Here is a 144,179-nt window from a genome sequence, read left to right on the forward strand (position 1 = left end):
ACTAGTGGTTGAATTAGTGCATGGAAAGTGTTAAAATACCAGCATTTGAAATACCCTAGGGTGTCTACTTTTCAAAAATATATGGTTTGATGGGGGTAATTTACATTGGCCGGCTTCAGAAATGTCCCAAATAGGACATGGGTGCATGATGACAGATGTGAAAATTCCAAGTTAAAAAACTGGAATGCGCCCCCTAAAATTAAGGCCTTTTAGCCCCCAGAGAACCCGACACACCTATACATGGGTGGTATCACTGTACTCAGGAGATGTTGTTGAATACATATTGAGGTTTTTTTTGGCAGTAACACATAACAGGGACTGAGAATATATGCCTAAAGTACAATGTGTGTGAAAAATAATGCAAAAAAATGACTACCTAAAAGTTTGACAAAGACTAGTGGTTGAATTAGTGCATGGAAAGTGTTAAAATACCAGCATTTGAAATACCCTAGGGTGTCTACTTTTCAAAAATATATGGTTTGATGGGGGTAATTTACATTGGCCGGCTTCAGAAATGTCCCAAATAGGACATGTGTGCATGATGACAGATGTGAAAATTCCAAGTTGAAAAACTGGAATGCGCCCCCTAAAATTAAGGCCTTTTAGCCCCCAGAGAACCCGACACACCTATACATGGGTGGTATCACTGTACTCAGGAGATGTTGTTGAATACATATTGAGGTTTTTTTGGCAGTAACACATAACAGGGACTGAGAATATATGCCTAAAATACGTGTGTGAAAAATAATGCAAAAAAATGACTACCCAAAAGTTTGACAAAGACTAGTGGTTGAATTAGTGCATGGAAAGTGTTAAAATACCAACATTTGAAATACCCTAGGGTGTCTACTTTTCAAAAATATATGGTTTGATGGGGGTAATTTACATTGGCCGGCTTCAGAAATGTCCCAAATAGGACATGGGTGCATGATGACAGATGTGAAAATTCCAAGTTGAAAAACTGGAATGCGCCCCCTAAAATTAAGGCCTTTTAGCCCCCAGAGAACCCGACACACCTATACATGGGTGGTATCACTGTACTCAGGAGATGTTGTTGAATACATATTGAGGTTTTTTCTCCAACATAGGTGTGTCCGGTCCACGGCGTCATCCTTACTTGTGGGATATTCTCTTCCCCAACAGGAAATGGCAAAGAGCCCAGCAAAGCTGGTCATATGATCCCTCCTAGGCTCCGCCTACCCCAGTCATTCTCTTTGCCGTTGCACAGGCAACATCTCCACGGAGATGGCTAAGAGTTTTTTGGTGTTTAAATGTAATTTTTATTCTTCAATCAAGTGTTTGTTATTTTAAAATAGTGCTGGTATGTACTATTTACTCTGAAACAGAAAAGAGAAGAAGATTTCTGTTTGTGAGAGGAAGATGATTTTAGCAAACGTTACTAAAATCGATTGCTGTTTCCACACAGGACTGTTGAGATGAAGTAACTTCAGTTGGGGGAATCAGTTGGCAGACTTTTCTGCCTGAGGTATGATGGCCACATTTCTAACACGACTTGGTAATGCTGGAAGGCTGTCATTTTCCCTATGGGGACCGGTAAGCCATTTTCTTAGTTTAAGTATGAGAATAAGGCTTTATAAGGGCTTAAAAAACTGGTAGACATTTTTCTGGGCTGAAACGATTACTTGCTAAGCATATTTGACAGATTATAGTGCTTTATAATTATTATAATCTTGGGGATTGTTGTTAAAAAACGGCAGGCACTGTATGGACACCTTTTTCAGATGGGGGCCTTTCTCTAGTCTTAGGCAGAGCCTCATTTTCGCGCCACTAATGCGCAGTTGTTTTTGGAAGGCAAGGCATGCAGATGCATGTGTGAGGAGCTAAGATACTCTGAAAAAGCTTACAGAAGGCGTCATTTGGTATCGTATTCCCCTCTGGGCTTGGTTGGGTCTCAGCAAAGCAGATTCCTGGGACTGTATAGGGGTTAAATGTAAAAACGGCTCCGGTTCCGTTATTTTAAGGGTTAAAGCTTTCAAATTTGGTGTGCAATACTTTTAAGGCTTTAAGACACTGTGGTGAAATTTTGGTGAATTTTGAACAATTGCTTCATATTTTTTCGCATATTCAGTAATAAAGTGTGTTCTGTTTAAAATTTAAAGTGACAGTAACGGTTTTATTTTAAAACGTTTTTTGTGCTTTGTTGACAAGTTTAAGCCTGTTTAACATGTCTGAACCATCAGATAAACGATGTTCTATGTGTATGAAAGCCAATGTGTCTCCCCATTTAAATATATGTGATAATTGTGACATGGTGTCCAAACAAAGTAGGGACAATGATGCCACAGATAATAATAGTGCCCAAGATGATTCTTCAGATGAGGGGAGTAAGCATGGTACTGCATCACCCCCTTCTGTGTCTACACCAGTTTTGCCCACACAAGAGGCCCCTAGTACATCTAGTGCGCCAATACTTATTACTATGCAACAATTAACGGCTGTTATGGATAATTCTATTGCAAATATTTTATCTAAAATGCCTACTTATCAAAGAAAGCGCGATTGCTCTGTTTTAAACACTGAAGAGCAAGAGGACGCTGATGATAACGCTTCTGACATACCCTCACACCAATCTGAAGGGGCCAGGAGGGAGGTTTTGTCTGAGGGAGAAATTTCAGATTCAGGGAAAATTTCTCAACAAGCTGAACCTGATGTTGTAACATTTAAATTTAAATTAGAACATCTCCGCGCACTGCTTAAGGAGGTATTATCTACTCTGGATGATTGTGACAATTTGGTCATTCCAGAGAAATTATGTAAGATGGATAAGTTCCTAGAGGTTCCGGTGCCCCCCGATGTTTTTCCTATACCCAAGCGGGTGGCGGATATAGTAAACAAGGAATGGGAAAGGCCCGGCATACCTTTTGTGCCTCCCCCTATATTTAAGAAATTATTTCCTATAGTCGACCCCAGAAAGGACTTATGGCAGACAGTCCCTAAGGTCGAGGGGGCGGTCTCTACTCTAAACAAACGCACTACTATTCCCATAGAAGATAGTTGTGCTTTTAAAGATCCTATGGATAAAAAATTAGAGGGTTTGCTTAAAAAAATGTTTGTTCAGCAAGGTTACCTTCTTCAACCAATTTCATGCATTGTTCCTGTCACTACGGCGGCGTGTTTCTGGTTCGAAGAACTAGAAAAGTCGCTCGATAAAGAATCTTCGTATGAGGAGGTTATGGGCAGAGTTCATGCACTTAAATTGGCTAACTCTTTTATTCTAGATGCCGCTTTGCAATTAGCGAGATTAGCGGCGAAAAATTCGGGGTTTGCTATCGTGGCGCGCAGAGCGCTCTGGCTGAAGTCTTGGTCAGCGGATGTGTCTTCCAAGACAAAATTACTTAACATCCCTTTCAAAGGCAAAACACTGTTTGGGCCTGATTTGAAAGAGATTATTTCAGACATCACCGGAGGAAAGGGCCACGCCCTTCCTCAGGATAGGTCTTTTAAGGCTAGAAATAAGCCTAATTTTCGTCCCTTTCGCAGAAACGGAAAAGCCTCTACTTCTACATCCTCTAAGCAAGAGGGTAATACTTCTCAACCCAAACCAGCCTGGAGACCGATGCAAGGCTGGAACAAGGGTAAGCAGGCCAAGAAGCCTGCCACTGCTACCAAAACAGCATGAAGGGATGGCCCCCGATCCGGGACCGGATCTGGTGGGGGGCAGACTTTCTCTCTTTGCTCAGGCCTGGGCAAGAGATGTTCAGGATCCTTGGGCACTAGAAATAGTTTCTCAAGGTTATCTCCTGGAATTCAAGGAACTACCCCCAAGGGGAAGGTTCCACAGGTCTCAATTATCTTCAAACCAAATAAAAAGACAGGCATTCTTACATTGTGTAGAAGACCTGTTAAGGATGGGAGTAATTCATCCAGTTCCAATAAGAGAACAAGGGATGGGGTTTTACTCCAACCTGTTCATAGTTCCCAAAAAAGAGGGAACGTTCAGACCAATTCTAGATCTCAAGATCCTAAACAAATTTCTCAGGGTTCCATCGTTCAAAATGGAAACCATTCGAACGATCCTTCCTACCATCCAGGAAGGTCAATTCATGACCACGGTGGATTTAAAGGATGCGTACCTCCATATTCCTATCCACAAGGAACATCATCAGTTCCTAAGGTTCGCTTTTCTGGACAAGCATTACCAGTTTGTGGCACTTCCATTCGGGTTAGCCACTGCTCCGAGAATTTTCACAAAGGTACTAGGGTCCCTTCTAGCGGTTCTAAGACCAAGGGGCATTGCAGTAGTACCGTACTTGGACGACATCCTGATTCAAGCGTCGTCTCTGTCAAAAGCAAAGGCTCATACGGACATCGTCCTAGCCTTTCTCAGATCTCACGGATGGAAAGTAAACATAGAAAAAGTTCTCTTTCCCCGTCTACAAGAGTTCCCTTCTTGGGAACAATAATAGACTCCTTAGAAATGAGAATTTTTCTGACAGAGGTCAGAAAATCAAAACTTCTAAGCTCTTGTCAAATTCTTCATTCTGTTCTTCATCCTTCCATAGCACAGTGCATGGAAGTAATAGGATTGATGGTTGCGGCAATGGACATAGTTCCTTTTGCACGAATTCATCTAAGACCATTACAACTGTGCATGCTCAGACAGTGGAATGGGGATTATACAGACTTGTCTCCGACGATTCAAGTAGATCAAAGGACCAGAGATTCACTCCGTTGGTGGCTAATCCTGGACAATCTGTCACAGGGAATGAGCTTCCGCAGACCAGAGTGGGTCATTGTCACGACCGACGCCAGTCTGGTGGGCTGGGGCGCGGTCTGGGAACCCCTGAAAGCTCAGGGTCTATGGTCTCGGGAAGAATCTCTTCTCCCGATAAACATTCTGGAACTGAGAGCGATATTAAATGCTCTCAAAGCTTGGCCTCATCTAGCAAAGGCCAAATTCATAAGGTTTCAATCAGACAACATGACGACAGTTGCTTATATCAACCATCAGGGGGGAACAAGGAGTTCCCTGGCGATGGAGGAAGTGACCAAGATAATTCAATGGGCGGAGGATCACTCCTGCCACTTGTCTGCAATCCACATCCCAGGAGTGGAAAATTGGGAAGCGGATTTTCTGAGTCGTCAGACATTCCATCCGGGGGAGTGGGAACTCCACCCGGAAATCTTTGCCCAAATAACTCAATTATGGGGCATTCCAGACATGGATCTGATGGCGTCTCGCCAGAACTTCAAGGTTCCTTGTTACGGGTCCAGATCCAGGGATCCCAAGGTGACTCTAGTAGATGCACTAGTAGCACCTTGGACCTTCAACCTAGCTTATGTTTTCCCACCGTTTCCTCTCATTCCCAGGCTGGTAGCCAGGATCAACCAGGAGAGGGCTTCGGTGATCTTGATAGCTCCTGCGTGGCCACGCAGGACTTGGTATGCAGACCTGGTGAATATGTCATCGGCTCCACCATGGAAGCTACCTTTGAGACAGGACCTTCTTGTTCAAGGTCCATTCGAACATCCGAATCTGGTTTCTCTCCAACTGACTGCTTGGAGATTGAACGCTTGATTTTATCAAAGCGTGGGTTTTCAGATTCTGTAATAGATACTCTTATTCAGGCTAGAAAGCCTGTAACTAGAAAGATTTACCATAAGATATGGAAAAAATATATCTATTGGTGTGAATCTAAAGGATTCCCATGGAACAAGATAAAAATTCCTAGGATTTTATCCTTTCTACAAGAGGGTTTGGAAAAGGGATTATCTGCAAGTTCTCTGAAGGGACAGATTTCTGCGTTATCTGTTTTACTTCACAAAAGGCTGGCAGCTGTACCAGACGTTCAGGCGTTTGTTCAGGCTCTGGTTAGAATCAAGCCTGTTTACAGACCTTTGACTCCTCCCTGGAGTCTCAATCTAGTTCTCTCAGTTCTTCAAGGGGTTCCGTTTGAACCCTTACATTCCGTAGATATTAAGTTATTATCTTGGAAAGTTTTGTTTTTGGTTGCAATTTCTTCTGCTAGAAGAGTTTCAGAGTTATCTGCTCTGCAGTGTTCTCCGCCCTATCTGGTGTTCCATGCAGATAAGGTGGTTTTGCGTACTAAGCCTGGTTTTCTTCCGAAAGTTGTTTCCAACAAGAATATTAACCAGGAGATAGTTGTACCTTCTTTGTGCCCGAATCCAGTTTCAAAGAAGGAACGTTTGTTACACAATTTGGACGTAGTCCGTGCTCTAAAATTCTATTTAGAGGCCACTAAAGATTTCAGACAAACTTCTTCTTTGTTTGTTGTTTATTCTGGTAAAAGGAGAGGTCAAAAAGCAACTTCTACCTCTCTTTCTTTTTGGCTTAAAAGCATTATCCGTTTGGCTTATGAGACTGCCGGACGGCAGCCTCCTGAAAGAATCACAGCTCACTCCACTAGGGCTGTGGCTTTCACATGGGCCTTCAAGAACGAAGCTTCTGTTGACCAGATATGTAAGGCAGCGACTTGGTCTTCACTGCACACTTTTGCCAAATTTTACAAATTTGATACTTTTGCTTCTTCAGAGGCTATTTTTGGGAGAAAGGTTTTGCAAGCCGTGGTGCCTTCCATTTAGGTGACCTGATTTGTTCCCTCCCTTCATCCGTGTCCTAAAGCTTTGGTATTGGTTCCCACAAGTAAGGATGACGCCGTGGACCGGACACACCTATGTTGGAGAAAACAGAATTTATGCTTACCTGATAAATTACTTTCTCCAACGGTGTGTCCGGTCCACGGCCCGCCCTGGTTTTTTAATCAGGTCTGATTAATTATTTTCTCTAACTACAGTCACCACGGTATCATATGGTTTCTCCTATGCATATTTCCTCCTGTACGTCAGTCGAATGACTGGGGTAGGCGGAGCCTAGGAGGGATCATATGACCAGCTTTGCTGGGCTCTTTGCCATTTCCTGTTGGGGAAGAGAATATCCCACAAGTAAGGATGACGCCGTGGACCGGACACACCGTTGGAGAAAGTAATCTATCAGGTAAGCATAAATTCTGTTTTTTGGCAGTAACACATAACAGGGACTGAGAATATATGCCTAAAGTACAATGTGTGTGAAAAATAATGCAAAAAAATGACTACCTAAAAGTTTGACAAAGACTAGTGGTTGAATTAGTGCATGGAAAGTGTTAAAATACCAGCATTTGAAATACCCTAGGGTGTCTACTTTTCAAAAATATATGGTTTGATGGGGGTAATTTACATTGGCCGGCTTCAGAAATGTCCCAAATAGGACATGTGTGCATGATGACAGATGTGAAAATTCCAAGTTGAAAAACTGGAATGCGCCCCCTAAAATTAAGGCCTTTTAGCCCCCAGAGAACCCGACACACCTATACATGGGTGGTATCACTGTACTCAGGAGATGTTGTTGAATACATATTGAGGTTTTTTTTGGCAGTAACACATAACAGGGACTGAGAATATATGCCTAAAGTACAATGTGTGTGAAAAATAATGCAAAAAAATGACTACCTAAAAGTTTGACAAAGACTAGTGGTTGAATTAGTGCATGGAAAGTGTTAAAATACCAGCATTTGAAATACCCTAGGGTGTCTACTTTTCAAAAATATATGGTTTGATGGGGGTAATTTACATTGGCCGGCTTCAGAAATGTCCCAAATAGGACATGGGTGCATGATGACAGATGTGAAAATTCCAAGTTGAAAAACTGGAATGCGCCCCCTAAAATTAAGGCCTTTTAGCCCCCAGAGAATCCGACACACCTATACATGGGTGGTATCACTGTACTCAGAAGTTGTTGTTGAACACATATTGAGGTGTTTTTGGTCAGTAACATATAACAGGAACTGAGAATCCATGCCTAAAGTACAATGCGTGTGAAAAATAACACACCAAAATGACTACCCAAAAGTTTGACAAAGACTGGTGGTTGAATTAGTGCATGCAAAGTGTTAAAATACCAGCATTTGAAATACCCTAGGGTGTCTACTTTTTAAAAATATATGGTTTGATGGGGGTAATTTGCATTGTCCGGCTTCAGAAATGTCCCAAATAGGACATGGGTGCATGACGACAGATGTGAAAATTCCAAGTTAAAAAACTGGAATGCGCCCCCTAAAAATAAGGCCTTTTAGTCCCCAGAGAACCCAACAGACCTATACATGGGTGGTATCACTGTACTCAGGAGATGCTGCTGAAGACATATTGGGGTGTTATTTGGCAGTAACCCTTAACGTTCTCAGTAAATGTATTCTTGAATTGCTATTTTGTCAAAAAATCACCACTTTTTTTTTTTTTTTTCAAACTTTGGCATAGATTGGTGGTAAAATAGTTGCATGGAAAGAGTCAAAATACCCCATGTTTAATACCTTAGGTTGTGTTCTTTTAAAAAATATATATATATGAAGGGTTAATCAGGGATTCCTGACAGATATCAGTGTTCCAATGTAACTATCGCTAATTTTTTTTAAAAAAATTTGGAAATAGCAAAGTGCTACTTGTACTTATTGCCCTATAACTTGCAAAAAAAGCAAAGAACATGTAAACATTGAGTATTTCTAAACTCAGGACAAAATTTAGAAACTATTTAGCATGGGAGTTTTTTGGTAGTTGTTGAAGTGTAGGAGATTTTGAGGGTCAAAGTTAGAAAAAGTGTGTTTTTTTTCAATTTTTTCCTCATATTTTATAAAAAAATTTATAGTAAATTATAAGATATGATGAAAATAATGGTATCTTTAGAAAGTCCATTTAATGGCGAGAAAAACGGTATATAATATGTGTGGGTACAGTAAATGAGTAAGAGGAAAATTACAGCTAAACACAAACACCGCAGAAATGTAAAAATAGCCTTGGTCCCAAACGGACAGAAAATGGAAAAGTGCTGCGGTCATTAAGGGGTTAATGTCCCTTTAACATCACAAAGTGTTTCCTTGTACATTATATTTCCTAGACCATGTACTTTTTTATTAGCCCTCCTTTGATTGGTTTCTAGTGTGATTGCGAGCTTGTGTTTTCACTTTGCAATAAGCGCAATTAACCAGAGGTCAGACCTCTGGTTAAAAATAAAAAGTTGCCCCAATCTGTGAGACAGAGGGATTTTGAGTGTCTTCTTCAGATCACATTATGGAAAATCAATAATTTTCACACTGTTAAAGGGTCTCATGGATTAAATTGGGTTGTAGGGTGCCCAAAAAACTAAATTTTGCCATTATTTTTTATTACAAACTAATATAATTTAATTTTGGGGGGAAAAAAATTGAGGGAAGGAGTAGCCCAGGAATCCCCTTGAGAAGAAAGAGGTGTGTGCATTCTATGGACTGAACAGAAAATAGGGCTGGTCTTCAAATTGTTCCAGGGCTGCTTTTTATTCCCAGTCTGGCCCTGTTAATAATATAAGTACATGGGAAAGTTGTTTAAAATCTGAATCATGAAAAAAAAATTAGGTTTCATATCTCTTTAAACTGCCCTTTTGCTTGACAAAATTTGTACTGTTTTGCAGTCCAGGGACATACCAAATGAAAGCCTTTTGAGTATGTTTATTTTGTCCCCTTTGCTGTGGCCAGTTATGGACATGTATAAATGAGTTCCTGAACTGATCAAGCAATCACTCTATAGAATTGGGTTTTAGAATCCTGAAAGATCTCTGGAGCCAGTGGGAAAAAAAGACACAATTTTTAGAGGGGAATTACCGAAAAAGCAGACGAAATAATGAAAGGGTGGTGCAGTTTTTTTTTTTTTAACAGCACATAATTTAAAAATGTATGAGCAGTTCAAAATTGAATTTAACGTCCCTTTGCATGGATATCTCTATGAATGATTCCAATAATGCGTCATCTTTTTCTTTATCCAAATATTATCATGTTTTGCTGCTGCTTTTAAATTTCTTTCTTACAATTTCAATGGATACAAGAGAAAAAAAAAAGCTGAATAGAGGAAGTCACTGGTGGTCAATAGTGTGAAACTAGTTTCTGAATAGATCTCTGGTTACCAAAAGATGAAAAAAACAGGAAATCTCAGCACCAGTTAAGTATACTACTCAGACCGTGTCCTACCGACATTGGGCTAGATTACAAGTTGAAAGTAAAGGCGACCGCGTCGGGTTAGTTCAACTGAAGTCCTTGTGTAAAGGGTTAGGGCTAAATAAAAAGTTGCACTAAGGACAACATAAATGCATTAAAATAAAGTATTACACTTATATATACACTATCTAATAAAATTATTCATATAAATATTAAAATTAAAAAGTTATAAGGGTTCAAAGTTATATGGTATATGACAAGGCATTTGATTGGAAAGGGCTATAATGTATATATAAATACATATACATGTCTAAATATGTGTATGTATTTATATAAACATATGTATATATGTGTATACATGTGTATTTATGCATACCTCCCAACATTTCAAAATTCAAAAGAGGGACACCCCCCCCCCCCCAGCAAAAAAAAAAAATCTGGGGGGGGGGGCTTAAAAAAATCATAAGACCAAAGTTATATAAATAAAATTATTAATAAATTCATAGATTTTAATACACTTAGGCAACAAATCAAACACAAGCTCAAACCATTGGTATGGCTATGTGAGCTATGTATTTAATTATCCTTTGCACAGACATTGCTAAATATTTTTATCTTAATTGGACATTTAATAATAAATTCTTTAAAAATGCTCTCTGCATTCCCCATTAATATTCTAAATTCTGTCCTTTAAAGTCAGCAAAAATGCACAGTAGCACACTACATAGTTTACACTTATACATGCAGATACACACACACACACTACATAGCATACACATACACATGCAGAAACACACACACTACATAGCATACACTTATACATGCAGATACACACACACACACTACATAGTATACACTTATACATGCAGATACACACACACACTACATAGCATACACTTACACATGAAGATAAACACACACTACATAGCATACACTTATACATGCAGATACACACACACTACATAGCATACACTTACACATGAAGATACACACACTACATAGCATACACTTACACATGAATATACACACACACTACATAGCATACACTTATACAGGCAGACACACACACATTACATAGCATACACTTATACATGCAGCATACACTTATACATGCAGATACACACACACTACATAGTATACTACATAGTATACACTTATACATGCAGACACACACACACTACATAGCATACACTTATACATGCAGATACACACTTAAACATGCAGATACACATACACACACTACATAGCTTACATTTATACATACAGACATATACACACTACATAGCATAAACTTATACATGCAGACACACACTACATAGCATACACTTATACATGCAGATACACATACACACTGCATAGCTTACATTTATACATGCAGACATACACACACTACATAGCATAAACTTATACATACAAATACAAACACAGTTATGGATACAGATAGACACACACACTACATCATATATGGGGATCTGTAATTCATTGTATGGGGTCCTGGGGTTGGCAAGCACATTAGCTGGCAGTCTGCGGCTGCCACTGTTCGTTACCCTGGTACTAGCACTGCTCATTGTATAAAACTGAAGGCATGCTAGCATTATCACCAGGGGTTAGACATCATCACTACCAGAGGTAGGTTAGAGAGGTCACCATTACCCGTGGTCAGAGTGTATACAGCCTTTTTACTCCGGCTTAACCCACACACTATTCCTTTTCCACAGGGAATCTAACAGGTATCTAACCCTGTGAGAGCAAAGCCAGCTGCTTCTGAGTAAATCGCAAATCGGGAAAGATGGCTAGCAACCCGGGTCAGGGGGACAGACCCCTAAAATCAGGACTGTCCCGCGAAAATCGGGACAGTTGGGGGGTATGTTTATGTTTATATGTGTATATATGTATATACATACACACACACACACATATATATATATACATATATATATACATACATATAAACACATATATATACACATATATATATATACACACAAACACACACATATATATATATATATATATATATATATATATATATATATATATATATATATATATATATATATATATATATATATATATATATATATATATATATACTTTGGAGCCATTTCCACTCAAATACCTGAAAATATGAAAAATAATTTTAATACAATTTTAATATTTTCTAATCTGTTTTACTGTGTATATACTGTAAATATTTTACATTCCAATGTTCTTCACATAGAGGAAAATGTTCTATGTATTTTCAAAATGATATTGCCTGATGAAACAGCTAGCCAGCTGAGAAACGCATTGCATGCTTTTTATGCCTTTTATGACTTTAAATACATTTGTGATTTTAAGTAGTTTTTCTATTTCACTACTTTCACACAAATTTGGAGCGCAACACATCATTTTATTTGCCTATTTTGCTTGGAAGACCTTCCCAAAGAGATCAACAGACCATTCTTATTAGACAGCTGGTGTCTATAATATCCAGCCTGCTTACTTGCACAAATGCAAACCCAAATGTAAGCACCACTTTTCTCCAACATAGGTGTGTCCGGTCCACGGCGTCATCCTTACTTGTGGGATATTCTCTTCCCCAACAGGAAATGGCAAAGAGCCCAGCAAAGCTGGTCACATGATCCCTCCTAGGCTCCGCCTACCCCAGTCATTCTCTTTGCCGTTGTACAGGCAACATCTCCACGGAGATGGCTTAGAGTTTTTTAGTGTTTAACTGTAGTTTTTATTATTCAATCAAGAGTTTGTTATTTTAAAATAGTGCTGGTATGTACTATTTACTCAGAAACAGAAAAGAGATGAAGATTTCTGTTTGTATGAGGAAAATGATTTTAGCAACCGTTACTAAAATCCATGGCTGTTCCACACAGGACTGTTGAGAGGAATTAACTTCAGTTGGGGGAACAGTGAGCAGTCTCTTGCTGCTTGAGGTATGACACATTCTAACAAGACGATGTAATGCTGGAAGCTGTCATTTTCCCTATGGGATCCGGTAAGCCATGTTTATTAAGATTGTAAATAAGGGCTTCACAAGGGCTTATTAAGACTGTAGACTTTTTCTGGGCTAAATCGATTCATTATTAACACATATTTAGCCTTGAGGAATCATTTAATCTGGGTATTTTGATAAGTTTATATCGGCAGGCACTTTTTTAGACACCTTTCTCTTTAGGGGCTTTCCCAAATCATAGGCAGAGCCTCATTTTCGCGCCGGTGTTGCGCACTTGTTTTTGAGAGGCATGACATGCAGTCGCATGTGTGAGGAGCTCTGATACATAGAAAAGACTTTCTGAAGGCGTCATTTGGTATCGTATTCCCCTTTGGGCTTGGTTGGGTCTCAGCAAAGCAGACACCAGGGACTGTAAAGGGGTTAAAGTTAAGAACGGCTCCGGTTCCGTTATTTTAAGGGTTAAAGCTTCCAAATTTGGGGTGCAATACTTTTAAGGCTTTAAGACACTGTGGTGAAATTTTGGTGAATTTTGAACAATTCCTTCATATTTTTTCGCAATTGCAGTAATAAAGTGTGTTCAGTTTAAAATTTAAAGTGACAGTAACGGTTTTATTTTAAAACGTTTTTTGTACTTTGTTATCAAGTTTATGCCTGTTTAACATGTCTGAACTACCAGATAGACTGTGTTCTGAATGTGGGGAAGCCAGAGTTCCTTCTCATTTAAATAAATGTGATTTATGTGACAATGACAATGATGCCCAAGATGATTCCTCAAGTGAGGGGAGTAAGCATGGTACTGCATCATTCCCTCCTTCGTCTACACGAGTCTTGCCCACTCAGGAGGCCCCTAGTACATCTAGCGCGCCAATACTCCTTACTATGCAACAATTAACGGCTGTAATGGATAATTCTGTCAAAAACATTTTAGCCAAAATGCACACTTATCAGCGTAAGCGCGACTGCTCTGTTTTAGATACTGAAGAGCATGACGACGCCGATAATAATGGTTCTGAAGGGCCCCTAAACCAGTCTGATGGGGCCAGGTAGGTTTTGTCTGAGGGAGAAATTACTGATTCAGGGAACATTTCTCAACAAGCTGAACCTGATGTGATTACGTTTAAATTTAAGTTGGAACATCTCCGCATTCTGCTTAAGGAGGTATTATCCACTCTGGATGATTGTGACAAGTTGGTCATCCCAGAGAAACTATGTAAAATGGACAAGTTCCTAGAGGTCCCGGGGCTCCCAGAAGCTTTTCCTATACCCAAGCGGGTGGCGGACATTGTAAATAAAGAATGGGAAAGGCCCGGTATTCCTTTCGTCCCTCCCCCCATATTTAAAAAATTGTTTCCTATGGTCGACCCCAGAAAGGACTTATGGCAGACAGTCCCCAAGGTCGAGGGAGCGGTTTCCACTTTAAACAAACGCACCACTATACCCATAGAAGATAGTTGTGCTTTCAAAGATCCTATGGATAAAAAATTAGAAGGTTTACTTAAAAAGATGTTTGTTCAGCAGGGTTACCTTCTACAACCAATTTCATGCATTGTCCCTGTCGCTACAGCCGCGTGTTTCTGGTTCGATGAGCTGGTAAAGGCGGTCGATAGTGATTCTCCTCCTTATGAGGAGATTATGGACAGAATCAATGCTCTCAAATTGGCTAATTCTTTCACCCTAGACGCCACTTTGCAATTGGCTAGGTTAGCGGCTAAGAATTCTGGGTTTGCTATTGTGGCGCGCAGAGCGCTTTGGTTGAAATCTTGGTCAGCTGATGCGTCTTCCAAGAACAAGCTACTTAACATTCCTTTCAAGGGGAAAACGCTGTTTGGCCCTGACTTGAAAGAGATTATCTCTGATATCACTGGGGGTAAGGGCCATGCCCTTCCTCAGGATCGGCCTTTCAAGGCCAAAAATAAACCTAATTTTCGTCCCTTTCGTAGAAACGGACCAGCCCAAAGTGCTACGTCCTCTAAGCAAGAGGGTAATACTTCTCAAGCCAAGCCAGCTTGGAGACCAATGCAAGGCTGGAACAAGGGAAAGCAGGCCAAGAAACCTGCCACTGCTACCAAGACAGCATGAAATGTTGGCCCCCGATCCGGGACCGGATCTGGTGGGGGGCAGACTCTCTCTCTTCGCTCGGGCTTGGGCAAGAGATGTTCTGGATCCTTGGGCGCTAGAAATAGTCTCCCAAGGTTATCTTCTGGAATTCAAGGGGCTTCCCCCAAGGGGGAGGTTCCACAGGTCTCAGTTGTCTTCAGACCACATAAAAAGACAGGCATTCTTAAGTTGTGTAGAAGACCTGTTAAAAATGGGAGTGATTCATCCTGTTCCATTAGGAGAACAAGGGATGGGGTTCTACTCCAATCTGTTCATAGTTCCCAAAAAAGAGGGAACGTTCAGACCAATCTTAGATCTCAAGATCTTAAACAAGTTTCTCAAGGTTCCATCGTTCAAAATGGAAACCATTCGAACAATTCTTCCTTCCATCCAGGAAGGTCAATTCATGACCACGGTGGATTTAAAGGATGCGTATCTACATATTCCTATCCACAAGGATCATCATCGGTTCCTAAGGTTTGCATTCCTGGACAAGCATTACCAGTTCGTGGCGCTTCCTTTCGGATTAGCCACTGCTCCAAGGATTTTCACAAAGGTACTAGGGTCCCTTCTAGCTGTGCTAAGACCAAGGGGCATTGCTGTAGTACCTTACTTGGACGACATTCTGATTCAAGCGTCGTCCCTTCCTCAAGCAAAGGCTCACACGGACATTGTCCTGGCCTTTCTCAGATCTCACGGATGGAAAGTGAACGTGGAAAAGAGTTCTCTATCTCCGTCAACAAGGGTTCCCTTCTTGGGGACAATAATAGACTCCTTAGAAATGAGGATTTTTCTGACAGAGGCCAGAAAAACAAAACTTCTAGACTCTTGTCGGATACTTCATTCCGTTCCTCTTCCTTCCATAGCGCAGTGCATGGAAGTGATAGGTTTGATGGTAGCGGCAATGGACATAGTTCCTTTTGCGCGCATTCATCTAAGACCATTACAACTGTGCATGCTCAGTCAGTGGAATGGGGACTATACAAACTTGTCTCCGAGGATACAAGTAAATCAGAGGACCAGAGACTCACTCCGTTGGTGGCTGTCCCTGGACAACCTGTCACAAGGGATGACCTTCCGCAGGCCAGAGTGGGTCATTGTCACGACCGACGCCAGTCTGATGGGCTGGGGCGCGGTCTGGGGATCCCTGAAAGCTCAGGGTCTTTGGTCTCGGGAAGAATCTCTTCTACCGATAAATATTCTGGAACTGAGAGCGATATTCAATGCTCTCAAGGCTTGGCCTCAGCTAGCGAGGGCCAAGTTCATACGGTTTCAATCAGACAACATGACAACTGTTGCGTACATCAACCATCAGGGGGGAACAAGGAGTTCCCTGGCGATGGAAGAAGTGACCAAAATCATTCTATGGGCGGAGTCTCACTCCTGCCACCTGTCTGCTATCCACATCCCAGGAGTGGAAAATTGGGAAGCGGATTTTCTGAGTCGTCAGACATTGCATCCGGGGGAGTGGGAACTCCATCCGGAAATCTTTGCCCAAGTCACTCAACTGTGGGGCATTCCAGACATGGATCTGATGGCCTCTCGTCAGAACTTCAAAGTTCCTTGCTACGGGTCCAGATCCAGGGATCCCAAGGCGGCTCTAGTGGATGCACTAGTAGCACCTTGGACCTTCAAACTAGCTTATGTATTCCCGCCGTTTCCTCTCATCCCCAGGCTGGTAGCCAGGATCAATCAGGAAAGGGCGTCAGTGATCTTGATAGCTCCTGCGTGGCCACGCAGGACTTGGTATGCAGATCTGGTGAATATGTCATCGGCTCCACCATGGAAGCTACCTTTGAGACGAGACCTTCTTGTTCAAGGTCCGTTCGAACATCCGAATCTGGTCTCACTCCAGCTGACTGCTTGGAGATTGAACGCTTGATCTTATCGAAGCGAGGGTTCTCAGATTCTGTTATCGATACTCTTGTTCAGGCCAGAAAGCCTGTAACTAGAAAGATTTACCACAAAATTTGGAAAAAATATATCTGTTGGTGTGAATCTAAAGGATTCCCTTGGGACAAGGTTAAGATTCCTAAGATTCTATCCTTCCTTCAAGAAGGATTGGAAAAAGGATTATCTGCAAGTTCCCTGAAGGGACAGATTTCTGCCTTGTCTGTGTTACTTCATAAAAAGCTGGCAGCTGTGCCAGATGTTCAAGCTTTTGTTCAGGCTCTGGTTAGAATCAAGCCTGTTTACAAACCTTTGACTCCTCCTTGGAGTCTCAAATTAGTTCTTTCAGTTCTTCAGGGGGTTCCGTTTGAACCCTTACATTCCGTTGATATTAAGTTATTATCTTGGAAAGTTTTGTTTTTGGTTGCAATTTCTTCTGCTAGAAGAGTTTCAGAATTATCTGCTCTGCAGTGTTCTCCTCCTTATCTGGTGTTCCATGCAGATAAGGTGGTTTTACGTACTAAACCTGGTTTTCTTCCAAAAGTTGTTTCTAACAAAAACATTAACCAGGAGATTATCGTACCTTCTCTGTGTCCGAAACCAGTTTCGAAGAAGGAACGTTTATTGCACAATTTGGATGTTGTTCGCGCTCTAAAATTCTATTTAGATGCTACAAAGGATTTTAGACAAACATCTTCCTTGTTTGTTGTTTATTCCGGTAAAAGGAGAGGTCAAAAAGCAACTTCTACCTCTCTCTCTTTTTGGATTAAAAGCATCATCAGATTGGCTTACGAGACTGCCGGACGGCAGCCTCCCGAAAGAATCACAGCTCATTCCACTAGGGCTGTGGCTTCCACATGGGCCTTCAAGAACGAGGCTTCTGTTGATCAGATATGTAGGGCAGCGACTTGGTCTTCACTGCACACTTTTACCAAATTTTACAAGTTTGATACTTTTGCTTCTTCTGAGGCTATTTTTGGGAGAAAGGTTTTGCAAGCCGTGGTGCCTTCCATCTAGGTGACCTGATTTGTTCCCTCCCATCATCCGTGTCCTAAAGCTTTGGTATTGGTTCCCACAAGTAAGGATGACGCCGTGGACCGGACACACCTATGTTGGAGAAAACAGAATTTATGTTTACCTGATAAATTACTTTCTCCAACGGTGTGTCCGGTCCACGGCCCGCCCTGGTTTTTTAATCAGGTCTGATAATTTATTTTCTTTAACTACAGTCACCACGGTTTCATATGGTTTCTCCTATGCAAATATTCCTCCTTAACGTCGGTCGAATGACTGGGGTAGGCGGAGCCTAGGAGGGATCATGTGACCAGCTTTGCTGGGCTCTTTGCCATTTCCTGTTGGGGAAGAGAATATCCCACAAGTAAGGATGACGCCGTGGACCGGACACACCGTTGGAGAAAGTAATTTATCAGGTAAACATAAATTCTGTTTTTTTCATTCATTTGATTTCCCCACTGAAACCAGTCACATCTGCTTTATGAGAAGCCTTGTGTGTTTTCTTTAAAGGTTAATATACCTAGAATCTACATCACTACACAATGAGGGAGCTGTTGCCCTTATCAGTCAGCTGGAGACAGCCAAAGCCCAGCCTGCTCATATTGCTCTTATTGAAGTGCAATACTCTTGTGAGTAAGCAATTGTTGAAACCTGTTACTTACTGATTCTCACCTTGGATAACTGCACTATGAGGCGCTCTTCTTTATTCCTTCTTCTAATAAAAGTTTCCCTTTGGCAGTGTTTGTGCACAAGCGAAAGCGATAAAAAGCGCAACACTTGTAATCTGGCCCATGGTTAGACAGGGGCTAGCATAAATAATAAATTATACAGAGAATTAAAGGCTGTGTTAAATATTTTTTTCTACTATCTGAGAATTATTTTATTTTTTTAATTATGGTGAATTTAGGATATAGTAACCCTTTAGTTGCTTTAGTAATTACAATTGCTATGCTTTTTTATGTGTGTTTTTATGTGTCATATTCACTCCCCAATCATTCTTAATGTATTTTTTATTGCAAGAACATTACTTAAGTTACATAATGAGAAAAAAGTTTTGAAATTTAAACATATGGTTTTAAGATCAGAAATAAAAAAAAAATATTTCCATTTCTAAATAGTATTAGACATGAGAAACTGAAAAACTTTAAGCTATACTGGAATGGCTCTGTATTTTTCCTAGTGCTAGGTAATACAATATATTTAACCTCTTCACTACTGGGAATTTCAGAGAAAAACTTGCCTAAAGTACCAGAACATGTTTATCTTTGTTTTGTTTATTAACCTTGAAAGCTAAATATATTGTTAAAGGTATTCATCTACGCCCATTTTGGTAAATTTGATGCCACTATTTGAATATACGATCATATAAAAAAAAGTTAATTATATGCAGAGTCTGGGTTTCTCACTAAAATTAATTCCACACAACTACTGTAGTCATAAGACAAATAGTTAAAAAAGCTTCTCTGGGACCGCTTTTTTTCTTCCAGAAATAGCAGACATGCAAGGCTTTGCTATTTGTTTTTGGCAATTAGAAGGCAACTAGCTGCAACTGTGCACCACACTTCTGAAATTCCCAACAGTTAGCTTGTAAGGTTACTTTCTTTCCTAAGATATGGAGAGTCCACAATGTCATTCAATTACTATTGGGAATATCACTCTTGACCAGCAGGAGGAGGCAAAGAGCACCACAGCAGAAGCTGTTAAGTGACAACCCCCTACCCATAATCCCCAGTCATTCTCTTTTCCTCTGTCAATGGAGGAGGTGAAGTTTGGTGTCTGAAGAATTTCTTTTTTTTTTCCGGGTACTTTTACCTCCAAGCAAGGATTTGGGTTTAGCTGAGTCCATGCCAATCTCTTCAGTAGAGTAGTGGTTGATTTTAAGCAATTAGGAAGTTGTGAGGTAGTCTTTGCTTTGTTTCCTAACACATTGCTGCCCATGGTACAGAAAGCCAGAGTTGGTTACTCTGTTTTTTCTTTTTCTACAGGTCTCTGTAAGGAGTATATGTCCTTTCACGCCTGAGCTGTCTTCCTGCCGGACAGCTAGAATGCAGGTAAGTGCTTTTGTCTTCTAGGTCTTGGAGACTTGCACTTAAAGGGACACTGAACCCAAAAATTATCTTTTGGTGATTCAGATAGAGCATGCAAGCGACTTTCTAATTTACTCCTATTATCAATTTTTCTTCGTTCTCTTGCTATCTTTATATGAAAAAGAAGGCATCTAAGTTTTTCCTGGTTCAGCACTCTGGACAGCAGTTTTTGATTGGTGGATGAATTTATCCACCAATCAGCAAGGAAAACCTAGGTTGTTCACCAAAAATGGGCCGGCATCTAAACTTACATTCTTGCATTTCAAATAAAGATACCAAGAGAATGAAGAACATTTGATAATAGGAGTAGATTAGAAAGTTGCTTAAAATTGCATGCTCTATCTGAATCACAAAAGAAAAAATTTGGGTTCAGTGTCCCTTTAAGAAGAATATGTCATATGCAGTAGATGGGGACATTTTTAAAATCCTTTATGCAGGATTTTCTTTGGCAGTGGGAAGGCACATTATGTATGTTGAGACTAGGGGGCATATTTATCAATATGCCAGCGGACATGATACGAAGTAGCGTATCATGTCAGCCACACATCGATAAATGCCGCAACAGTTATTGTGAACTGCTTGTGCAATGCCGCCCCCTGCAGATTCGCAGACAATCGGTCGCTAGGGTGTCAATCAACCCGATCGTATTCAATAGTGTTGATTTCTGTCCGCGGTCTCAGAGCTGGCGGAAAAGTTATGGAGCGGCAGTCTTCAGACCACTGCGTCATAACTTCTGTTTCCAGCGAGCCGAAACAAGGGGCATCAAACTCCATACAGAGCTTGATAAATATGCCCCTAGGGGTTAATCTTCCCATTATTGGGATGTGTTTCCTCTTTGGGCTAATATTATTGAAATACTTTATTAGTATGTGTGTGGCTTATGTTTTATACAGGGATTTATGTATAAACTTAAAATTTGGCAGTTGGTTTTCTTTGCTTGCTTAGCTAGAACAGGCTAACTGACAAACTGCTTGAGTTTGAAACCAGCTGCAGATACTTGCATCTTATGTTGTAGGCAGAGGGAAATGCGCGCCTTTTACTTGCATAGTTTCCTCTCTCTGCCGGTCATGTGACTTCTCTCTGCTGTCGGATATTCACGGAGTGGAGGGGCGTCATTGAATTTCAGTCTCTTCAGAGTCGATCTACTATCTGATCGTTTTAGAGATTTCTGGCAGCTAAATTGTGGTATTAAAAATTCTTAAAGTGACAGTGTATTTGAAAAATTTCTACAATTTGTGGGGATTTTTTATTTAGGGTCTAGGATTCTATTCAAATCTGTTTGTGGTTCCCAAAAAAGAGGGAACTTTTTGACTCCTTTTAGACCTAAACTGCCTCTACAAGTTTCTCAGGGTACCGTCCTTCAAAATGGAAACCATTCATTCCATTCTTCCTTTGGTCCAAGAGGGGTCAGTTCATGACGACAATAGACCGGAAGGACGCGTATCTTCATGTTCCCATCCACAGGGATCATCACAAATTCCTGAGATTCACCTTTCTAGACAAACACTTTCAGTTTGTGGCTCTTCTGTTTGGCCTTGCCACAGCCCACAGAATTTTCTCAAAGGTTCTGGGGGCTCTCTTGGCAGTGATCAGGTCTCAGAAATTGCAGTGGCGCCCAACCTGGACGACATATTGGTTCAGGTGCCATCTTTACAACAAGCAAACTCTCATACAGAGATCTTGTTGTCTTTTCTACGTTCCCATGGTTGAAAAGTGAATCTGGAAAGAGTTTCCTTATTCCAGCTACAAGGGTGGTTTTCTTAGGGACCATAATAGATTCCCTATCTATGAAAATTACAGACAGAGGTCAGAAAATCCAAAATTCTCTCCTCTTGCCTCTCTCTTCAGTCTACTGTTCGGCCATCAGTGGCTCAATGTATGGAGGTAATTGGTCTGATGGTTGCTTCCATGGACATCATTCCCTTTGCTCAATTATATTTGAGAGCTCTGCAATTATGCATGCTCAGACAATGGAACAGAGACCATTCGGATCTGTCTCAGAGAATAGATCTAGACCAGTCGACAAGAGACTCTCCCGTGGTGGCTTTCTCAGGACCATCTGTCTCAGGGCACATGCTTCCGGAGACCTTCCTGGGTGATTGTGACCATGAACACCAGCCTGCTAGCCTGGGGAGCAGTCTGGGACTCGTTAAAGAAACATAATGGAGTTGAGAGTGATTTACAGTGCTCTGATGGCTTGGCCTCAATTGTCCTTAACCCGGTTTATCAGGTTTCAGTCGGAAAACATCACCTTAGTGGCTTACATCAACCACCAGGGCACGGATTATTCAGTGGGTTGAAGCTCACAATTTTTGTCTATCTGCCATCCACATTCCTGGAGTGGACAACTGGGAAGCGTATTTCCTGAGCAGACAGATATTTTATCCCCGGGAGTGGGCTCTCCATCCGGAGGTCTTCTCCAGGTTAATCCTCAAATGGAGGGTGCCGGAGTTGGGTCTAATGGCGTCTCGGCAGAATGCCAAGCTTCCAAGGTACAGTTTAAGGTCAAGAGATCCTCAGGCCGCTCTGATAGATGCTCTAGTGGTTCCTTGGGATTGCTCATATCAAACAAGACAGATCATCGGTAATTCTAATAGCTCTTGCATGGTCTCGCAGGATCTGGTATGCAGACCTAGTGAAGATGTCTTCTCAGCCGCCTTGGAGGTTGTCTCTGAGGAAGGACCTTCTAACTCAGGGTCTATTCCTCCATCCAAATCTCGTTTCTTGGAAGCTGACTGCTTGGAGATTGAACGCTTAGTTCTGTCTAAGCATGGATTTTCTGAGTCGGTCATTGAGACCATGATCCAGGAACACAAGCCTGTTACTCGAAACATTTACCATAAGGTATGGTGTAAATACCTTTATTGGTGTGAATCTAAGGGCTGTTCTTGGAGTAGGGTCAGGATTCCTAGATTTTTGTCTTTCTTCAGGAAGGTCTGGAGAAAGGGTTGTCAGTCAGTTCTCTGAAAGGTCAGATTTCTGCATTATCTATTTTGCTAAATGTTAAATCTTTTTGTCAGTCCCTGGCCAGAATCAGGCCTGTGTTTAAACCTGTTGCTCCTCCTTGGAGCCTTATTCTTGTTCTTATAGATTTGGAGCATGCTCCATTTGAGCCAATGCATTCCATAGATATTAAGTTGCTATCTTGGAAGGTTTTGTTTCTTATTGCTAGCTCTTCTGGTCGGAGAGTTTCGGAACTCTCCGCTTTGCAATGTGATTCGCCTTACCTTATCTTTCATGCAGATAAGGCGGTTCTTTATTCTTGGTTCTTTATAGGTGCTCTTCTTTATTCCTTCTTCTAATAAAAGTTTCCTTTTGGTAGTGTTTGTGCAAAAGCAAAAGCGATACAAAGCGCAACACTTGTAATCTGGCCCATGGTTAGACAGGGGCTATCATAAATAATAAATTATACAGAGAATTAAAGGCTGTGTTAAATATTTTTTTCTACTATCTGAGAATTTTTTTTTTTTTTTAAATTATGGTGAATTTAGGATATAGTAACCCTTTAGTTGCTTTAGTAATTACAATTGCTATGCTTTTTTATGTGTGTTTTTGTGTCATATTCACTCCCCAATTATTCTTAATGTATTTTTTATTGCAAGAACATTAATTGAGGTACATAATGAGAAATACGTTTTGAAATTTAAACATATGGTTTTAAGATCAGAAATAAAAAAAAAATATTTCCATTTCTAAATAGTATTAGACATGAGAAACTGAAAAACTTTAAGCTATACTGGAATGGCTCTGTATTTTTCCTAGTGCTAGGTAATACACTATATTTAACCTCTTCACTACTGGGAATTTCAGAGAAAAACTTGCCTAAAGTACCAGAAAATGTTTATCTTTGTTTTGTTTAATAACCTTGAAAGCTAAATATATTGTTAAAGCAGACAAACCAAGGTATTCATCTAGGCCCATTTTGGTAAATTTGATGCCACTATTTGAATATACGATCATATAAAAAAAAGTTAATTATATGCAGAGTCTGGGTTTCTCACTAAAATTAATTCCACACAACTACTGCAGTCATAAGACAAATGGTTAAAAAAGCTTCTCTGGGACCGCTTTTTTTTCCAGAAATAGCAGACATGCAAGGTTTTGCTATTTGTTTTTTAGCAATTAGAAGGCCACTAGCTGCAACTGTGCACCACACTTCTGAAATTCCCAACAGTTAGCTTGTAAGGTTACTTTCTTTCCTAAGATATGGAGAGTCCACAATGTCATTCAATTACTATTGGGAATATCACTCTTGACCAGCAGGAGGAGGCAAAGAGCACCACAGCAGAAGCTGTTAAGTGTCAACCCCCTACCCATAATCCCCAGTCATTCTCTTTTCCTCTGTCAATGGAGGAGGTGAAGTTTGGTGTCTGAAGAAATTAATTCCTTTTTCGGGTACTTTTACCTCCAAGCAAGGATTTGGGTTTAGCTGAGTCCATGCCAATCTCTTCAGAAGAGTAGTGGTAGATTTTAAGCAATTAGGAAGTTGTGAGGTAGTCTTTGCTTTGTTTCCTAACACATTGCTGCCCATGGTACAGAAAGCCAGAGTTGGTTACTCTGTTTTTTCTTTTTGTACAGGTCTCTGTAAGGAGTATGTGTCCTTTCACGCCTTGTGAGCTGTCTTCCTGCCGGACAGCTAGAATGCAGGTAAGTGCTTTTGTCTTCTAGGTCTTGGAGACTTGCTCTTAAGAAGAATATGTCATATGCAGTAGATGGGGAAATTTTTAAAATCCTTTATACAGGATTTTCTTTGGCAGTGGGAAGGCACATTATGTATGTTGAGACTAGGGGGCATATTTATCAATATGCGAGCGGACATGATACGAAGTAGCGTATCATGTCAGCCACACATTGATAAATGCCACAGAAGTTCTTGTGAACTGCTTGTGCAATGCCGCCCCCTGCAGATTCGTGGACAATCGGTCGCTAGGGGTGTCAATCAACTCGATCGTATTCAATAGTGTTGATTTCTGACCGCTGCTTCATAACTTCTATTTCCAGCGAGCCGAAACAAGGGGCATCAAACTCCATACAGAGCTTGATAAATATGCCCCTAGGGGTTAATCTTCCCTTTATTGGGATGTTTTTCCTCTTTGGGCTAATATTATTGAAATACTTTATTAGTATGTGTGTGGCTTATGTTTTATACAGGGATTTATGTATAAACTTAATATTTGTAAGTTGGTTTTCTTTGCTTGCTTAGCTAGAACAGGCTAACTGACAAACTGCTTGAGTTTGAAACCAGCTGCAGCTACTTGCATCTTATATTGTAGGCAGAGGGAAACATGCTCCTTTTACTTGCTGCATAGTTTCCTTTCTCTGCTGGTCATGTGACTCTCTGCTGTCGGATATTCACGGAGTGGAGGGGCGTCATTGAATTTCAGTCTCTTCAGAGTCGATCTACTATCTGATCGTTTTAGAGATTTCTGGCAGCTAAATTGTGGTATTAAAAATTCTTAAAGTGACAGTGTATTTGAAAAATTTCTACAATTTGGGGGATTTTTTATTTAGTGCCTAGGATTCTATTCAAAATCTGTTTGTGGTTCCCAAAAAAGAGGGAACTTTTTGACTCATTTTAGACCTAAACTGCCTCTACAAGTTTCTCAGGGTACCGTCCTTCAAAATGGAAACCATTCATTCCATTCTTCCTTTGGTCCAAGAGGGGTCAGTTCATGACGACAATAGACCGGAAGGACGCGTATCTTCATGTTCCCATCCACAGGGATCATCACAAATTCCTAAGATTCACCTTTCTAGACAAACACTTTCAGTTTGTGGCTCTTCCGTTTGGCCTTGCCACAGCTCACAGAATTTTCTCAAAGGTTCTGGGGGCTCTCTTGGCAGTGATCAGGTCTCAGGAATTGCAGTGGCGCCCAACCTGGACGACATATTGGTTCAGGCGCCATCTTTACAACAAGCAAACTCTCATACAGAGATCTTGTTGTCTTTTCTACGTTCCCATGGTTGAAAAGTGAATCTGGAAAAGAGTTTCCTTGTTCCAGCTACAAGGGTGGTTTTCTTAGGGACCGTAATAGATTCCCTAGCTATGAAAATTACAAACAGAGGTCAGAAAATCCAAAATTCTCTCCTCTTGCCTCTCTCTTCAGTCTACTGTTCGGCCATCAGTGGCTCAATGTATGGAGGTAATTGGTCTGATGGTTGCTTCCATGGACATCATTCCCTTTGCTCAATTATATTTGAGAGCTCTGCAATTATGCATGCGCAGACAATGGAACAGAGACCATTCGGATCCATCTCAGAGGATAGATCTAGACCAGTCGACAAGAGACTCTCTCCCGTGGTGGCTTTCTCAGGACCATCTGTCTCAGGGCACATGCTTCCGGAGACCTTCCTGGGTGATTGTGACCATGAACGCCAGCCTGCTAGCCTGAGGAGCAGTCTGGGACTCGTTAAAGAAACATCATGGAGTTGAGAGCGATTTACAGTGCTTTGATGGCTTGGCCTCAATTGTCCTTAACCCGGTTTATCAGGTTTCAGTCGGACAACATCACCTCAGTGGCTTACATCAACCACCAGGGAGGAACTCAGAGTTCCTTAGCCATGAAGGAGGTGGCACGGATTATTCAGTGGGTTGAAGCTCACAATTTTTGTCTATCTGCCATCCACATTCCTGGAGTGGACAACTGGGAAGTGTATTTCCTGAGCAGACAGATATTTTATCCCGGGGAGTGGGCTCTCCATCCGGAGGTGTTCTCCAGGTTAATCCTCAAATGGAGGGTTCCGGAGTTGGGTCTAATGGCATCTCGGCAGAATGCCAAGCTTCCAAGGTACGGTTTAAGGTCAAGAGATCCTCAGGCCGCTCTGATAGATGCTCTGGTGGTTCCTTGGGATTTCGGTCTAGCATACCTGTTTCCTCCATTTGTGCTTCTTCCACGAGTTATTGCTCATATCAAACAAGACAGATCATCGGTAATTCTAATAGCTCTTGCATGGTCTCGCAGGATCTGGTATGCAGACCTAGTGAAGATGTCTTCTCAGCCACCTTGGAGGTTGTCTCTGAGGAAGGACCTTCTAACTCAGGGTCTATTCCTCCATCCAAATCTCGTTTCTCGGAAGCTGACTGCTTGGAGATTGAACGCTTAGTTCTGTCTAAGCGTGGATTTTCTGAGTCTGTCATTGAGACCATGATCCAGGAACACAAGCCTGTTACTCGAAACATTTACCATAAGGTATGGTGTAAATACCTTTTATTGGTGTGAATCTAAGGGCTGATCTTGGAGTAGGGTCAGGATTCCTAGAATTTTGTCTTTTCTTCAGGAAGGTCTGGAGAAAGGGTTGTCAGTCAGTTCTCTGAAAGGTCAGATTTCTGCATTATCTATTTTGCTAGATGTTCAATCTTTTTGTCAGTCCCAGGCCAGAATCAGGCCTGTGTTTAAACCTGTTGCTCCTCCTTGGAGCCTTATTCTTGTAGATTTGCAGCATGCTCCATTTGAGCCAATGTATTCCATAGATATTAAGTTGCTATCTTGGAAGGTTTTGTTTCTTATTGCTAGCTCTTCTGGTCGGAGAGTTTCGGAACTCTCCGCTTTGCAATGTGATTCGCCTTACCTTATCTTTCATGCAGATAAGGCGGTTCTTCATACTAAATTGTGGTTTTGGATAGAAATATTAATCAGGAAATTGCTGTTGCTTCTCTCTGTCCCAAATCCTTCTTCTCATAAATAACGTCTGTTGCACAACTTGGATGTTGTGCGTGCTCTAAAATTCTACCTACAGGCGACTAATGATTTTCGCCAGTCTTCTGCCCTGTTTTTTTGTTTTTCAGGAATTAGTTTCAGTCAGAGGAGGAGCTGAATCACTTTATGAGCCCACATCCCTCATCCCCTTTATACATAATATAAGGAGGTCACATAAAGATCGTTTGCAAACAGGATTTTGCCCTCCCTTCTGATACGGTTAATCTTCTGTTGGGGAGGTGAGGACTACACCTGCAAGAAAAGAAAGATTGGGTGCTTGAGGGAAACGGAGCTGAGATCTAAAGTGGCTACATGCCATACAGTGCTCTATCCATACCTCATAAGAGCTGAAGTTGTTACACGTGAGTGTTCATTTGGCTACACTGTTTTGAACTACTTTCAAGTTATCTGATAAACTACGCTAGGAAGGACTTTTTTGCTGTGCGCCCTTCCCTCTTCTGTTTTAGATTTTGCCTTGGAGGATTTTCCTTGTGACACTAATGGTATTTAAAAGTGGGTTATCTACATTTAATAGCGCTGTATTGACTCTGTCTTGGAATATATATATATATATATATATATATATATATATATATATATATATATATATATATATATATATACACATACATATATATATATATATATATAGCCACAAAATGTATATAATATATACAGTATATACACACAGACACCAGTAGGAAATTTCAGCTTAGAAATTAGGTTATTTTTTTTTCTATATCTAACTTGGAGTTGATTAGTATCATGTTTCTGCTGACTGGTAAAATGTAGTGACATTTATCTATCTATCTATCTATTTATCTATCTATCTGTATATATATATCCTCTATCTATCTCTCTATCTATTTATCTATCATCTATCTATCTTTATTTATCTCTCGCTCTGTATACATATTATCTATATATATCTATCTATCTGTATATCTATAATCTATCTATAGTCTATCTATCTATTTGTATATCTATAATCTCTCTATCTATCTATCTATCTATCTATCTATCTATCTATCTATCTATCTGTATATCTATAATCTATCTCTCTATCTATTTATCTATCATCTATCTATCTTTATCTATCTCTCTCTCTCTGTATATATATTATCTATATATATCTATCTATCTGTATATCTATAATCTATCTATAGTCTATCTATCTATCTATTTGTATATCTATAATCTATCTATCTATCTGTATATCTATAATCTATCTATTTATCTCTCTATCATTAAGCTCTACTGGCCTAATTATTGAAGAATATTTCACAGCTATAAAAAAAAAACACGTCCTCGGGTCATGTTTATGAGAAATTCATACATCTGGTTTTCCACTTATAGAGGGGAAGGGAAAATGCTAGATCACTTCAAAGTTTTAGCTCTGTGTCTGCAACTGTTTAAAATGAAATATAATTCCCACCCCAGGAAGCATCTGCTACACACATGGAGTGGGGATAAATGTCATGTATATGGTGTGTGTTTCCGTGGCACATTTTGTGCTGTGTGTTCACGCAGAATGAATATTATGACCTTGGCCAAGACAGAGTTAATTTAGTTTCTGTTGTGAAATTTTTGAAAGAAAAGTGTTTGGCTTGTCAGCTACTATTAGACAGAGGTTTATGATTCATAACTGTTTTGAGGAGGGTATAAATAGTAAAAAAAAGACGGAGAGTTATAGTAACAATAGAGACAGTAAAAGGAAATTCATAATGGTAAAGAAAACTAACATAAAGCAAACCTTAGTAAAATAATAATAATAAAAGATCAAATAGAAATAAAGCATGGTTAGGCAACAATATTAACATAAAAGGGACAGAAACAGGGCAAAGGAAAGAGAAAATGAACAGATGCAAATATAATTGTGAGCAGAGGCTAAACAGAACCCATTAGTCTGGCTGGGAGATATTTAGCTGAAGTTCCTTGAGGGATAGGAGGGGTGCAAAGATCTGGCATCTTACCAAAACAATTTCCTCTAAACTGGCTGACTGCTGTAGCATGAGAGATTTACAGCTCACGACTTTAAGGGGGGTTGTAAATCTAAGTATAGAGACATGGATGGATAGATAAATAAATAAATATAGATACATGTCAAATAAATAGTTCTATAAGAAGATAGTCAGACAAGCAGATATATGTATATATATATATATATATATATATATATATATATATATATATATATATATATATATATATATATATATATATATATAAAAAGATGGGTAGGAAGTTAGACAAAAAATATACTGGCATACTGATAGATAATAGATAAATGGGCATAACTAAAAGGGGCATAACTAAAGGAACTCAAATGTCTCAATCTACACCAGGCCCACACCACTAGGAGGGGCATGTTGCCCTGCAATTAGTATTGGTTTTGCTAAGTACTGGGCTGGGGCTGGACTCATTCTGCATTATGCCTGCCCCTCTGTGTGCCCTCCCTGCAAAATTGGGTTTAAGGGTTAAGAAAAGTGTATGGATTTTCCTTTATAATTATGGTGCAGGGTTTCCAAGATGGCGTCACAGTATAGTTGTATGGAAAAAACTGCCACCATGTTTGTATGGGAAGGCTGCACAGGTGCATATCTTTTGCTGCAGACAAACCAACGGGAGAGGAGGAATCAGAATCATTTCTATGTAGCTTCTGCTAATTTAAAACAGTTAAAAAGAGAACTTTTCAATTGGGGGGTTTGACCCTGTTGAAGCCTTTGCCCTGCTGCCCAGTGGGGTTTAGTAAGGCGACTGAATACAGGTATAGATAAATGTCAGATAAATAGGAAAATAGATAAAAATATACATATGATAAATGAATAGTATCATACACAAACACACATGCACAGGCTATATATCCTTACCCAGGCCTTTTTTTTATATCAAAACAAACTCTTTTTTATTCAAAATGTTCTTTGGAGAAGGCTTAAAGTTTAAGTTTAAAAATTCCATTAATCAAAATATCAAATGTAGAAATGTCAAAGTTTCATATTTTTTAGTTTGCTAAGCTCTGGCACTAATTGAACATTGTCCCGTGTTCCAAGCATATACATAGGGGTAGATTTATCAAGTGTTGGATGGACATCACTAAATGCCATCAAAATACACTGTCAGGAATTTATCATTGCACAAGCATTTCTGGGAAATGCTTGTGCAATGCCGCCCCCTGTACATTTGCATCAAATCAGCCGCTAGAAGGGGGTGTCAATCATCCCAATCGTATTCAATGTGGATGACCTCAGAGGTGGCGGATAAGTTAAGGAGCAGTGGTCTTACGACCACCGTTCTGTAATCAGATCTCTCAGTAAGTTTTTGTTTGCATATACCAATTGGACATATTGGATTAATTTGGGATTTATATTTTGCTGTATTTATACGGACATCATTTGACCTTTCTGTGGTTCCCGAAAGGAAAAAGGAAAAGAAACGGAGGATAACAGGAGATCTGGTGATATATGTTGGTGCTCATTATATGCACTACCTGCACATATATGTTATTTATCTTGTGAGTTTTATATTTTATGTTAGGGGCTTATTAAAGTTGGTTTTAATATGGCACAGAGATCTGGTGTCTTGCGCTTCTCTCTCACATACTGCAGTTTTTTAACCCCAGTGGATCGTTGTGGGAAAGCTTCCCCTAGAAGAGCGGCATAACACCTTATCCTCTACCATACCCCTGGAGAACTAACTATCACTGTGCAACCTTGGGGATATCCATGGATTACAAATAAGGACAGTATCATTTTTTGAATGTATATACATACATATTAGTTATATAGGTTGTAACTATAATTTAATAGTGTTCTACATAGTGTTCTTAATCTATCAAATTCTGCATTGCATTTTTATATTGTATAGGTGAGATATATACATTTACCTATTATATCTAATATATATATATATATATATATATATATATATATATATATATATATATATATATATATATAAAATCCTCCATTTAATATATAGCGCTGAATATTTATTACATCCAGATATATATTCTCTATTCACAATCAGCCAATTATATTAATGTTAGGTCTTATATTAGCTTAGATAAACAATTGGGATCCGTTAAAAGTTTATAATATCCATAGGTCCCACACTGATATTTTCTGTGTGGCAAGCTCCTGTCTATATACATATATTACACGTAACCGCATTCTATCCTTCTGTTACCTTTATACAGCTATTAAAAGTGGCATATTAAGAGGGTGATGCGAACAGAAAGATTTCTCTTTCTTTATGATTATATATATTCGTCCTGCATTATCATAGTGTATCGATTTAGTTACAACCAAAGTTACAATGTGTGTCTAACAAGCTTATCATACCCTAAATGACCACAGGTATTAGATCCATAGTTTATCTTCTTTATGGATATCAGGGTCACTTACTTAACATTTGGTGTCATACCTTACATACTTTTGTATACATGACTCCGGAGCACCCGTACCAATGTTTCTACGCATAATCACAGTGATTCTGCTAACATCAGGGTTACACTATATTAAATACACAGATCCTACCATGATCAAGAGCCTGAATCTCATAGGATACCCTAATGTCCAAAATATAGTCCACTGCTTAGCATAGAGTCTTATAAAAATTAACTGGCAATGTATATTTGCATTACTCTAAATAGCATTACTTAAAGAAATACCCAAACATGTATTGTTTTCATTCATGCCATAAGGCATGATGCAATTGAGTCTAAATATCCACTTTGTTTCTCTCTGCAGCAAAACGGTCTCATTATCTTAACCTTTCTAGTCCCCAACATTTTAAAGCATTAGTGTTGCCATTGTGGTACTGTAAAAAGTGCCTAGCCACACTTGTAATTTGCTTCCCTTTCTCAACATCTTTTTTGGCAGTTCTTATATTGCTTAAATGTTCAGTGACCCTAGTTCCCAAGCTTCTTGTTGTCATACCAACATAAAACAGATTACAATTGCATGACAGACAGTAGATGACATTGTCACTTTTGCAGTTGATGTGGAGACATCAAAAGCGACAATGTCATCTACTGTCTGTCATGCAATTGTAATCTGTTTTATGTTGGCATGACAACGATAAACAATAATTATTGGATATTTCTTTAAGTAATGGTATTTGGAGTAATGCAAATATACATTGCCAGTTTATTTTTATTAGACTCTATACTAAGCAGTGGACTATATTTTGCACATTAGGGTATCCTATGAGATTCAGGCTCTTGATCATGGTAGGATCTGTGTATTTAATAAAAGGTTATGTTTTAGCCTAAATTATAATAACTATTAGGGTTAAGTGCTGTAAGCCCCTATCTCTTTTGTTCTCTCCTGTCTATAGGAGGGTTTTTTGTTATGATTTTGTATATAGTGGGGTAGCACCAGACCGTTTGGTTCATTCCCTTAGTTTAATATTTGTTGCAGTGCCAGGATTAATTTTTGATTTGAGATTAGCTCTCAACAAAGAATACCAAGAAAACAAAGCAAATTGGATGCTAAAAGTAAATTGGAAAGTTGTTTAAAATTACATGCCCTATCTGAATCATGAAAGTTTAAATTTTAAATATACTGCTCATTAACATAGATTTAAAGGGACACTTTTCTCCAGAATTTTTATTGCTAAAAAGATAGATAGATCTTGTTATTACCCATTCCCCAGTTTTGCATCATCATTACGGTTATATTAATATACTTTTTACTTCTGTGATTACCTTGTATCTAAGCCTCTGCAGACTGCAGAAAGAAAAAAAAATCAGAAGAGTCATAATGTCCATAAACTGTCCAGTATGCTCCCCAACCTCCTATTTCTTGTCTGATGCTGAGATACAGGGGCCTATCTATCACGCTCCGTATGGAGCTTGATGCCCGTGCTTCTGGCGAGCCTGCAGGCTCGCCAGAAACAGCAGTTATGAAGCAGCGGTCACAAAGACTGCTGCTCAATAACCTGTCCGCCTGCTCTGAGCAGGCAGACAGACATCGCCGGAAATCAACCCGATCGAGTACGATCGGGTTGATTGACACCCCCCTGCTGGCGGCCCATTGGTCGTGAGCTGCTGGTGCAATGCTGAATACGGCGAACGTATTTCTCGCCGTATTCAGCGAGGTCTGGCAGACCTGATCCGCACTGTCGGATCAGGTCCGCCACACTTTCTTAAATAGGGGCCAAAGAATGTTAAACATGGAGATGCAGAGAGAAAAAATAGAAAAATTTAAAGAAAAAACAAAAGTAAAAGGTGAACATTTTAAGGAAAATTTGATAAGTTGATGAAGTGGGGAAGAAGGCTTATTTGAAGGTTGATAGAAGATTCAATAATCTTTGACCTCTTGACTGACAATAAGGTATTAGTAGCAAGGAATCCACTTAAGAAAAAGTGCTTCATTGCTGGTTGGTAACTGTAATACAAAGAAATTATTAACACTAAAACGACAAGGGTGGGAAAAAGAAAAAAAAGAGGGGGAAATATTAATCTCTGTGTGTTTAATAAAATCTAGATTATTATGTCACAAAGATATGGGAATTTTATTACAAGACTAGAGACTGATATTTTGTTAGTTTAAAGCAAAATAACAAAATAAATGACTGGATGGATGTCTAATGGGCTTGAAATAAAACTGTTGCATTCAAAATTTTTGGCAACTGGGCAGCTTTTAAAAATGCTTTGGAAGCTGCTGGGCCTCTAAGTGAGGGAGCAGAAAAAGAAGAAGGGGCATATTTATTAATGTGCAAGTGGACATGATACGAAGTAGCGTATCATGTCCCCCGCACATCGATAAATGCCGACAGTATACGCTGTCAGCATTTATCATAACTTCTGTTTCCGATGAGCCTTCAAGCTCCATACAGAGCTTGATAAATATGCCCTGAAGTGTCAAAACCAGCTTCTTTCATAACCCATATAACCCAATGATTTATAGTAGTAGCGGTAATAGGAGCATGAGGGGGAACATAAGAGAAGAGAAGTTAATTAAAGGAGGAAAGTATAAAAGAAACAGTTTTAGATTCATATTCTTTAAAGGGACAGTCTAGGCCAAAATAAACTTTCATGATTCATATAGAGCATGCAATTTTAAACAATTTTCCAATTTACTTTTATCACCAATTTTGCTTTGTTCTCTTGGTATTCTTAGTTGAAAGCTTAACCTGGGAGGTTCATATGCTAATTTCTTAGACCTTGAAGACCACCTCTTTTCAGAATGCATTTCACCACTAGAGGGTGTTAGTTCATGTATTTCATATAGATAACACTGTGCTCGTGTACGTGAAGTAATCTGGGAGCAGGCACTGATTGGTTAAACTGCACGTCTGTCAAAAGAACTGAAATAAAGGGGCAGTTTGCAGAGGCTTAGATACAAGATAATCGCAGAGGTTAAAAGTCTATTTATATAATTGTGTGGGTTATGCAAAACTGGGGAATGGGTAATAAAGGGATTATCTATCTTTTAAAACAATAAAAATTCTGGTGTAGACTGTCCCTTTAAGACATTTGACAAAAAAAAGAGAGGGTTCAGAAGACAAATATGGATAAAAAAATGAAGAAGATAAAGTTTTTGTTTTGAAAGATAAAAGGAAAGCAACACCTTTGGGAGAAAAACATTTAGAGTTAAAATCTAAAGCTCTAACATCAGAGACTCAACAGAAAGAGATAAGAGATAACAAAGTAGCTCATTTAGCAGAAAGTTGTTTAAGGGATAAAGAATTAGCGCAGTGGAATCTGTTGGCGCTCTACATATAACTGATAATAACTATAATAATTATTGGAGGGCCAATATTTAAATAAGGTAATGATTAGATCTACATCCTAGAATAACTAATATTTAGGTGTAGGAGGTTATCATAGAAGAAAAGCTTTTAAGAGTCTACAAATTAAGAGATATTGGTCAATGGCAATGTTGTTAATAAGATTGTGTTTAGCAGAAATAGCCGAACAGTATACATTAATAGATCTATAAGCTAGACCCAACTTAAAGGGACAGTCTACACTAAAATTGTAATTGTTTAAAAATAGGGTTAAAGGGGTCAATTTATCATACCAGCGAGCCTTCAGGCTCGCCGGAAGCAGAAGTAACCCGCTGCTCCATAACCTGTCTACCTGCTCTGAGGCGGTGGACAGAAATCAACCAGATCTAATACGATCGGGTTGATTGACACCCGGCCGCGAATATGCAGGGGGTGGCATTGCACCAGCAGTTCAAAAGAACTGCTGGTGCAATGATAAATGCTGACAGCGTGTGCTGTCGGCATTTATCGATGTGCGGCATAACATGATAAGCTACATCACACATTAATAAATTGACCCCAATGCCTTTACTAACCATTCCCCAGGTTTGCACAACCAACATTAATATATTAATATACTTTATAACATTTAAACCTCTACGTTTCTGCCTGTTTCTAAACCACTAAAGACAGCCTGTTATCACATTTTTTTTAATTTGCTTTTCACAACAGGAGACTGCTAGTTCATGTGGGCCCTATAGATAACATTGTGTTCATGCACAAGGAGTTATTTAAGAGTTAGCACAACACAGTACTAAATGCAAATCAATAAACAATAAATTAAAAGTCATGTGATCATAGAGCTGTCAGAAGATGCTTAGATACAAGGTAATCACAGAGGTAAAATGTATATTAATATAACTGTTTGCTTATGCAAAACTGGGGAATGGATAATAAAGGGATTGTCTATCTTTTAAAATAATAAAAAATGTATTGTAGACTGTCCCTTTAAGTAATAAAGTTAAAAAAGTAATAATGTGATTTAGATCTGTTGCAATGGGATCCGAATTCCTGACCATGCACCAGTTAGTCTATCTGGTCTGTGCAGAAAAATAACACCTGCAGGTACCTAGAGCCCAGGACTCTTGCATGAGGATCATAGGGGCCTATGTAACAAAGGTCTTGCGAACCTGATCCGACAGTGCTGATCAGGTCCGCAAGACCTCGCTGAATGCGGAGAGCAATACGCTCTCTGTATTCAGCATTGCACCAGCAGCTCACAATAGCTGCTGGTGCAACGCCACCCCTTGCAGACTCGCGGCCAATGGACCGCCAGCAGGGAGGTGTCAATCAACCCCATCACACTCGATCGGGTTGAATTGTGGCGATTCGTGTCCGCCTGCTCAGAGCAGGCGGACAGGGTTTATGGAGCAGCGGTCTTTAGGCCGCTCCTTCATAACTGCTGTCTCTGGCGAGTCTGAAGGCTTGCCAGAAACACGGGCCCACAAGCTTCATATGGAGCTTGATAAATGGGTCTCTTAGCCTCTTCCGAAAGACCCTGGAGAAACCAAGAAAACCCGAAATTGTCCATGCTACTAAATGAAAGGAGTCTAACTGAATGAGGTAGTGGAAATTTCTGTCCGAATTTAAGAAAGAAGGATAGGGTTCTTGAAGGACATCTTTAGAAGAGAGGGATACCAGGGTTTGGGTCGCCAACTAACTATGAGGAGGGAGACCTTGTCTCTGCAAACTGCAAAATCATTAAAAACAGGGAAAATGCATAGGATTCCTGAAGAGGCCAAACTTGAAGAAAAACGTTAGGGGTTGAGATCTTGGTCTAGAGCATTGACCTCTTTGGTTCTATAGTCTGGAACATGTTGGAAAGAATTGTGAAGTAGAGGGAACTTGAAACGATAGTTGGAACTGCTCTTGATTGAAACTGAGACCTTGAGTGGTAGGCTGCATGGCCTGGAAAGCGGCCTTAACCTTTTCCCCGCCTTATCAGAGAAATTAGAGGGATCAAATGTTTTTCTCTATAAAGTTCTCAGTTCCTTTAGGTTAGCAAAAGTATTGTAATTATTTAAATCTTTAAGAAAAGCCATTAGAATATGAATCTAATTAATTTATGGCATTGCCATAAATTTTAGGGTCTATTTTAAAAACAATGTTCTTCCACCGTCTTTTATTGGAGATGGCTGCATTAGCATTACCAACAAAACAAAGTATTCTTTGAGCCCATTGTCTAACTAAAAATGGGTTAAGTAAGGATAATTATCCATGACTGCTTTCTCAGATAGCTCAAATAGCTTGGTAATAGAACCCACTGAATTTTGAAGTTTGTCTTGATTGTCATGATTTCCAAGCTCTGTCCATGCCTTTTTTCACTTTGCATCCCTTAGAGCCAACAAATGTAGCAATCTTAAGGTCAACCTCAAGAATCACACAGGCCTTTTTTGGTAGTTTTTTCAGCTCTTATTTTATTGCGGGCTGTTTTTTAAGGGTTTTTCTAATTTAAAAAGATGCAATATCAAGAGAGGGACACCATTCAGATGATCTGAGATACTGTTATTCGACATGGGTTAAATCTGGGATTACCCATGTAATCAAAAAATGTAATCTGGTCATATTCTATTTGTTTTGATTTTTTTTATATATTTTAAAATGTTTTAGGCTTAGTTGAGTCTGATTCAGAGGAAGGATTTTGAAATGAAATATTTTATGAGTTTGAAAACTCATCTGAAGAATTATCAGCATTAGAGGAGGAAGATATGACTTGTTTAGATTTTGTCTCAGCAGAGTTAGATGCTCCCATATCTAACCCCTTGGGAGTAAGGGAAACTTTTTGTGGATGTCTAAGTTTTTACTTGTTTTGACATATACAGAAATAGGTATCTTTCTTTGCTTGACTGCTCAGACAAAAGATTAGTCATGTGTGACATAAGGTTAATTAAAGGGACATTAAACACTTAATAAATGCTAGATAGATTGAAGTATTCAAAGAAAAGATTAGTCTGAGAATAACATGTAGATGTATTTTTTTAAAGTTTCATTAGCTGTTTAAATATTGACTAAATAAGTGTAAAGTTTTACAGGCCCATTTATCAAGCTCCGTATGGAGCTTGAAGGGCCGTGTTTCTGGCGAGTCTTCAGACTCGCCAGAAACACAAGTTATGAAGCAGCGGTCTAAAGACCGCTGCTTCATAACCCTGTCCGCCTGCTCTGAGCAGGCGGACAGGAACCGCCGGAAATCAACCCGATCGAATACGATCGGGTTGATTGACAGCTCCCTGCTGGCGGCCGATTGGCCGCGAGTCAGCAGGGGGCGGCGTTGCACCAGCAGCTCTTGTGAGCTGCTGGTGCAATGTTAAATGTGGAGAGCGTATTGCTCTCCGCATTTAGCGAGGTCTTGCGGACCTGATCCGCAGTGTCGGATCAGGTCCGCAAGCCCTTTGATAAATGGGCCCCTTTGTGTCTATAAAGCAATGGGAGCTGCCATGTTGTAACTTAGGTTATCTTCTCTGCTATGGACAATTAGGAACAGTTATAAATAGGTCACTAGAGTGTGCAGCCAATGGCTGTGTGGAACATAACAGTGTTCTGAACTTCCATTTCTAACAGGAACTTGAAAGCTCACAATTTCAAAATGGAATTACAGTAAAAGAGAACAAAATAAAAAATGAAAGTGTATTGCAGAGGTTTTTTATATATACGATTTATCATTTTATGTTACCATCTCAAAGTGTTTAATGTCCCTTTAAGGAATTGTCAATCATAGTTTGAACAGACTGTTCTGTCAAAGGAGTTGTATTACCAGCGTTCTAAGACATGACTCATACAATGGGGAATATGTATCAAAGCGTCAACTATATTGCATTCGCGGGTGTCAATACGCTCGCCTAACATCGCCGAACATTGCGGCCGCAGATCTCAATACGATCTCCATATTTATAAATAAAGCCATCAGAAACACGCGCACCAAGTACGGGGCGATAAGCATTGGACTGTTGTTAACTAACAGTCATCGATGACGCTGCTATTCGTGTTTTTCAAACTTCATTTATACCTTTTCACTAAACGCCGCCACTTTACTAAAAGATTTAACCCCTATCCCGCCACCGCCGCAACCTAAATAAAGTTATTAACCCCTATCCCGCCACCGCCGCAACATATAGTTATTAACCCCTATCCCGCCTTTGCCCGACATCGCCGCAATCTAAATAAACGTATTAACCCCTAAACCTCTGGCCTCCCACATCACCACCACTAACTAAACCTATTAACCCCTAAACCGTCAGCCCCCTACATCTCAAAAACCTAAATTAAGCTATTAACCCCTAAACCTAACAACCCCCTAACTTTAAATTAAAATTACAACATTCCTATCTTCAAATAAATTAAAACTTACCTGTAGAATTAAAATAAACTAATTTAAACTATTAATTAACCTACCCTAGAATTAGAGCTTAATCAAATTGGCTGATTGGAACAGCCAATAGGATGAGAGCTCAATCCTATTGGATGATTGTAACAGCCAATAGGATTTTAGCAGCTCTAATTCCTATTGGCTGATTGAAATCTTTCTAGATTAGGTGTAATTTTTTTATTTTTGATCATTTGTTTTTTCCCCCCGTAATGTAGTGTTTGTTTGTTTTTTGTAACTTGGGGGGGGTAGTTATTAAGCCGTCTACTTTTCTGCCTTCGCCGGCCCAATACGCCCGCCTAAGCTCGCCTACCTTCGCCGCCGCGGACCTTGAATACGTTTGCCTAAGTTATCAAAAAAAGCTGTCAAAAAGCCGCGGGGCGATGAGCAGCGGACTGTGAGAGTTATCACTCATCCGATCTCGCTGCCCTTCGGCTTTTTCCCAGCTTTATTGCTAGCCTGTCACTAAGCACCCACACTAAACTACACTGTTCTACCCCCTATACCGGCGCCCCCGGAGCCCCCCGCAACTCAATAAAGTTACTAACCCCTAAACCGCCGCTCCAAGACCCTGACGCAACTCTTATAAATGTATTAACCCCTAAACCGCCGCTCCTAGACCCTGCCGCAACTCTTATAAATGTATTAACCCCTAAACCGCCGCTCCCGTACACCGCTGCCACCTACAGTATACCTAGTAACCCCTATCCTGCCCCCCCTACACCGTCGCCCTCTATAATAAAGTTATTAACCCCTATCCTGCTGATCCCGCACCTCTCCGCAACTAAATAGTTTAACCCCTAAACCGCCGCTCCCTGAACCCGCCGCAACCTATATTAAACCTATTAACCCCTATCCTGCCCCCCCTACACCGTCGTCACCTATAATAAATTTATTAACCCCTATCATGCCCCCCACTACACCGCCGCCACTGTAATAAAATTATTAACCCCTAAATCTAAGTCTAACCCTAACGCCCCCCTAACAAATATTAATTAAATAAATCTAAATAATATTTCTATTATTAACTAAATTAATCCTATTTAAAACTAAATACTTACCTTTAAAATAAACCCTAATATAGCTACAATATAAATAATAATTATATTCTAGCTATCTTAGGATTTATTTTTATTTTACAGGTACCTTTCAATTTATTTTAACTAGGTACAATAGCTATTAAATAGTTATTAACTATTTAATAGCTTACCTAGCTAAAATAAACTGAAATTTACCTGTAAAATAAATCCTAACCTAAGTTATAATTACACCTAACACTACACTATACTTTAATAAATTATTCCTATTTAAAACTAAATACTTACCTGTAAAATAAACCCTAATATAGCTACAATATAAATAATAATTATATTGTAGCTATCTTAGGATTTATATTTATTTTACAGGTAACTTTGTATTTATTTTAGCTAGTTAGAATAGTTATTAAATAGTTATTAACTATTTAATAACTACCTAGCTAAAAGAAATACAAAATTACCTGTAAAATAAATCCTAACCTAAGTTACAATTAAACCTAACACTACACTATCATTAAATTAATTAAATAAACTACCTACAAATAACTACAATTAAATACAATTACATAAACTAACTAAAGTACAAAAAATAAAAAAAGCTAAGTTAAAAAAATAAAAATAAAATAAGTTACAAACATTTTAAAAATATTACAACAATTTTAAGCTACTTACACCTAATCTAAGCCCCCTAATAAAATAACAAACCCCCCCAAAATAAAAAAATGCCCTACCCTATTCTAAATTAAATAAAGTTTAAAGCTCTTTTACCTTACCAGCCCTTAAAAGGGCCATTTGTGGGGGCATGCCCCAAAAAGTTCAGCTCTTTTGCCTGTAAAAGAAAAATACAACCCCCCCCAACATTAAAACCCACCACCCACATACCCCTAATCTAACCCAAACCCCCCTTACAAAAACCTAACACTAATCCCCTGAAGATCATCCTACCTTGAGTCGTCTTCACTCAGCCGAGCAGCGATGGAACCGAAGTGGACATCCGGAGCGGAAGAAGTTAATCCTCCAAGCGGCGCTGAAGAAATCTTCCATCCGATGAAGTCATCATCCATGCGGCGCTGAAGAAGTCTTCGATCCGGGCGATGTAATCTTCCAAGAGGCGCTGAAGAGGTCTTCTATCCGGGCGATGTCATCTTCCAAGCCGGGTCTTGAATCTTCCTCCCGCCGACGCGGAACCTCCTTCTTCACCGACGGACTACGACGAATGAAGGCTCCTTTAAGGGACGTCATCTAAGATGGCGTCCCCTCAATTCCGATTGGCTGATAGGATTCTATCAGCCAATCGGAATTAAGATAGGAAAAATCTGATTGGCTGATGGAATCAGCCAATCAGATTGAGCTCGCATTCTATTGGCTGTTCCGATCAGCCAATAGAATGCGAGCTCAATCTGATTGGCTGATTCCATCAGCCAATCAGATTTTTCCTATCTTAATTCCGATTGGCTGATAGAATCCTATCAGCCAATCGGAATTGAGGGGACGCCATCTTGGATGACGTCCCTTAAAGGAGCCTTCATTCGTCGTAGTCCGTCGGTGAAGAAGGAGGTTCCGCGTCGGCGGGAGGAAGATTCAAGACCCGGCTTGGAAGATGACATCGCCCGGATAGAAGACCTCTTCAGCGCCTCTTGGAAGATGACATCGCCCGGATCGAAGACTTCTTCAGCGCCGCCTGGATGATGACTTCATCGGATGGAAGATTTCTTCAGCGCCGCTTGGAGGATTAACTTCTTCCGCTCCGGATGTCCACTTCGGTTCCATCGCTGCTCGGCTGAGTGAAGACGACTCAAGGTAGGATGATCTTCAGGGGATTAGTGTTAGGTTTTAGTAAGGGGGGTTTAGGTTATATTAGGGGTATGTGGGTGGTGGGTTTTAATGTTGGGGGGGTTGTATTTTTCTTTTACAGGCAAAAGAGCTGAACTTTTTGGGGCATGCCCCCACAAATGGCCCTTTTAAGGGCTGGTAAGGTAAAAGAGCTTTGAACTTTATTTAATTTAGAATAGGGTAGGGCATTTTTTTATTTTGGGGGGGTTTGTTATTTTATTAGGGGGCTTAGATTAGGTGTAAGTAGCTTAAAATTGTTGTAATATTTTTAAAATGTTTGTAACTTATTTTATTTTTATTTTTTTAACTTAGCTTTTTTTATTTTTTGTACTTTAGTTAGTTTATGTAATTGTATTTAATTGTAGTTATTTGTAGGTAGTTTATTTAATTAATTTAATGATAGTGTAGTATTAGGTTTAATTGTAACTTAGGTTAGGATTTATTTTACAGGTAATTTTGTATTTCTTTTAGCTAGGTAGTTATTAAATAGTTAATAACTATTTAATAACTATTCTAACTAGCTAAAATAAATACAAAGTTACCTGTAAAATAAATATAAATCCTAAGATAGCTACAATATAATTATTATTTATATTGTAGCTATATTAGGGTTTATTTTACAGGTAAGTATTTAGTTTTAAATAGGAATAATTTATTAAAGTATAGTGTAGTGTTAGGTGTAATTATAACTTAGGTTAGGATTTATTTTACAGGTAAATTTCAGTTTATTTTAGCTAGGTAAGCTATTAAATAGTTAATAACTATTTAATAGCTATTGTACCTAGTTAAAATAAATTGAAAGGTACCTGTAAAATAAAAATAAATCCTAAGATAGCTAGAATATAATTATTATTTATATTGTAGCTATATTAGGGTTTGTTTTAAAGGTAAGTATTTAGTTTTAAATAGGATTAATTTAGTTAATAATAAAAATATTATTTAGATTTATTTAATTAATATTTAAGTTAGGGGGGGTTAGGGTTAGACTTAGGTTTAGGGGTTAATAATTTTATTACAGTGGCGGCGGCGTAGTGGGGGGCAGGATAGGGGTTAATAAATTTATTATAGGTGGCGACGGTGTAGGGGGGGCAGATTAGGGGTTAATAAATTTATTATAGGTGGCGGCGTGTAGGGGGGGCAGATTAGGGGTTAATAAATTTATTATAGGTGGCGACGGTGTAGGGGGGGCAGATTAGGGGTTAATAAATTTATTATAGGTGGCGACGGTGTAGGGGGGCAGGATAGGGGTTAATACATTTAATATAGGTTAATATGTATAGAGTAGCTTGCGGTGGGCTCCGGGAGCGGCGGTTTAGGGGGTAATAACTTTATTTAGTTGCGGCGGTGTAGGGGGGGCAGATTAGTGGTGTTTAGACTCGGGGTACATGTTAGGGTGTTAGGTGCAGACAGCTCCCATAGAAATCAATGGGATGTCTGTCAGCAGCGAACTTGTACTTTCGCTATGGTCAGACTCCCATTGATTCCTATGGGATCCGCCGCCTCCAGGGGTGGCGGTTTGAAAACCAGGTACGCTGGGCCGTAAAAGTGCCGAGCGTACCTGCTAGTCATTTGATAACTAGCAAAAGTAGTGAGATTGTGCCGCACTTGTGTGCGGAACATCTGGAGTGACGTAAGAATCGATCTGTGTCGGACTGAGTCCGGCGGATCGAAGCTTACGTCACAAAATTCTACTTTTGCCGGTCTCGAGCCTTTGATAACTAAGGCGAATCAGCCTCGTCACAAATACGCTGCGGAATTCCAGCATATTTGAGGTTGACGGCTTGATAACTACCCCCCTTAGTGTTTTGTTTTGTTTTTGTAACGTAGTACTTTTAATAATGTTTAATAGTATATTTAAATAATTTTAGTAGGGTTAGGTTTTTTTAATATGTAATTTAGTTTATTTCATTGGTAGTTTAATTTAATTGTAGTATAATAGTTAGGGTAGGTTAATTAATAGTTTAAATTAGTTTATTTTAATTCTACAGGTAAGTTTTAATTTATATTAAGATAGGGATGTTGTAATTTTAAATTAAAGTTAGGGGGTTGTTAGGTTTAGGGGTTACTTACTTAATTTAGTTTTTTGCGATGTGGGGGGCTGACAGTTTAGGGGTTAATAGGTTTAGTTAGTGGTGGTGATGTGGGAGGCCAGAGGTTTAGGGGTTAATAAGTTTATTTAGTGGCGGCGAGGTCTGGGAGCGGCGGAATAGGGGTAAATAACATTATGTAAGAGGCGGCGATGTCGGGGGCGGCAGATTAGGGGTGTTTAGACTCAGGGTTTAAGTTAGGGTGTTAGGTGTAAACATAACTTGTTTTCTACCATAGAAATCAATGGGGTATACTTAATTCTCTGGCAGCATCGAACATAAGCTTTCGGTTCTTTCAGACTCCCATTGAATTCTATGGCATCTGCGGCCTCAAGGGTGGTGGATTGAAAACCAGGTACACTGTGTCGAAAACGAAAACTATTTGATAAATGGCAAAAAGTGTCAAATAGAGCCGAATGTGTATTCGGAACATCTTTAATGACGTAAGCATCGACTTAGCATCGATTTAGTTTATTTCATTGGTAGTTTAATTTAATTGTAGTATAATAGTTAGGGTAGGTTAATTAATAGTTTAAATTAGTTTATTTTAATTCTACAGGTAAGTTTTAATTTATATTAAGATAGGGATGTTGTAATTTTAAATTAAAGTTAGGGGGTTGTTAGGTTTAGGGGTTACTTACTTAATTTAGTTTTTTGCGATGTGGGGGGCTGACAGTTTAGGGGTTAATAGGTTTAGTTAGTGGTGGTGATGTGGGAGGCCAGAGGTTTAGGGGTTAATAAGTTTATTTAGTGGCGGCGAGGTCTGGGAGCGGCGGAATAGGGGTAAATAACATTATGTAAGAGGCGGCGATGTCGGGGGCGGCAGATTAGGGGTGTTTAGACTCAGGGTTTAAGTTAGGGTGTTAGGTGTAAACATAACTTGTTTTCTACCATAGAAATCAATGGGTTATACTTAATTCTCTGGCAGCATCGAACATAAGCTTTCGGTTCTTTCAGACTCCCATTGAATTCTATGGCATCTGCGGCCTCAAGGGTGGTGGATTGAAAACCAGGTACACTGTGTCGAAAACGAAAACTATTTGATAAATGGCAAAAAGTGTCAAATAGAGCCGAATGTGTATTCGGAACATCTTTAATGACGTAAGCATCGACTTAGCATCGATTTAGTTTATTTCATTGGTAGTTTAATTTAATTGTAGTATAATAGTTAGGGTAGGTTAATTAATAGTTTAAATTAGTTTATTTTAATTCTACAGGTAAGTTTTAATTTATATTAAGATAGGGATGTTGTAATTTTAAATTAAAGTTAGGGGGTTGTTAGGTTTAGGGGTTACTTACTTAATTTAGTTTTTTGCGATGTGGGGGGCTGACAGTTTAGGGGTTAATAGGTTTAGTTAGTGGTGGTGATGTGGGAGGCCAGAGGTTTAGGGGTTAATAAGTTTATTTAGTGGCGGCGAGGTCTGGGAGCGGCGGAATAGGGGTAAATAACATTATGTAAGAGGCGGCGATGTCGGGGGCGGCAGATTAGGGGTGTTTAGACTCAGGGTTTAAGTTAGGGTGTTAGGTGTAAACATAACTTGTTTTCTACCATAGAAATCAATGGGGTATACTTAATTCTCTGGCAGCATCGAACATAAGCTTTCGGTTCTTTCAGACTCCCATTGAATTCTATGGCATCTGCGGCCTCAAGGGTGGTGGATTGAAAACCAGGTACACTGTGTCGAAAACGAAAACTATTTGATAAATGGCAAAAAGTGTCAAATAGAGCCGAATGTGTATTCGGAACATCTTTAATGACGTAAGCATCGATCTTCGTCGGATTGAGATCGCCGGTTCGTATGTTACGTCACAAATTTCAACATTTGCCGATCTTGAGGCTTTGATAACTAGGTTGGATCAATCTCGCAACAATTACGATGCAGAATTCCGCCGTATTTGCGGTTGACACTTTGATAGATAGGCCCCATTAAATTAATTGAAATATATAAACCATTTATACAATATTAAACAAATATGAAGTTTTACAGGAATAAAAATAATATATTTTCAAACTTCCCACAGCTGGGATAAAACCTGTGGCCACAGGGTGTAAGGCAGTACAAAAACAACTGAGCCACCAAAGTATATAAAAGTTAATTTGTACAAGAACATTTTGACTAGAAAAAACTAAGTAACATTTATAAAATATATAATATAGCAAACAGAAATAAATTATATGTGAGGGGTGGAAACCTGTGATGTAACCAAAGTAGACAGGAGGAGTCGACAGGCTGACGTTGCCTTGGAAAGGGCGGGAAAACAGGCGAGGAGACGGGAAAGAGTGAAGTTTGTCATACCAAGATGGTGAGGAGCTGTACTTAAATAAGAAAATGCGGAAAAGGGAAGAAAGAATATATATGAAAGTATATGGAGAAGGAAAGATAGAAAGATCGACAATAGAATAAATACAACAAAAGTGTATTTAATATGAGAGTGATAAACAATTAAACTTATCTTCATCTTTCATATTTCTTTCTTAGTAACGCAAAGAACCATTCAGAATAAAGCTTTGATTAAAACCGCAATTTTGATGGCCAAGCAAATGATCCTGAGAATTTGGAAAGATAAAAAAGCTCCTAGTATATCGGCCTTCATTAACAACATGCTACATCAACTAGTGCTAGATCAATTTGAACCAATAATATACTCTGATACTAAGATAAAATCCTTAATGGCCAAATAGGATAAAGTTTTCTTATCACTACCCCCTGAGACCCAAATTCAAATTATCCATCCCTTACAACCTGCTCCCCTCTTTCTCCAACTTATCCAGCTGAATGCCTATCCTCCATGAAATAGATGTAAAATAAATAGATGTAAAAGGGCCTTGTAGGGCATTGCCCTGAGATAACCAGCTCTTTTACTTTAAAAAGAATACAAACACCCCCTAACACTATACAAACCCCCACCCCCCAAACTACCAAGGGCCCTTAAAAATTAGGGCTGCTAAAATCCTATTGGCTATTCAAATAAGCCAATAGGATTTAAGCAGTTCTCATTCTATTGGCTAATTTGAATTAGCCAATAGACTGAGAGCTGCTTAAATCCTATTGGCTGATTTGAATAGCCAATAGGATTTTAGCAGCCCTAATTCCTTTTTGCTGATACAAATCTTTCAGCCAATAGGAATGCAAGGGACGCCATCTTGGATGACGTCACTTGCATTGAAGTTCCAGTTTACGGCGGAGACCGTATGAAGGATGTCTTCAGGATGGACCTGCTCCGTGCCGGCTGGATGAAGATCGAAGAGGCCGCCTGGTTTAAGAATTCTTGGCGCATAGATGAGGACTTTGCTGGCTGGATCAAGATAGAAGAGGCCGTCTGGATGAAGACTTCTTGCCGCATGGATGAGGACTTCGCCAGCTGGATGAATACATCAAGCGGGACTTCAACATTTGAAAGTGGATCGTCTTGGTGTTAGTGTTAGGTTTTTCTAAGGATTTTTTGGGTTGTTTTTTTTCTTAGTTTACGGTATGGGCAGTAAAAGAGCTAAATGCCCATACAAATGCCCTTTTCAGGGCAATGGTTATCTTAGGTTATTTTAGGGTTAGGGTTTTTATTTGGGGGGGGGGTTGGTTGTGGGGTTGGTGGGTTTTACTGTTGGGGGGTGTTTGTAATTTATTTTACAGGTAAAAGAGCTAATATCTTTGGGGCAATGCCCCACAAAAGGCCCTTTTAAGGGCCATTGGTAGTTTATTGTAGGCTAGGTTTTTTTTTATTTTGGGTGGGCTTTTTTTATTTTGATAGGGCTATTAGATTAGGTGTAATTCTTTTTTATTTTTGATAATTTATTTGTCATTTTAGTAATTTAGTGTTTGTTTTTGTAATTTAGTTAGTTGGTTTTTTTGTAATTAGATACTTTTTGTAATTTTTAGAGTAGTGTTAGGATTTTTTATTGGTAGTTTAGTTTTATTTAATTGGTAGTTAGATTAATTTTAGTTTAATAATTATAATAGTTTAATTGTTAGTTTAATTTTTTTTTTTTTTTATTTGACTGGTAAGTCTAGGGAAATTATAATTTTAATATAAAGTTAGGTGGTCGTTAGGTTTAGGGGTTACTAGTTTAAATAATTTTATTTCATTTTGGAAGGCTTTCAGTTTAGGGGTTAATATCTTATTTTAGTATATTTTGTTGTGGGGGGCTTGCGGTTTAGGCGTTAATAGGTTTATTATAGCGGCAGTGTGGGCGGAGGGCAGATTAGGAGTTAATAATATTTAAATAGTGTTTTTAATGCGGGGGTGCCGGTTTAGGGGTTAATAAGTTTAGTATAGTGGTGACGATGTCGGGGAGTGGCGGAATAGGGGTTAATAAAAAATTTTAGTGTCGGCGATATCGGGAGCAGCAGATTATGGGTTTAATACATTTATTATAGTGTTTGCGATGCGGGAGGGCCTCGGTTTAGGGGTTAATAGGTAGTTTATGGGTGTTAGTGTACTTTGTAAAACTTTAGTTATGAGTTTTATGTTACAGCTTTGTAACGTAAAACTCATAACTAGTGACTTTAGATGGCGGTACAGATCTTGTCGTTTTAGGCTGTAACGCTTGTTTTTTAGCCTCACCGCAAAACTCGTAATAGCAGCGCAATGGGAATCCCATGAAAATACGTAATTTTTACTTGTGCGGGACTGACGTTGCGGTACAGGCTAAAAGGTGTGCGGTACACCTATACCGACAAGACTTGTAATGGCTGCGGTGCTGTTTTTATGCTGAAAATACCATATTTTCAGCGTTGCAAGCCGCAACCCAAAACTTGTAATCTAGCTGAATAAAAGAAAACAGTAAAAAAAAGGAATAAAAATAAATGTTTTTGCTTATGAGTGTAGAACTACTATTTGCAGTGCATTGCATAGCAGTGCACTACAGCTTTATCTGGCAGCCCATGGGTTTACTACCTGGGCCATCTATATACTACAGATGTGAGTGAGATATTGTGTAGGTTTATCTTCCTAACCTTGTTTGCCCGCACAATTGTAAATGAAGCTCATAGAGGCAGATAGTAGTGTCCTTTACAAGGGTTGGTAAAAAAACAACAAAATAAAACAGTGACAATCTTTCTAAATCTAAATGAATGCTGCTATTTTAACATCATTAAGTCCCCAATCACCATATGTTTTAAGAGTATTTATCCACCTTAATTCGGTTTTTAATAATGCTGTATCTAAGTTTCAACTTCTCCAATATGTAGAAACCTCTATACCTATATAATGAAAAGATTCCAGCAAATATTTGCCACAGGAGTTACAAAATACAGGAACTCTGTGATTACCATGGTTACAAATGAGTTTATTAAAATGCTTATGGATCCTGTTTATTTATTTTTTTAGAATTCTTGACGTTTGAGCAAGGTATTGGATGTCACACTTACACTGCAATAATATATTCTTTGCCTGTATTTGTAAACTTGCAGACTTCTCCCAGTCAACCAATTTATTTCAATGTCAGTATTTCTGATGGTTTAATTCCATAAATTAGTGAAGGTTCCAAACTGTATTTAAGATTTTTACTAAAGTGTCTGGATATACAATAGTAGGTTTATCAGGGATAATGTACGTTAGGCATTCCCCTTCTTTTAGGATATGCCAATGCTTATATATTTTGTTACTGATTTTTTTAAATCTTGATTATATATTGTTTTAAACGAAAGAAATCAAATCTATTTGAGACCATATTTGGTTTATCCCTTAGAAGGTCTTGTCTACTTATACTTCTGTTTTTTGTCTTTCTTCCTCTAAAGTGTTCTTGTCATATCCCTTTTCACAAAATCTATTTTTAATTACTTATGACTGACTGCTAAAATCTTTTAATTCAGTTGCAGTTCCTCTTGATTCGAAGAAACTACTGTTTGGAACTACATTTACCCAAACAAGATGCTGACAACCATCATTTCTGATATATGTATTTGCATTGCAGGACTTTAAAAAAGTCTATTTTTATTGTAAGATCAAAAACTCAATCACCTAGATTACGAGTTTTGCGCTAAACAAAGCTAAAAAAGTTGCGTTATTTCACCCTCCATAGCGCTGCCATTATGAGTTACTGAAAAGCCTCCTTGTGCGTGCAATATGGTTGCGTTAAGCTGCACACCCCACAAAAGCCAAGGGCTGCTTTGATGTGCTTGTGCACGCTTTCCCCCATAGACATCAATGGGGAGAGAGTGTTAGAAAAAAACCTAACACCTGCGATCGTGGAATGAAAATTCTCCATAACGCAACCCCATTGATGTCTATGGGGAAATACACCTTAACATAAACCCCAAGTCTAAACACCCCTAATCCACCGCCCCTGACATCGCCGCCACCTAAATGTTCAAATCAGCCAATAGGATTTCAGTAGCTCTCATCTTATTGGCTGTTTAGTGTTAGGTATTTTTTTTATTTTTTGGGGTGTTTTTTTTTCAGATTAGGGTTTGGGCTTTTGAAAAAGAGCTAAATGCCCTTTTAAGGGCAATGAAAAAGAACTGAATGCCCTTTTAAGGGCAATGCCCATACAAATGCCCACAAATGGGTAGCTTAGGCTTTTTTAGAGTTAGGTTTTTTTATTTTGGGGAGTTGGTTGGGTGGTGGGTTTTACTGTTGGGGGTTGCTTTTTTTTACAGGTCAAAGAGCTGTTTAACTTAGGGCAATGCCCTACAAAAGGCCCTTTTAAGAGATATTGGTAGTTTATTGTAGGCCAGGGGGTGTTTTTATTTTGGGGGGGCTTTTTTATTTTTAAAGATTAGGTGTAATTGTTTTTATTTTTGATCATTTCGTTTATTATTTTTTGCAAGCTTAGGCCTAGATTTGGAGTTCGGCGGTAGATGGGTTGTTAACGCCACGCGTGTTTATGTCTAACGCACGGCATTGTTTGACTCCGGTATTTAGAGTTAAAATAAGACCATCTAACGATGCTCCTAACGCGTGTATGTCACACGCGTAATACTGCCCGCGTTAGACAGTCTCCCATAGAGATCAATGGGAAATGCAAAAAATTGCTTTTTTCACCTAACACTCGATCTCGCGAGAATACGTACAGCTCGGTCATATGACGCATACCACATCATGCACAACAATAACACGCCGCAAATGTCACAACAACAATCAATCAACAAAGCACACAAGCATTACACATTCACAAGCGGGGGATGTTTTAATACAATTTTATACGGGGAATACGCATATACTTTAAGATGCGGAAAATCGCAAAATAACAACAAGGATTAAAAAAGATATACATACACTCGAAACAAAATCGCATTCAATATCACTATATATTATGACAAACATACATATACAACACTTCACGAAGAACACACCATCGCAAATTCACATTTAAAAAGAATACTTTTGGACAATGAAAGCTAAAACGAACACTATGACATCATCGCATTCTACACATTCCACAAATACCAACTCTAAATGAGCATGCGCAAATTCACACACTTAATACACATTGCAATAATATTAATTGCTAATAAAGCACACCTGAACACTATTTACAACGGAAATTGGGACATCATTAAACATTTACACAGGGTATATAAGCACCACACAAGCAGGGCTTCTTTGACTGTGTTGCTGTTGGGTCTTTGGAGATTGGAGGTTTAAGAATAGAGAGTTTGAGAATTTTTGAGAGTGAGTTAGTGTTAGCGTGAGAGAGTGAGTGAGTTAGTGGGAGTTAGTGGGAGTGGGAGAGAGTCTGTTAGTGGGAGCGTGAGTGAGTTAGTGGGAGTTATTAGTGAGAGTTGTTAGTGGGAGCGTCAGTTAGTGGTAGTTAGTGAGCGTTAGTGGGAGTGTTTGTTAGTGATAATTAGAAGTAGTGTGAGTTAGCGAGCGAGTGATTTTTCTGTACACTTAACACATTTACACGCAAACACATTCAATACATACATACACTTATCAATAACACTACATACACTCCATACCCCCTACCCCCTCATACTACACTCCATACCCCATTACTTGTAGTCCCATTCCCTTTCATCCCATTTACTCTTATCCCATACCCCATACCCATCCCATACCCATCCCCTAGTTACATTTAGTTTACATATCCTCCTTTTAGTCTTATTCTTTTCGTTTATTTAAATACTCCTTACCCTCTTTGTTTTTTAAATCCCTCTCACACTTTAAGCACCTTTTTTGTCTTTTTAGTTCTTTATTTTGCCCCCCTTTAATTTCATCACACTCACTTTTTGTTTGATTATTTGGGGTTTAGTTTAGGGAAGAGATGGAGGCCAGGCAGGGGACAGGTAGAGGGGGGAGTAGAGGGAGGGGGAGAGGAACAGGGCAGGAAGGGGGGCAGGAAGCGGGGGTGGAAGCGGTGGGTGGACCCAGCCACTTGGTTCAAGATGACCAAGTGGCTGGGCCCAGTCGCGGTCAGAGTAGGGCTTCACAGTCCGGGAAACAGAGGGCATCGTCACAGGGGAAGGCCAAGGCGACTAGGGAGGCGAGGTTTACGATGGAGGAGAAGGAGGCCCTCGTAGAGGCCTATATGGCCAGGCATAGGATGCTGCAGCACCAAAAGACCACCCCGACTGAGAAGAGGAGGCTCTGGAACGAGATCAGGAATGCAGTCAATGCAGTGGGTGGCCGGAACCGAGATATGGATTTGATCAAACATCGCTACCGGGACTGTAAACTGGAACTGAAAAAAAAGTTAAGCCTGGAGGCCCGACATGCCGCAGGAACCGGTGGCGGCCCTGCCATTGAAATCGAGTACTGCCGATGGGAGGAAATGTTGCGGCCCAGCATCTCCGAGGTGGAAGTAGTCGGTATCGGAGGAATCGATACCGGGAACCTGCCACTCTCATCTGACGGTAAGCTCATTGAACAATAATTTCACATACGAATGTATTTCAATGGACACTATACGCAAACATTTACTTTCATGATTGAGGTAGCGAATACAATTTGACAAAACATTCAAATGTACTTAAATTACCTAATTTGATTCATTCTTGAGATATATTTTAATGAAGAAATAGCCATGCACACGGTAAAACAATCACAGGAGGCAGCTATATTCAGCTAACAATCAGCATCTTAGAAGCATATTTAGATATGCTTTTCAGCAAAGAATATCCAGAGAATTAAGCGAATTAGATAAGAAAAGTACATTCGAAAGTTGATACAAAATGTATGCTTCTATATCATGAAAGATAAAACATTGGGTTTCATGTGTTAAGGATCAGATTAATGCTATAACGTTGTTTACACGCATTCAATTACTTTGCGGTTACATCAGTATCTAGGCTATAGGTTAGGTGTGCATTTAAACAGACTGAAAACAAACGCAAAAACATTCACATTGACCACAGATATCACAAACACGGTTTAGAAAAAGCGGAAATCGTATTGATTGTTTGTTAGATTTCAAAGTGGATTAATGATTCTGCATTTGTAATTGTATCGTAAGCTAAGTCATTTAAACCTTTATTTGCAAATATGCTAATATATACATTTCTTTTTTTCTTTTTTTTTTAATATACAGAGTCTGGGGACGAGGCAGCATAGCCTCCTGCATCTCCCCGGGATGAGAGTGGTGGTGAGGAATTTCCACTTCGGAGGGAAGAGGCCCCCCGTGACGAACAGCGCACGGGAGATGATGAAGAGGCCCCGGAAGCACAGGAGGATCCTGCGGAACCCGCGGAACCCGAGGTCCCTCAAAGACCCGCACTCCGCCGTGCACGGGCACCCCGCCGTGCACGGGTACAACAAGCACAACAAGAGGAAATAGCGGAGGTGCGGGTTCTACTGGACTACATAGACCAGATGCGTACCTCCCGGATAGAAAATATAGAAGGACGCAACAGAATACTTGATGGCCAAAATCAAATTATTCAAGGACAAAATGAAATCATCAACATACTGAATCGAATAGAAGAAGGACAAACCAGAATGTTTCAGCTTCACCAAGAAATGTTCACTTTTTTCCGGGAGGCGCATGCTGGTCTACCTCCTGTTGCTGGGCCTCTTGCTGCTGGGCCATCTCCTCCTGCCGGCCCATCTCATCCTCCTCAGCCATCTACTCCTCCTCCTCAGCCATCTACTCATCCTCCTCAGCCATCTACTCCTCCTCAGCCATCTACTCCTCCTCAGCCATCTTCTCCTCCTCATCCATCTTCTCCTCCTCAGCCATCTACTCCTCACCTTGGTCGTCCCAGTACTCTTCCTTCCACTCTTCCCACAACAGCTCCAAGGAGGACTCTTCGGAGTCGGCAGTTGCCTCTCCCAGAGCCTCAGCCCCGTGGGAAGAGGGGAAGGAAGAGGAAGTAAGTATTTTTTTTCATCTTCACTGGTTTTTTTAATTTAATGTGTAATGGATAGGTATGTGATGATGTGGTTTTCATACACTTGTGGACCACACTCTGTATATAATCTACTTCTATGGGACCGGGTCCATGGAGGCAGATTGTTTGCAGAGTGTGGGTTATAAGTGTGTGAAAACCACATCATCACATACCTATCCTTGTTCATGATATTGATTGGTTTCTGTGATGTGATGTCCAAACTGTTTCCCGAATCGCTAACTAAATTACCATAACAATTATCCATGATGGCATATTACTGTTTGAATGCCAATAACACAGCTTAAAGGGACAGTCAGAAAATTATTGATTACAAAGAAAACACTGTATTACGCATTATAAAGTTTGAAACAACAAAACATGGAGAAATACATGTGTGACTTATGTGCTTACCCTTGTATCTATGACTATGAAAAATGACCACTTATTTGTTGTTCATACATAACAACATTTTAGATATCAATGATCAATACATGGTCAATAATATGCTGTATGAGCACAAGGTTTTACATATACAAATGCTATCCAAATGCCCTCTAGTGCTCAAATTGTATAATGATTACAAGCACTCTTCAAGATTGAAGAAATGAGCACACCAACCTCATAGGTTTAGATAGCAAATTTAAATAAACCCAGACAAATGTTCAATTGTTGAGAAACATTTGATATCCTTGATATTACATAATTGACTTTTAGAATAATGAAAAACATTATTTTTTTTCTAAACTGTCCCTTTAACAACATTACATATGCTAACACATATTTGAAGCTTGTTGGTATATCTACATGTACTTTGTTAAAAAATAAATATTGAAATCACATTTATATTGACGTGTTAAATAAAGTCTATTTTCTTTAAGAGTCATTATTGTGTTAATATTTTATTGTAAAGACATTTTTTTTTAACAATGAATATGGTTTAAAGTCCTTTTAGGAGTGGGGGGGGGGGTGAAAATATGCTAACAATAATATATTTGAAGATTAAACTATGTGGATCTCATACATGATACAAAAAACAACATTTGCATTCAAGGGACAGTATCCTATATTTTTAACATAACTGTATGTAATAGACACTACTACAAACAACAAGATTAACATATACTGATATCAATATTAAAAAGCTTCAAACACTTGAAAATAAAATAGGGTTAGCTATATTGAAAATATAGATGAACCCCCATTACAACCGTAAAACAACACAATACCCCATCATTAACATATGAAAAGACCCTTTACACAAACTGGAGAAAGCTGGAGATGGTACTCACATGAAACTCAGAGGCTTTGCGAGGAGTCAGAAAATTACTTACATTTTCTTAGAACAGAAGAAAAAATAAACGTATTGGTTAAACAATGGACTATCTAACTAGAGACAAAATCAAAGCTTTTGATTTATAATGTGAGTGTCTAATGAACCTTTAATAAAATATACAACGAAATTACATTTAGAAGAAGTCGGCATCATATATTTAGCATATGATAAAGATAAATGCATATTGATTACTTTATTCAAACACAATAGCGCATATTTATTAATTAGATATATTCAACATTAAACACAACATTAATTTTTCAGAAAAAGGAACATATTGTTGACAAACATATTAAACATGGACTATAGAGATTTGCACTTGCCTAGAAATATCCTATGCATGAAAACATTTTGCTTTCGTTCGTTGATTCAACCAGACATCCAGCAAAAGAGAATGTGGTGGTCTTTATCAGCTACGGGTCAACAATGTAACATGATGCAAATAATACATATTCGCAAGCTTTTTAAAATTGGCTGCAGTCACAAACGTTTTTAACGTGCACAAATATTGCGGGACTACGTAATCCAATCAGACGTTTTTTTACCTTTACATGTGCCGTCTTAACATGGCGCTTCCTTGATCACGTAAGAACGCCATCCAATGAAAGGCACATTATTGATCACGTAAGAACGCCCAAAAAAAAAGGCGCATCCTTGATCGCGTCAAAACGCAATCCAATAAAAGGCATATTCCTGATCACGTAAGAACGTCAGTCAATACAAGAAATCATTGGACAGCCTGGCAGGTGACGTCTTAAGCAACATGGCGCATCCGAGATCGCTGAAAAACCGCAGACAATACAAGGACTCAGTGACATCTTGGCATATCACTAAGAAACGTATTTATATTTTAGGAACTAGTATGTGTGTAGATTGCTATCTAGGAATGACAACAAATCATGAATCATCTTTTCGGACTTGACTGTCCCTTGAACTATAGCTATGGTGTATATCTTTAACATTTAAAAGATACACATGAGAAATACATATGCCATTGATGTTTTAAGATATGTTTGGATTGTTGTTGAATAACAATAGTTATACATGTATTGATTAAACGTGTCATTTATTCAAGTTTAATTATTGTCAGCCTACCTATAGCCATATATGGGAGGAGATGTATTTTGTTAACATATTAGTTAACTAATATTCATCATCTTAATTATTTGCATTACACACAGAGATTTATTTGGTTACACTTTTACAATAATATAGATTTGAAAATGAAATACAGGTGCTGTCAACATTACAATAAGATTGTTTATTAATAAAATGATATGTCCTTGTTCTTGTAAAAAGGACAAAAACGCTTTACAAATGGAAATACATTCATTAACAATTGTGATCAACATCACTTAAAGGGACATTATTTTGATTTTTAAAAAGAGCATACACATAGACAATACTATTTCAATAAAATTAACACTTTACAGGGATTATATCATTGTATCAATACTCAGATCATTTGGTAAAGGTGCATCAATTCATGCAGAGTTTCTAAATACACACATGGATCTGAACATTGAAATATACATATATACACAAATACCAATCTATATATACATATATAAAGAAATTACTATGCTAATCATAATCAGGCAATGATAAAGCTAAGAGAAAATAATATAAAGACAAATAATAAGATTACATTGGAGATGTTAATCTTAAAGTCATTTACTATTGTCTTACATATATGATTTTATTATAACAAATATATTTGGTAGGTCCCTTTAAGGATCAACAACATAAACTAGAGCTTTCAAAAAATAACAGGAAGAATGAGGACAAAGATTTGTGAAATAAAATGTATTTTATTAGTATGTAAGAAAACATACACAACGTTTATAAATAATCTTGTAAAAATAAGGAATATATGAGCCATATGACAAGGTAACACAGTGCATCACAGTCCATGAAGAGAGTTGCCAAGGGCCAGCATAGCCCCATTGGAGACATATGACAAGGTAACACAGTGCATCACAGTCCATGAAGAGAGTTGCCAAGGGCCAGCATAGCCCTATTGGAGACATATGACAAGGTAACACAGTGCATCACAGTCCATGAAGAGAGTTGCCAAGGGCCAGCATAGCCCCATTGGAGACATATGACAAGGTAACACAGTGCATCACAGTCCATGAAGAGAGTTGCCAAGGGCCAGCATAGCCCCATTGGAGACATATGACAAGGTAACACAGTGCATCACAGTCCATGAAGAGAGTTGCCAAGGGCCAGCATAGCCCCATTGGAGACATATGACAAGGTAACACAGTGCATCACAGTCCATGAAGAGAGTTGCCAAGGGCCAGCATAGCCCCATTGGAGACACATGGCAAGGTAACACAGTGCATCACAGTCCATGAAGAGAGTTGCCAAGGGCCAGCATAGCCCCATTGGAGACATATGACAAGGTAACACAGTGCATCACAGTCCATGAAGAGAGTTGCCAAGGGCCAGCATAGCCCCATTGGAGACATATGACAAGGTAACACAGTGCATCACAGTCCATGAAGAGAGTTGCCAAGGGCCAGCATAGCCCCATTGGAGACACATGGCAAGGTAACACAGTGCATCACAGTCCATGAAGAGAGTTGCCAAGGGCCAGCATAGCCCCATTGGAGACATATGACAAGGTAAAAGAGTGCAACAGGCACAACAATAAACTTTTAAAAAGGCCAAATGGCAACAATAAAAATACAAATTCAACATGTGGACGGAGGATTCTTATCTGCCACCATGGAGCATATCCAGATCCTCCACTTACTGGTCATCCTCTTCATTGTCCTGTGCATGTCCAGCTCCAGATTCAGGCCTTGAACTTAATCGCATAATTGCACGCAGAGTCAAGTCCTGAACCCGGAGCTGGGCCTGCATGGTGTCGTTCATCCCTCTCAGGACAGCTGCGTTCCTCAACACGGCCTGCTCTACTCTTGCTATACCTTCTAGCATGAGCCATGCTGAGTCACAGCCTAAAATAAAATAAAATTAAATATTAAGGATAATTACACAACAGACTAAAAATTTATACTACATACATTGTCATCATAAAGACAAATAATTCTTTACATCAATTAGTTTACATTTATTCTTTACACATGAATTAGGTTATTCAGACAGACAGAAATCATTAAAGGGACATGTTACTCAAACATGTTGTCCCCTTTAATTGGTTTTAGATGATCCACTTATACAGCTTGAGTGTATCAAATCTTGTTAAAGGATTTACATTGTACTTACATCAGCAATTTAAAAATTAAATTTAGACTGTGGTAGGCACACCTATCCTTAAACATTTTGGCATTGAGGACAAGCTGTGTAAACATAGCAACCTGAAGAAATTACATTCCCACTGGGTTAGACAAGAGATAATGTATCAACATTTGTACATAAATAGTTGGATCCAAGTAGTGGTGTTTGGTATATGTAGTGATATCCAATTAAAGGGACACTGAACCTAAATATTTAATGGACTGATTCAGATAGAGCATGACATGACAAATCTTTATAAATTACACATATTCATTATATGTTTTAATTCTCAAGCTATATTTTGAATGCAAGAATGTTGCTTTTTATGGAAGCCAATATTTGTTTATCAACTTTGTTTGTGCCTGCTGGTTGATGGATACATTCATCCAACAATAAAGAAATGATGGCCAGATTTATTTTATTGTTTAAACTAATTATAGGAATTACTTTGTTTAAAAAAATATATCAAGAGAATGACGAATAATTCATAAGAGTATTAAATTATAAATTTGATTAACATTGCATGCTGGATTTGAATCACAATTTAACAAATTTAACTTCACTGTACCTTTAAGTATCTTATAACGTGTATTTAGAATGATACTTACAGCTGTGCCTGGGAAGGACAATCCGACACCCAGGACAATGAAGGTTGAGACAGGGGGAAGGGATGGGATTGGCTTGGGGAGGGATGGGAGTGGCTTGGGGAGGGATGTTAATGGCTTGGGGAGTGGTGAGCTGCCGCTCCGGGGTAGGCCGTACAGCTGGGGAGTGGGGAGTTTGGGTCTGGGCAGCTGTACGGGCCAGAATACGGGGAGAGCGGCGAAGGGGGGTGTATGGGCGTTTTTTGGGAGGGACAGGATATGAACTATGGGAAGGGCTGGCAGTGGTCTGGGCATGGTCAGGAGTTTGGTCATGGGAAGGGCTCTGGGTCTGTGCAGGGGTCTGGCCATGGTCAGGGGTGTGTGCATGGGGAGGGGTCTGTGACTGGGCAGGGGCGGAAACCAGATGACCAGAAGTGGTGGATCCATCTGAAAATGTAAAGAAAATATATTAACATCTCATACATCCTGACATCAAATCAACGCATTTCAAATTGATTATGTTTTCAATATACTTTGAAGTGTGTTTGAATTTGTAAACAATTCTGAAATGAGGATATGGTATGTATATAGGCACTCAGATGAATATCAATGACTGTCTGTACAATTTTAACCTTATTATTGTGTTTTGGCCTGGAATATGCATGTGACATAATGATGGCATGAATTATAAATTTTTAAAAAAAAATATACAAGCAGATTTTCATGCTGCCTGATATAGAAAGGGGGCAGTAGTGTATTTGAACAGACATATAATATTCCTTTTTAAAGGGCAAAAGCTGTAGACTTTGAATGTCTTCAATAAAATGATTTCCAAAAAAGAAACATGTTGGAAACATGATAGATATATTTCACATACCATCAGACTCCAAGGCAGCCTCTTCCTCCTCCGTCCCACATGTGACATCAATCTCTGTAAAACATAACATGTTGTGTACACGTTAAGATCAGATATTATAACATATGTTACTGTTGCTCAAATACGCACATCAATGTTGCATTAAAGATATACACACACAAAGTTATGATTTACATCATTTTGATGGAGCATACAAATGACAATAGATTTGTTATTGTCAATGAATCTGATTTTAAATGTATTGTTTGTATTAATGTTAAATTCATAAAAGCATAGTACATAGAACATTTAAGATTTCTCATGTGTGTATCACTTGATGACTGTTGTCAAAAAATCAAATGGAAACAAACATATGTTATACATCTTATGAATAACAAATGTGTAGACTAATAAAGTTGAAATTATTAATCGTTCAATATTAAAAGAAAATTAATATATAATCAGAAGAGAAATATTTTGAATTTTTATAATGTTATGCTTCATCAGAATCATGATCATAATATTGATTAGCAATACACCTTCAATTACATATAAATGAGTCAATGGACTTACCAGGAGACCGCAAAGGCGGCTCTATCAGGCCCATTTATCAAAGGTCTTGCGGACCTGATCCGACACTGCGGATCAGGTCCGCAAGACCTCGCTAAATGCGGAGAGCAATACGCTCTCCGCATTTAACATTGCACCAGCAGCTCACAAGAGCTGCTGGTGCAACGCCGCCCCCTGCTGACTCGCGGCCAATCGGCCGCCAGCAGGGAGCTGTCAATCAACCCGATCGTATTCGATCGGGTTGATGTCTGGCGATTCCTGTCCGCCTGTTCAGAGCAGGCGGACAGGGTTATGGAGCAGCGGTCTTTTGACCGCTGCTTTATAAGTTGTGTTTCTGGCGAGTCTGAAGACTCGCCAGAAACACGGCCCTTCAAGCTCCATACGGAGCTTGATAAATGGGCCTGTGTGTCACTGCTGGATTCCTGTGGGCTCACCACACCAACTCTCTCTATGAATGATATAGATATATATTATTAAACACATTTGGGATATCACTAAATCACATCTGTCTCGAATTTTAATATTAATCAACTTTAAAATGTGAAGAATAGAGCAGTCATTACACCAGAAAATGCTTGATTGAATCAAGGGGATTCTGTTAAAATATCTGTATTGAACATATGTTTAATGTCAGACTACATTAGACATCAAATTCATCTCAGATGCTGCTATTGCATATCTAAATATACCCATTGATCAATGTTCTTAACCCTTTAAGGACACAGCTTTCACTTTGCTCAATTGTTTTATGACGGAATAATTCCGTCATATGTCCTTAAGAAGTTAAAAGAATACACACAAACCACATATTGAAGAGCATCTGTTGACAAATCTAAACAAACACATGTGTCACATCGAGCCATTTGTGCAATGTACAGTAATCTTGTTTAGGACACAACACATATTTATCACAATACAAAACAAAATTGATTATTACAAATATGTAATCATGGTGCTGTTAGAGTATGCAGATATCTATAAAGTAACTCCAACAGAGAATGTGAATTATATATCAATAGTTTTTAATAAAAATAATGTAAAGATTAATGAATCTATTTTGTCTTAAAGGGACACTGACATGATTAATTTAAATAATTGATTTCTATGTTCAAACTGTTCAAAATGATTTAACATTGACTCCTATTATAATTAGAATGTTGCTCGATTTTAATCTTAAAGGCAGATAAGCAATATTGGATTCAATAAATATTGTTTGTTGAAGGTATCCACCAATCATCAATAAAAACCCAGGTTGGTCAACCAAAATTTAGATGCACATAAACGTACTTTCTTGATTTTAAAATACATTTAGCAATAGAATATGTCACATATGATGATAGTATTATATTTTTATGTTTATTAATATTGCATACTGTATCTGAATGACAATATTAATAATTGTAGCTCAGTATCCCTTTAATCTAAAATTAAATTGATTCCACAATGTTGCTGTTAATGAATTATCTACTCCATATGTTGATGTAATGAATGGTATTGAGCATGCAATTCAAATCTAATATGTTATTTAAGGATATCCGAATAATTATTTAATTTTCATCTATTAAATAGACATTACATATAAATATTGAACAATGTGTATTTAGTATGTAATGTTCAGTCCATGTTTCTAAGACAAATGTCAATTAAAAAGAGACATACCATACTGTGACAAGCCCTGGCTTGAGGATCCAGCAGCCACATCCATATCTGTAATATATTAAATGAGGATTGCATATCATTAATACTAATCATGCCATGTTAAAAAACTTTACATTAATAACAAATCAATTGAAAAATATTAATCCTTTGGTAGTCCCATGAGTTAATTGTTTCCTCAATTAAATTAATTATAAATATATCCTGGACTCTTATTTTCAATCAGTTGTGTTGTTTACTGTATCTTTAATAATATCTGCTTGTTATTTCATAATCATCAATTGATGGCCATATGTTATAATTTATTTGTATTCTTCGTTTTTTATTAGCTATAATATTGAAAATAAGAATACTGTATTCTTCACTAATCTAAGAATTCCTATTTAATTTTGAACAACATGTATAAAGCAATGCCACTTACAGCAAAGCCATGTTAACGTGGATGAGAAATGCCATTTTCGCGATCATTGCGCAATGATTCCAAGCGGAATTACGCATCCGTCATTTCACCAACATGTATAAAGCAATGCCACTTTCCGCAAACCCATGTTAACGTGGATGATAAATGCCATTTTCGCGATCATTGCGCAATGATTCCAAGCGGAATTACGCATCCGTCATTTCACCAACATGTATAAAGCAATGCCACTTTCCGCAAACCCATGTTAACGTGGATGAGAAATTACATTTCCGCTCTGTGACGCATATTCTGTAGAGCGCAAGAAACATCATTCCTATTTCATGTGTCAATAATCTAAAATAAGATATCTAAACATCATATGTAGTGTATGTTGTGAGATCTGTATAGGTTTAGTATCTGACTATATACACATTTTTTGATTAAAAAAAAATATTAAGATATTATATGAAGTTGGATAATTACCTGGTTCAGATTCTCCATCTCCTCCCAGGCCACCGGACGGAGAAGCATCTGCCCTGGCCCCCGCGTCAGGACTTTCAGATCCCGCAGCTGGGAGGGAAGAAGAGGAGGCCGAGGATGGCGAGGATCTAAATCTTTTGGGGACCCGGAGATTGAGGAGCTCGCATAAAGTCACCTCATAAGGGAGTAGGTACAGTTTCCGCGGGGCCTTTCTTTGGCCCCCTCTTTTACGGGCTTGTACCCAGTCCCTTATGAGGTTGACTTTTTTCGATAAACGCAACCTCATATCTCCGAATCTCCTCATGATCTGATCCTGGGTCCTCTGGACGTCACACACCAATCTAACCGCATTGGTGATAGACTCCCAGAGGGCCTTCTTAACAGGCGCATCTGTCGAGCTCCTCTTGTTCCCAAACAGCTGGGGATAAAAGTCCTTGACGGCGTGGACCAGTGCAGCGCTCTCCTCCTTGGTGAACCTGGGAACTGACATGCCTGCTGAGTTGCGTATATATAATATATATTTAATATATAAAAACAAATACACCAGCAGGCATTAGAGAACTGACAAAGATGGCAACGTGTAATGGACTTTTATATGGTGAAGTAAACATGAGATGCACCATGGGACAATTTATCTGTACATCTGATTGGATAAAAGTTTGAAATATTGTTATAATGTCTGTGAGACCATCCTGACTCAAGTTGTGTTTGTGTGATGAACTCTGATTGGCCGTTCCTTAATGTTTCATATCTTAGTAACTTCCTTACACATACCGCTTGGTGGTGCTGTGACTTCATTTTTCATGTAGACTTATTTGTAACTCATGGGCCTGTCATGCGGATATGTGTGACGCAGATTTAATATCCGTGATCCGTTAAATATTAATGATTAAATACTCTTTAAAATCTAATACTGTCACATTATTAAATGTTGTCGACATTTCTCGGTTTAATAACGGTCTGTTTCTTTAATACAAATACACATTTAATATTGTATGTCTTTATTGTTCTTTAAATAAATTTATTGTGAAGTATTGACATTGCTCTATTAAATGTCTTTATAATGCACATTGATTGTGTGCTATTGCGTGACATTAGACTAATGTTTAAAGATGCTAATCTGGTGTTTCAAGATGCGTTTCCCACGCAATATTTCTTAATGTTAAAATTCAGGTTAGAATGTCAGTAACTTGGATAATCTGTTTATAAATATTAAACTACAGCTTTGTTATTAGCAAATAAACCTTGAGCTTGTATTTGTCTGAAGTGCTCATATATGTTATTGTGCAATGGCGTCTTTAGTTTTAAAGAGACATTACAAACAATTGTATCAAATGATCTGTAGAGATAGAAGATTGTTTAGACTTTAAAATGTAAATCATTTTCTCTTAGTATTTATATATCCTCAACAGAAGAAATTTAAATGCACATGGTTGAGACAATCACATAAGGCATCTCTGTGCATCCACCAATCTTCATCTACTGAGCCGATCTCGATATGCTTTTCAAGCAAAGTATGTCAAGATAGGAAGATAAGTAAATACCCTCTTTAAATATCTTAAAGGGACACTGTCCAAACAAATTTAGCATTGGTGATTGAGCATGAAATGTTAATGAACTTTATTATTTAATCCGATTATCAAATGTTAACAGTTATCTTGTTATGTTTCTTTGCAAATCAATAATGATATTTTATATTACGGACAATTGTTTAATAAAAACCTGGGTTGTCCTTGACGATTGTTGTATCAATTATTCCAAACAATCAAGTTCTGTCCAGAGTACTGAAGCAAATAAATTAGCTATTTACTGCCTTATTTTTAAAGTAATGATAGCAACATCACAAGGAGCATTCATAATATGAGACAAGTTTTAAAGTTGATTAAAATAGTATACTCATTCAGAATGTATAAATCAGTATTTTTTTAACTGTCTACCATTAAGTATATTTTGAGTTCATGCCCCTTTAAAGAAACATTTCACAATAATGCTTAAAATATCATAAAACTAGGCACCTTCCTTTTGCTAAATTAGTCTAACATCTGAGTAAAGCAAATTTAGATTAACTTCTAGATTGTTTTACACACTGACTGAAATATATTTATTAAATGATGTCTTTTTGAGCCTTCAGCTTAGAGGGACATTAAGCTATATGTTATGTATGCATTTTGTATAATATTCTTATATTTGACCAACTTAATATGTTTTGTTATTCAATCATTATATTGTAATTATATATATTCTTGGATTAAATACATCTCTACATAGGCTATTTTGATGCTGATTGTTGTTTGCATATATATGCCTTATATAATTGACTAAGATATGTGCATTGTTGTTTTTTTTAACAAGTATATTTAAAGACTGAATGTAATTCTATAGTACTTTCTAAATATGTTTAAATTCTTGTATGATATTTGTAAAAATCTATACACAATATACTTTGTGAATGTCCCTTTAAGGACCCAAACATTTTGTATTTTGATTTAACATTGACAAAATAAACAAAAGGCGAATTAACATTCTATATAGATATTTGATGTCTAACCCAAGAGGTAAGATTGTAATAAATACATAATATTACTAAGTATAGTTAAATGACTCCACTAGAAAATTACATAGATTAACCTGGCATCCAATAACTAGTTTTGGAAAAATATCAAGTTAAATGACCTACCATTTATAAATGTAATAATTTAAATAATTTTTCTAATAATGTTTTGAGATACCTAAGGAAGATACAAGATCTTATACAATTATTTTTACATTCAACAACACTGTCACTTTCATGTAATTGAACCACTTCACCTTATTAAAAGTTTAAAAAAATTTTTTTTTACTACATATCCAAAATAATTTTAATATCTACATTTTCAATAGAAAAGCATTGAAGAATCTGACTCCCCAATTAATGTTATAACATATATTTTAATTTAATATTCTCGGAAGCATTTTATTTTCTAATATGAATGCATTATTTTATCTTATGCATGTGCTTGTCAAATAGCCAACTACCAGTCATGGGAGTCCAAGTTTTATTTATTTACAGATTATATTGATATTTAGTAGAATCTGTTCAAAATAATGTATTTAATAATAAAATGTTTAGTATTAACATGTAAAAATAAATTTAATAGAAAATAATTAAATATTCCTGGAAGTCATCAGATGCCAATCTGAAATGACAAATAATAAAAATGGAACAAAGTTAATACACACGTTGTCAAATATTCATAAAATACATTTAAAATCATATGGTGTCTATGCTCTAACTTTGATCAACATTTTTTAAAGATAATTCTTAAATTGATTTAAAATTAATGAAATACATACACCATTATATTGTTGATTCAAAATTCTATTTAAATATCCAAAATTCAAATTATACATAATAATGTATATCACATTTCAACAATATATGTATGCTGAACATAAATGTAATATTTCATGTCCATTCAAATACCTCTATATCAACTATAATATGTATTCATTTTTCGGATTGTGATCCCTAAATATCTAATGATGAAATAAATATGACTAATGTATGTAAGCTAACAGTAATCAACATTCTTCATGTGATTCTTAACTAGCATGCACCAACCTGGACAATGCATGGTCTTTGAAAGTCAATTCAGGGGTAAACAGTTGATCTTCAATAGGTGTCTTATTCATCAGTTCATTAAATAGAGGACTGGGAAATACCATCTACAAAATAGAAAATCATCTAAGTGTCTCCAATAGGATGTCTCCACAGCCTTATTCTATCAAATAGTTTGCACTTACCATGTGAACATGTCTTTGTATGGTTTTCAAGGTCAGCAGAATTGAAAGATAATGCCAGACATGATCCCATTGGTATACTTCAATTTCAATCTTGGCTTTTTCCCCACTGTCAGTCTGGGCAATCTTCACTGTCAGGCTTCAAATTGTTCCCTTTCAGTCTTTAGATTAAGTCATCTCCCTAATGGAAGAAATATTTTCAAAAGAATTCATACAAGTGTGTGAATCAGTTCTGTACCCCTCTCCCACCCCCCATTTCATAATACATTTCTGTCACTAGCTTACTAAGTCTGTGTATGAACCTGTGTTATTTTCTATCAAGTGTGAAGATGAGTCATATTGAGCAGAACAAACCTCTGTGTGACATTGAACCATAGTCATTCTAGAGTATCCCTTTCTGATTATGTACATTTTAAGTAATGTGTAAACAAAATTATATTTTTGAAAATGTATGCCATATGATGTATTTGTGTACAATTCATGCCAGCAACAGTCCATACATTTCTACTTACCATCTGATGTCCTCTTTAAAAACCAGGTGGCAAAGACTCGCTATAGGACCCAATGCCCAGAGCATCACCTATATTAATAAAATTAAAAATTATTCTAACATTTGATCAATCCTAACATGTTTGCACAATTCTCTACTTGTCATTTCCATAGAGTTCACATCTATTGAAAATACTCCAGTGTAACTTCTATTCTTTACCGTCTAAAGTGGCGGTTGATGACGTCTGCTCTGACATCAAGTCCCTCGTCCTGGAATTCCCCCTCTAGAACAGGATCATCCTCCTCATCTCTGAGGAGGTCTCTGTCCACCGGGACGGCCTGCAGCATCCCAGCCCGCTGTGCAATATTATGCAGGACGCTACAGGCTACAACGATCTTAGCCACCTTCTTTGGGTTGTACTGGAGTGCTCCTCCAGAACGGTCCAGGCACCTGAATCTCATCTTCAGGAGCCCGAACATCCTTTCAACCACCGCCCTGGTTCTCTTATGAGCCCTATTGTAGCGCTCCTCAGACACATCAGTCGGGCTACGCAAGGGGGTAATGAGCCAAGGCCGGCTCATGTACCCAGAATCACCTATAAATTTTGAACAGAACATAATTCAAACAGAATCCTTAAACTAGTATATTGTTTTATAAATATTTTTTGGGAAAACGATAATCCATATTAAAAGTTGTCAGAAATATCCAAAAAATAACTTTCTATATTATTCTGTATCTTCCCATTTCAGCTAAGACATGCTACATATGCGTATTTTTCTGAAAATAAACCTTGTGTAAAATGCTAACTACATGGTTACATTGCATTCTCTATCTGAACACTTAAGGTAAGACATGCTACATATCTGCATTTAAATAAAACTTGACATTAGCGGAAAGAGACAATGACAGGGTTAAATTGCATGAGATAATATCTTCCCATTTCAGCTAAGACATGCTACATATGCGTATTGTTCTGAAAACAAACCTTGTGTAAAATGCTAACTACATGGTTACATTGCATTCTCTATCTGAACACTTAAGGTAAGACATGCTACATATCTGCATTTAAATAAAACTAGACATTAGCGGAAAGAGACAATGACAGGGTTAAATTGCATGAGATAATATCTTCCCATTTCAGCTAAGACATGCTACATATGCGTATTGTTCTGAAAACAAACCTTGTGTAAAATGCTAACTACATGGTTACATTGCATTCTCTATCTGAACACTTAAGGTAAGACATGCTACATATCTGCATTTAAATAAAACTAGACATTAGCGGAAAGAGACAATGACAGGGTTAAATTGCATGAGATAATATCTTCCCATTTCAGCTAAGACATGCTACATATGCGTATTGTTCTGAAAACAAACCTTGTGTAAAATGCTAACTACATGGTTACATTGCATTCTCTATCTGAACACTTAAGGTAAGACATGCTACATATCTGCATTTAAATAAAACTAGACATTAGCGGAAAGAGACAATGACAGGGTTAAATTGCATGAGATAATATCTTCCCATTTCAGCTAAGACATGCTACATATGCGTATTTTTCTGAAAACAAACCTTGTGTAAAATGCTAACTACATGGTTACATTGCATTCTCTATCTGAGCACTTAAGGTAAGACATGCTACATATCTGCATTTAAATAAAACTAGACATTAGCGGAAAGAGACAATGACAGGGTTAAATTGCATGAGATAATATCTTCCCATTTCAGCTAAGACATGCTACATATGCGTATTTTTCTGAAAACAAACCTTGTGTAAAATGCTAACTACATGGTTACATTGCATTCTCTATCTGAGCACTTAAGGTAAGACATGCTACATATCTGCATTTAAATAAAATTAAACATTAGCGTCGGTAAATAACAAATGGTTAAATTGCATCCTATAGCTGAACATGACGCTAACAGTTAAAAAATACCGGGGCAATTGTCAAACTAATTAACCATGTTGTGCACAAATACTCACCAACGAGATAACCAGGGGGCATTTGTCTTTCCTCAAACTGTCTCCACAGGGACGACAGAGAGAGGATGCGGGCATCATGACAAGCCCCTCCAAAATTCGCATACACATGCATAATCCTCATCCGTGCGTCACAAACATACTGCACGTTGAGGCTATGAAAATGTTTGCGATTTCTGAAGGGCAAGTCATCAATTGGAGCACGCAGCGCAATGTGGGTACAATCTATGGCTCCCAAGACATTGGGCAATTGAGCAATATCAAAGAATTCCCGCTTCAGGCGCCTCCAATCACCATCATTCTGTGGGAATCCTATGTATTGCTTACTGATACGTACCATGGCGTCCAGAAAGTTATCAAACACCACAGAGAATGTACCTTGAGCCAGGCCATGCATGTACAGTTCTCCGGATTGAAAACTCCCGGAGGCCAGGACGTATAGACAGCTTAGCATCTTACTCATGGGGGGAACAGCAGTCCTTATTTGTATACGTGGCTCCAAATGAGGTTTAAGAAGCTCGTAAAGGCCAATGAGCTGTTCGCGATCGAGCCGATACTTATCAAAAACCTCAAAGTCGCTCATGTTTTCCAAAGTGGGTCTCACCCTGTAGACAGGAGGACCTCGAACCAGACGACCCCTTCGTCTCGGTCTGAGCCGCCGAGGCTGCCTGATTCGACCAACAGCTAGTTCGCCAATAGCAGCACCAGCAGCGTCTACCATGTCATCGTCATCCATCTTTCAAAACAGCGTAACAAGGTAAGCACTTGATCTGATGTGGATCACAAGTGATGCTTTGGCCATGTTGTTTGGGGGATTTATAGTATGATTAGTCCAATGGTAGTGAGTTTGTAATGATTGCTGATTGTATTCACCTGTTTGTATGTGAGCGGCGCGAATGCTTTCACAGTGGGCGTTTTTTTGTTGTTTGCTGAAATGTTGTTTTCCCCAAATGAATCTCAATGTGAAAGTGTCAAATATCACACATACAGTGCATGTTTGTAATGTTTGATCATATGCGTAATCAATATTTCTTAAACGCGATGTTATAGTAACAAGCACACGTCCAGGCTAACATGAATGAAAGTGCATAGTTGTGTATAATGTGCATATAATGTGATCGATCAATGTTGCTGCAATATTGTTTGTAAACGATAAAGTAACAGCTGCCATCTGTAGTATTGTATATATAAGTGATTGCCGAGCTGTCAATATTGTATGTGTCCCTTTAAAATCGCAATAATAATTCAGAACTTCCCGTCTGCCATCTGTAGTATTGTATATATAAGTGATTGCCGAGATGTCAATATTGTATGCGTCCCTTTCAAATAGCAATAATAATTCCGAACTTCCCGTCTGCCATCTGTAGTATTGTATATATAAGTGATTGCCGAGCAGTTAATATTGTATGCGTCCCTTTCAAATCGCACTAATACTGAATAACTTCCGGCTGTCATCTGTAGTATTGTATATATAAGTGATTGCCGAGATGTGAATATTGTATGCGTCCCTTTAAAATCGCACTAATAATTCCGAACTTCCGGCTGTCATCTGTAGTATTATATATATAAGTGATTGCCGAGCTGTCAATATTGTATGCGTCCCTTTCAAATCGCACTAATACTGAATAACTTCCGGCTGTCATCTGTAGTATTATATATATAAGTGATTGCCGAGATGTGAATATTGTATGCGTCCCTTTCAAATCGCAATAATAATTCCGAACTTCCGGCTGTCATCTGTAGTATTGTGTATATAAGTGATTTTAGATCTGACAATATTGTATGCGTCCCATAAAAATTGCACTAATACTGAATAACTTCCGGCTGCCATCTGTAGTATTATATATATATAATTGATTTGCGATCTGACAATATTTCTTAATTGTCCCATTGAAATCTCCATAATAATGCTGTTCAAAAGTGTGGTTTACGTATATGTTGTATTGTAGTATTGAGTGTTAAAGTTCCTAAAGGGGCGGTACAGTGGTGAATCTGTGATGTGTATGGTTGAATCTTCTATGACGTCATGATATTATTAACCTGCCTATGTAGTTGTGAAATCCTCATTGTGTTGTTGTATTGTGCTACATTGTTATTGTGTGCTGAATAAAATCTAAATGTGTGCTTTGTGGTTGCGTCATGGGTGATACGTGTTATGTACATGTAGGTATATATTGTGATTGTGTCCCACATATGCTGACTTCTATATAGCGGTCTGGCATTGTTGTTCCTTCCCATAAAGTGACATCTGTAATCTGGTGTAATGATGTATTTTTTGTAGGTAATTCCTAATGGTTTATTGTGATGGAATCATGATGTTAAAAGTACAGTCAAATCCATATGTTGTGTTTTGTGATTCCTGTAGAGAATGTAATGTGTTTTTCCCCCATCATTTGAATGCACATGTATGAGTGAATGTTAAAAGTAATATATGTGCATCCATGAGTGATTATGTGTTAAGCCTATGTAGATATTTTTTTGTTGCAAGCATATGAGTTGAATAACTGAAATGCAATAATAAAGGTAAATGAGAGGTGTTTCCCATTGTGTAGTGTTTGTGAATCCAGAAATGTTTATTGAATTTTATTTTAATTTTAAATGTAATTTTATTGAAATAATAATGTGTTACTAGTGATGTGGATTTGTAGTTGATGTAATCTAAAAGTGTGAAACAATTTTATGGTGTTGTGAATATTTAATAATTAAAAAACATAAGTCCACCATAGGGAAATAGTCATTTCTTAATCTATTTATCATAGCTGGGTCTAACGCATGAAATCATGTATTTTCTAGCGCTGGTATTTGGAGTTTTTCTGTCTACACTATTTGCGTGCGTTAGGGAAATGAGGGTTTCGCGTGCACGAGCACGTCTTCCCAATAGAAGTCAATGGAGGCTCTAAAGATTTCTAATTTTTTTTTTCTAAGACTGGTTTTCCTCGTAAAGTGAGTGACGTCATGAGCTTGTGTGAAAAAGTAACTAAATCGTGTTCTTTTTGTAATAAATAAATATTTTGTGTATGTCATGTGGTGTATATTGTTTGTATGCATCGATGAGTGTATGTTTGTGATAATGTTATTAGTTAGATGTAGGTATATGAGGGTCTTTTCCCGTATGTCCATGTAAGTCAATGGGAAAATGGATTTGTGTGGATTTTTTTCAAACACCCGAGATCTCGCAACTTTAATCCTTTGTATTTTGCAGAAAAAAAAAAAAATATGAAAAATAAATATAGTGTAGTGTTTGTATGAGTGTAAGTGTACTTTGTGTAATATTTGTTTTGTGATTCGTGGATGTTTTTTTTGTCGGTATATGTTTACTACTGGGTCTGAGGTGGCGGTAGAAATGTGAGCGTTAGGTGTATTTTGAGTGGCGGTAAATAAACTCGAAATACCGGAGTGCGTAAGAAACCCGCGTTAGGAGCCTCTAACGCTGGTTTTCACGGCTAACGCCGAACTCCAAATCTAGGCCCTAGTGTTTTTTATTTTTCGTAATTTAGTGTTTACTATTTTTTGTAATTTTAGATTTTTTAATTTTTCTCGTAGTGTTTTTTTTAATTTGTCATTTAGATTTTTTAATTGGTAGTTTTTGTTATTTTATTAGAATAGTAAAGTTACGTTAATTTATAGTTTAATGCTAGGTTTATTTTTATTTCACAGGTAGGTTTTTATTTATATAATTATAGCTATTTTGTAATTTTAATTTAAAGTTAGAGGGGTGTTAGGTTTAAGGGTCAATAGTTTAATTTAGTGTTTTGCAATGTGGGGGGCTGGCGGTTTAGGGGTTAATAGGTTTATTTAGTGGCAGAGATGTGGGAGGCTGGAGGTTAAGGGGTTAATAGGTCTCTTTAGTTGCGGAGATCTGGGAGCCTGGAGGTGAAGGGGTTAATAACTAGTGTTGGCGATGTCGGGTAGCAGTGGAATAGGGGTTAATAGCTTTATTATAGTGTCGGGGAGCAGCAGAATAGGGGTTAATAAATTTATTATAGTGGTGGTGATGTCAGGGAGCGGCGGAATAGGGGTAAATATTTTTTATTAGTGACGGCGATGTCGGGAGCGGCAGATTAGGGGTTAATAAATGTATTTAATAGTCACGATGTGGGTGGGCGGCAGATTAGGGGTTAATAGGTTTAATATAGTGTTTGCGATGCGAAAGAGTAGAGGTTTAGAGGTTAATAGGTAGTTTATGGGTGTTAGTGTACTTTGTAACAGTTTAGGTCATCTCTACACGCTGAGTGCACAGGCAGACTGAGCTCCTAACATGAATGAAGACAGTAACATTTCAAATTGTTCTCCAAAACAATGAGATCACAATGAGATACCTGCTTTGAAACCGGTTTTGCACTGTTCAACGAATCTAGAATTGACCACTTCACTACCAAAACAAGCTGCCACTCATCGCGCTCACTATGCATTAAAAAAAATGGTTGTAACTGGTTAAAACACACTTTATATGAAATGGAATTGCCCTCAGCTTCAGTACTACCATGAGGCTTACACAGTATAAGGATACTCTTACCCTCTTAGCTCTGGTTAGGGTCTCCCCAGACACAGCCAATGCTTTGTAAATGTCAGCTGTTTTGTAACACTCCAAGGCAATGTAAGGGTCAGCTTTGTCACAATCTCTGTATATTGCTTGATCCAGGGGGAGAGGTATATTCTTACTTGTGCTGCAGTTTTTTCAGATGTCTAAAAGTCATAGCGGACCAAATAACCACCTACACCTTACAGGTTGTCCCAAGCTTGCTTAACACTGAGGCAGGCCCCTGGCTTGAAATTAGATTAGCAGCTCAGCTCTGTCAACTATTTCTCACCCCTTTCTACAGACTGTAACTATTTGCTGTGCGTGGGCTTCTTTTCCTGCTCTCGTCTCTGCCCTCACTACCACCGCACCCCCGCTATTAAAATAAGCTAAATATAAATAATAATTAAAAAATCACCTTGTAAATGATGTGAACTATTTTAATGCACCTTAGAGGGAAGAGTGCTGATGCCCCCCCCCCCATGTAATATGAAATCCTCCTTCACAAAAAAAGTAGCCATCGCACTGGCAGAAGGTAAAATTTTAGCCATCTTAGTAAAACAGTCTGCCACAACCAGAAAAGTGTAAAATTCATTGGAAAAAGGAAGGTCAACAATAAAGTCCATTGAAACAGGCCAAGGACTATCAGGAACTGGCAAAGGATGCAGAGGACCCACAGAAGCCAAAGTGGAATGTTTCATTCTAACATAGGTATCACAAGACAGAACAAACTTGCATACATACTCAGAAAATCCAGGTTACCAAAAAGTTCTTAAAATTAATTCCAAAATCTTCTTGACCAGCAGCAGGTAAATCATGATAAGCCTGAAGAACATCCAAAGGAACTTCAGAAGGGATAAGTTAAAAGGAGGATGAAAACTGAAAGCCTTGATTTTGTCCAACAAAGAGCGATGCATCAGAAGGAAATTAACCTATTGAAGAATAATCTCAACATGAGGAGGGACAGGGTATGAGGAGACATCAGGAAGCCTAGACAAAGCATCAGTTTTTTTATTCTTTGAACCAGGCCAAAAAGTAATTGCAAAATAAAACCTGGAGTAAAACAACACTGGCTTTTTTGGGACAAGGTTATCTAGCTGCTCTAAAGTATTCAATATTATGAAGGTAAGTAAAGGTAGTAATAGGCTGGAAAGCTCACTCCAACAAATGCCTCAATTCCTCCAAAACACATTTAATAACCAACAGTTCTCTGTCTCCAAGATGATAATTTCTCCAACATAGGTGTGTCCGGTCCACGGCGTCATCCTTACTTGTGGGATATTCTCTTCCCCAACAGGAAATGGCAAAGAGCCCAGCAAAGCTGGTCACATGATCCCTCCTAGGCTCCGCCTACCCCAGTCATTCTCTTTGCCGTTGTACAGGCAACATCTCCACGGAGATGGCTTAGAGTTTTTTAGTGTTTAACTGTAGTTTTTATTATTCAATCAAGAGTTTGTTATTTTAAAATAGTGCTGGTATGTACTATTTACTCAGAAACAGAAAAGAGATGAAGATTTCTGTTTGTATGAGGAAAATGATTTTAGCACCGTAACTAAAATCCATGGCTGTTCCACACAGGACTGTTGAGAGCAATTAACTTCAGTTGGGGGAACAGTGTGCAGTCTCTTACTGCTTGAGGTATGACACATTCTAACAAGACGATGTAATGCTGGAAGCTGTCATTTTCCCTATGGGATCCGGTAAGCCATGTTTATTAAGATAGTAAATAAGGGCTTCACAAGGGCTTATTAAGACTGTAGACTTTTTCTGGGCTAAATCGATTCATTATTAACACATATTTAGCCTTGAGGAATCATTTATTCTGGGTATTTTGATATGATTATATCGGCAGGCACTGTTTTTGACACCTTATTCTTTAGGGGCTTTCCCTAATCATAGTCAGAGCCTCATTTTCGCGCCGGTATGGCGCACTTGTTTTTGAGGACAGCATGGCATGCAGCTGCATGTGTGTGGAGCTCTGATACATAGAAAAGTCTTTCTGAAGGCATCATTTGGTATCGTATTCCCCTTTGGGCTTGGTTGGGTCTCAGCAAAGCAGATTCCAGGGACTGTAAAGGGGTTAAATATAAAAACGGCTCCGGTTCCGTTATTTTAAGGGTTAAAGCTTCCAAATTTGGTGTGCAATACTTTTAAGGCTTTAAGACACTGTGGTGAAATTTTGGTGAATTTTGAACAATTCCTTCATACTTTTTCGCAATTGCAGTAATAAAGTGTGTTTAGTTTAAAATTTAAAGTGACAGTAACGGTTTTATTTTAAAACGTTTTTTGTGCTTTGTTATCAAGTTTATGCCTGTTTAACATGTCTGAACTACCAGATAGATTGTGTTCTGACTGTGGGGAAACCAAGGTTCCTTCTCATTTAACTATATGTATTTTATGTCATAAAAAAAAAAAAAAAAAAAAAATTTAGTAAAAATGATGCCCAAGATGATTCCTCAAGTGAGGGGAGTAAGCATGGTACTGCATCATCCCCTCCTTCGTCTACACCAGTCTTGCCCATACAGGAGGCCCCTAGTACATCTAGTGCGCCAATACTCCTTACTATGCAACATTTAACGGCTGTAATGGATAATTCTATCAAAAACATTTTAGCCAATATGCCCGCTTATCAGCGAAAGCGCGACTGCTCTGTTTTAGAAAATTCTGTAGAGCATGAGAACGCTGATGATATGGTTTCTGAAGGGCCCCTACACCAGTCTGAGGGGGCCAGGGAGGTTTTGTCTGAGGGAGAAATTTCAGATTCAGGAAACATTTCTCAACAAGCTGAACCTGATGTGATTACTTTTAAATTTAAGTTGGAACATCTCCGCGCTCTGCTTAAGGAGGTGTTATCCAATTTGGATGATTGTGATTATCTGGTCATTCCAGAACCACTATGTAAAATGGAAAAGTTCTTAGAGGCCCCGGGGCCCCCCGAAGCTTTTCCTATATCCAAGCGGGTGGCGTACATTGTTAGTAAAGAATGGGACAGGCCCGGTATACCTTTAGTACCTCCCCCCATATTTATAAAATTGTTTTCCTATAGTCGACCCCAGAGGACTGATGGCAGACAGTCCCCAAGGTCGAGGGGGCGGTTTCTACTCTACACAAGCGCGCCACTATACCCATAGAAGATAGTTGTGCTTTCCAAGATCCTATGGATAAAAAATTAGAAGGTCTGCTAAAGATGTTTGTTCAGCAAGGTTCCCTTCTACAACCAATTGCATGCATTGTCCCTGTCACTGCAGCCGCGTGTTTCTAGTTTGATGAGCTAGGAAAGGCGATTATTAGTAATTCTTCTTCTTATGAGGAGATTATGGACAGAATTCGTGCTCTTAATTGGCTAATTCTTTCACCCTAGACGCCACCTTGCAATTGGCTAGGTTAGCGGCGAAAAAATTCTGGGTTTGCTATTGTGGCGCAGAGCGCTTTGGTTAAAATCTTGGGCAGCGGATGCGTCTTCCAAGAACAAATTGCTTGACATTCCTTTCAAGGGGAAAACACTCTTTGGCCCTGACTTGAAAGAGATTATCTCTGATATCACTGGGGGCAAGGGCCACGCCCTTCCTCAGGATAGGTCTTTTCAAGACCAAAAATAAACCTAAGTTTCGTCCCTTTCGCAGAAACGGATCAGCCCCAAGGGCTACGTCCTCTAAGCAGGAAGGTAATACTTCTCAAGCCAATCCAGCCTGGAGACCTATGCAAGGCTGGAACAAAGGAAAGCAGGCCAGGAAACCTGCCACTGCTACCAAGACAGCATGAAATGCGGGCCCCCGATCCGGGACCGGATCTGGTGGGGGGCAGACTCTCTCTCTTCGCTCAGGCTGGGGCAAGAGATGTTCTGGATCCTTGGGCGCTAGAAATAGTCTCCCAAGGTTATTCTCTGGAGTTCAAGGGGCTTCCTCCAAGGGGGAGGTTCCACAGGTCTCAGTTGTCTTCAGACCACATAAGAAGACAGGCATTCTTACATTGGGTAGAAGACCTGCTAAAAATGGGAGTGATTCATCCTGTTCCATTAGGAGAACAAGGGATGGGGTTCTACTCCAATCTGTTCATAGTTCCCAAAAAAGAGGGAACGTTCAGACCAATCTTAGATCTCAAGATCTTGAACAAGTTTCTCAAGGTTCCATCGTTCAAGATGGAAACCATTCGAACACTTCTTCCTTCCATCCAGGAAGGTCAATTCATGACCAAGGTGGATTTCAAGGATGCGTATATACATATTCCTATCCACAAGGAACATCATCGGTTCCTAAGGTTTGCATTCCTGGACAAGCATTTCCAGTTCGTGGCGTTTTCTTTCGGATTAGCCACTGCTCCTAGGATTTTCTCATAGATACTAGGGTCCCTTCTGGCGGTACTAAGACCAAGGGGCATTGCTGTAGTACCTTACTTGGACGACATTCTGATTCGAGCGTCGTCCCTTCCTCAAGTAAAGGCTCACACGGACATTGTCCTGGCCTTTCTCAGATCTCACGGATGGAAAGTGAACGTGGAAAAGAGTTCTCTATCTCCGTCAACGAGGGTTCCCTTCTTGGGAACTATAATAGACTCCTTAGAAATGAGGATTTTTCTGACAGAAGCCAGAAAAACAAAACTTCTAGACTCTTGTCGGATACTTCATTCCGTTCCTCTTCCTTCCATAGCGCAGTGCATGGAAGTGATAGGTTTGATGGTAGCGGCAATGGACATAGTTCCTTTTGTGCGCATTCATCTAAGACCATTACAACTGTTCATGCTCAGTCAGTGGAATGGGGACTATTCAGACTTGTCTCCGAAGATACAAGTAAATCAGAGGACCAGAGACTCACTCCGTTGGTGGCTGTCCCTGGACAACCTGTCACAAGGGATGACCTTCCGCAGACCAGAGTGGGTCATTGTCACGACCGACGCCAGTCTGATGGGCTGGGGCGCGGTCTGGGGATCCCTGAAAGCTCAGGGTCTTTGGTCTCGGGTAGAATCTCTTCTACCGATAAATATTCTGGAACTGAGAGCGATATTCAATGCTCTCAAAGCTTGGCCTCAGTTAGCGAGGGCCAAGTTCATACATCAACCATCAGGGGGGAACAAGGAGTTCCCTAGCGATGGAAGAAGTGACCAAAATCATTCTATGGGCGGAGTCTCACTCCTGCCACCTGTCTGCTATCCACATCCCAGGAGTGGAAAATTGGGAAGCGGATTTTCTGAGTCGTCAGACATTGCATCCGGGGGAGTGGGAACTCCATCCGGAAATCTTTGCCCAAGTCACTCAACCGTGGGGCATTCCAGACATGGATCTGATGGCCTCTCGTCAGAACTTCAGAGTTCCTTATTACGGGTACAGATCCAGGGATCCCAAGGCGGCTCTAGTGGATGCACTAGTAGCACCTTGGACCTTCAAACTAGCTTATGTGTTCCCGCCGTTTCCTCTCATCCCCAGGCTGGTAGCCAGGATCAATCAGGAGAGGGCGTCGGTGATTTTGATAGCTCCTGCGTGGCCACGCAGGACTTGGTATGCAGATCTGGTGAATATGTCTTCGGCTCCACCATGGAAGCTACCTTTGAGACGAGACCTTCTTGTTCTAGGTCCGTTCGACCCACTCCAGCTGACTGCTTGGAGATTGAACGCTTGATCTTATCAAAGCGAGGGTTCTCAGATTCTGTTATTAATACTCTTGTTCAGGCCTGAAAGCCTGTAACCAGAAAAATTACCACATTATTTGGTATATCTGTTGGTGTGAATCTGCAGGATTCCCTTGGGACAAGGTTAAGATTCCTAAGAGTCTATCCTTCCTTCGAGAAGGATTGGAAAAAGGATTATCTGCAAGTTCCTTGATGGGACAGATTTCTGCCTTGTCTGTGTTACTTCACAAAAAGCTGGCAGCTGTGCCAGATGTTCTAGCCTTTGTTCAGGCTCTGGTTAGAATCAAGCCTGTTTACAAAATTTTGACTCCTCCTTGGAGTCTCAACCTAGTTCTTTCAGTTCTTCAGGGGGTTCCGTTTGAACCCTTACATTCCGTTGATATTAAGTTATTATCTTGGAAAGTTTTGTTTTTGGTTGCAATTTCTTCTGCTAGAAGAGTTTCAGAATTATCTGCTCTGCAGTGTTCTTCTCCTTATCTGGTGTTCCATGCAGATAAGGTGGTTTTGCGTACTAAACCTGGTTTTCTTCCAAAAGTTGTTTCTAACAAAAACATTAACCAGGAGATAGTTGTGCCTTCTTTGTGTCCTAATCCAGTTTCAAAGAAGGAACGTTTGTTGCACAACTTGGATGTAGTTCGTGCTCTCAAATTTTACTTAGCAGCTACTAAGGATTTCAGACAAACTTTGTCTTTGTTTGTTGTTTATTCTGGTAAACGGAGAGGTCAAAAAGCAACTTCTACCTCTCTCTCCTTCTGGATTAAAAGCATTATCCGATTGGCTTATGAGACTGCCGGACGGCAGTCTCCTGAAAGAATCACAGCTCACTCCACTAGGGCTGTGGCTTCCACATGGGCCTTCAAGAACGAGGCTTCTGTTGATCAGATATGTAAGGCAGCGACTTGGTCTTCACTGCACACTTTTTCTAAATTTTACAAATTTGATACTTTTGCTTCTTCTGAGGCTATTTTTGGGAGAAAGGTTTTGCAAGCCGTGGTGCCTTCCATTTAGGTGACCTGATTTGCTCCCTCCCTTCATCCGTGTCCTAAAGCTTTGGTATTGGTTCCCACAAGTAAGGATGACGCCGTGGACCGGACACACCTATGTTGGAGAAAACAGAATTTATGTTTACCTGATAAATTACTTTCTCCAACGGTGTGTCCGGTCCACGGCCCGCCCTGGTTTTTTTAATCAGGTCTGATAATTTATTTTCTTTAACTACAGTCACCACGGTAACATATGGTTTCTCCTATGCAAATATTCCTCCTTAACGTCGGTCGAATGACTGGGGTAGGCGGAGCCTAGGAGGGATCATGTGACCAGCTTTGCTGGGCTCTTTGCCATTTCCTGTTGGGGAAGAGAATATCCCACAAGTAAGGATGACGCCGTGGACCGGACACACCGTTGGAGAAAGTAATTTATCAGGTAAACATAAATTCTGTTTTTCCTCAGCTAAAGTCAACAATTGGGAAAAGAAAGCTACTGAAGTTCAGTTGACCTTTTCCCTCCTCCCACTGAGACAGAACAGCACTTAAAGTCACAATAGAAGCATCCACTTCCAAAAAGAAAGGTTTCTTTATATCTGTCTGAAAGAGTATAGGTGCAGAAGTGAACAGAGTCTTGAGTTTATCAAGAGCCGCCTGTGCCTCAGATGTCCAGAAAAAAAAATTGTGACTCTGAGTCAGAAGAGTAATAGGATCACAGACTTCAGAAACATTTATTATAAAGCGTCTTTAGAAAATTTTAAAGCCAATAAAACCCTGCACAGCCTTCTTATTAGTGGGAACTGGCCATTCTAGAATTGCAGAAACTTTCTTGGGATCCATGATCTCAATATAATCAGGAGAAAGAATAATTCCCAATAATTCAACCGTAGAAACATAAAATTTACATTTCTTCATCTTAGCAAGAAGACAATTCTTCCTCAGTCTTAAAAACAGACATAAACAACATTAACTTCTTAAAAGGGAAAGCAAAATCAGAATATCATCCAAATATATAACAATGAATTCATCCAACAAATTTTGAAACGTGGTAGTTGCATTACACAACCATAACAGCATCCCTAAATATTCAAAATATCCATATTGGGTGTGGAAAGCACTCTTCAATTCATCACCTTTCCTAATTTGCACCAAATTATAGGCCCCTCTCAGATCAATTTTCATGAACACTAAAGCCCCCTAAAAGGGGCAGTCTACTGCAGATTTTTTTACTGTTTAAAAAGATAGATTATCCCTTCATTACCCATTCCCCAGTTTTGCATAACCAACCTGGTTTTATTTTAATATACTTTTTACCTCTTTGATTACCTAGTATTCAAGCATCTGCAGACTGTCTCCTTATTTAAGTTCTTTTGACAGACTTACATTGTAGCCAATCAGTGCTGTCTCATGAGTAACTCCACGGGAGTAAACACAAGGTTATGTATATGGTGTCTATTTTCTAAAAAACTGTCAATTGCATTGAGAAAAATGGCAGCCTTCAGGCGCTTATAAATTAGCATATGAGCCTACCTAGATTTAGCTTTCAACAAAACGGACACAAAGGAGAAAGTGGTCTGCCCCCTTCTTTTCTTCTTAAATGGAAAGAGTCCACAGCTGCATTAATTACTTTTGGGAAATAAGAACCTGGCCACCAGGAGGAGGCAAAGACACCCCAGCCAAAGGCTTAAATACTCCTCCCACTCCCCTCATCCCCCAGTCATTCTTTGCCTTTCGTCCCAGGAGGTTTAAATAAGCAAAAGGTAGGGAACAGCAACCAAACAATTAGGCACAAGAGCCAGGAGGCAGCCACCTTATCCAGATCAAATTAGACTCCACAAGAAAGGGTGCTCCAGCCTGTGCAGTTTAAAGTAAAATGACCTTTATTGTGCCATGGTCCACAAAACAAACAACGTTTCAGACCTACATTAGGTCCTTAATCATGTCTATCTGTGTATGCAGAGAGACTGCCTTTATATATGTACACAGGTGTAAAATAATTACACAGGTGCAAATCAGCTGCACATTAATTGTACAACAGCGCCATCTAATGCAGACAATTTTTATAACATTCAAAGATGGTATTTCTTACCTTAAACAAGCACCGTGTACAATGTGTATTGACAAAATGGCAAAAAAAAGCACAATTAAAACATATACATTTAGTCCCTATGTATATAATTAAAAAATGAGAAGCTACATTTGTATAATTAAAGACAATCATAATAAAATAGAATCCAGAAGTAATCCTAGCAGCAGAATAGCAACCATCATATACACAAACATGCAGTTACAAGAGATATGAACAATGCAAGGATATATACATATAACCCAAAAATATATGTATGTAATTTATGCAAACATCCTGAACACCTGGGGCTCCATTACATATGCAGCGTCGCCCGCAAAAGCCGGCGCCGCCAGATTTTACGCGATTTTGGTATTACATATACGGCGTAGCATACAAGTTACGCGTGTATTTTTCACCCTTCGGACGTATTTTTTTTTAGCCATAGACTAACATAGAACAGACGCGCAATTTGGTTTCCAATCTACTCCATTCTTATCTCGCCACATATTGCAGGTGCAGGAACCCTTGCACTGACTAGAAAAGCAACTTAACTCCCTGAAGGCCTAACAAACGCATGCGTAATCACATACATATCAGCCGCAAATCTCAAACAATTAAACTTCCTCTAAGCATTTATTATTCCTGCCCCTGCAAGTGTGTCAAACCAATCACAAACAGCACAACCTCTCAACCGGAAGCCTTAAAACACCTGCCAATGCACACCCTCATTAGCCACCATGTTTCCCCTGCTTTACATAGAGAAACAGCATTGTGGGGCACAAGGGGCGCTGGAAGCCCTACAAACCCCTGTTGTTCATGATATACCCTCTGATGCTCTAGTTGCTGCTGAGGTCCCTGGTCATGGTGCTGTAGCCATCCCTGCTCCTGCTGCTGCTGTCCCTGCTCCTCACGCTGCTGTCCCTGTTTCTGGTGCTGCCCCTGCTGCTGTTGTTGCTGCAGCTGGTCATAGAATTACATACTGCGTATTTCCACTGCATGTAAGTGAAACTACTACATCCCACCCCCCTTCCCTTAACCACCCTAATTACTGAAAATATCTCATTTGTTCATGTTTAGGTCACTATGATTTATTGACTATCATTAAGAAGAATGAAAATGGATGTTTATACATTATGTTCACACCTTCTGTAAATACATTATTATTTATATATATACCCATGTGTCAATTTATATTGTATGTGAGAAACCTTGATCTACATCTTAGAAGTGAATATTACTATATGTACCCTTCATACACAACTATGTGATGTGGTTTATAGAACATGAATATGTCATAAACATGATAATATTACCTTTTTTGGGCCATTTCCACACAGGTCTTATTATATGTTTTATCAATATTACTGTACTAAAACACACCTCACATGGATGTGTATGACAATTATATGGTAAATAACAGAGGACAAGATTTATGGTGAGCTATAAGAATTTTTATTTCTTCTACAAGATACGACGAGTCCACGGATTTCATCCTTACTTGTGGGATATTATCCTCCTGCTAACAGGAAGTGGCAAAGAGCAGCACAGCAGAGCTGTATATATAGCTCCTCCCTTCCCCTCCACCCCCAGTCATTCTCTTTGCCTGTGTTATACTGGAAGAGGTAAAGTTAGGATTCCCAGTCGGAGGCCCACTCTTGTTATCTGTCGGCAATCTATATCCCAGGAGTAGAGAACTGGGAAGCGGATTTTCTAAGTGGACAGACCTTTCATCCGGGGGAGTGGGAACTCCATCCAGAGGTGTTTGCCTCACTGATTCTACAATGGGGCAGACCGGAATTGGATCTGATGGCATCTCGACAGAATGCCAAGCTTCCAAGATATGGATCCAGGTCGAGGGATCCTCAGGCCGAACTGATAGATGCCTTGGCAGTACCTTGGTCGTTCAGCCTAGCTTATGTGTTTCCACCGTTTCCTCTCCTGAACGCTTGATTTTATCGAAGCGAGGATTCTCTGATTCAGTCATCAATAATTTGATACAGGCTAGAAAGCCTGTCACTAGAAAAATCTATCATAAGATATGGCGTAAATATCTTTATTGGTGTGAATCCAAGGGTTACTCATGGAGTAAAGTCAGGATTCCCAGGATTCTGTCTTTTCTCCAAGAAGGATTGGAAAAAGGGTTATCAGCAAGTTCCTTAAAGGGACAAATTTCTGCTTTGTCAATTTTGCTTCACAAGCATTTGGCAGATGTGCCAGATGTTCAGTCTTTTTGTCAGGCTCTGTCTAGATGTAAGCCTGTATTTAGACCTATTACTCCTCCCTGGAGTTTAAATTTAGTTCTTCATGTGCTTCAAGGGGTTCCGTTTGAACCTATGCATTCCATAGATATTTAATTGTTATCTTGGAAAGTTCTGTTTTTGGTTGCTATTTCTTCTGCTCGAAGAGTTTCTGAGCTGTCAGCATTACAGTGTGATTCGCCTTATCTCATATTTCATTCTGATAAGGTGGTTTTACATACTAAACCTGGGTTTCTTCCCAAGGTTGTTTCCAATAAGAAATTGTTGTTCCTTCCTTGTGTCCTAATCCTTCTTCTAAGAAGGAGCGTCTGTTACATAATCTGGATGTAGTCCGTGCCTTAAAGTTTTACTTACAGGCAACTAAGGATTTCCGTCAATCATCTTCATTATTCATTGTTTTTTCTGGAAAGCATAGGGGTCAGAAGGCTACTGCTACCTCTCTTTCTTTTTGGTTCAGAAGTATCATCCTCCTGGCATATGAGACTGCTGGACAGCAGCCTCCTGAAAGAATAACGGCTCATTCTACTAGGGCTGTGGCTTCCACATGGGCCTTTAAAAACGAGGCATCTGTTGAACAGATTTGTAAGGCTGCGACTTGGTCGTCCCTTCATACTTTTTCCAAATTTTCCAAATTTGATACTTTTGCTTCTTCTTAGGCTGTTTTTGGTAGGAAAGTTCTTCAAGCAGTGGTGCCTTCCGTTTAGGTCTCTGTCTTGTCCCTCCCTTTCATCCGTGTCCTGTTGCTTTGGTATTGTATCCCACAAGTAAGGATGAAATCCGTGGACTCGTCATATCTTGTAGAAGAAAAGGAAATTTATGCTTACCTGATAAATTGATTTCTTCTACGATACGACGAGTCCACGGCCCTCCTTGTCAATTTTAGACAGATTATATTTTTATTATTTACTACTTCAGTCACCTCTGCACCTTTTAGCTTTTCCTTTCTCTTCCTATAACCTTCGGTTGAATGACTGGGTGTGGAGTCAAGGGAGGAGCTATATAGACAGCTCTGCTGTGGTGCTCTTTGCCACTTCCTGTTAGCTGGAGGATAATATCCCACAAGTAAGGATGAAATCCGTGGACTCGTCGTATCGTAGAAGAAATCAATTTATCAGGTAAGCATAAATTTCCTTTTCTTTTTAGGCTTCTTGGATGAGGGAGCTGAGGTGACTGTAGTGGATTTCCTTGTTCTCCTGGTTTGAGAAGATTCTGATGTTTCTGCTGGTGTGCTGGCCACAGATGATAGGCTGGAGGCAGTGTCCTGCTGGTGTGTAAAGTGCTCAACCAACACACCCAAGAGTTTATTTTGTTCTCGCTATTTATTGTCCATCTGCATCTGCATATCAGACAGAATTTGCATCATCTGTGACTGGTTTTGAACACATCCCTCTGCAGCTCTATGCTACATTTGTGTAACCTCTCTTGGCTCCTGAAGAACCTCTCTTGGCTCCTGTGGAACCTCTCTTGGCCTCTTTGTCTGCTCTCAGAGCTTGTTATGAGCCTCCTCTGGAGTGCAATGTATTCCTCACCCAGGGGAGAATACAATGCATCCACAGGCTCTTGAGCAGCAGGGCTTCTAGTTGCTTGAGGTGCAGGTTCAGCTGCATCTGCTGGTTCTGGTTGGACAGATTCAGCTGCATCTGCTGGTTCTGGTTGGACAGGTTCAGCTGCTTCTGCCGGTTCTGGTTGGACAGGTTCAACTGCATCTGCTGGTTCTTGTTGGACAGGTTCAGCTGCATCTGCTGGTGCTCGAGTACTTTCAGCTATATTTTCATCTGCAGATGGTGGAGCTCTCCCAAGTGATGAGGATGGTGGAGCTCTCCCAAGTGATGAGGATGGTGGAGATCTCAGGGTGGATTGATAGTCCCAGTGAAGACCAGTGTGTGACCACTCAGCCTGTCCAGTTGGCACTTCTTGTGACATAGTCTGTGTGAAAAACCATGAGATTGTGTTGGGGGGGGGGGGTAAATACATGAACCCTTTGTGGCTGTCTTGGCTCCCCCTCAAAGCCAAAAGAAGAATATTCCTCTGGCCAGGAATCTTGCCAGGGGTCATATGGCAATGGTGGTGGCATCACTCCCGGGTCCTCAACTGAAGCCATCCAACCCTGCTCATGCCTGGGAGCATACTGTTCATGTGTTTGCCTGAAGACTGGTGGTGGTGGCTGCATGCCTGTTTGTATCCTCGTGACAGGAGGTTCTGTGGAGGAGTCAAATGATGAGAGGGATTAGTACAGTTATATATATGTCCATGTGGGCATACAATGTACATTGATACATGCTAGGGCCTATACTGATTCTCATGTCAAACTCTATATAATGCATGTGCACATTGTGATTTGTGATATGAGGGATTTTAATATGCACAGTATACAGGTATGTGTTTCATACAATAGTAATGTGTACATGTCACTGATGGAAAAAATGTGTTCTTTAAGTGACACTATAGGTCACACAATTTACTTTAGCCTGATGTAGGCACAGAACCTGCTTTCTTGAACTAAAAGTATTGTGATGGCTATAGTGTCCATTTACTGAAAACTCTACATGTGGCTTGTGGCCTGTGTTATTCTGAGACATCTTAGTATTGCACTATTCCACCTCATATCATGAATTGCATTGTGTTAAGTAGCATTAATGTCAAATATAATGTTTTTGTTAGTAGGCCAAATACCATGCTCCTCATTCTGTACATGAATGTGTGATATTAAAGGATGTTATATCTCAAATACATATAATACTGGTGTGTGGGATGTTACTCACCAGCATGATGTGCTGTGGTTGCAGCCCCTGAGTAAATTGGCTCTCTCACAAGCAACTTATCGGAGTATGTGGACCAACATTTACAGAAGTACGTAAGGGCCCTCCCGTCATATCTAAGAGACTCAACACAAGTCTTAAATATCTTAGACAACACACCATGGGAAGAAGGCTATATCCTTGCAACCTGCAACGTAGCAGCATTATACACCAGCATACCTCATAAAGAAGGACTTGAGGCAATCAAATGGTTTCTGGATAAAGATCCACTGATGTTAGAAGATCAGGCCAAATTCATATTGGATAGCATCCAGTACATTCTTACACATAACTATTTTAACAATGAGGGGATGTACTACCAACAAATTTGCGGGACAGCTATGGGGACCAGGTTCGCGCCCAGCTATGCTAATTTGTACATGGGAAGATGGGAGAGCATCTTCTGGGATTCATGCCCAGCGAGCGCGGACCTGGTCCTATACCGCAGATATATTGATGATGTCCTAATAGCCTGGAAGGGCTCAACAGAAGATCTCTTGTACACAATTGAGGTCATGATTTAAAACCATCAGAATTTGAAGTTCACCTACAACTGGAACTTTAAGGAAATCGTTTTCTTGGATCTAAAAATAGAAGCTCTAAACGGAAAATGGGAAACATCTACGTACTTCAAATCGGTTGACAGTAACAGCTATATACACTATGAGAGCTGCCACCATGAGAAATGGAAAGAAAATATCCCAAAGAGCCTATTCCTAAGGGTCCGAAAGAATTGTTCAAATATCGAAACCTGGGAAAAACAAGTGAGACGACTAAAAGAGAAATTTGTGGAAAGAGGTTATAAGGAGGAACATCTAGACCAAAAAATAGAAGAAGTACGACAGGTGGAGAGGAAAGAGTTAACCAAATACAAAGATCATAAGCAATATGAGACAGAGGATGCTATAAATGTACCATTAATAACAGAATACAGCAGCAATCGATACATCATTGAAAATATCTTTAAAAGACACTGGCACCTTCTAAAAAATTACGACATTATTGGAGATAAACTCCCCAACCAGCCAAAATTCGTTTATAGAAAGACAGGAAATCTCAAAAATAGATTAGCACCAAGTCTACCCAAGAAGAAGAAGACCAATACACATGATGCAATGGGGAGACCAGTAAAGGGATTTTTTCCATGCCCCACCTGCAAAGCATGCAGAAGAGGGGTAAAGACTAAAAAATTCAAGTCCAATCAGACTGGAGAAGAATTTACTATCAAAGATCTGATTAGATGTCAAAATACGGGGATAATCTACCTTATGGAATGCTCATGTGGGCTCCAATACATCGGCCAAACCTCTAGAAGCCTCAGAGATCACATACTGTTGATCGAAAAACAAAATAAAGAAACAACACTTTATAAACATTTTGCCACGAAGCACAATGGTAGAATACAAGACATGAAATTTATAGGTATACAAAAAGTTGCCAAGAACTGGAGAGGGGGTAATTTTGAAAAGAGCCTCTTAAAAGCAGAATCCAAATGGATCTTCTTATTAGACTGCTTACACCCGAAAGGTCTAAATAATAGGGAGGATCTTACCTACCTCTTCAATTTATGATATGTATCTGCCAATGTCCTCATAGGACAGTATAAAATTCCTCTCCAAAGACTTTTTAAAAAAACAAAAAGACCTTTGAATCATCTGGGCTATTGAACAACTAGTCTATATAAAGACACAAGCTAGACTTATAAGATAGTGCTGTATCATTTAGAATTCTATAAACCCGCTGTTTTAAAGCTTCTGGGTTATTACACAATTTAGCCTTTATAAAGACCTAAATTTATAGAAGGTCCGGTATCGTATATATCCAATCCAAAGTCTCATTATATAGGCATTGTAGCCCTCCACCCAAATATATAGAAGTTCATCCATTTTTACTCATTAATTGCGTATCAATTTTTGTCTGCTTAAGGTTACCCTTCACCCTACCACATATTTGTTTACCATCTTCTGTTTGATCTTCTGATCACCATTAAAATCTAAGCTCCACAATACTATATAATTGTGGGTTAGAATGATTTAAAAGTAGGTTTTGCAGATTCAATCTTCAAAGCAATTAGTGTGGACATCTATACAGTTATCCTATTAACATAAGAAGAAGGCTTTTTCCTCTATTTTCCTCTATTGTTCTAGTTCTCAACTATTAAACAGCAAATGTAGACTGTTTCCTATTTATATACCCTTTTATATATATATACCCTTAATTACATTCATGAGCATACACTTGAATGTTTCTTTCTCTGACATAGAAATTTATACACTGGACTTGTCCAGCTATCACTAGTTTCCTTATTCAATTACTATGATGGCGTTGTAATCTAATATATTTATGCGACCAGAATCAGGTACATATCCCTTTTATTTCTCGCTAAATATGAGATACCATGTCCTGGTTTTATCTATATCTTTATATACATATAACTAATTATACATATCAGATAGATGGACAACTAAGTCCAAATTGTTTCTATTGGGACTTTGTATTCTCTATGCTCAAATTTTGGAGCAAACGATATATATATATATATATATATATATATATATATATATATATATATATATATATATATATATAAAAATACATTCTAGGACTTTTTTAATAACTAAGCAGTTTGCCCTCTGTAAATAATTCATCACAGGTTAATTTCTTCCTCCTCTCACTATGATTCTGATCTTTTATAAAATAAATTAAAATAACTTTATTTCTTATAAATATGCGAGATCTTACCATCTGAGCATGGCTCAATGACATTGAAGGATCCATAAAAGTAAATACAACTTCTCTTCTCTTTATGAAATGTCAAACATATCTCAAAATATTTTAACAATATGTTAACACATATTATAATATTTAAGATCACTTAATCCACTACCAGTGTATCTTAAACACACTTTGACAATATGTTAACACATATTATAATATTTGAGATCATTCAATCCATCTACTAGTATAATGATGGATATATAAAATATGGCTATAGAAAGAAAATATTATCTGACCCCTTTGGACTTAAGAGAAATAGATAACAAAACCGTTATTTCATTTCCAAAAATACTTGCCGTTATTGTTTTTATTGTTTCCTTTGTCCCACTGACATAAAATATGTGTTAGTTTTTTGTAAATCTCAATGTTTGTGATTACATAGCCTTTATCTATCGTTATAACGTTTGGGGGCCAATAGTGCCTTGACACTTATCCCCTTTATTGACACATTGGTGGGCATTGTTCTGACATCTTTATCCCCAGGGCTCTCTAAGGATTTAATATACTAGATGGGAGGCGTAACTGACAGCCGCATATATTAGCATTTTACAGCATGCTAATGTTGCTAGCGGCTTGTCTATGTAATATCGCCGGACCGGAAGTGACGTCAACGGTTACGTCACTACCGGGTAGCTCCGATATTGGGCTTGAAACTGGTAAGCCAAAACAAAGATACCGGCAATTGAGAAAGAAACAACTGGATAAATCTAAGGCCATATACATGCCTTTTGAATGACCTATATATTTAGATATGTATAAAATTAATCCGGGAAAATTTATATACTTCCGGTTTGCCATATGGGGGAATCTTTTAGATGTTACACAGGAAGTGATGCTACACTTTATGGGGGAATCTTTTAGATGTTACACAGGAAGTGGAGGGGAATCTTTTAGATGTTACACAGGAAGTGATACTACACTTTATGGGGGAATCTTTTAGATGTTACACAGGAAGTGGAGGGGAATCTTTTAGATGTTACACAGGAAGTGATGCTACACTTTATGGGGGAATCTTTTAGATGTTACACAGGAAGTGGAGGGGAATCTTTTAGATGTTACACAGGAAGTGATGCTACACTTTATGGGGGAATCTTTTAGATGTTACACAGGAAGTGGAGGGGAATCTTTTAGATGTTACACAGGAAGTGATGCTACACTTTATGGGGGAATCTTTTAGATGTTACACAGGAAGTGGAGGGATTTGGCGCCCAAACAATACAATTAATCAATTAAACTACCATATAGGCTACTTCTAAACTGTATATAAGGCCAGCTGCCATTACCAATATTCTAGTCTTGAGAAAGGCCCTTTTTTGAGGGCAGAAACGCGTTGACATATTGGTAAGCATTACTTTAATCTTTACTTCATTCTCATATTGGATACACTATGTTGTGAATTTCTTTTTTTACAGGGACACTTTTTAGGATACCATAGGAGCAGCTGACAGGTGCTAGGATCCAATCAGCTACTTCAGCAACCACACTCAGGAATTTGGATCTGTTAAAGTAACTAACTATCGGCTAGATTTAGAGTTCGGCGGTAGATGGGTTGTTAACGCCACGCGTGTTTTATGTCTAACGCACGGCATTGTTTGACTCCGGTATTTAGAGTACAAATAAGACCATCTAACGATGCTCCTAACGCGTGTATGTCACACGCGTAATCCTGTCCGCGTTAGACAGTCTCCCATAGAGATCAATGGGAAAGCCAAAAAATTGCTTTTTTCACCTAACACTCGATCTCGCGAGAATACGCACAGCTCGGTCATATGACGCATACCACATCATGCACAACAATAACACGCCGCAAATGTCACAACAACAATCAATCAACAAAGCACACAAGCATTACACATTCACAAGCGGGGGGATTTGAAATAAAATTATATACGGGGAATACGCATATACTTTAAGATGCGTAAATTCGCAAAATAACAACAAGGATTAAAAAATATATACATACACTAGAAAAATATTTGCATTCAATATCACTATATATTAGGACAAACATACATATACAACACTTCAATAATACCACACCATCGCAAATTCACATTTAAAAAGAATACTATTGGACAATGTTAGAGCAAACGACCACTATGACATCATCGCATTCTACACATTCCACAAATAAGAACTCAAAATGAGCATGCGCAAATTTACACACCTAATACACATTGCAATAATACTAATTGCTAATAAAGCACACATGAACACAATTTACAACGCAAATCGGTACATCATTAAACATTTACACAGGGTATATAAGCACCACACAAGCAGGGCTTCTTTGACTGTGTTGCTGGTGGGTCTTTGGAGATTGGAGGTTTAAGATTAGAGAGTTGGTGCATTATTGTGAGTGAGTTAGTGTTAGTGTGAGAGAGTCAGTTGTTAGTGTTATCGTGAGTGAGTGAGTTAGTGTTAGCGTGAGAGTCAGTTGTTAGTGTTATCGTGAGTTAGTGGGAGTGGGAGAGAGTCTGTTAGTGGGAGCGTGAGTGAGTTAGTGGGAGTGGGAGTTGTTAGTGAGAGTTGTTAGTGGGAGCGTCAGTTAGTGGTAGTTAGTGAGCGTTAGTGGGAGTGTTTGTTAGTGAGAATTAGTAGTAGTGTGAGTTAGCGAGCGAGTGATTTTTCTGTACACTTAACACATTTACACGCAAACACATTCAATACATACATACACTTATCAATAACACTACATACACTCCATACCCGCTACCCCCTCATACTACACTCCATACCCCATTCCTTGTAGTCCCATTCCCTTTCATCCCATTTACTCTTATCCCATACCCCATACCCATCCCATACCCATCCCCTAGTTACATTTAGTTTACATATCCTCCTTTTAGTCTTCTTCTTCTTTTGGTTTATTTAAATACTCCTTACCCTCTTTGTTTTTTTACATCCCTCTCACACTTTAAGCACTTTTTTGTCTTTTTAGTTCTTTATTTTGACCCCCTTTCATTTCATCACACTCACTTTTTTTTGATTATTTGGGGTTTAGTTTAGGGAACAGATGGAGGCCAGGCAGGGGACAGGTAGAGGGGGGAGGAGAGGGAGGGGGAGAGGAACAGGGCAGGAAGGGGAGCAGGAAGGGGGGCAGGAAGCGGGGGTGGAAGCGGTGGGTGGACCCAGCCACTTGGTTCAAGATGACCAAGTGGCTGGGCCCAGTGGCGGTCAGAGTAGGGCTTCACAGTCCGGGAAACAGAGGGCATCGTCACAGGGGAAGGCCAAGGCGACTAGGGAGGCGAGGTTTTCGATGGAGGAGAAGGAGGCCCTCGTAGAGGCCTATATGGCCAGGCATAGGAGGCTGCAGCACCAGAAGACAACCCCGACTGACAAGAGGAGGCTCTGGAATGAGATAAGAAATGCAGTCAATGCAGTGGGTGGCCGGAACAGAGATCTGGATTCGATAAAACATCGCTACCGGGACTGTAAAATGGATCTCAAGAAAAAGTTAAGCCTGGAGGCCCGACATGCCGCAGGAACCGGTGGCGGACCTGCCCTGGAAATAGAGTACTGCCGATGGGAGGAAATGTTGCGGCCCAGCATCTCCGAGGTGGAAGTAGTCGGTATCGGAGGAATTGATACCGGGAACCTGCCACTCTCATCTGACGGTAAGCTCATTGAACAATAAATTCACATACAAATGTATTTCAAGGGACACTATACGCAAACCTTTACTTTCATGATTGAGGTAGCGAATACAATTTGACAAAACATTCAAATGTACTTATATTACCTAATTTGAATCCTTCTTGAGATATATTTTAATGAAGAAATAGCCATGCACACGGTGAAACAATCACAGGAGGCAGCTATATTCAGCTAACAATCAGCATCTTATAAGCATATTTAGATATGCTTTTCAGCAAAGAATATCCAGAGAATGAAGCTAATTAGATAAGAAAAGTACATTAGAAAGTTGATAATAAATGTATACTTCTAAATCATGAAAGATAAAACATTGGGTTTCATGTCCCTTTAAGGATCAGATTAATGCTATAACGTTGTTTACAAGCATTCAATTACTTTGCGGTTACATCACTATCTAAGCTATAGGTTAGGTGTGCATTTAAACAGACTGAAAACAAGCGCAAAAACATTCACATTGACCACAGATATCACAAACACGGTTTAGAAAAAGCGGAAATCGTATTGATTGTTTGTTAGATTTCAAAGTGGATTAATGATTCTGCATTTGTAATTGTATCGTAAGCTAAGTCATTTAAAGCTTGATTTGCAAATATGCTAATATATACATTTTTTTATTTTCTTTTTAAATATACAGAGTCTGGGGAGGAGGCAGCACAGGAAACACAGCCTCATGCATCTCCCCGGGATGAGAGTGGTGGGGAGGAATTTCCACTTCGGAGGGAAGAGGCCCCCCGTGACGAAGAGCGCACGGGAGCTGATGAAGAGGCCCCGGAAGCAGAGGAGGAGCCCGCGGAACCAGAGGACCCTCAAGGACCCGCACCCCGCCATGCACGGGCACCCCGCCGTGCACGGGTACCCCGCCAAGCACAACAAGAGGAAATAGCGGAGGTGCGGGTTCTACTGGACTACATAGACCAGATGCGTAACTCCCGGATACAAAATATCGAAGGACGCACTAGAATACTTGATGGCCAAAATCAAATAATTGAAGGACAAAACCAAATAATAAACATACTCAATAGAATCGAACAAGGCCAAAACAGAATCTTTCATCTGCACCAAGAGATGTTCAATTTTTTCCGGGAGGCGCATGCTGGTCTACCTCCTGGTCCGCCTCTTGCTGCTGGGCCTCTTGCTGCTGGGCCTCTTGCTAATGGGCCTCTTGCTACTGGGCCTCCTCATGCCGGCCCATCTCCTCCTGCCGGCCCATCTACTCCTGCCGGCCCATCTACTCCTGCCGGGCCATCTCCTCCTCTTCAGCCATCTCCTCCTCTTCAGCCATCTCCTCCTCTTCAGCCATCTTCTCCTCCTCAGCCATCTTCTCATCCTCAGCCATCTTCTCCTCCTCAGCCATCTTCTCCTCCTCACCTTGGTCGTCCCAGTACTCTTCCTTCCACTCTTCCCACAACATCTCCAAGGAGAACTCTTCGGAGTCGGCAGTTGCCCCTCCCAGAGCCTCAGCCCCGTGGGAAGAGGGGAAGGAAGAGGAAGTAAGTATTTGTTTTCATCTTTAATGTTTTTTTTATTTAATGTGTAATGGATAGGTATGTGATGATGTGGTTTTCATACACTTGTGGACCACACTCTGTATATAATCTACTTCTATGGGACCGGGTCCATGGAGGCAGATTGTTTGCAGAGTGTGGGTTATAAGTGTGTGAAAACCACATCATCACATACCTATCCTTGTTCATGATATTGATTGGTTTCTGTGATGTGATGTCCAAACTGTTTCCCGAATCGCAAACAAAATTACCATTACAATTATCCATGATGGCATATTACTGTTTGAATGCCAATAACACAGCTTAAAGGGACAGTCAGAAAATTATTGATTACAAAGAAAACACTGTATTACGCATTATCAAGTTGGAAACAACAAAACATGGAGAAATACGTGTGACTTATGTGCTTAACCTTGTATCTATGACTATGAAAAATTACCACTTATTTGTTGTTCAGACATAACAACATTTTAGATATCAATGATCAATACATGCTAAATAATATGCTGTATGAGCACAAGGTTTTACATATACAAATGCTATCCAAATGCCCTCTAGTGGTCAAATTGTATAATGATTACATGCACTCTTCAAGCTCGAAGAAATGAGCACACGAACCTCATAGGTTTAGCTAGCAAATTTAAATAAACACAGACAAATGATTAATTGGTGAGAAACATTTGATATCATTGATATTACATAATTGACTTTTAGAATAATGAAAAACATTATTTGTTTTCTAAACTGTCCCTTTAACAAAATTACATATGCTAACACATATTTGAAGCTTGTTGGTATATCTACATGTACTTGTTCAAAAAATAAATATTGAAATCACATTTATATTGACGTGTTAAATAAAGTCTATTTTCTTAAAGAGACATTATTGTGTTAATTTTTTATTGGAAAGACATTTGTTTGAACAATGAATATGGTTTAAAGTCCTTTTAGGAGTGGGGGGTGAAAATATGCTAACAATAATATATTTGAAGATTATACAATGTGGAACTCATACATGATACAAAAATCAACATTTGAATTAAAGGGACAGTATACTATATTTTTAACAGAACTGTATGTAATAGACACTACTACAAACAACAAGATTAACATATACTGATATCAATATTACAAAGCTTCAAACACTTTCAAAGAAAATCGGGTTAGCTCTATTGAAAATATAGATGAACCCCCATTACAACCGTAAAACAAGACAATACCCCATCATTAACATATGAAAAGACCCTTTACACAAACAGGAGAAAGCTGGAGATGGTACTCACATGAAACTCAGAGGCTTTGCGAGGAGTCAGAAAATTACTTACATTTTCTTAGAACAGAAGCAAAATGAAACGTATTTGTTAAACAATGGACTATCTAACTAGAGACAAAATAAAAGCTTTTGATTTATAATGTGAGTGTCTAATGAACCTTTAATAAAATATACAACGAAATTACATTTAGAAGAAGTCGGCATCATATATTTAGCATATGATAAAGATAAATGCATATTGATTACTTTATTCTAACACAATAGCGCATATTTATTAATTAGATATCTTTAACATTAAACACAACAGTCATTTTTCAGAAAAAGGAACATTGTTGACAAACATATTAAACAACATGGACTATAGAGATTTGCACTTGCTCGAAATATCATATGCATGAAAACATTTTGCTTTCGTTCGTTTATTCAACCAGACATCCAGCAAAAGAGAATGTGGTGGTCTTTATCAGCTACAGGTCAACAATGTAACATGATGCAAATAATACATATTCGCAAGGTTTTTAAAATTGGCTGCAGTCACAAATGTTTTTAACGTGCACAAACAAATATTGCGGGACTACGTAATCCAATCAGACGTTTTTTTACCTTTGCATGTGACGTCTTAACATGGCGCTTCCTTGATCACGTAAGAACGCCATCCAATAAAAGGCACATTCTTGATCACGTAAGAACGCCCAAAAAAAAGGCGCATCCTTGATCGCGTCAAAATGCAATCCAATAAAAGGCACATTCTTGATCACGTAAGAACGTCAGTCAATACAAGGAATCATTGGACAGCCTGGCAGGTGACGTCTTAAGCAACATGGCGCATCCGAGATCGCTGAAAAACCGCAGCCAATACAAGGACTCAGTGACATCTTGGCATATCACTAAGAAACGTATTTATATTTTAGGAACTAGTATGTGTCTAGATTGCTATCTAGGAATGTCACCAAATCATGAATCATCTTTTCGGACTTGACTGTCCCTTGAACTATAGCTATGGTGTATATCTTTAACATTTAAAAGATACACATGAGAAATACATATGCCATTGATGTTTTAAGATATGTTTGGATTGTTTTGGAATAACAATAGTTATACATGGATTGATTAAACGTGTCATTTATTCAAGTTTAATTATGGTCAGCCTACCTATAGCCATATATGGGAGGAGAAGTATTTTGTTAACATATTTGTTAACAAATATTCATCATCTAAATTATTTGCATTACACACAGAGATTTATTTGGTTACACTTTTACAATAAGATAGAATTGAAAATGAAATACATGTGCTGTCAACATTACAATATGATTGTTTATTAATAAGATTATATGTCCTTGTTCATGTAAAAAGGACAAAAACGCTTTAGAAATGGAAATACATTCATTAACAATTGTGCTCACCATCACTTAAAGGGACATGATTTTGTTTTTAAAAAGAGGATACACATAGACAATACTATTTCAATAAAATGAACACTTTACAGGGATTATATCATTGTATCAATACTCAGATCATTTGTTAAAGGTGCATCAATTCATGCAGAGTTTCTAAATACACACATGGATCTGAGCATTGAAATATACATATATACACAAATAACAATCTATATATACATATATAAAACAATTACTATGCTAATCATAATCATGCAATGATAAAGCTAAGAGAAAAATATATAAAGACAAATAATAAGATTACATTGGAGATGTTAATCTTAAAGTCATTTACAATTGTCTTACATATATGATTTTATTCTAAAAAATATTTTTGGTAGGTCCCTTTAAGGATCAACAACATAAACTAGAGCTTTCAAAAAATAACATGAAGAATGAGGACAAAGATTCGTGCAATGACATGTCTTTTATTAGTATGTAAGAAAACATCAACAACGTTTATAAATAATCTTGTAAAAATAAGGAATATATGAGCCATATGACAAGGTAACACAGTGCATCACAGTCCATGAAGAGAGTTGCCAAGGGCCAGCATAGCCCCATTGGAGACATATGACAAGGTAACACAGTGCATCACAGTCCATGAAGAGAGTTGCCAAGGGCCAGCATAGCCCCATTGGAGACATATGACAAGGTAACACAGTGCATCACAGTCCATGAAGAGAGTTGCCAAGGGCCACCATAGCCCCATTGGAGACATATGACAAGGTAACACAGTGCATCACAGTCCATGAAGAGAGTTGCCAAGGGCCACCATAGCCCCATTGGAGACATATGACAAGGTAAAAGAGTGCATCACAGTCCATGAAGAGAGTTGCCAAGGGCCAGCATAGCCCCATTGGAGACATATGACAAGGTAACACAGTGCATCACAGTCCATGAAGAGAGTTGCCAAGGGCCACCATAGCCCCATTGGAGACATATGACAAGGTAACACAGTGCATCACAGTCCATGAAGAGAGTTGCCAAGGGCCACCATAGCCCCATTGGAGACATATGACAAGGTAACACAGTGCATCACAGTCCATGAAGAGAGTTGCCAAGGGCCACCATAGCCCCATTGGAGACATATGACAAGGTAAAAGAGTGCATCACAGTCCATGAAGAGAGTTGCCAAGGGCCAGCATAGCCCCATTGGAGACATATTACAAGGTAACACAGTGCATCACAGTCCATGAAGAGAGTTGCCAAGGGCCACCATAGCCCCATTGGAGACATATGACAAGGTAACACAGTGCATCACAGTCCATGAAGAGAGTTGCCAAGGGCCACCATAGCCCCATTGGAGACATATGACAAGGTAACACAGTGCATCACAGTCCATGAAGAGAGTTGCCAAGGGCCAGCATAGCCCCATTGGAGACATATGACAAGGTAACACAGTGCATCACAGTTCATGAAGAGAGTTGCCAAGGGCCACCATAGCCCCATTGGAGACATATGACAAGGTAACACAGTGCATCACAGTCCATGAAGAGAGTTGCCAAGGGCCACCATAGCCCCATTGGAGACATATGACAAGGTAACACAGTGCATCACAGTCCATGAAGAGAGTTGCCAAGGGCCACCATAGCCCCATTGGAGACATATGACAAGGTAAAAGAGTGCATCACAGTCCATGAAGAGAGTTGCCAAGGGCCAGCATAGCCCCATTGGAGACATATGACAAGGTAACACAGTGCATCACAGTCCATGAAGAGAGTTGCCAAGGGCCACCATAGCCCCATTGGAGACATATGACAAGGTAACACAGTGCATCACAGTCCATGAAGAGAGTTGCCAAGGGCCACCATAGCCCCATAGGAGACATATGACAAGGTAAAAGAGTGCATCACAGTCCATGAAGTGAGTTGCCAAGGGCCAGCATAGCCCCATTGGAGACATATGACAAGGTAGCACAGTGCATCACAGTCCATGAAGAGAGTTGCCAAGGGCCACCATAGCCCCATTGGAGACATATGACAAGGTAACAGAGTGCATCACAGTCCATGAAGAGAGTTGCCAAGGGCCAGCATAGCCCCATTGGAGACATATGACAAGGTAAAAGAGTGCAACAGGCACAACAATAAACTTTTAAAAAGGCCAAATGGCAACAATAAAACAAAAAAATCAACATGTGGACGGAGGATTCTTATCTGCCACCTTGGAGCATCTCCAGATCCTCCACTTACTGGTCATCCTCTGCATCGTCCTGTGCATGTCCAGCTCCAGATTCAGGCCTTGAACTTAATCGCATAATTGCACGCAGAGTCAAGTCCTGAACCCGGAGCTGGGCCTGCATGGTGTCGTTCATCCCTCTCAGGACAGCTGCGTTCCTCAACACGGCCTGCTCTACTCTTGCTATACCTTCTAGCATGAGCCATGCTGAGTCACAGCCTAAAATAAAGAATACATTAAATATTAAGGATAATTACACAACAGACGAAAAAAATAGAAAAGATACATTGTCATCATAAAGACAAATCATTCTTTACATCAATTAGTTTAAATTTATTCTTTACACATGAATTAGGTTAAACAGACAGACAGAAATCATTAAAGGGACAGTTTACTCAAACATGTTGTCCCCTTTAATTGGTTTTAGATGATCCACTTATACAGCTTGAGTGTATCAAATCTTGTTAAAGGATTTACATTGTACTTACATTAGCAATTTAAATATTTCAATTATACTGTGGTAGGCACACCTATCCTTAAACATTTTGGCATTGAGGACAAGCTGTGTAAACATAGCAACCTGAAGAAATTACATTCCCACTGGGTTAGACAAGAGATAATGTATCAACATTTGTACATTAATTGGTGATTGGTATATGTAGTGATATCCAATTAAAGGGACACTGAACCTAAATATTTAATTGACTGATTCATATAGAGCATGACATTACAAATCTTTAAAACTTACACATATTCTTTAAATGTTTGAATTCTATAGCTAGATTTTGAATGCAAGAATGTTGCTTTTTAGGGAAGCCAATATTTGTTTATCAACTTTGTTTGTCCCTGCTGGTTGATGGATACATTCATCCAACAATAAAGAAATGATGGCCACAATTATTTTATTGTTTAAAATAATTATAGGCATTTCTTTGTTTCAATAAAGATATCAAGAGAATGAAGAATAATTCATAAGAGTAGTAAATTATAAATTTGATTAACATTGCATGCTCTATTTGAATCACAATAGAAAATATTTACCTTCACTGTACCTTTAAGTATCTTATAACGTGGATTTTGAATGATACTTACAGCTGTGCCTGGGAAGGACAATCCGACACCCAGGACAATGAAGGTTGAGACAGGGGGGAGGGATGGGATTGGGTTGGGGAGGGGTGAGCTGCCGCTCCAGGGTAGGCCGTACAGCTGGGGAGTGGGGAGTTGGGGTCTGGGCAGCTGTACGGGCCATAATACGGGGAGAGCGGCGAAGGGGGTTGTAGGGGCGTTTTTTGGGAGGGACAGGAAATGATAAATGGGAAGGGCCGGCAGGGGTCTGGGCATGGGCAGGAGTCTGGTCATGGGCAGGGGTCTGGGTCTGTGCAGGGGTCTGGGCATGGGGAGGGGTCTGTGACTGTGCAGGGGACTGGGCAGGGGCGGAAACCAGATGACCAGAAGTGGTGGATCCATCTGAAAATTTAATAAATATATATTAACATCTCATACATCATGAAATCAAATCAACGCATTTCAAATTGATTATGTTTTCAATATACTTCGAAGTGTGTTTGAATTTGTAAACAATTATGAAATGAGGATATGGTATGCATATAGGCACTCAGATGAATATCAATTACTGTCTGTACAAATATAACATTATTATTGTGTTTTGGCCTGGAATATGCATGTGACATAATGATGGCATGAATTTTAAATATTTTCAATTCAAAAATTTTCATGCTGCCTGATATAGAAAGGGGGCAGTAGTGTATTTGAACAGACAAATAATATTCCTTTTTAAAGTGCAAAAGCTGTAGACTTTGAATGTCTTCAATGAAATTATTTCAAATAAAGCAACATGTTGGAAACATGATAGATATATTTCACATACCATTAGACTTCAAGGCAGCCTCTTCCTCCTCCGTCACATATGTTAAATAAATCTCTGTAAAACATAACATGTGTACACGTTAACAACAGATATTATAACATATGTTACTGTTGTTCAAAGACACACATCAATGTTGCATTAAAGATATACACACACAAAGTTATGATTTACATCATTTTGATGGAGCATACAAATTACATTAGATTTGTTATTCTCAATGATTCATATTTTCGATGTATTGTTTGGATTAATTTAAAAATCATAAAAGCATAGTACATAGAACATTTAAGATTTCTCATGTGTGTATCACTTGATGACTGTTGTCAAAAAAGAACATGGAAACAAACATATGCTATATATCTTCTGAATAACAAATGTGTAGACTAATAAAGTTTAAAGTATTAATCGTTAAATATTAAAAGAAAATTAATATATAATCAGAAGAGAAAATTATATGTTTGTTTCAAATGTTATGCTTCATCAGAATCATGCTCATAATATTGATTACCAATACACCTTCAATTACATATAAATGAGTCAATGGACTTACCAGGAGACCGCAAAGGCGGCTCTATGTCACTGCTGGATTCCTGTGGGCTCACCACACCAACTCTCTCTATGAATGATATAGATATATATTAGGAAACACATTTGGGATATCACTAAATCACATCTGTCTCGAATTTTAAGATTAATCAACTTTAAAATGTGAAGAATAGAGCAGTCATTAAACCAGAAAATGCTTGATTGAATCAAGGGGATTCTGTTAAAAATTCTGTATTGAACATATGTTTAATTTCAGACTATATTAGACATCAAACTCATCTCATACGATGCTATTGCATATCTAAAAATACCCATTGATCAATGTTCGTAAAAGAATACACACAAACCACATTTTGAAGAGCAGCTGTTGACAAATCTAAACAAACACATGTGGCACATCGAGCCATTTGTGCAATGTACAGTAATCTTGTTTAGGACACAACACATATTTATCACAATACAAAACCAAATTGATTAGTACAAATATGTAATCATGGTGCTGTTAGAGTATGCTGATATCTATAAAGTAACTCCAACAGTGAATATGTGAATTATATATCAATATTGTTTAATCCAAAGAATGTAAAGAAGAATGAATCTATTTTTTCTTAAAGGGACACTGACATGATTAATTTAAATCATTGATTTCTCTGTTCAAACTGTTCAAAATGATTTAACATTGACTACTATTATAATTTGAATGTTGCTACATTTTAATCTTAAAGGCAGATAAGCAATATTGGATTCAATAAATATTGTTTGTTGAAGGTATCCACCATAAAAACCCAGGTTGGTCAACCAAAATTGAGATGCAGATAAACGTACATTCTTGATTTTAAAATACATTTAGCAATAGAAGATTTCACATATGATGATAGTATTATATTTAAATGTTTATTAATATTGCATACTCTATCTGAATGACAACATTAATAATTGTAGCTCAGTATCCCTTTAATATAAAATTATATTGATTTGACAATGTTGGTGTTAATGAATTCTCTACTCCATATGTTGATGTAATGAATGGGATTGAGCATGCAATTCAAATCTAATATGTTATTTAAGGATATCCGAACAATTATTTAATTTCCATCTATTAAAGGGACATTACATATAAATATTGAAAAAGTGGATTTAGTATGTAATGTTCTGTCCATGTTTCTAAGACAAATGTCAATTAAAATGAGACATACCATACTGTGACAAGCCCTACCTTAAGGATCCAGCAGCAACATCCATATCTGTAATATATTAAATGAGGATTGCATATCATTAATACAAATCATGCCATGTTTAAAATCTTTACATTATTAGCAAATCAATTTCAAACTATTAATCCTTTGTTAGTCCCATGAGTTAATTGTTTCCTCAATTAAATTCATGATAAATATATCCTGTACTCTTATTTTCAATCAGTTGTGTTGTTTACTGTAGCTTTAATTATTGATTGTTGTTATTTCATTCTCATCAATTGATGGGCATATGTTATAATTTATTTTTATTGTTATTTTTTTATTATGTATAATATTGAAAATAAGAATACTGTATTCTTCACATATATAATAATTCACATTTCATTTTGACCAACATGTGTAAAGCAATGCCACTTACAGCAAAGCCATGTTAACGTGGATGCGAAATTCCATTTTCGCGATCATTGCGCAATGATTCCAAGCGGAATTACGCATCCGTCATTTGACCAACATGTGTAAAGCAATGCCAGTTACAGCAAAGCCATGTTAACGTGGATGCGCAATTCCATTTTCGCGATCATTGCGCAATGATTCCAAGCGGAATTACGCATCCGTCATTTGACCAACATGTGTAAAGCAATGCCACTTACAGCAAAGCCATGTTAACGTGGATGCGCAATTCCATTTTCGCGATCATTGCGCAATGATTCCAAGCGGAATTACGCATCCGTCATTTGACCAACATGTGTAAAGCAATGCCACTTACAGCAAAGCCATGTTAACGTGGATGCGCAATTCCATTTTCGCGATCATTGCGCAATGATTCCAAGCGGAATTACGCATCCGTCATTTGACCAACATGTGTAAAGCAATGCCACTTACAGCAAAGCCATGTTAACGTGGATGCGAAATTCCATTTTCGCGATCATTGCGCAATGATTCCAAGCGGAATTACGCATCCGTCATTTGACCAACATGTGTAAAGCAATGCCAGTTACAGCAAAGCCATGTTAACGTGGATGCGCAATTCCATTTTCGCGATCATTGCGCAATGATTCCAAGCGGAATTACGCATCCGTCATTTGACCAACATGTGTAAAGCAATGCCACTTACAGCAAAGCCATGTTAACGTGGATGCGCAATTCCATTTTCGCGATCATTGCGCAATGATTCCAAGCGGAATTACGCATCCGTCATTTGACCAACATGTGTAAAGCAATGCCACTTACAGCAAAGTCATGTTAACGTGGATGCGCAATTCCATTTTCGCGATCATTGCGCAATGATTCCAAGCGGGATTACGCATCCGTCATTTGACCAACATGTGTAAAGCAATGCCACTTACAGCAAAGCCATGTTAACGTGGATGCAAAATTCCATTTTCGCGATCATTGCGCAATGATTCCAAGCGGAATTACGCATCCGTCATTTGACCAACATGTGTAAAGCAATGCCAGTTACAGCAAAGCCATGTTAACGTGGATGCGCAATTCCATTTTCGCGATCATTGCGCAATGATTCCAAGCGGAATTACGCATCCGTCATTTGACCAACATGTGTAAAGCAATGCCACTTACAGCAAAGCCATGTTAACGTGGATGCGAAATTCGCTCTGTGACGCATATTCTGTAGAGCGCAAGACACATCATTCCTATTTCATGTATCACTAATCTAAAATCAGATATCTAAACATCATATGTAGTGTATGTTGTGAGATCTGTATAGGTTTAGTATCTGACTATATACACATTTTTTGATAAAAATAACAAATATTAAGTTATTATATGAAGTTGGATAATTACCTTGTTCAGATTCTCCATCTCGTCCCAGGCCACCGGACGGAGAAGCAGCTGCCCTGGCCCCCGCGTCAGGACTTTCAGATCCCGCAGCTGGGAGGGAAGAAGAGGAGGCCGAGGATGGCGAGGATCTAAATCTTTTGGGGACCCGGAGATTGAGGAGCTCGCATAAAGTCACCTCATAAGGGAGTAGGTACAGTTTCCGCGGGGCCTCTCTTTTGCCACCTCTTTTACGGGCTTGTACCCAGTCCCTTATGAGTTTTACTTGTTTGGTTAACCGCAACCTCATATCTCCGAATCTCCTCATGATCTGATCCTGGGTCCTCTGGACGTCACACACCAATCTAACCGCATTGGTGATAGACTCCCAGAGGGCCTTCTTAACGTGCGCATCTGTCAACCTCCTCTTGTTCCCAAACAGCTGGGGATAAAAGTCCTTGACGGCGTGGACCAGTGCAGCGCTCTCCTCCTTGGTGAACCTGGGAGCTGACATGCCTGCTGGGTTTTCCAAAAAATATATTATTATAATATATACTGCCTGCAGGCATTAGAGAACTGACAAAGATGGCAACGTGTAATGGACTTTTATATGGTGAAGTAAACATGAGATGCACCATGGGACAAGTTATCTGTACATCTGATTGGATAAAGGTTTGAAATATTGTTAGAATGTCTGTGAGACCATCCTGACTCAAGTTGTGTTTGTGTGATGAACTCTGATTGGCCGTTCATTAATGTTTCATATCTTATTAACTTCCTTACACATACCTCATGGTAGTGCTGTTACTTCATTTTTCATGTAGACTTATTAGTAACTCATGGGCCTGTCATGCGGATATGTGTGACGCAGATTTAATATCCGTGATCCGTTAAATATTAATGATTAAATTCTCTTTAAAATATAATACTGTCACATTATTAAATGTTGTAGACATTTCTCAGTTTAATAACGGTCTTTTTCTTTAATACAAATACACATTTAATATTGTATGTCTTTATTGTTCATAAAATCCATTTATTGACTTATTGTGAAGTATTGATATTGCTCTATTAAATGTCTTTCATAATGCACATTGATTGTGTGCTATTGCGTGACATTAGACTAATGTTTAAAGATGCTAATCTGGTGTTTCAAGATGCGTTTCCCACGCAATATTTCTTAATGATCAAATTCAGGTTATAAGGTCAGTAACTTGGATAATCTGTTTATAAATGGTAAACTACAGGTTTGTTTGTTATTAGCAAATAAACCTTGAGCTTGTATTTGTCAGAAGTGCTCATATATGTTATTTTGCAATGGCGTCTTTATTTTTAAATAGACATTACAAACAAACAATTGTATCAAATTATCTGTAGAGATAGAAGATTGTTAAGACTTTAAAATGTAAATCAATTGATCTTAGTATTTAGATATCCTCAACAGAAGAAATTTAAATGCACATGGTTGAGCCAATCACATAAGGCATATCTGTGCATCCACCAATCTTCATCTACTGAGCCTATCTCGATATGCTTTTCAAGCAAAGTATGTCAAGATAGGAAGAGAAGTAAATACACTCTTTAAATTTCTTAAAGGGACACTGTCCAAACAAATTTAGCGTTGGTGATTCAGATTGAGCATGAAATGTTAAGCAACTTTATAATTTAATCAGATTCTCAAATATTAACAGTTATCTTTCTTTGCAAATCAATAATGATATTTTAGATTACGGACAATTGTTTCAAAAAACAAGGGTTGTCCTTGATGATTGTTGGATAAATTAATCCAACCAAAAAAACCAAGTTCTGTCCAGAGTACTGAAGCAAATAAATTATCTATTTAATGCCTTTTTTTTAAAGTAATGATAGCAACATCACAAGGAGCATTCATAAAACGAGACAATTTTTAAAGTTGCTTAAAATAGAATACTCATTCATAATGTATAAATCATTAATTTTTTAACTGTCTCCCTTTAAGTATATTTTGATTTCATGTCCCTTTAAAGAAACATTTCACAATAATGCTTAAAATATCAGAAACCTAGGCACCTTCCTTTTGCTAAATTAGTATAACATATGAGTAAAGCATATTTAGAATAACTTCTGGATTGTTTTACACACTGACTGAAATATATTTTGTAAAGGAGGTATTTTGGAGACTTCAGCTTAGAGGGACATTAAGCTATATGTTATGTATGCATTTTGTATAAGATTATAATATTTGAACAACTTAATATGTTTTGTTATTCAATCATTAGATTGTAATTATATATATTCTTGGATTAAATACATCTCTACATAGGCTATTTTGATGCTGATTGTTGGTTGCACATAGATGCCTTATGTAATTGACTAAGATATGTGCATTGTGGATTTTTTTAAAAGTATATTTAAAGACTGAATGTAATTCTATATTACTTTATAAATATGTTTAAATTCTTTGATGATTTTTTTTAAAATCTATACACAATATACTTTGTGAATGTCCCTTTAAGGACCAAAACATTTGGAATGTTGATTTAACATTGTCAAAATAAACTAAAGGGGAATTAAAATTATATATAGATATTTGATGTCTAACCCAAGAGGTAACATTTTAAAAACTGCATAATATTAATAACTATAGTTAAATGACTCCACTAGAAAATTACATCGATTAACCTGGCATCCAATAACTAGCTTGTGAAAAATATCGAGTTAAATGACCTACCATTTATCAAAGTAAAAATTTGAATAATTTCGAAAATAATGTTTTGAGATACCTAAGGAAGATACAAGATCTTATAAAATTAATTTTACATTCAACAACACTGTCACTTTAATGTAATTGAACCACTTCCCCTTCTTAAAAGTGTAAAAAAAAATTTATTGTGAAATTGACTACATATCCCAAATTATTTTAACATCTAATCATTTCTAAAGAAAAGCATCGATGGATCTCACTCCCAATGAATGTTAAAAAAGATAGTTTAATGTAATATTCTCGGAATCAGTTGATTTTCTAAAATTAATGCATTATTTGATCTTATGCATGTGCTTGTCAAATAGCCAACTACCAGTCATGGGAGTCCAAGTTTTATTTATTTACAGATTATATTGATATTTAGTAGAATCTGTTCAAAATAATGTATTTAATAATAAAATGTTTATTATTAACATTTAAAAAAAAAAAAAGGTTATGAAAAAAAAAATATTCCTGGAAGTCATCAGATGCCAATCTGAAATTAAAAAATAAAAATTGAACAAAGTTAATACACACGTTGTCAAATATTCATAAAATACATTTACAATCATCTTGTTTCTATGCTCTAACTTTGTTCAACATTTGGTAAAGATATTTATTAAATTGATTTAAAAAAAAAAACATACACTATTATATTGTGGAATAAAAATTACATTGAAATATCCAAATTTCTAATTATACATAATAATGTATATCACATTTCAACAATATATGTATGCTGAACATAAATGTAATATTTCATGTCCATTCAAATACCTCTATATCAACTATAATATGTATTCCTTTTTCTGATTGTGATCCCTAAATATCTAATGATGAAATAAGTATGACTAATGTATGTAAGCTAACAATAATCAACATTCTTCCTGTGATTCTTAACTAGCATGCACCAACCTGGATAATGCATGGTCTTTGAAAGTCAATTCAGGGGTAAACAGTTGATCTTCAATAGGTGTCTTATTCATCAGTTCATTAAATAGAGGACTGTGAAATCCCATCTAAAAAAGTAAAATCATCTAAGTGTCTGATTGTGATCCCTAAATATCTAATTAAGAACTAAATATGACTAATGTATGTAAGCTACTAATATTCAAAAGTCTTCACTAGCATGCATTGGTACACCAACCTGGATAATGCATGGTCTTTAAAAGTCAATTCAGGGGTAAACAAGTTGATCTTCAATAGGTGTCTTATTCATCAGTTCATTAAATAGAGGACTGGGAAATCCCATCTAAAAAAGTAAAATAATCTAAGTGTCTGATTGTGATCCCTAAATATCTAATTAAGAACTAAATATGACTAATGTATGTAAGCTACTAATATTCAAAAGTCTTCACTAGCATGCATTGGTACACCAACCTGGATAATGCATGGTCTTTAAAAGTCAATTCAGGGGTAAACAAGTTGATCTTCAATAGGTGTCTTATTCATCAGTTCATTAAATAGAGGACTGGGAAATCCCATCTAAAAAAGTAAAATCATCTAAGTGTCTGATTGTGATCCCTAAATATCTAATTAAGAACTAAATATGACTAATGTATGTAAGCTACTAATATTCAACAGTCTTCACTAGCATGCATTGGTACACCAACCTGGATAATGCATGGTCTTTAAAAGTCAATTCAGGGGTAAACAAGTTGATCTTCAATAGGTGTCTTATTCATCAGTTCATTAAATAGAGGACTGGGAAATACCATCAAAAAATTAGAAAATCATCTAAGTGTCTCCAATAGGATGCCTCCACAGCCTTATTCTATCAAATAGTTGGCACTTACCATGTGAACATGTCTTTGTATGGTTTTCAAGGTCAGCAGATTTGAAAGATAATGGCAGACATGATCCCATTGGTATACTTCAATTTCAATCTTGGCTTTTTCCACTGTCAGTCTGGGCAATCTTCACTGTCAGGCTTCTAATTCTTCCCTTTCAGTCTTTAGATTAAGTCAGCTCCCTAATGGCATAAAGAGTTTATTCAAAATTACTACAAGTGTGTGAATCATTTCTGTAGCCCTCTCCCACCCCCCATTTCATAAGAAATTTCTTTCACTAGCTTACTAAGCGTGTGTAGCATCTTGTGTTATGTTCTATCAAGTGTGAAGATCAGTCATATTGAGCAGAACAAACCTCTAATGTGTGACATTGAACCATAGTCATGCTAGAGGATCCCTTTCTGAATATTTACATTTTAAGTAATGTGTAAACTAAATACTAGTTAATAAAATGTATGCCATATGATGTATTTGTGTACAATTCATGCCAGCAACAGTCCATACATTTATACTTACCAGCTGATGTCCTCTTTAAAAACCAGGTGGCAAAGACTCGCTACAGGACCCAATGGCCAGAGCATCACCTATATTAATAAATGAAACACATTTTTAGCATTTGATGAACAATCCTAACATGTTTTCACAATTCTCTACTTGTCATTTCCCTAGAGTTCACATCTATTGATAATACTCCAGTCTAACTTCTATTCTTTACCGTCTAAAGTTGCGGTTGATGATGTCTGCTCTGACATTGAGCCCCTCGTCCCGGAATGGCCCCTCTAGAACAGGATCATCCTCCTCATCTCTGAGGAGGTCTCTGTCCGGCCGGACGGCTTTCAGCATCCCAGCCCGCTGTGCAATATTATGCAGGACGCTACAGGCTACAACGATCTTAGCCACCTTCTTTGGGTTGTACTGGAGGGCTCCTCCCGACCTGTCCAGGCACCTGAACCTCATCTTCAGGAGCCCGAACATCCGTTCAACCACCGCCCTGGTTCTCTTATGAGCCCTATTGTAGCGCTCCTCAGACACATCAGTCGGGCTACGCAAGGGGGTAATGAGCCAAGGCCGGCTCATGTACCCAGAATCACCTATAAATTATGAACAGAACATAATTCTAACAGAATCCTCAAAATAGTATTTGTAGTACAATAAAAAGTTTTGTCCACGATAATCCATTAACAAATGTTTTTTAAATTTAAAATATCTAGTTCAATATTATTCTCTATCTTCCCATTTCAGCTAAGACATGCTACATATGCGTATTTCTCCTAAACCAGACCTTGTGTAAAATGGAAACGAAATGGTTACATTGCATTCTCTATCTGAGCATTTAAGGTAAGACATGCTACATATCTGCATTGAACGAAAAGTAGACATTAGCGGAAAGAGACAATGACATGGTTAAATTGCATTAGCTAATATGTTCCCATTTCAGCTAAGACATGCTACATATGCGTATTTCTCCTAAATCAAGCCTCGTGGAAAATGCTAACTACATGGTTACATTACATTCTCTATCTGAGCATTTAAGGTAAGACATGCTACATATCTGCATTGAACTAAAAGTAGACATTAGCGGAAAGAGACAATGACATGGTTAAATTGCATTAGCTAATATCTTCCCATTTCAGCTAAGACATGCTACATATGCGTATTTCTCCTAAATCAAGCCTTGTGGAAAATGCTAACTACATGGTTACATTACATTCTCTATCTGAGCATTTAAGGTAAGACATGCTACATATCTGCATTGAACTAAAAGTAGACATTAGCGGAAAGAGACAATGACATGGTTAAATTGCAATAGCTAATATGTTCCCATTTCATCTAAGACATGCTACATATGCGTATTTCTCCTAAATCAAGCCTTGTGGAAAATGCTAACTACATGGTTACATTACATTCTCTATCTGAGCATTTAAGGTAAGACATGCTACATATCTGCATTGAACTAAAAGTAGACATTAGCGGAAAGAGACAATGACATGGTTAAATTGCATTAGCTAATATGTTCCCATTTCATCTAAGACATGCTACATATGCGTATTTCTCCTAAATCAAGCCTTGTGGAAAATGCTAACTACATGGTTACATTACATTCTCTATCTGAGCATTTAAGGTAAGACATGCTACATATCTGCATTGAACGAAAAGTAGACATTAGCGGAAAGAGACAATGACATGGTTAAATTGCATTAGCTAATATGTTCCCATTTCAGCTAAGACATGCTACATATGCGTATTTCTCCTAAATCAAGCCTTGTGGAAAATGCTAACTACATGGTTACATTACATTCTCTATCTGAGCATTTAAGGTAAGACATGCTACATATCTGCATTGAACTAAAAGTAGACATTAGCGGAAAGAGACAATGACATGGTTAAATTGCATTAGCTAATATGTTCCCATTTCATCTAAGACATGCTACATATGCGTATTTCTCCTAAATCAAGCCTTGTGGAAAATGCTAACTACATGGTTACATTACATTCTCTATCTGAGCATTTAAGGTAAGACATGCTACATATCTGCATTGAATGAAAAGTAGACATTAGCGGGGGGAAAATATATGGTTAAATTGCATCCTATAGCTGAACATTACGCTAACATTTTAAAAATACAGTGGCAATTGTCAAACGAATTAAATATGTTGTGCACAAATACTCACCAACGAGATAACCAGGGGGCATTTGTCTTTCCTCAAACTGTCTCCACAGGGACGACAGAGAGAGGATGCGGGCATCATGACAAGCCCCTCCAAAATTCGCACACACATGCATAATCCTCATCTGTGCGTCACAAACATACTGCACGTTGAGGCTATGAAAATGTTTGCGATTTCTGAAGGGCAAGTCATCAATTGGTGCACGCAGCGCAATGTGGGTACAATCTATGGCTCCCAAGACATTGGGCATTTGAGCAATATCAAAGAATTCCCGCTTCAGGCGCCTCCAATCACCATCATTCTGTGGGAATCCTATGTATTGCTTACTGATACGTACCATGGCGTCCAGAAAGTTATCAAACACCCCAGAGAATGTACCTTGAGCCAGGCCATGCATGTACAGTTCTCCGGATTGAAAACTCCCGGAGGCCAGGACGTATAGACAGCTTAGCATCTTACTCATGGCGGGAACAGCAGTCCTTATTCTTATACGTGGCTCCAAATGAGGTTTAAGAAGATCGTAAAGGCCAATGATCTGTTCGCGATCAAGCCGATACTTATCATAAACCTCAAAGTCGCTCATGTTTTCCAAGGTGGGTCTCACCCTGTAGACACGAGGACCTCGAACCAGACGACCCCTTCGTCTCGGTCTGAGCCGCCGAGGCTGCCTGATTCGATCAACAGCTAGTTCGCCAATAGCAGCACCAGCAGTGTCTACCATGTCATCGTCATCCATCTTTCAAAACAGCGTAACAAGGTATGCACTTGATCTGATGTGGATCACAAGTGATGCATTGGCCATGTTGTTTGTGGGATTTATAGTACAATTAGTCCAATGGTAGTGAGTTTGTAATGTTTGCTGATTGTATTCACCTGTTTGTATGTGAGCGGCGCGAATGCTTTCACAGTGGGCGTTTATTTGTTGTTTGCTGAAATGTTATTTTCAAACAATGAATCTCAATGTGAAAGTGTCAAATATCACACATACAGTGCATGTTTGTAATGTTTGTTCATATGCGTAATCAATATTTCTTAAACGCGATGTTATAGTAACAAGCACACGTCCAGGCTAACATGAATGAAAGTGCATAGTTGTGTATAATGTGCATCGAATGTGATCGATCAATGTTGCTGCAATATTGTTTGTAAACGATAAAGTAACATCTGCCATCTGTAGTATTGTATATATAAGTGATTGTCGAGATGTCAATATTTTATGCGTCCCTTTCAAATCGCAATAATAATTCCGAACTTCCCGTCTGCCATCTGTAGTATTGTATATATAAGTGATTGCCGAGATGTCAATATTGTACGCGTCCCATTCAAATGGCACTAATAATTCCGAACTTCCGGCTGTCATCTGTAGTATTATATATATAAGTGATTGCCGAACTGTCAATATTGTATGCGTCCCTTTAAAATGGCACTAATACTGAATAACTTCCGGCTGTCATCTGTAGTATTATATATATAAGTGATTGCTGAGCTGTCAATATTGTATGCGTCCCTTTAAAATCGCAATAATAATTCCGAACTTCCCGTCTGTCATCTGTAGTATTGTATATATAAGTGATTGCCGAGCTGTCAATATTGTATGCGTCCCATTCAAATGGCACTAATACTGAATAACTTCCGGCTGTCATCTGTAGTATTATATATATAAGTGATTGCCGAACTGTCAATATTGTATGCGTCCCTTTAAAATGGCACTAATACTGAATAACTTCCGGCTGTCATCTGTAGTATTATATATATAAGTGATTTGCGATCTGACAATATTTATTAATTGTCCCATTCAAATCTCCCTAATAATGGTGTTCCAAACAGTTCTTTACCTATATGTTGTATTGTAGTATTGAGTGTTAAAGTTCCGAAAGGGGCGGTACAGTGGTGAATCTGTGATGTGTATGGTTGAATCTTCTAATGACGTCATTATATTATTAACCTGCCTATGTAGTTCTGAAATCCTCATTGTGTTGTTGTATTTGACTACATTGTTATTGTGTGCTGAATAAAATCTAAATGTGTGCTTTGTGGTTGCGTGATGGGTGATGCGTGTTATGTACATGTACGTATATATTGTGATTGTGTCCCACATATGCTGACTTCTATATAGCGGTGTGGCATTGTTGTTCCTTCCCATAAAGTGACATCTGAAATCTGGTGTAATGATGTTGTTCTTGTACGTAATTCCTAATGGTATATTGTGAGTGAATCATGATGTTAAAAGTACAGTAAAATCCATATGTTGTGTTTTGTGATTCCTCGAGAGAATGTAATGTGTTTTTCCCCCATCATTTGAATGCACATGTATGAGTGAATGTTAAAAGTAATGTATGTGCATCCATGAGTGATCATGTGTTAAGCCTATGTAGATATGCTGTTGCTGCAAGCATATGAGTTGAATAAATGAAATGCAATAATAAAGGTAAATGAGAGGTGTTTCCCATTGTGTACTGTTTGTGAATCCTGAAAATTTTCCTTTTTTTTGGTGTCCGTTTAAATGTAAAAAAATTTAAAAAAAAGTTTGTTACTAGTGATGTTGATTTGTAGTTGATGTAATATAAAAGTCTGAAACAATTTAATGGTGTTGTGAATATTGAAACTGTAAAATCTATAAATCCACCATAGGGAAATAGTCATTTCTTGATCTATTTATCATAGCTGTGTCTAACGCATGAAATCATGTCTTTTCTAGCGCTGGTATTTGGAGTTTTTCTGTCTACGCTATTTGCGTGCGTTAGGAAAATGAGGGTTTCGCGTGCACGAGCACGTCTTCCCAATAGAAGTCAATGGAGGCTCTAAAATTTGTGCTTGTTTTTTTTCTAAGACTGGTTTTCCTCGTAAAGTGAATGACGTCATGAGCTTGTGTGAAAAAGTAACTAAATCGTGTTCTTTTTGTGATAAATAAATATTTTGAGTATGTCATGTGGTGTATATTGTTTGTATGCATCGATGAGTGTATGTTTGTGATAATGTTATTAGTTAGATGTAGTTATATGAGGGTCTTTTCCCGTGTGTCAATGTAAGTCAATGGGAAGATGGATTTGTGTTGTTTTTTTTCTAACACCCGAGATCTCGCAACTTTAATCCTTTGTATTTTGATGAAAAATTATTAAATCTTAAAAATAAATATAGTGTAGTGTTTGTATGAGTGTAAGTGTACTTTGTGTAATATTTGTTTTGTGATTCGTGAATGTTTATTTTGTCGGTATATGTTTACTACTGGGTCTGAGGTGGCGGTAGAAATGTGAGCGTTAGGTGTTTTTTGAGTGTCAGTAACTGAACTCTAAATACCGGAGTACGTAAGAAACCCACGTTAGGAGCCTCTAACGCTGGTTTTCACGGCTAACGCCGAACTCTAAATCTAGGCCATTGGAAGGAATCAATTTCCTCACTTTCACCTTGCTTTTCATCACCCATTTTTTCCATTTTTTAGTTTTGATTGACTTATTTTTGTTCTTCACTAACATTTGTTGATCAACTTTTTGAACACTTTTTTGGATTATATTTTATATTTTATTTTTTATTTTTTATGTTATTGCATATTGTGTATTTTATTTTTTATGTTATTGCATATTGTGTATTTTATTTAATTATATCTTAACCTCACTGGATTAAGTAGCTAGCATTTTTATATCCATTTGCACTCACTCACTATTTGATTGTATCTATACAATTATTTTGCTACCCCCCTTTTTTTGCACTGCAGTGCATTTTTCTATTTTTTGGAACACTATTTTTGTAACACTAATTTTGAACACTATTGTTTGTATTATTGTTTATTAGTTTTTTGCTTGATGCACTTGCTACAGTTGTACTTAGGCTTATTCTGTTTTATTAGTATACACTCTTATTCTGGTGTACCACTCACACTGATCACCTGTTATTACCTCTGTTTTTATTGTAATTATCAGCTTTGGCCCTTTGAGCCGCTTCTGTAAGATATTCCTGTATTTGTAATTTTATTTATATGTGCTTTTTACATTTTTTATATATAGTCTTTTATTACTGATGCTTTTTAACATGGTTCATTAAATAATCTTCTTTTATCTCTCTGTGAGTATATTTATCCCTTGGCCTCTTGTTGGCGCTGTATTCACTTCTTACTACTTGAGAATACAATGCATCCACAGGCTCTTGAGCAGCAGGGCTTCTAGTTGCTTGAGGTGCAGGTTCAGCTGCATCTGCTGGTTCTGGTTGGACAGATTCAGCTGCATCTGCTGGTTCTGGTTGGACAGGTTCAGCTGCTTCTGCCGGTTCTGGTTGGACAGGTTCAACTGCATCTGCTGGTTCTTGTTGGACAGGTTCAGCTGCATCTGCTGGTGCTCGAGTACTTTCAGCTATATTTTCATCTGCAGATGGTGGAGCTCTCCCAAGTGATGAGGATGGTGGAGCTCTCCCAAGTGATGAGGATGGTGGAGCTCTCAGGGTGGATTGATAGTCCCAGTGAAGACCAGTGTGTGACCACTCAGCCTGTCCAGTTGGCACTTCTTGTGACATAGTCTGTGTGAAAAACCATGACTGCCCTGAGATTGTGTTGGGGGGGGGGGGTAAATACATGAACCCTTTGTGGCTGTCTTGGCTCCCCCTCAAAGCCAAAAGAAGAATATTCCTCTGGCCAGGAATCTTGCCAGGGGTCATATGGCAATGGTGGTGGCATCACTCCCGGGTCCTCAACTGAAGCCATCCAACCCTGCTCATGCCTGGGAGCATACTGTTCATGTGTTTGCCTGAAGACTGGTGGTGGTGGCTGCATGCCTGTTTGTATCCTCGTAACAGGAGGTTCTGTGGAGGAGTCAAATGATGAGAGGGATTAGTACAGTTATATATATGTCCATGTGGGCATACAATGTACATTGATACATGCTAGGGCCTATACTGATTCTCATGTCAAACTCTATAACATGCATGTGCACATTGTGATTTGTGATATGAGGAATTTTAATATGCACAGTATACAGGTATGTGTTTCATACAATAGTAATGTGTACATGTCACTGATGGAAAAAATGTGTTCTTTAAGTGACACTATAGGTCACACAATTTACTTTAGCCTGATGTAGGCACAGAACCTGCTTTCTTGAACTAAAAGTATTGTGATGGCTATAGTGTCCATTTACTGAAAACTCTACATGTGGCTTGTGGCCTGTGTTACTCTGAGACATCTTAGTATTGCACTATTCCACCTCATATCATGAATTGCATTGTGTTAAGTAGCATTAATGTCAAATATAATGTTTTTGTTAGTAGGCCAAATACCATGCTCCTCATTCTGTACATGAATGTGTGATATTAAAGGATGTTATATCTCAAATACATATAATACTGGTGTGTGGGATGTTACTCACCAGCATGATGTGCTGTGGTTGCAGCCCCTGAGTCACGAGCCCCTGGAAGTCCATGGACTGCTGTGATACTCAGGGACCTGCGTATCATCTCCTGCCATATTCTATGTCCAGGGATGGACCACCACCTGTTCCCCTCTAGTGTATAGCTTTCTGCCCAATCTTTTCTTTCACCCGCCTCTTGCAGTCATTCCATGATGGCCTTGACTAGGGCAACATTTTCATCAAATGAGAAGTTGGGACATCTCAGCCTCTCATCCTCCATGTACACCTGGCTTGCTCCCTGTGATGTCCTTGGTGTGGGTTTCTCCCTATCCTCTCCCTCCTCCCCCCTTCTGTCCCCATGTGCACCCTCTGTCCCTCTCCTAGATGTGCCTGGTCTCTGGGGCTCTCGAGCATCTCCCCTCCCATAATCCCTTCTAGCTCTCCCTCTCCCCACTCCACTTACTCCATGATAGGGACCCCACTGCTCCTCCTGTCCTCTACAATACTCCTCTCCCTGCCACTCCTCTCCCCTCCGCCTTACCTCTCCCTGCCATCCTCACACTACACACACTCACACTCACTCCTAGTTCAATCACACACAATCACAACCAAACACTCAGCCTATCACACTGTAAAATTGAAATAAAATGTGTGAGGTGTTAGAAACAAAAGTGTGGTGTATTTGTATATGTATGTATGCAAAATGTGTGCAATATGTAAAAATATGTGTAAGTGTACAAGCTTAATCAAACAACAATGCGACCTAACTAACTCCTCTGTTTGCGCCTCTCTCTCTACTCTGACTAATCCTCCACTCCACTGTAGTGTGCTGTAGCTCAACGAACCATCCAAACACACTGAAGAAAATGGCGGCTGCGCATGGGTTTATATATGAATTTTGAATAGCGGAATTACGTGTCGCATTTTTATATGAAGTCGCGGTTCATTTTTACGAGTGTTAGCCTAATTTGCATAAAACACCTCTTTATTGAGACTTTCCGTGGACAAAATACTGGCGTAAGTTACTTGCGACGACTAAAATGTGTATTTGCGCACATTTCGGAAGATCGCCAGTTTGTCCTACTTACGCCAGATAAGCATCTAACGGCGCAGTATATGTAATACCCCGATGTGCGAGGTGAAATTACAGGCGACACGGGTTCCCACGCTTGCACCGAAACCTGCGCCGTATATGTGATCGTGCCCCTTATTTGTCAATTTCAAATTTTACATTTTAAACTGTATGAGCATCATAATCATTTATATCAGATAGAATATTTACCTAAAGAGAGACCAATCAAAGTATTTATTTAAAGGGACAGTCAACCCAAAATTTCAAATAGGTAATTCCTATAAACTTGCTAACGATTATTATTTTGAACTATAGCCCAATTTAGTAACCTAAAGCGTTTCTAAGTATTAGTACTTACTTTTGTCTCGTGTGGCTGTTTAAAATGTCTGTCTGCCCCCTCCCATATTTTGTCACCAGTATCTTCATTGTGCAACTCTAACACCTAATTTTCGCCCGTACACACTCCCGTGTCACTCCCGTGTTTTGTGCATGCGCAGTGCGCCAATAACGCTGTAGGGGGGAGGTTTCAAATAGGAACTCTAAATCCCTTCTCATTTTCCTACAGCGTTATCGGCGCACTGCGCATGCGCAAAGCAAGGGAGTGACACGGGAGTGTGTACGGTTGAAAATTAAGTGTTAGAGCTGCACAATGAAGATACTAGTGATGAAATATGGGAGGGGGCAGACAGACATTTTACACAGTCACACGAGACAAAAGTAAGTACTAATACTTAGAAATGCTTTAGGCTACTAAATTGAGCTATAGTTCAAAATAATAATCGTTAGCAAGTTTATAGGAATTACCTATTTAAAAATTTTTGGTTGACTGTCCCTTTAAACCCTAAGGTTTCAAAGTTTGTAGCTTGTTAATCAAAAACATTTCCCTGACCTTAAGGAGAGATTCTCTATCTCCACCCCTCCTGGGGATACTGTATGTAATTTATGCAAACATCCTGAACACCTTATGTGTCCATTTCAAATTTTACATTTTAAACTGTATGAGCATCGTAATCATTTATATCAGATAGAATATTTACCTAAAGAGAGACCAATCAAAGTCTTTATGTAAAACCTTAGATTTCAAAGTTTGTAGCTTGTTAATCCAAAACATTTCCCTGACCTTAAGGAGAGATTCTCTATCTCCACACCTCCTGGGGATATCTACTCTTTCTATAATTTGGAAGCGTAATTGGCTGATGTTATGGCCAGCTTCAATAAAATGTGACGATACAGGGGCATCCTTATTTTGACATCTTATATTAGATTTATGTTGTGTAATCCACTCTCTGGCCTCCCTACAGGACTCCCCAATGTAATAAAAACCACACAGACATTTAATAAGATATACTATAAACTTGGACCTACATAGATACTGTTTGATCCTATATTTTGTACTTTGTGTAGGGTGGTGGAAGATTTCTCCCTTTATCATGGAATTGCAATTACTGCATTTCAGGCATGGATAACAGCCTCCAAAACAAGAAAGAGAGTTGAGCGCTAGTAGTTATATGTAAAACATAACCTTTATTGGTTATTTAAAATAGAACAGACAGTCATATTGGAACGAATAGAGGGGGTACCTCTGGCTGGCAGGCTTACGCGTTTCGGCTAGGCCGTAATCATAGCATATTGATGCCAGCCACAGGTGTGTTTTTTATACATAATTGCAACATCGTCATTGGATAAACCAAAACATGTCATTAAAAGCAATAACACGCCCAGAATCTGTTTAACCCCATATGTTTGGAAGGTAAAGCGGACACTTTTAAGCAACTTGGAAACCATAAATAGATCAACAAACGGTATTATCTGTTGTTATGCAGATTATCAAATTTGTTATATACATATATACTAGCATACACACTTTATTATATTAATATATGCATAAACATAAACCACTAATTATCGTTTGTGATATAATAGACATATGGCATAAATGAAGTAAAACATATCATATTCCCCTATACTGTTCATACTGGATTTAATTACATAGCATAACTATATACTAGCAAAAAGAAGGAACAACTTTATAAGTGGAATAAGCAACAGACGAGATCAGTCTGTACAACCATATGCTGCAAAATAAAAAGTGTATTACAAAACACAGTATGATATAATACACATGCTTAATGATATATATAGATACTCGGATATCCAAATAGTTTAAACATGGAAAAAAAAGTATATACATAATAATAATAATATACTCATCACAGATAAATGAAACTGTGACTCGTACATGCCTATGTAGCAAACAGCATACTCTTTAAAATCTTAACACACACACATATATGCTCTGAGAATATGGATTAGAAATAGGTTTGTAGCCATGAGCTACACAATATTATTGGATATAATAGCGTTGTTGCTATTATGTATATACTTTTTTTTGGCCACTACACCAGATGGGACTATAACGTCAATGGGGCAGTCTTGCCCAATTGTGGACACTGTTATGTCTTCAAATTGAAGTATCACTGAGCACTGGTAATGTAAACACTAATACATGTAAAGAAAAGGAGACTTCTTTATGTGGGGAAAATTTGATACACAATATTTCAGATTATGAATTAAGTGTGAATGAATCAACACTGTTTTATTCTAAAAGATCTCAATCCCCTGATGAGAGTATTTGATAATCCTCCCTTGTCAGCGTATAAACGTAATAAGAATATTAAAGACCACTTGTAGGGGAGTCCTTTTCTAAGACATCTGTGTTGGGAATTTCTCTTCCCATTGGCCTTGAGGACAGTTGCCCTTCCGGCATCATCCCTTTCCTTTAGGGGATATTCTCCTCCCTATGGAGATAGAGTCCTTGCTTGGGGCTTCTCCTGGATGGGAGGTGGAAAGGTGGGATTGGTTCCCCCTGGGGTCTTTCTGGCTCCAAGTCAGACTTGTTGGGCCTTTTTTTTATAGATCCTTAGGTCTATAGCCTTGTTGTCTGTTTTCAGAGTCGGGTTGTACTTGTATTCTGTGGGGATAGCTGTGCTATCCTTACGCTCGTTCCTGTACCTGTTTCGTGATTATTTTGTTCCCCTGTCTTGGATCCCTGAGGGTGAGTTGGTCCAGCTGGGTGTGGGTCTGCTGGTTAGAATGGCCAAGCGGTCTAAGGTGCTGCATTCAGGTCGCAGTCTCCTCTGGATGTGTGAGCCTTGTTGAGTCTATTCGGTTAGCTCAGTCTGCTAGGGTATAGATTTTCCTTTCAACTTGCTCCATTGATTTCAGAAGAGGGTTTACTCTTCCTTCGGGTTCTGAGGGTATACTCCCCTTCTCGGGGGGCCTCGATAGTTTCTTACTCGACTGCTTATTCCTCCTTATAAGTACCGTCTATGTCATCCTGTTATGGACTCTGTGTTTTCAAACTTGGGGTTTTTCTCCTGGGTGTATTACACACTTTTCATGGCGAATGCTTCGGTATTCTATGGTATCACACTGGGAGGACTTTGCCTCTTCAGTTGCATTCCGTGCTTGCAGGGTGTTGGAGAGACGTCTTTTCTGTCTCTGTGCCTGGTCTTATCCCGGGTTTCGCTTGGTATAGGCGTGGCCTCCTTCCCCTGTTTGAGCCCCTTTGGGTCTCGGTGAGCTGGGCTCACTTTTAGAGGTGTTCTTTTTTGTATTAGGGGACCTTTCGATTTCCTTGGTACTCCTTTGCCTTGTCCCCTTCAGGGTTTCGACTGGTGTCTCCTTCATTTGTGGGGGATGAGCGGTGGGGGACCGTCTTTTGGGCGTCGTTTTTTCCTGGAGGACTGTTGGCTCAGTCGAGTCTGTTTGCGGTCTCTAGTTTGGCTTCTGGACTGACTGCGAGTCGGTGTCTTTGGAGCTTTTCCTCTTAAAATTTTCTCAGCTTCGGACGAAGCAGGGTTTTTTATTGGGTAGAGGTTCAGGCCTGGTGCCCTCAGTATGGGCCGCCTATTGTACCCTCCCGTCTTGGCATTCATTGTCCTCTATAGCTTGGGTATTGTTTTCCCAAAAGTAATGAATGCAGCTGTGGACTCTTTCCATTTAAGAAGAAAAACATAAATTATGCTTACCTGATAATTTCCTTTTTTTCTGATGGAAAGAGTCCACAGCTCCCCACCCGTAATTTTATGTGGGGCCTCCTTATTATTCTTCTGGCACCTTTCACCCTGATATTTCTTTTACTGTTCCTTGTTCCTCGGCAGAATGACTGGGGGATGAGGGGGGTGGGAGGCATTTAAGCCTTTGGCTGGGGTGTCTTTGCCTCCTCCTGGTGGCCAGGTTCTTATTTCCCAAAAGTAATGAATGCAGCTGTGGACTCTTTCCATCAGAAGAAAAGGAAATTATCAGGTAAAGATAATTTATGTTTTTCAAAAACTTCAGAAACGTCTCTGTAAGGTTCAGGAATAGAAGACAAACTAGTAAAATCATAGTGGATAAACAGGAACTCTTACAAAAGACAGAAAAGAAAATGAGATGCGACCAACTTCCCAATTTATTAGAGGATTATGCAGTTTCAGCCAAGGCAATCCCAAAATCAGTGGAAATAAAGGAGAAGCCACCACCTCAAATTGTAAAGTCTCTTCATAACCAGAGCTCAGGGACACAGGCACTGGCAAAGTCTATTGGGTTATATGACCAATTTATTGGGCTACCGTCTGCAATAAAATAAAAACATAAGTTCAAGGGAGATATTTATTAAGCCCCATACGGAGCTTGATGTCCTGTGCTTCTGGCGAGCCTTCAAGGTCGCCGGAAACACAAGTTGTGAAGCAGCGGTCTAAAGACTGCTGCTCCATAACCTGTCCGCCTTCTCTGAGGTGGCGGACAGACATCGCCTGAAATCAACCCGATCGAATACGATCGGGTTTATTGACACACCCTGCTAGCGGCCGATTGGACGCGAATCTGCAGGGGGGCGGTATTGCACCAGCAGTTCACAAGAGTATGCGTATGCTGCCGGCATTTATCGATGTGCACAATGATAATTCGGCCCCCAAGTCTCTATGTTTAGACCATTCAGAAGCAAAAATAGGTCTGTACTGTGTTGTTCCTAGCATGCTGCCGAATCAACCATCAGTTTAGCGCTTGCTTTATAGTGCCTCAGGACCTTAAACACAAAAAATTTATTTTCCCACATTTCATATGATTGCATTTTCCCATATTATGCTATTTTTGCAAACTAAAGTTATCTTCTAAAAATGCTTGATCTGTTGAAAAAATACAACTTATGATTTGTGTGGGTTCTTCACAGAAAAATACTGAAACTGATATATAAATAAAATGAGCACCAAACGACCAAAAATATCTCTAGGTGTGTGAATGGCTCAGCACTGAAGGGTTTAAAACATAAATTGGGCCAGCAGACCATACATTTTCATGTAAAATTTTCACTAAAAGTTGCCTGTCTTTTTATCAAATAGTAGGGGGAAATAGCTGAACCTCGTGAATGCATCTCTTAGAACACTTTTTTGGCTGCACTCCTAAGGAAAATCAAGGATGCTTTGTGCTACCTAAGAAATGGTCAATGAAACTACTATTGAACTGAAGTTCTACTGGATTAGGGGATTTAGGTGTTTTCCCAAACCAACAATACTTCTCCCAAGTTACAGGGATATAAAAATGAAACACCTTTTTAATTAGGGTAATTAATGCTTTTAAGAAAATCACTTTTTTTGCTATGGTTTTAACTAATATAAAGGGGTTGCAGGATAACTTGTGTGAGCTTTTAAAACACAACTTGAAGGTACAGTGTACTATAAAATTTGTTTCCCCTTACTGTGTTCAAAATGACTTGTTATATCTTCTGCAGTGTATTAAATGTATGGGAAGTTGTTCTTTCATGTTTGTTGAAATAGCTGTTTTAACTCAAATAAAACCATCAACTGTTGTTCTCAAGAGCATGCCCATAAAAATGGGCTGAGCCTGCAGTTAACACAGACCTGCTAAACATATCTAGGTAATGAAATAGTAATTTATAGCTGGGCACAACCAGTTATTTCAGTCACAAAAATCACAGTATCTCCTAACCACACTTAGAGATGAATAAGTGTTATTGTCTCATGTTTACATATATTTTCTACAGAGAATATGTTATTCCTATTTTCAGTGCAGGTGATAGTTTCTACAAGCAAAAGCAGTTATTTAAAGTAAATGAGCTGAGTACAATGTCCCTTTAGGAAGCAATAGTCATAAGCAGCAGTCATCCTTCTCTGAAGCAATTGGCTACACAAGAGCGATAGGGCACAAGAACTTTGTCTACCTTCAGATTAGTTAGTAAAAAGAACCAATAGGGGGCAAATATATTTTGCTTAAAGTGTTCAAATATATAAAAGAGAGCCAGTTGGGGGGCGTGTCCGGACGGCGGCCATACTAGATCATTATTTTTGAAGCTCCTTAAAAGCTCTTGCCTTTTTAATCTTAATTTTGTACCTTAATGATCTTAGGAAGCAATACATCGGAACATTTGTAAGGAGAAGCTATCCTGATCAGATTGATATCCTTGTTGTGATCGTTATGTGCACATAGCCCAGGTCCAACTCTCCCTTGTGGAAGTGGGATAACAGGACACTTATTAAGATACTCACTAATACAGAATATCTACCCTCCAACATTCAGCATGGGGGAGAAGAGTGAACTCTTGCAGTTATTGCTGTTACGATTGGAAGCTAAAGTGGACAACTATATGGAGGATCTTTCTGCAATCATAAGAAGTACAAGGAGGGAGAAACCTATGAAGATGGCGCCGCCACTACAGCCTATGGGATCTTGCTCCAAAATTGTCTGCCGGGTCACCCCGACCATTTACAAAGATCCAGATGCCCCTGAAGTATTGCACCACACTGTCAGCCAACCCTTGAGATATAGCAGTGTCCAGCACCCCTCTGTTGCGTTTTTACAAACTCCGGTTATGGAGTATTATCACTCACCTATCTATTGTCTGCTCTTCAGGAGAACTACAGCAGCGCATACCTCAGCTTTGTCCAGAGACCGGGGAGGTGTGGCCGACTTCCGCGGTCCAGGGAGGACATATCTGGAAGCTATATTTGACTCTGGGACGGTGCTGCGTGTCTCTGTTGCTAAATACTGGCTGCGGGTAAATATGCTCAGCAGCAGTGTCTCCACATACAGAGGACGCTTATCGGAATCACTCATTAGGATGGGCATAGGGTGAGCTATGGATGGTTGCCTGATGTGTATCTGGGGACAATCTGCTAAACTTCTATATCGGGAACAATGACTTTGAAAGTTGCCTCAACGCACCAATATATAGACTTGTAGGTTTCATTTCTCAGTCAGTTTTGCTCCATGTCATTTTCTTACCCCGAACGTACTCTTATGCCAGATATAAACCCTAATCCCCACCAGCCAAGGGCAAATAAGTGCAGTCCATTTTAAAGGCCCTAATAGCTTCAATTACCAAAGTGTAGATGCCCCCATTTGTTCAATGCCATAGAAGTTTCCATGTTTGTTTTAATGGTGATGTCTGTGTGATCCTGCTGAGCACACCTAATTCTATGTTTTTCTTCTGTAAGTTCATCATATACCTTGTAATGTTTAAACATTAGTAGCCTATATCATGTGTCATAGGAATGCTCTGTTCTATCTGCTATATATATTGTATTACTGTTTTATCATGCTTGCATGCCACATTTAAGACACAGGTAAATCCCATGTTACCCACAATCACTTAATATTGCTAATGCAGACAGTGATCTGGTCCTTTTGTGTATGGCTCATAAACACATAAAAAACCACAACCTTCCTCTCTCAGCCGGCAAGAGTGGAGGGGTCTTGTTATATGATCCTAGGCATTAAATGATATGTAAACTTAGATGAGGAGCCTTGTTTAGACACAGTAGCATTTTAGCTCGGTTACAGTGGGTACATGGGTATTGGTTGGGAGATATCTACCTTGTATAGCAGACGTATCATTATATTCTTTATGCTCTAATCTATATGCTCCTATTTCATTTTTTGTATTTGGTGTTGTTCACTTGAATGTTATTCCTCTTCCACAACTGTATTTAAACAGTACTATATTGTTCATTCACCCAATATGGTGAATTTTTTCTGCGGTATTAATCCGCTACCTTCCATATATTTAGGCCAACTTTCCTCATATGGAATATAAGTGTAAATAGGTTCAAAAGTAACCTTATATGTTAAGTGAAGAAACTTGGTTTATAGTGTTCTATATTCACCTGGTTGAATTTATCTCGGTGGTATTAATCCGCCACCTTTCATCTAGGAAGTTTGTTATATGATTATAAAGTATTGTACCTACCATATTTTTTGCCACTATTCTAAATATTCCAGTTTAAATTATCTTTCTACTAGGCAGTCCATTCTAGTAAAGAGGTACATCAGTAATTCTGAAAATATACAAAAACTTTAAGGTATCAAACTGGCCCATCACTCTTGTATTAGTAATGACTATTGTAGCACTCATATATGTTATGATATATTATATACGTTTATCTATTTTCTGAAATGATGCCTTGAAACTTAGGTAAATCCTCTCTGAGGTGTATTGTATACAGAGGAGTGTTGTTTTTCTTTGTTTTTGTTTTTTTTATTGTTTTCTCCTTTTCCTGTAATAGAGTCGATGCGCCTGTTGTACTGACATATAGTTTGTATTGCCAAATACCTTAAATAAAAAAACTTTGATTTAAAAAAAAAAAAAAGAGAGCACGTTATTTCACTTGAAGGGCCCTAAGACTGGAGTCTCTGGGGTAGATTTATGTAGGGTCTAGGGGACATGATTCGCTGTCGGCATTTAACCGGATCGGTGGTCTTATGACTGCTGCTTCTTAACTTCCGTTTCTGGCAGACCAGAAATGATCAGGGTCAGAAGTAGCATTCGCTGCTTGTTAAATCGACCCCTCTGTATGAATCACAGCATGGAACATTCATTAAATCCTTACTCTCTTCTTTATGGATAGTAAAAGAAAATTATTATTAAAAACTGATAGGAAAGAATGAAGAGAACATGATAAAAATACTGTGCCTGATATAAACAATCAGAACTTATCAGCACATTTGCAGAGGCTTTTGAAGCAGCTAGTTACATTGATATGTTTGTACAAGCTGATTTTGGTTATCAATTCCTGCACTGAACCTTTAACTGAACTCAGAGCATATTCTGTTTGTGAGCAAATTTATTCCAGACAGACAGATTGATTTGAACCATTTTGGAAATAACCTTCACATAAGAGGAACGTCCTACGCCCCAGGGGTAATGCAGCCAGTGTCATTATTCTCTGGGAAGTACACACAGACGTTCCACTACCCAGCCAAAAAGCCAATTAATTCTCATTCTGTTAAGTGACCCTCAGGGAAAAAGCTGGAATCAGACATTCAATAAACTAATGGGAGTTTACAGATGAGTTTGGCAGACTAAGATGAATTATTAAAAAATTCAGTATCTGCATTATATGATTAGGAAAGTAATCATTGCAAGTAACATAATGTAATATCTATCTATAGCAGTGGCGTATTTAGGTTTTGTGCTGCCCTAGGGACTCAAAATTCTGGTGCCCCCTAAGAAGTTTTCCGCCTTATTTTTGGCCATAGATTTTTTTGGTCAGGGAGTAATGAGAATTTATTGTATAGCATTTCTAAATTAAATGTTCACACACACAGTCACAGACACACACACATCTATATATTGCTGCAATATATATTTAAAAAGCCAAACACAGATTTCTTGAAATAATATTTCTCCAAACGCAATACTAAGTGCTGAAAGCCAACAGAACTAAAAGAAATAGCTAGCTGAATAAAAGAAAGGTTCAGCGCTATCTCTAAACTACCCCTAGAATGTAAGCTATGTACAATACTTCTAAAATAACTGTAAGCTTCTTACAAATATAGCCAGAAAAAGTGATGCCCCCTCCCAATCTGCCGAACTAGGCAAGTACCTGGTTTGCCTAAGCCAAAATATGCCCCTGATCTATAGGAGCAGTCTGTATAGGGAGCAGTAATGCAGATCGGTCATTATTAGAAGTTGTATTAAGCAATAGGAAGAATGAGATTGAGGGATATATGAAGCAATTAGTTACGTTATATGGCAATTAATTATAGAGAACTAGGAGGAGTTATATGGACAGTTTATATGAGAATTTATGTGGAGTTATAAGAAACTATTATATGTAGCAATTGAATGAGTGACAGGGATTGATTATATAGATCATTGCAAGATGTAGATGTACATGTAGAGTTAAAGGGAAATAAAAGTGTTCTAATGTGATATATGTATCAACTATGCAAAAATAAAATGCTCTGCGTAGCCAACAGTCATTAGCTAGATCAAAGTAGTGCATTGCTGCTCGTGAGCCTACCTAGGTATCCTATGCAACAAAGAATACCAAGAGAAAAAAGTCAATTTTATAATAGAATAAACTAAAAAGTCTCTTAAAATGAAACACTGTGGGGTACATTTATTAATGTGCAAGCGGACATGATACGATGTAGCGTATCATGTCCGCCGCACATCGATAAATGCAGACAGCATACGCTGTCGGCATTTATCATAGCACCAGCAGTTCTTGTGAACTGCTTGTGCAATGCCGCCCCCTGCAGATTCGCGGCCAATCGGCCACTAGCAGGGGGTGTCAATCAACCCGATCATATTTGATCGGGTTGATTTCTGTCTGCGGCCTCAGAGCAGGCGGACAAGTTATGGAATGATATAAAGAAGAAAAAGGTCGCTTCCTAGTGTAGCCAATAAATGGTCAAGTGTAGTACTATTTCTGAAAATATACTCACAATACGAGTGTCAGGGTTTTTTCCCTGTTTTGTTTGCCATGTGCTGCTGGCAGCCATTTTACTCACTTCTCTTCCTGACTATGGTGCATTGTGGGGTATGCTGTTCATTTCTTGCACTTCCTTTTTTGGCCAGACTGGTGTGTATCATCTATGTGAGACAGGATGCAGTCTCAGAATTGTGATGTCATCACTTATTATTTAAAGGGCCTCTGTTCAGTATGCTTTGCCTTTGCGTTGTCTCAGACCTGTTTTTTTTTTTGCTATTAATAAAGGTGTGATTATTTTTGCACTTCTCGTCTCAGTCTGATTCCTGGCACCCTGACATTACGCAAAGGCCATGAATCCTGATGGTGCTAATAATCCACCTTTACCTGCCATAATTTCCAGGATGGATGTACAGGATCACCGCTTGGATCAATTTGCACTAGCCCTGCAAATCCTGCTGACTCGCACTGCACATTTGGACCAAAGTGTCCCGCAAGTTATGGCTGCTCCTGTTTCCGCTGCTGCACCTATGCCTACCAGGAGCATGTCCGGTTCTGCACCTCTACCTCAGCGATATGGAGGCGATCCTATTCAGTGCAGAGGGTTTTTGAACCAGGTGGGCATTTACATTGAGATGTTACCTCAGGCGTTTCCCTCTGACAGAGCTAAGGTGGGATTTCTTATCTTGTTACTCTCTGACACAGCTCTTGCCTGGGCTAATCCTTTGTGGGAGACAAATAAACCTGTGATTTCAAATTACCCTGAATTTGTGGCCTCCTTTCGAAGGGTATTTGATGTTCCGGCTCACTCCTCCTCTGCTGCTAAACGACTCATGTCCATTCAGCAAGGTACAAGATCTGTTGCTCAGTATGCTATTTAGATTCATTCACTTGCCGCAGAGGTAGGTTGGAACAATGAAGCCCTTGTTGCCGCCTTCTTTCATGGGCTCTCTGATGCGATTAAAGACAAAGTTGCTGCCAGAGATTTACCAGAGGATCTCGAGGCATTGGTGTCTTTTTTGATCCTAATTGACATCAGATTCAGAGAGAGGCCCTCTTTCAAGGAGTGCTTGCGGAAGCCTCCTGTTCCATTGTCTCCTACGTGTTCGTTCCCACCCATGCCTCCCTTTCCTCCCATGCCTCCTGGTCCCAAGTCACCAGGTACTGCTGAGCCAATGCAGTTGGGATTCACGTGTCTCTCCGTGGTGGAGAGGGCCTTTAGGAGGAGGGAGGGGCTCTGCCTCTATTGTGGGTTACAGGGCCACCTACACGGCCGGGAAACGCTCACACCTAAGGTCCTGTCGGGGGCAGACCTTGGGTGGTTTATCCTCGTCCCGGAACCGCTTAAGGAGAAACCTTTGGTCATGGTTGTCCTTTCCTGGGTGGACTCCTCCATAGTCACTCAGGCTCTTGTTGACTCCGGTGCTGCGGGCTATTTCATTGACAGTGCTTTTGTATCAAAGCACTCCATTCCTGTTTTGCCTTGGTCCGTTCCGCTTGCTATTGAGGCCATTGATGGCAGGCACCTTCAGCCCGCACTCGTTACTCATGAAACTGCTCCGTTGTCCATGGCTGTTGGGGCTCTCCATTTTTAAACCCTCCAGTTCCAGGTAATAAACTCTCTGCATTTTCCAGTTGTTCTGGGTTATCCCTGGCTCGAAAAGCACAATCCCAGTCTTGACTGGCGCAGGTCTGAAATTTTGTTGTGGTCCCCGTAATGTATTTCCACTTGTCTTCGGAAACCAGTTAAAGTCTTGTGCACTTCTTCGGTATTTCAATTGCCAGAGGAGTACCGAGAGGGCCTAGACGTTTTTGACAAGGTGCTTGCCGGTACGTTGACTCCCCAACGGTCTTACGATTGTGTCATAGACCTGCAACCCGGAGCCATTCCTCCTCGGGGCTGGGTGTACCCTCTGTCTGTTGCAGAGAATAGTGCTATGGAGGAGTATGTTGCCGATGCTCTGTAGCGGGGGATCATCCACAAATCCTGCTCTCCTGCAGGTGCTGGCTTCTTCTTTGTGAAGAAAAAGGGCGGCGAGTTAAGACCATGCATCGATTATAGGGGTCTTAATCGTCTTACCATTAAGAATGCTTACCCTATTCCGCTCATTAAGGAACTCTTTGACCGCCTCAAGGGAGCTACGATCTTTACTAAACTTGATTTGAGAGGAGAGTACCATCTTGTTAGGATTAAGGAGGGCCACAAATTGAAAACAGCATTTAACACCAGGAGCGGGCATTATGAGTATCTTGTAATGCCCTTTGGCCTATGTAATGCTCCTGCTGTTTTTCAGGAATTTATTAATGATGTCCTACGAGATATGTTGCAACAGTGTGTTGTGGTGTACTTAGACTACATCCTCATACACTCACCCACACTTGAGGCTCATCGTTCTGATGTTACACGGGTTCTTAAGAGACTACGTGAGAACAGCCTGTTTTGTAAACTCGAGAAATGTGAGTTCCATCAGACTCAAGTAACCTTCCTAGGTTATGTTATATCCGTTGCAGGGTTCTCCATGGATCCTGACAAGTTATCTGCAGTTCTTCAGTGGCCTCGCCCAGTTGGTCTTCGGTCTATTCAACGTTTTTTGGGGTTCGCCATTTACTATAGAAAGTTTATTAAAAACTTTTCTTCCTTGTTCAAACCTATCACAGACATGACCCGTAAAGAGAATGATCCACTCCATTGGTCACCTACTGCCATTAAGGCCTTTGATAGTCTTAAGACTGCCTTTGCTGCCGTTCCAGTTCTGGCTCATCCTAACCCTGTCCTGCCTTTCATTCTTGAGGTCGATGCGTCTGAGACTGGAGTAGGTGCCCTCTTGTCTCAACGTCCTATGCCTGACGGTTCCTTGCATCCGAGTGGTTTCTTCTCTAAAAAATTGTCTCCAGCGGAATGCAATTATGAAATTGGCGACAGGGAATTACTGGCCATAATTTTGGCACACAAGGAATGGAGGCATCTTCTCGAGGGTACTAGCGTGCCAGTGCTCATTCTTACTGACCACAAGAATTTAACTTATCTATCTGAAGCAAAACGTTTGTCGCCCCGATAGGTCAGATGGGCGCAATTTTTGTCTCGGTTTAATTATGTGGTCTCCTACCTGCCTGGTAGTAAGAATGTTAGGGCTGATGCCCTCTCTTGACAATTTTCGCCTCTGTCAAAGGAGGAGTCTGTGCCTACTCCTGTTATACCTCCTGACCATATTTTGGCTACCATATGTACTAATTTGACTTCTCCCGGGGGGGAGGAGATCCTGGCTGTGCAAACCAATGCACCTCCTGAGAAACCTAGTGGTAAGTGTTTTGTTCCTGAGAATCTTTGAACTAAACTTTTGCACACTTACCACTATCCTAAAGCCACAGGTCACAAAGGCAAGAACCAAATGATTTGGTCTGTCACTCGACAATTCTGGTAGCCAGGTCTTCGTTCTGATGTTGCTGCGTATGTTGTCTCCTGCTCAGTTTGTGCACAGAATAAGACTCCTCGACGTCTTCCTGTGGGTCTTCTTTAACCTATTGCTAATGGTGAGCGTCCTTGGACACATCTTTCCATGGACTTCATTGTCGAGCTCCCTTTTTCCAATGACAATACTGTTATCCTTATGGTGGTTGACCGTTTTTCTAAAATTTCACATTGCATTTCCTTGATGAAGCTGCCTACCGCTCAGGAGCTTGCTTAAATTTTTGCCCGGGAGGTCTTCCGTTTACATGGGTTACCCAAGGAGATAGTGTCGGACCGGGGTAGCCAGTTTGTCTCCAGATTTTGGCATTCCTTTTGTGCTCATATGGGGATCCAGCTTTCCTTCTCCTCGGCATATCACCCTCAATTCAATGGGGCTGCGGAACAGTCTAATCAAGCTCTGGAACAGTTCCTCCGTTGCTATGTCTCAGATCACCAGAATAATTGGTCTGAACTGTTACCTTGGGCAGAGTTTGCTCGTAATAGTGCTATTAATGCTTCCTCCAAGTTATCTCTGTTCATGGCGAATTATGGGTTTCAGCCATCCTTGTTGCCCGATTCATTCATGTCTCTGGGTATTCCAGCTTTGGAGGAGCATCTCCTGCAACTCCGTTCCTCGTGGGTGCAGATTCAGGATTGCCTTCTTCGATCTATGCAGCGCCAACAGTTCCTGGCTGATCGTAGGCGTCTGCCCGCGCCTTCCTACCAGGTTGGTGAGAGAATTTGGCTGTCCTCCCGCAACTTGAACCTTTGTGTGCCTTCCAATAAATTGGCTCCCCGTTATGTTGGTCCTTTTCAAATACTCTGACGGGTTAATCCTGTGGCCTACGCTCTTGACCTTCCTCCTGCTATGCGCATCTCCAATGTTTTTCATGTCTCCCTCTTGAAACCATTGGTTTGTAATTGGTTTACCACTGTGTTGCCTCATCCCCGTCCTATCTTTGTTGACAACCATGAGGAGTATGAGGTCAGCAGCATTATTGACTCTCGTATGTCCAGGGGCTGTGTACAGTATTTGGTTCACTGGAGGGGCTACGGTCCGGAGGAGTGTTCTTGGTTTCCCTCCTCTGATGTTCATGCTTCCGCCCTCCTCCATGCCTTCCATCCCCGTTTCCCCAATAAGCCTTTTGTCCTCCCGCGAGGGAGGGGTTGTTGAGGGGAGGGTACTGTCAGGGTTTTTTCCCTGTTGGCTGGCAGCCATTTTACTCACCTCTCTTCCTGACTATGGTGCATTGTGGGGGATGCTGCTCATTTCCTGCACTTCCTTCTATAGCCAGACTGGTGTGCATTATCTATTTGAGACAGGATGCAGTCTCAGAATTGTGATGTCATCACTTATTATTTAAAGGGCCTCTGTTCAGTATGCTTTGCCTTTGCGTTGTCTCAGACCTGTTTGTGAGAGTTCCTGTGTATTACCTGGCTGCCTGACGTCCTTCCTGGTCCTGACTCTGCTGTTTTCCTTGTTGCTCATTCCGGCTCGTCTGACTATTCGCTTTGGCTCCTGACTCGACTCGTCTGACTACCAGCTCTGGTTTTGACTCCTGGCTTGTTATTTGACTTGTGTACTTTTTATTATTTTTTGCTATTAATAAAGGTGTGATTATTTTTGCACTTCTCGTCTCAGTCTGATTCCTGACACCCTGACAACGAGAAGGCAGAGATAATGCCTAGGAGGGTGGTCTAAGAACTTGCAGCGTCCCAGCAAACTGTGCAGGAAATATGGGCAGCTCCTTCCAGAATCATTGCAGGATTCGAGGATCTATGATGGATAAAAAAGAAAGGGCAACTCCTAGTGCAGATCAATGAGGTGTTCTTAACCCCGTATAGGAAACCCAATGTGTAAGGGTACTCACATTTAGCAGCGCACCCAATGGTGCAAGTAACACAAATTGAACTATTATAGTGGCCCAGTGCGCATATCCATTAGAATCCCGGGTGTATGGACTACAGATATTCTTTAGCAGGTGACCGTAAAAAAGAGACTCAAAAAGTGCTTGGTAAATAAAAATACTTTATATGATAAAAAATATACAAAAAATATAAAATAATGTTTAAAGCCAACAGTATTATACGCTACGCGTTTCTCAGCGTCTACCACGCCATTTCCTCAGGCTTATAATACTGACACTGAGCACTTTGAGTCTCCTATATACCCACCCGCTACCAATCATGAACAAGTAACTCCCTCATGCACAGGTGGCTAATTATCAGAATTATTCTTAACCCAAACAAATTATTAACAGGTTTATGCGATATTGCCGTGCTTAAATTATTTTTAAAAAACACGTTGTACCCCAAGTAAAAACACAAAATAACATATCTATCAATATAACAAGTCATATAAATTATGAACAAGTGAGCATTTTGCGTGATAGCGCTAACCTATTGGCAGCAAATAAATTACAAAACAATAAGGCATACATGTCCATTTTGCGATCAGTCATATACAGATATCATATACAATATGCCAACAAAAGCAATATGTACCTAATGATTATAATATAATAGCAAATCTAACTCAGTTAATGGCAATAGTAAAAAATGACGGATCCTATATGGTAGTACCAATCATAGAGTTATGCATGACGTATGTGGGACAAGCCCACTAAGGTGAGCAATGATCTCTAACCAAAAAGAAGGTGTGATAACATGGACCATTCGTGTCTCACTGACGTCAGACATACTTCTCAAAACAGTTGTCTGTGGTATAGGAGTGATAACATGAACCAATCATATGTCATTGATATCGGATATATGTCTCAGAACACTTATCTTAATAATATAGCTAAAAATATTTACATACTAAGTAGACCTAGTATCCTAGAAATTATATATGGAATTATTTATATGAACATTTAGATAGATATCTAAACAAAAGGGTACATAAACTAGCATATTTCTCTATCCCAACAGTACATACAGATAATGTGAAGATGTAAGAATATCAGAATGATAAGCTAAAACCTTACTTTGTGTGTTATTGAAGTGATGATTGGTACATATAAAATCAACATAGTTAAATGGCTATAAGTGATACACCAAACCTAAAATAAAAAATAGTACTAAGTGAAACCATGTGTGAGTGGAGTAAGATGTTTTGATCACCATGGGCCCGATCCGATATGCAGCGTCGCCTGCAAAACCCGGCGACGCCGAATTTTGCACGGGTTTGGTATCCTATATATGGCGTAACCTAGAAGTTACGCTTGTATATTTCTGCCTTCGCCCGTAGTTTTTTGGGCCATATGCAGGTATACCAAACCCGTGCAGTTTGGTATCCAATATACCGCGTAAGGACTTAAGTGGCAAAAATGGAGAAATCTTACTCCATTTTCACTTCACCACAAAATGCAGCCGTAGGAAGCCTTACGCTGTCTATTGGAGCCCCGTAACTCCCTAAACTAGCTGCCAAATAAAACCTAACACTTAACGCATGCGCAATGTCTATCTACCTGTCAACCGCGATCTGCTAAATAAAACCTAACACCTAACGCATGCGCAATGTCTATCTACCTGTCAACCGCGATCCCCCGCCGCAATCCCTAATAAAGTGTTTAACCCCTAAACCGCCGCTCCCGGACCCCGCCGCCACCTACATTAAAAGTATAACCCCCTAATGTGAGCCCCTTACACCGTCGCCATCTACCTTACCTACCCCCTAAAGTGAGCCCCTACCCCGCCGCCATCTACCTTAGCTACCCCCTAAAGTGAGCTCCTACCCCGCCGCCATCTATTTTAAAAATATTAACCCCTAATTTAATCCCCCTACACCGCCGCCACCTATATTAAACACATTAACCCCTAATTTAATCCCCCTACACCGCCGCCACCTATATTAAACACATTAACCCCTAATCTAATACCCCTACACCGCCGCCAGCTATATTAACTATATTAACCCTAATTATATTAGGGTTAATATAGTTAATATAGTTATTATATTATATACATTAACTATATTAACCCTAATTATATTAGGGTTAATATAGTTATTATATATATATATATATATATATATATATATATATATATATATATATATATATATATATATATATATATATATATATATATATATATATATATATATTAAGTATAATAACCCTATCTAACTCTAACACCCCTAACTAAATTCTTATTAAAATAAATCTAATTAATATTAATATTATTAATTAAAATATTAAATCTAAATACTTACCTATAAAATAAACCCTAAGATAGCTACAATGTAATTAATAATTACATTGTAGCTATTTTAGGGTTTATATTTATTTTACAGGTAACTTATTATTTATTTTAACTAGGTACAATAGCTATTAAATAGTTAATAACTACTTAATAGCTACCTAGTTAAAATAATTACCAATTTACCTGTAAAATAAATCCTAACCTAAGTTACAAATACACCTACACTATCAATAAATTAAATAAACTACAAATATCTAAACTAAAATACAATTAAATAAACTAAACTAAATTACAAAAACAAACACTAAATTACAAAAAATAAAAAAAGATTACAAGATTTTTAAGCTAATTACACCTATTCTAAGCCCCCTAATAAAATAATAAAGCTCCCCAAAATAAAAAAAATTCCCTACCCTATTCTAAATTAAAAAAGTTAACAGCTCTTTTACCTTACCAGCCCTTAAAAGGGCCTTTTGCGGGGCATGCCCCAAAGAAAACAGCTCTTTTGCCTGTAAAAAAAAAAACACAATACCACCCCCCAACATTACAACCCACCACCCACATACCCCTATTCTAAACCCACCCAAACCCCCCTTAAAAAACCTAACACTACCTCCCTGAAGATCTCCCTACCTTGTATTCACCCAGCCGGGCAGAACTCTTCATCCGATCCGGGCGATGTCTTCAATCAAGCGGCAGAGAAGTCTTCTTCCATCCGGGCGATGTCTTCAATCAAGCGGCAAAGAAGAAGTCTTCATCCCGGCGATGTCTTCAAGCAAGCGGCAGAGAAGTCTTCTTCCATCCGGCGATGTCTTCAAGCAAGCGGCAGAGAAGTCTTCTTCCATCCGGCGATGTCTTCAAGCAAAGCGGCATCTTCAATCTTCTTTCTTTGCTCCTCCGCCGCAGAGCATCTATCTGGCACGACGACTGAACGAGGAATGAGGTACCTTTAAATGACGTCATCCAAGATGGCGTCCATCGAATTCCGATTGGCTGATAGGATTCTATCAGCCAATCGGAATTAAGGTAGAAAAATCTGATTGGCTGATTGAATCAGCCAATCAGATTCAAGTTCAATCCGATTGGCTGATTGAATCAGCCAATCGGATTCAAGTTCAATCCGATTGGCTGATTGGTTCGTCAGACTTACGGCACTTTAGCCTCTGACGGCGCCGTATATGTGATAGCTCGAGTTGCGAGCTGAAACTACGGGCGGCGGGAGTTCCCTCGCTTGCGCCGCAAACTACGATCTATATCGGATCGCGCCCCATATATATAGATCTAATAGTAACTTATATTATATTTTATAAATTTGTGTAAATAACAGTGATAAGTGTATGTGAAGAATATTATGTTATATATATAATGGAAATGTAAAAAGATGTATAAGATTACCTATTAGGAATCTATATACACCATATGTAGACTATAAAAACATATAAATAAATAGAAAAAATAATAGATCAACCGCCTAGTTGTGATGGCAAAGAGCATGTATAAGTGATCATATGTTAATAAATAAAAAAGAGTGATTAAATGGATATAAAATAATACTACTAATATAAAATAATAATACCACATGTGTAAATAATATAGTGTAATGGTCTATCATAATAAATTAAATGACTAATTATGATATACTTAGTGATATTAAAAATTATATAAAGTAAAAGCTATAATACATTCCTACTATCGTTATTGATACAAAGTAGTGAACCCAAAGTTACTAGTGTTATGTGCTAGTGATGTCAAATATAAAATAACATAGTGAAAGATAAATAATAATAATGTGTATAAAAATAAGAGAGACTATCTATATAATTCATAAATTTATGTTAGAAGGCCCCAGTGTCTATGACTTCATTGAGGTCATCTGGGTATAGGGATCCAAATTTATAGATCCAATAAGTTTCACGCTGGCGAAGCCTAGACATTCTGTTTTGAAGATTATTAATTGGAATAGTTTCTAGTGGTGTCATTTTTATTAAACATTTTGTAGTGCCATGTGTTTGGGTATTATGTCTAGAGGTACTATATTTATCTAAGCCTCTTTCTATGCATCTAAGATGTTCAGACCATCTTTGTTGCACCTTCCTACAGGTGCGACCTATATATTGTAGTTCACAAATGCAGGATATACAGTAAACTACATATGAAAAACTACAAGTAATTCTTTGAACCAACTGAAAAGTTTCAACAGTACTAAATGATGTAATAGATGTAGACCCATTGGTTATGTATTGGCACATGTGACATTGGCTATGCTGACATCTATAGGACCCAATTTTTAATATGTTATATTGATTATGTAATGTACCATAAGTCGTTTTTTTTATAATTAAGGCCACGTTTACACATTACGACCTTACTAGGGGCCAATCTTTCTTTCAAGGTTGATGCCCTCCTAAAAGTACAGGTAGGCTTCTTTTCCAAAATTCGTTTGAATATAAGGTCCCTTAATATTATGTTCTAATGTTTTGAAAGAATATCCTTTATTTCTCTATAGTTGTTATTATATCTTCTTATGAATGTAGTTTCATATTGTGGACTGCACCGAGATTTATTATCCGTGATAAACTTAGCCTCTCTGCTAAGGGATCGTGCTCTTAAAAAAACAGATTCGATAATTGCATCTGGGTAATGTTTTTCTTTAAATCTATTTTTGAGAATATGACTTTGTGTATCATAGGTCTCTAGATCTGTACAGTTTATACGTATTTGTCTGAACTGACTGTATGGAATATTTAACTTCCAGCTAGAATGATGGTTGCTATAGAAATCAAAGAAATTATTACTATCTACCGACTTAAAATAGGTGCATGATCGTATACAATTATTCTCATCCCACATTAGGGATACATCTAGAAAGTCAATTTTATCTTTTTGTACATTCCATGTGAATTGGATACCCATATCATTCTTATTAATGTTTTCTTTAAACAATTCAAGGGATTCTAATGAGCCCCTCCATATCAATAACAAATCATCGATATAACGGCCATAAAAGACCAGATTTGCTACTTATTCTGCATTGTAAATGAACCTGTCTTCAAAGACACCCATAGACAGGTTCGCAAAACTGGGTGCAAATCTGGTCCCCATGGCTGTTCCCCTGATTTGAATGTAAAATTCATCCAAAAATTTGAAATAATTGTGTGTCAATATGTAACCTATCAATTCTAATAGGTAGTTTTTTTGTTTATCTGACATATAAGGATCCTCACTTACGTACCTGTCAATAGATTGTAGGCCTATACTATGGGCTAGATTTATTAAAGCCCTACGGCTGCAAGTTCTCACAAGAACTTGCTTGCCGTAATTTATCAAGCAGCGGTCACCAGACCGCCGCTTCCCTAACCTCTTCGCCACCTCTAAGGTGGCGAAATTCAATCTCCTCGGTCTAGTCAGACCGAGGAGATTGACAGCTCCTGCCTGCGCTTGATTGGCTGTGCATGGGCAGTGGGCGGGATTGCATGCAAGCGCAAAATTGCGCTTGTGTGCAATGGCGAATACCTGCGGGTAATTTCGCCCCACCACAGGCGAGCTGAGGCGTACAGGGTCGCGTATACGCGCCCCTGTCCGCCTCAGCTTTAACCCCTTAATGACAACTGACGTACCAGGTACGTCCTGCAAAAACTAGCAGTTAGTGACAATGGACGTACCTGGTACGTCAGTTGTTTAAGAGAGTGCTGGAAGCGATCCTGCTTGCTTCCAGCAGCTCTCAGGGTATTGCAGTGATGCCTCGATATGGAGGCATCCTGCAATACCTTTTAACAAGCCTCCGATGCAGAGAGAGCCACTCTGTGGCCCTCTCTGCACCGGTATCAATGGTGCAGTGTTCCGGGGGGAAGGGAAGCAAAGAGGCGGCCGCGTGTGGGCGCGCGCGTGCACGTGGGGGCGCGCGCGTGTGCACGTGAGGCGCACGCGTGTGCACGTGGGGGGCGCGCGCGTGCACGTGGGGCGCGCGCGCGCATATTAGCCACTGACACCAATGAAAAAAAAAAAGTTCAAAACATAAAAAAAAATATATATATATATATAAAAGGATCTGGGGGGTTGGGGGTATTGAGGGGGGGGCTGCTACACTACAGAAAAGTTTATAAATATTTTTGGGGGCAAAATTTATAAATATTTTTGGGGGCAAATTGGGTACTGGCAGACAGCTGCCAGTACCCAAGATGGCGGCAATTAAGTAGCAGGGAGGGTTATAGAGCTGTTTGGTGGGGGATCAGGGAGGTTGGGGGCTAAGGCAGGGCTCCATTACAGCAGAATACATTTTTTAAAAAAATAAAATAAAAAAAACTCCTTTTATTTAGTACTGGCAGACTTTCTGCCAGTACTTAAGATGGCGGGGACAATTGTGGGGTGGGGGAGGGAAGAGAGCTGTTTGGGAGGGATCAGGGGGTGGGATGTGTCAGGTGGGAGGCTGATCTCTACACTAAAGCTAAAATTAACCCTGCCAGCGCCCTACAAGCTACCTAATTAACTCCTTCACTGCTGGGCATAATTCACGTGTTGTGCGCAGCAGCATTTAGCGGCCTTCTAATTAACAAAAAGCAACGCCAAAGCCATATATGTCTGCTATTTCTGAACAAAGGGGATCCCAGAGAAGCTTTTACAACCATTTGTGCCATAATTGCACAAACTGTTTGTAAATAATTTCAGTGAGAAACCTAAAATTGTGAAAAATTTAAAGGTTTTTTTTATTTGCTCCCATTTGGCGGTGAAATGGTGGCATGAAATATACCAAAATTGGCCTAGATCAATACTTGGAGTTGTCTACTACACTAAACTAAAGCTAAAATTAACCCTACAAGCTCCCTACATGCTCCCTAATTAACCCCTTCACTGCTGGGCATAAAACACGTGTGGTGCGCAGCGGCATTTAGCGGCCTTCTAATTACCAAAAAGCAACCCCAAAGCCATATAAGTCTGCTATTTCTGAACAAAGGCGATCCCAGAGAAGCATTTACAACCATTTGTGCCATAATTGCAGAAATGACAAAATGTGTGAAAAAGTGAACATTTTTTTTAATTTGATCGCATTTGGCGGTGAAACGGTGGCATGAAATATACCAAAATGGGCCTAGATCAATACTTTGGGTTGTCTTCTAAAAAAAAATATATACATGTCAATGGATATTCAGGTATTCCTTACAGATATCAGTGTTCCAATGTAACTAGCGCTAATTTTGAAAAAAAAGTGGTTTGGAAATAGCGAAGTGCTACTTGTATTTATGGCCCTATAACTTACAAAAAAAGCAAAGAACATGTAAACATTGGGTATTTCTAAACT

This window comes from Bombina bombina, chromosome 6 (assembly GCF_027579735.1).
Source record: "Bombina bombina isolate aBomBom1 chromosome 6, aBomBom1.pri, whole genome shotgun sequence".
Lineage (NCBI taxonomy): Eukaryota > Metazoa > Chordata > Amphibia > Anura > Bombinatoridae > Bombina > Bombina bombina.